The sequence below is a fragment of the Coregonus lavaretus genome (assembly GCF_964263955.1).
Source record: "Coregonus lavaretus genome assembly, chromosome: 9".
Classification (NCBI taxonomy): Eukaryota; Metazoa; Chordata; class Actinopteri; order Salmoniformes; family Salmonidae; genus Coregonus; species Coregonus lavaretus.
Window position 1 is genome coordinate 20,478,766 of NC_139996.1, and position 123,455 is coordinate 20,602,220.

General features: G+C 43.2%; 2 protein-coding genes and 1 pseudogene across 3 annotated transcripts; 1 reads left to right on the forward strand and 2 right to left on the reverse strand.

Moving 5' to 3' along the window:
• Positions 1–271: 271 nt before the first annotated feature.
• LOC311134962 (F-box only protein 31-like) lies at positions 272–27,505 on the reverse strand. The gene is made up of 9 exons (XM_084168746.1): positions 27,041–27,505; positions 25,502–25,573; positions 16,079–16,155; positions 15,698–15,865; positions 14,829–14,903; positions 14,383–14,492; positions 3,620–3,773; positions 3,058–3,422; positions 272–2,731 (listed from the first exon to the last, which is right to left on the reverse strand). Exons 1-9 carry the CDS (start codon positions 27,468–27,470, stop codon positions 2,509–2,511), a joined length of 1,674 nt encoding a protein of 557 aa, XP_084024872.1. The 5' UTR covers positions 27,471–27,505; the 3' UTR covers positions 272–2,508.
• A 4,530-nt stretch (positions 27,506–32,035) lies between these two features.
• fanci (FA complementation group I) lies at positions 32,036–56,596 on the forward strand. Its single transcript, XM_084169212.1, has 38 exons — positions 32,036–32,159; positions 32,403–32,530; positions 32,849–32,921; positions 33,052–33,182; positions 33,370–33,523; positions 33,648–33,705; positions 35,705–35,746; positions 35,873–35,996; positions 36,104–36,189; positions 36,336–36,468; positions 36,726–36,803; positions 37,082–37,218; positions 37,447–37,630; positions 38,009–38,096; positions 38,269–38,399; positions 38,480–38,550; positions 38,796–38,910; positions 39,120–39,242; positions 41,213–41,281; positions 41,369–41,470; positions 41,647–41,841; positions 46,134–46,255; positions 46,592–46,747; positions 46,879–47,058; positions 47,796–47,962; positions 48,470–48,555; positions 50,432–50,548; positions 50,657–50,708; positions 51,436–51,563; positions 51,844–51,909; positions 53,338–53,434; positions 53,621–53,805; positions 54,215–54,271; positions 54,384–54,443; positions 54,697–54,777; positions 54,891–54,986; positions 55,210–55,311; positions 55,645–56,596. Exons 2-38 carry the CDS (start codon positions 32,435–32,437, stop codon positions 55,705–55,707), a joined length of 4,005 nt encoding a protein of 1,334 aa, XP_084025338.1. The 5' UTR covers positions 32,036–32,159; positions 32,403–32,434; the 3' UTR covers positions 55,708–56,596.
• Positions 56,093–75,063, reverse strand: LOC311135288 (DNA polymerase subunit gamma-1-like; annotated as a pseudogene). Its single transcript has 14 exons — positions 74,999–75,063; positions 73,903–74,073; positions 73,475–73,662; positions 72,648–72,765; positions 72,386–72,460; positions 71,864–71,980; positions 71,503–71,663; positions 71,121–71,292; positions 70,880–71,014; positions 70,280–70,570; positions 60,315–60,540; positions 59,951–60,158; positions 57,986–58,146; positions 56,093–56,157 (listed from the first exon to the last, which is right to left on the reverse strand). The product of its transcript is annotated as a DNA polymerase subunit gamma-1-like (transcript).
• Positions 75,064–123,455: the final 48,392 nt, after the last annotated feature.

Here is a 123,455-nt window from a genome sequence, read left to right on the forward strand (position 1 = left end):
ATACTTTTGAGCTAATATTCTATAAGAGGAACAGGGTAAGAGTTAAGGTCAGGGTTTAGGGTAGGGATGTCCCAAGGATCCCGGATTTAGAACACTTTAGAAAGGCACTGGCTGAGGTCCGATTCCCCTTCCTCCTATTACTACTGGAAAGACAATGCTTTTAGATCCAAGAGGCAGAGTGAGCAAATGTGTGCGCTTATTTTAGATGGTGAATTTCAGCATCAATGTGTGTAAAAGGATAGGAAAAACAGACAGGAGAAATGTGTTATTTCTTTCTTTTTTTATTGAGAAGAGAAAGAGCGCGTAGGCTGCAAAGCTCCCTGAAGTCAGATGTGAGCAGTTCAACAGGTCAAACAGTTTCCAGCGCAGTCGTGCCACTGGAATTGGCAATTTACAAAGCGCAAGACTCAATTTACAAAGGTGATTCATTTAAACAGCGGAGTACAGAAGCGTTACTTAGAAACAGATGAGTGATGTGCTAACAAAACACAAATCAACAAGCAATTATGCAAAAATGTCTACAGTTGTCCCAAAAATAAAAACATCAAATATAATTATTAAATAGTTTCCTTTCATTAATATATATTACTTATTTACTCTCTATCGAGTTAGTTTTTTGCTAATGTTAGTAAAGCTGCAGTCTAATACAAAAGTACTGCTGAATTAATTACTGAATTAAGCCTCCCATGAGTTAGTGACCGTGTCTCAATACCGCCAATTAGCTTCCTTTCCTTATGTCCTGTCCTCCATGATCACTGACATGTCAGGTGACAGGACAAGACTGGTGAAAGCCATATGGTGGAAAACCCTCCCGGTCCTTTCAGCCATTTGTAGTCATGAAGGAAAGGAGTCAAGGAAAGGGACCCATAGAGGAGTTGAGACAACCATCCACTGTACTGCCCAGAAAAGGTCACTTGCAATAGGAGACCCCCTGGGCGCTGTAAATAATGTACAGTATGAGAGTACCTTCAATTACATTTTGTGTTGTGCAATGTTTTGCAAATGGCCATTATTATAGAGGATGTTGCAATATCTTTATAACACCCTGTTAAAAGCGTCCAAAGGGCAATGCTATCAGTCCAACTAGGAATGGCTGATGCAGCTACAGTACAGCGTAAGCTTGTACAAAATACGCCAATTTTCTAATCTCCATTCATTCAACATTTCCATTTTACTACATACTACCCATCAGAAGTATTTTGCAAATAAAAAGTAATAATTTCTGATATGCACATGCCCTATTGTGTAATATTAACATATTGTTATATTTTCCTTGACCGAGTGACGTAAAGAGTGAAATTGCCTGAGATGCAGTCTTTTCCAATTCCATAATGCCATCTGTGCACCAAACTATAAGCAATGTACACTAATATACAGCAAACCAAAAGCGTTTAATCGGATTGTGAATAAGAGCATTAGAGACAGGTGGCATTAAACTAATTAAATGCTGCATGCATCCAAACATGAGGCATTAAAATAGCCAAACATGAGGCATAGTTACTATAATAGCTTTAGTAGAACGAATAGGAAATCCTATTCACTTCCCTTAGCACTAGGCAATGCAGACATGGTATATAGTTAGAACTCATGGGCTGCATTTACACAGGCAGCCCAATTCAGATTTTTTTTCAATAATTGGTCTTTTGACCAATCACATCAGATGATTTCACATCAGCACTTTTTCAAAGCTGATCTGATTGGTCCAATGACCAATGAGTGAAAAAAAATAAAAGAGTCTGTGGGATGAAACATCATCAAATCCTCTTCTTTGGTTAAAAAAATAAATAAGAAGCTTTTGAGGAAGCCTTTGGCTGGATTTACACAGGTAGCCCAATTCTGATATTTTTTCCACTAATTGGTCTTTTGACCAATCATATCAGCTGTGAAAAAGATCTGATGTGAAAAGATCTGATGTGATTGGTCAAAAGACTAATTAGTGGAAAAAATATCAGAATAGGGCTGCCTGTGTAAACGCGGCCTTAGTGTCATATCATATGACCAGTGGACAAGCTGCAGCAGCAGAAATACTGAGGTCGTGTGGAGGTAAGCAGAGGGGAAACATTGGACAGGGAGGGAGGATTACATAATAAGCGATATGGTACCATCTCCACATTTCCCTCCGGTTGGCTTGGTGGAGTTTTAGGTGCCTAGGGGGGGCTAAAGGTTGTTTCTGTCCAGGGCCAGAAATGTGTGGGACGGTGTCGAGGTGATTGGGTTTGTGAAGAGTGTGCATACAGTAGAGATTCTACAGGGATAGGTGAGGGTAAATATCACGCTTTTCTGTGTGTGTTTTCGGGGTCTATAATGGGAAAATATACATACATACGAGTGATAAATAGGGCCAAGAGTTTTTCCTAACCACATGTCCTGATCAGGAAAAAAAACTATGGGCATTACTTGTAGTTTACAAACTAGGGGCCCAGAGGTATTCCAGGTGCAGTCAACACTCGGGGTGTGTGTAGGGGGCCTAAGTAAACGTGTTTGTGTGAGACGTGTGGGTCTGCCCCATCAGGATGTCCAGGACTGCATGTTGCGCAGCATAGCCTCAAAGCGCTCCATGTTGGGGGCATAGGCGTGGGCCAGCTGGTCAGTCAGGCGGCTGTATAGGCTGAATGACTTGAGCTCCAGCCAGATGAAGCCGAAGCGGTCCTCGTCAAATAGGACAAACAGGCCCGGCGTGCGCTCCGGGCTCGTGAAGCCGTGGCCGGCAATCAGGCCTGTCCCGTAGAAGCTGAAATTGACGAAGAAACAAATCAATCAAGATATCCTGTTGCGTAGCCTACATGTTGCGATCCAATGTTTCAGTTGGCCGGAGTGTTGTGCTTGTAACACTTGAGTTGTGTGGGTCTGACTCCCACATGGGCCACATATACTGAATACATGCATTAACTAAGTCCATTTGGATGAAAGAGTCTGCTAAATGACCATTACAAGTGTGAGCATACATGTGTGAGTATCTCTTCTCACTCTACTATGCAGCTACATTTGCCAGGCATTCTTGGCTATATGAGGAAATATGAAATACAATTTGAACACGTGTGAGACGGATGGACTCACCATATCTTGCAGGTACGGGGGTACACCTCGTTGCGGGCCATGACCCCCAGAGGCAGGACGAAGGGCTGGGCCTCCGAGGGAGCGCTGCTGCTGCTACTGGGCCCAGGCTGGGGGCTCTCTGACTGTGCTTCCATTGCCAACTCCAGACCCTCTGCCCCACCACCAGCCACAGCCCCCTCTGCAGCAGCAGCCCCCTGGGGTGCCACGTCTGGGCTCTGCACCTCCTGCCGCACCTTCTCATGGACCCCCAGCACCAGGCGAGACAGCTCCTCCACGCTGCGCTGGTGCTCCAGGTCCGGAAGGCGCACAGGCCGATTCAGGTCCACATCGAGCGTTAGCTGGCCTGCTGGGACATTGGGGTCCCCCTGGGAGGGAGGACAAAGGGCAGGGGCATGTTCAGTAGGCACAAAATGGGAAAAAAGTTTTGAAATGAAAGAGGTACTACTCAAACATCGTTAATAAGGACATTTGTTCTCATTTTCCATTTCAAAAACTGTTGGAAACAGTAGGGGCCAGGCGGGGTGGGGGGCCAGCCACGGTGCGGTGGGGGCGGGGGACTCACGGTGAGCTTGGTGGCCCTGGCGTGGGGTCCATGGAAGCTGAGCATGATGATCTCCAGGCCGTGGCTGCCGTAGGTGCCTTTGAACAGGCCCGGCTGCAGCAGGTCAGAGGGCAGCCGTGGAGGGAGGTAGATTCGCCGGTATGTCAGGCAGTTACTGTCAGAACACAACATCACAGCATCATCAACATTCATGAAGCTAGATGGTAATTTAAAAAAAAAAAATTGCGACTTGCTTCAGCTCTTTGAAAAAGTATTTTTGTGGTAGTGGAAGAAGTTTAAAACATTTTACTTAAGTGAAGCGGTTAAATATGTTAAAATATCTGGTCTGATAGACTACTATATTAACCTTATTACTTTGGAGTGTGGGGCAGTTGGTTCACATATTTCATCACAAATAATACTACTAGAAAACCAAAGTATATGCAAACTGTAATAATTACACATAAGGAATTAGAAAAGTTTTAGGCTATTATTTGGGGAGAGAAATACAATGGTGCCTCTAGTGGAAGTTTAGAAGTTTGTTTTAGCTATATTAACTCGAGGTCTTCACGGATATACCTTAACTCGATTATCGACCCGATATATGAACAGGTAGGATCCAAAATTCTGCAGTTGACCCTCGGATCCCGGGTCGGATCACGCTCGGTGGCCACGGACCTCGGATTTGTCTGAAAATTATATTTGTAGAAAATATCCTGATGAAAATAGGCCTAAATATCCTCTTTAAATCACATTTGATACGCATGGCAGTTGGTTCAGTCAAAAGCAGTAAGTGCTCTCCTCCGCCTGTCTGCCTCTCTCTTGGTCTGGCTTGAGCTCTCGCTATAGCAAACTTGCAACATTGTTTCAACTTGGCCCTCACCGTTTCCCGCGCCAATGAGCTCGGAACAGACATACAGTGGGGAAAATAAGTATTTAGTCAGCCGCCAATTGTGCAAGTTCTCCCACTTAAAAAGATGAGAGAGGCCTGTAATTTTCATCATAGGTACACGTCAACTATGACAGACAAATTGAGAAATTTTTTTCCAGAAAATCACATTGTAGGATTTTTAATGAATTTATTTGCAAATTATGGTGGAAAATAAGTATTTGGTCACCTACAAACAAGCAAGATTTCTGGCTCTCACAGACCTGTAACTTCTTCTTTAAGAGGCTCCTCTGTCCTCCACTCGTTACCTGTATTAATGGCACCTGTTTGAACTTGTTATCAGTATAAAAGACACCTGTCCACAACCTCAAACAGTCAAACTCCAAACTCCACTATGGCCAAGACCAAAGAGCTGTCAAAGGACACCAGAAACAAAATTGTAGACCTGCACCAGGCTGGGAAGACTGAATCTGCAATAGGTAAGCAGCTTGGTTTGAAGAAATCAACTGTGGGAGGAATTATTAGGAAATGGAAGACATACAAGACCACTGATAATCTCCCTCGATCTGGGGCTCCACGCAAGATCTCACCCCGTGAGGTCAAAATTATCACAAGAACGGTGAGCAAAAATCCCAGAACCACACGGGGGGACCTAGTGAATGACCTGCAGAGAGCTGGGACCAAAGTAACAAAGCCTACCATCAGTAACACTACGCCGCCAGGGACTCAAATCCTGCAGTGCCAGACGTGTCCCCCTGCTTAAGCCAGTACATGTCCAGGCCCGTTTGAAGTTTGCTAGAGTGCATTTGGATGATCCAGAAGAGGATTGGGAGAATGTCATATGGTCAGATGAAACCAAAATATAACTTTTTGGTAAAAACTCAACTCGTCGTGTTTGGAGGACAAAGAATGCTGAGTTGCATCCAAAGAACACATTTTACATTTTAGTCATTTAGCAGACGCTCTTATCCAGAGCGACACAGTTAGTGAATACATTTTTTTTTTAAATACTGGCCCCCCGTGGGAATCGAACCCACAACCCTGGCGTTGCAAACGCCATGCTCTAGCAACTGAGCTACATCCCTGCCGCACATTCCCTCCCCTACCCTGGACGACGCTGGGCCAATTGTGCGCCGCCCATGAGTCTCCCGGTCGCAGCCTGCGACAGAGCCTGGATTCGAACCAGGATCTCTAGTGGCACAGTTAGCACTGCGATGCAGTGCCTTAGACCACTGCACCACTCAGGAGTACAGAACACCATACCTACTGTGAAGCATGGGGGTGGAAACATCATGCTTTAGGGCTGTTTTTCTGCAAAGGGACCAGGACGACTGATCCGTGTAAAGGAAAGAATGAATGGGGCCATGTATCATGAGATTTTGAGTGAAAACCTCCTTCCATCAGCAAGGGCATTGAAGATGAAACGTGGCTGGGTCTTTCAGCATGACAATGACCCCAAACACACCGCCCGGGCAACGAAGAAGTGGCTTCGTAAGAAGCATTTCAAGGTCCTGGAGTGGCCTAGCCAGTCTCCAGATCTCAACCCCATAGAAAATCTTTGGAGGGAGTTGAAAGTCTGTGTTGCCCAGCGACAGCCCCAAAACATCACTGCTCTAGAGGAGATCTGCATGGAGGAATGGGCCAAAATACCAGCAACAGTGTGTGAAAACCTTGTGAAGACTTACAGAAAACGTTTGACCTGTGTCATTGCCAACAAAGGGTATGTAACAAAGTATTGAGAAACTTTTATTATTGACCAAATACTTATTTTCCACCAATTGTCTGTCATAGTTGACGTGTACCTATGATGAAAATTACAGGCCTCTCTCATCTTTTAAAGTGGGAGAACTTGCACAATTGGTGGCTGACTAAATACTTTTTCCCCCCCACTGTAGCTGTAAGTGTTCAGGTAGCCTATTTTATGACATTTCCACTGGAGATTGCTGTAAGTAAGCATTTCACTGTAATGTCTGCACCTGTTGTATTCAGCGCATGTGGCCAATAAAATTTGATTTGATTTAGTTTGGATTTACATTTGGTTGAGTTGTCAACCAACGTGAAATCAACAAAAAAAGTCACCATGTCACGTGGATTCTACATCATCACTAGGCTTGGGCGGTATCCAGATTTTCATAGTTATACACTACATGTCCAAAATCATGGGCATTAATATGGAGTTGGTCCCCCCTTTGCTGCTATAACAGCCTCCACTCTTCTGTGAAGGCTTTCCACTAGATGTTGGAACATTGCTGCTGGGACTTGCTTCCATTCAGCCACAAGAGCATTAGTGAGGTCGGGCACTGATGTTGGGCGATTAGGCCTGGCTCGCAGTTCCAATTCATCCCAAAGGTGTTTGATGGGGTTGAGGTCAGGGCTCTGTGCAGGCCAGTCAAGTTCTTCCACACCGATCTTGACAAACCATTTCTGTATGGACCTTGCTTTGTGCACGGGGCATTGTCATGCTGAAACAGGAAAGGGCCTTCCCCAAATTGTTGCCACAAAGTTGGAAGCACAGAATCGTCTACAATGCCATTATGTATGCTGTAGCGTTAAGAGTTCCCTTTACTGGAACTAAGGGGCCTAGCCCGAACCATGAAAAACAGCCTCAGACCATGATTCCTCATCCACCAAACTTTACAGTTGGCACTATGCATTGGGGCAGGTAGCGTTCTCCTGGCATCCGCCAAACCCAGATTCGTCCGTCGGACCGTCATATGGTGAAGCGTGATTCATCGCTCCAGAGAACGCGTTTCCACTGCTCCAGAGGCCACTGGCAGCGAGCTTTACACCACCCCAGCCGACGCTTGGCATTGCGCATGGTGATCTTAGGCTTGTGTGCGGCTGCTCGGCCATGGAAACCCATTTCATGAAGCTCCCGACGAACAGTTCTTGTGCTGACGTTGCTTCCAGAGGCAGTTTGGAACTCGGTAGTGAGTGTAGCAACCGAAAACAGATGATTTTTACGCGCTACGCGCTTCAGCGGTCCCATTCTGTGAGCTTGTGTGGCCTACCACGTTGTGGCTGAGCTATTGTTGCTCCTAGTTGTTTCCACTTCACAATAACAGCACTTACAGTTGACCGGGGCAGCTCTAGCAGGGCAGAAATTTGACGAACTGACTTGTTGGAAAGGTGGCATCCTATGACGGTGCCACGTTGAAAGTCACTGAGCTCTTCAGTAAGGCCATTCTACTGCAAATGTTTGTCTATGGAGATTGCATGGCTGTGTGCTAGATTTTAGACACCAGTCAGCAATGGGTGTGGCTGAAATAGCCAAATCCACTAATTTGAAGGGGTGTCCACATACTTTTGTATATGTAGTTACTTTCCTTCTCTTATTCCAGGATTTACAGTAATACTGGCATGGCACACAAGGGGGTGCTAAAAACGAAAGAAAAGCCCATTGGGCCTCTATTAGAAGAATGCGAACAAAATTTGCACAAACTACATTTACATTTTAGTCATTTAGCAGACGCTCTTATCTAGAGCGACTTACAGTTGGTGAGTGCATACATTTTTCATACTGGCCCCCCGTGGGAATCAAACCCACAACCCTGCCGTTGCAAGCGCCATCCTCTACCAACTGAGCTACAGGAGGCCTAAACTAATAGGAAATCACATAGACGCTGCTAGCTAAATGCTAACGAATGAAAACGAACAAACTAATTGCAAAGACAGGCAAATCCAGCTCATTAAGTTATACAAGCATAGCTAGTAGCTACAGAATATCATATTCGGTGACTGTGAACATTTACAAGCGAAAGTGAACGAGAGAAAATGTGCAAATGAACAAAGTTGTGATGCATGCTTTTCTGAAGAAAGAGCGACGTGTACATGGAGCAGAGAGGAGAAGAACAGAGGAGAGAAAAAAACACTAGTAGGAAGCACAGGGAAAAAATGGCAGCTGTACAGACAACCCATCCACAGTTCTTTGACTTCTGGCAGAAAGACATAAGAGATCTGGTGGCAAACATTTAGTAGTGAATTGCATTCAAGTGTAACTTCATCACCTCATGTGTGCTGCTCAACAGACTCGCCGAACGCCGTCTCCCTTGTGCTATTTACAAACAAACACGTGACTGGCTCAACTGTTCTGGGGAACTACGGTAAGCTTCATAATATAAAATAATGTGACAGGTGTAATGAAGAATGCAATCTGCGTATTGCACAAGTTGACTGCAGGTATTAACTTAAAAAGGAGCTACAAATATTCAAATTAATTGAAACATTTCAAATAGTTTTGATGGTATTGACAGTATTGGCTTTTTCCAAATACCTCTGTATACGGCATACCGCCCATCACTTACAGTGCATTCGGAAAGTATTCAGACCCTTTGACTTTTTCCACTTTGTTACATTACAGCCTTATTCTGAAATGGATTAAATTGTTTTTTTCCCCCTCATCAATCTACGTACAATACCCCATAATGACAAAGCAAAAACAGGTTTAGACATTTTTGCTAATTTATTAAAAATAAAAAACTGAAATATCACATTTACATAAGTATTCAGACCCTTTCCTCAGTACTTTGTTGAAGCACCTTTGGCAGCGATTACAGCCTGGAGTCTTCTTGGGTATGACGCTACAAGCTTCGCACACCTGTATTTGGGGAGTTTCTCCCATTCGTCTCTGCAGATCCTCTCAAGCTCTGTCAGGTTGGATGGGGAGCGTCGCTGCACAGCTATTTCAGGTCTCTCCAGAGATGTTCGATCGGGTTCATGTCCGGGCTCTGGCTGGGCCACTCAAGGACATTCAGAGACTTGTCCCAAAGCCACTCCTGCATTGTCTTGGCTGTGTTCTTAGGGTGATTGTCCTGTTGGAAGGTGACCCTTCGTCCCAGTCTGAGGTCCTGAGCACTCTGGAGCAGGTTTTCATCAAGGATCTCTCTGTACTTTGCTCAGTTCATCTTTCCCTCGATCCTGATTAGTCTCCCAGTCCCTGCCGCTGAAAAACATCCCTACAGCATGAGGCTTCCACCACCATGCTTCACCGTAGGGATGGTGCCATGTTTCCTCCAGACGTGACGCTTGGCATTCAAGCCAAAGAGTTCAATCTTGGTTTCATCAGACCAGAGAATGTTGTTTCTCATGGTCTGGGAGTCTTTAGGTGCCTTTTGGCAAACTACAAGCGGGCTGTCATGTGCCTTTTACTGAGGAGTGGCTTCCGTCTGGCCACTCCACCATAAAGGCCTGATTGGTGGAGTGCTGCAGAGATGGTTGTCCTTCTGGAAGGTTCTCCCATCTCCACAGAGGAACTCTGGAGCTCTGTCAGAGTGACCATCGGGTTCTTGAACACCTCCCTGACGAAGGCCCTTCTCTCCCGATTGCTCAGTTTGGCCGGGCGGCCAGCTCTAGGAAGAGTGTTGGTGGCTCCAAACTTCTTCCATTTAAGAATGATGGAGGCCACTGTGTTCTTGGGGACCTTCAATGCTGCAGAAATGTTTTGCTACCCTTCCCTAGATCTGTGCCTCGACACAATCCTGTCTCGGAGCTCTACGGACAATTCCTTCGACCTCATGGCTTGGTCTTTGCTCTGACATGCACTGTCAACTGTGGGACCTTATATAGACAGGTGTGTGCCTTTCCAAATCATGTCCAATCAATTGAATTTACCACAGGTGGACTCCAATAAAGTTGTAGAAACATCTCAAGGATGATCAATGGAAACAGGATGCACCTGAGCTCAATTTCGAGTCTCATTGCAAAGGGTCTGAATATTTATGCAAATAAGTTATCTGTTTTTTATTTGTAATACATTTGCAAAAACGTATAAAAACCTGTTTTTCGCTTGGTCATTATGGGGCATTGTGTGTAGATTGATGAGGAAAATGTTTTATTTAATCAATTTTAGAATAAGGCTGTAATGTAACAAAATGTGGAAAAAGTCAATGGGTCTGAATACTTTTCGAATGCACTGTAGATTCTTGGGTTGCTTCAACCAGTTTTTGCCCAGTGGGGAGAGGGTTGGGGTGATTTTTCAAATACAGTGAGGAACTATTGTCATTCGCAATGGATGTAAAACACTCTGTTGACTGTGTGTGGTGATGAAAAGAATACTTTGAGAAGTTCCGCAGCTCATGAGTGGTGGTGAGTTAAGTCAATCAGAAATACTAGGCTATCAGACATCCCCAGATGGTAACCTTTATAGGCCTACATTTGCGCACAGGACAGGTACTTCTACGCGTGCTCAAGCAAAATATCCTTTATAAAAAAATTAAAAACATTAACAAACAAAGGGCAAACAATTCACACAATGAATGCACATGAATTAGTGGGAGACAGAGAGTGCATTCTGGAGAGAGATGCGCCTATAGTGAGTCTTCGCCACACACCCCTTCCCTTCTTCTTGTGTCAACATTTTAAATTAGGGATGTCATTTATGACAGGTCCAGAACAGAGGCTGGGAAACGCACAGTATTAAATAGAGCCATGACTACATGGAACTCTCTACCACCCCAGGTAACTCAAGCTAGCAATAAAACCAGATAAAAAAATCAGATAAAAGAACACCTTATGGCATGACAGGGACTGTGAAGAGAGACATTTTTATTTATATGTATTGTATTTTGCATTGTATTATGTGGTAGTGTTGTGTATATTAAGTATTTTATTTGTTGTGTTTTGTTTCCTGTTTGGACCCCAGGAAGATGGGATAATTGGGGATCTTAATAAAATACTAAGCTGTAGTGTAGGTAGCAGCTCATAGAGCAGGTGCCTATCTCCTGTTTCTGTAGCGTGAGGCAGCTTGATGTAAAAGTACACCTCATGGACAGGACGCTAGTCTATCGCAGGGCCTTACCCACAATCTATCTCCTAGTGTAGACAACAACTAAATTATTTTAGATAGGCCTACAACAGAAAATGCATGTGAAACATAAATGTTCACTGCCTGCCAGACAAGTCAAAACAATTCTGCTGGCTTGCACAGCAATAAAGCTTCATTTTTAATATTTCGGATCAATTTGGGTCCGATACAGACCCAACCCAATTTGGATCCGATTCTCCCTCATCTCTGACATATTTTGGGTTGGATCTGGTCCACCTCGGATCCGAATCAGATATTGATTTTCAAAGAAATAACCGGGTCCTGTCGGTGTCGGATGGGAATTTCACTGATCCAATTCGGTTCGGATCTCAATTTCAGGATCCGAGAAGACCTCTAATAGTAACCTCCCTTCAACCATACATTTATTTCTTCATCAAATGATAAAGCTGTTAACAGAAAGTTATGACTGGATGGATAAATCAATAAATAGGATATACAGTATTAATAAATGGATAGATAAAGTAAGGACACAGGATGAAATACCTATTGGATGAAGGGATGAATGCAAAGATAAGTTATGGAATATGGATGAATGGACATTTTCGGTCAAATGGGAGTTGTGAATGTGTTGTGTAAGTCAGTATGTCCTTCTTTACTCCACACAAAGAATGTTTGAAATCAAAAGAAAGTCGTCTACAATCCTACTTCCGTGGTAAATATAGAAATGTTAGAAAATTCCTTGGTTCTAGTGGGTGGCGAGCACAGAATTTCACATCAGCGCCGCCAGCTGGATGGGGGTTTACTACTGTGTAAGGCAGCCTACAGATGAGTACTAAAGATAAACGATAACTACACGTAGAAAAGCAGTGGTAGGTTAGTTTAGTGGGTTGGAGTGAGCTGTGTGGCATAATAGGTCTTATGTGCATTGTTATAATTTGAAGGTTCTGAAAAGTTCCATGGCAGTTAATTCAACAGTGGGAAGTTAGCTAAATTAGGTGATGCGGTTACTAAAACAGCTGTACCTCTTGATTGGTAGTAGATAATTCTGTTCTGATTCCATATTTAAATAGCAAAGAAGTAGAACAAGATGTCATACCCTTTAGGTCTTTGTGAGTATGCATAGCAATGGCTCTGTTTCGGCTGCTCAATGATGAGACATGAGCTAGCTTATTTCCGTCAATAAACTCCTACAAACAGCTGTCACTTTTTGTTAGTAGAAGACAATTCTGACCGATTCCAGATTTGAATAGCAGAGAAGTAGAGGAAGAGTTAATTCGCTAGAAGTTGTCTGACTTGTTGGGGGAGTTCTTTAGAAAAAGTTGGAAAAAATGTTTTAATGCAGTTCCTAAAACAGCTGTACTGTTAGATCTGTAGTGGATATTTTTGTTCAGCAAACAGATTTGAATAGCAGAGATGAAGACGAAGATGTCATAGCCTCCAACGTTTTGTCTAACCTGTTTGGAAAGTACCAGGGATACCAATATCCCTGTAAGCCTCCTTGGCCCATGTTGTGTAAAATTGTGGATTAATAATATTACATTGTATTGCACCCTCTAAACCTTTTCCACAGATCCCTTGTCCAAAATTAGTTTGATCTGTTTTTGCTATTTAACCACACAAACACACACACACACACACACACACACACACAACCGATCAAAGGTTTTAGAACACCTACTCATTCAAGGGTTTTTCTTTATTTTTACAATCTTCTACATTGTAGATTAATAGTGAAGACATCAAAACTATGAAATAACACATATGGAATCATGAAGTAACCAAAAAAGTGTTAAACAAATCAAAATATATTTTATATATATTAACAGGTGTGCCTTCTTAAAAGTTAATTTGTGGAATTTCTTTCCTTCTTAATGCATTTGAGCCAATCAGTTGTGGTGTGACAAGGTAGGGGGGTATACTGAAGATAGCCCTATTTGGTAAAAGACCAAGTCCATATTATGGCAAGAACAGCTCAAATAAGCAAAGAGAAACAACAGTCCATCATTACTTTAAGACATGAAGGTGAGTCATTATGGAACATTTCAAGAACTTTGAAAGTTTCTTCAAGTGCAGTCGCAAAAACCATCAAGCGCTATGATGAAACTGGCTCTCATGAGGACCGCCACAGGAATGGAAGACCCAGAGTTACCTCTGCTGCAGAGGATAAGTGTATTAGAGTTACCAGCCTCAGAAACTGCAGCCCAAATAAATGCTTCACAGAGTTCAAGTTACAGACACATCTCAACATCAACTGTTCAGAGGGGACTGTGCAAATCAGGCCTTCATGGTCAAATTGCTGCAAAGAAACCACTGCTAAAGGACACCAACAAGAAGAGACCTGCTTTAGCCAAGAAACACGAGCAATGGACATTAGACCGGTGTATTTCCCACCGTAAAGCATGGAGGAGGTGGTGTTATGGTGTGGGGGTGCTTTGCTGGTGACACTGTCTGTGATTTATTTAGAATTCAAGGCACACTTAACCAGCATGGCTACCACAGCATTCTGCAGCGATACGCCATCCCATCTGGTTTGTGCTTAGTGGGACTATCATTTGTTTTTCAACAGGACAATGACCCAACACACCTCCAGGCTGTGTAAGGACTATTTTACCAAGAACGAGAGTGATGGAGTGCTGCATCAGATGACCTGGCCTCTACAATCCCCCGACCTCAACCAAATTGAGATGGTTTGGGATGAGTCAGACCGCAGAGTGAAGGAAAAGCAGCCAACAAGTGCTCAGCATATGTGGGCACTCCTTCAAGACTGTTGGAAAAGGATTCCAGGTGAAGCTGGTTGAGAGAATGCCAAGAGTGTGAAAAGCTGTCATAAAGGCAAAGGGTGGCTATTTGAAGAATCTCAAATATATTTTGATTTGTTTAACACTTTTTTGGTTACTACATGATTCCATATGTGTTATTTCATAGTTTTGATGTCTTCACTATTATTGTACAATGTCAAAAATAGTAAAAATAAAGAAAAACCCTTGAATGAGTAGGTGTGTCCAAACTTTTGACTGGTACTGTGTATATATATATATATATATATATCTGGCCGAAGACCCCCTGCAGTACCTGCGCGGACACCTGACCCCACTTTGGGAACCCCTGGACTATGTCATGAGGAAAACCTACTCGTATTGGCTTGTGTAGATGAACTTCATGAGTATGAGCTCCTGCATGTGCTCATGGAAGATGTCCTCCAGTGTCCTCCCCCACTCCTCCTCCAGCCACGTCCGGAACTCCTGCCAACAGAACAGAACACGGTCATGCCCACTTACCGATTTGCCCCAATCCCCTATTGAAATCAAATGTCATTACAGTATCTATCCTGTTACAATGCATAGCAGTCACTCTTGCCTGCTTGACCATTATTTACCATGTGCTGAACAAATTAATTCAACATAAATCTTAGACAAATGTTACACTTTCAGTATGATAGGAGCTTTGAGGTTAAATGTGTTTGCAAAAAGTGCTAAACAGATATGTGATTGATGAATTAATTTGACAAATACACAGTTGCCTCAGCTATGTGAGAACAATATACAAACTGTTGCGAAATGACAAGAGACCGTTCTCACCTCCTGCCTCCCCCCTGGCATGCGGTGATGGTCTGTCTGGTTGCACTTGGTCGAGAACTCGTCCTTCTTCCCAGTCTGGAAATAAGAGAAGACATCCCAGCTTTTCTCACAAAGCCATGGAAGACAGGGGACTACTTCACCACACAGTGAGTGCACCGACTTACACATTACAAAAGGATAAGATCAGTAATGAGTATGACTATTTAAGCACAATAAGCCCATCATTATCTCCCTTATTATCGATTAATCAGTTTCCACCACGTCATCCCTTGTGTTGTCTGTCTCACCTAACAGTCCCTCTTATGGGCACTACAGAGTTAGAAAAGCTAGAGCAACAACAACTTGTGACAAAAGGCATGCAACATTTTAAAGTAGTCGACTGGGTGGGACTTGCTGGTTCAAAGAATGCCATCCAGGTCAGTAGGTCAGTCAAAATATACTCCTGAGCAAACATTAAAGGGGCTATCCCAGTTGCTACATACATTTTTTGACATAAATGAATGATGCAGTATATACACTAATTGATTAGAATAGAACTTATAAATGCCTCGCAAGCTTAGTTCAAATGTCGAACCCCATCAGAACCCAAAATATCAGCTTGTTTAACTCCAATGTTTGTAAACATAAACAAACACTGTATAGCCTCAAAATATGCTTAACACTATCATTTTGATATTGTGGATGGTCAGTCCTTGCATCAATAGCTCATTATGAATTTAAGAGTGGTTACATTTCTCCAGGCCCATCCCTCAGATTTTTGCCAACTGCAGATTGCTCCTCTAAAAAGAACTGCAGGTGGCAGTACAATAAATCACCAACGTTGGTTTTACGCCCATTCAAAACACAAAAGAAGGAGAAAATGGACTCACCTGGACGTCCCCCTTGTGAGGGCCCTTGTGTCCGTACATACACTCCACTGCTGCCTTGTTGCTCTCCCACATGTGGATGCGGAAGAGTGGCCGCCGCCTCATGGGATCCTCGACCCGAGGGTCGTGGGGGGGCAGGTACATCCAGCCAAGGATGAACAGCCCGTCAACCTGGAGAGGGATGGGTATGGTAGCGGAGTAATGGGATAATGTTTTAGTTTTTTTAAGTCATCACCACCTAACACAAATAATATGTTTTGATGGGAAAAGACACACTCATTTTTGTCCCTCTCTACAACCAGGTGTGCTGAACAATTTAAAGACAAATTTTTTTTAAAAATGTGATAAAGAGGGGACACAATAGTGTGTGTACTGATTACGTACCACCACGTTGAGCAGCCCTCCGTATGGGCCTATGTCAGGCTGCCAAAGACCCAGGATGTGTCTGTATGGGTGCAGCACTGCAACACAACAGGACAGTGCAACAAAGGGTTAAACACTAAAAGAGTGGTGAACAGTTCAATCGCAGGGCATCACAGCAATACATAACAGAATTTGGACTGACAACTCAACACACCATATCACCATGGACGAGATCTGGCCTCACCTCAAGGATAGCAGATATGGCAGAGGGGACACATTGTTATTGTACTCACATGAGAAGATGCGTTGAAGTTATATGAAGGGAATGGTCTCCATTGTTCCAAAAGAGTGCATGATGTAGACAAATTAAACAGGGAGCTGTCACCAAGCACTAACTATGTTGACTAGCATGCTAAATGCACACATCACACATACTGTAACTTTTTTCAGTACCATTTCTAGTAGTCAGATGTCTGAGTTAAGGTAAGGAGCAAAGTGCATTCACTTCAAAACCACATCACACAGTCAGCAAACACATGGTATTTGGTATTTGTCACAACCGGCTGCAACAACATAAAACAAGTGCACATTGGAGTCTGTCACACACTAGCACACGCGTGTCGAGACAGTCAGGTCAGCCATGTGCAGCAGGACACACAGCGCCTGTACACGTCCCTGTAGTCCATGTGCTCATAGTCTTGTAGGAGCTTCATAAAGCGGCCAGACTTCACCAAAAGGTTCACACCTGGACAGGTACACCACAACAGTGGGCAGACTAATCAATATGCTCTTGGAGATTAGTGAATATACAAACAAAATAAATACATACACACACTACCATTCAAAAGTTTGGGGTCACTTAGAAATGTCCTTGTTTTCCATGAAAACATACATGAAATTAGTTTGAATAGGAAATATAGCAAAATATAGTCATTGACAAGGTTAGAAATAATTATTTTTAATAGAAATAATAATTGTGTCCTTCAAACTTTGCTTTTGTCAAATAATTCTCCATTTGCAGCAATTACAGCCTTGCAGACCTTTGGCATTCTAGTTGTCAATTTGTTGAGGTAATCTGAAGAGATTTCACCCCATGCTTCCCGAAGCACCTCCCACAAGTTGGATTGGCTTGATGGGCACTTCTTACGTACGGTTGAGATCCGGTGACTGTGCTGAACACTCCATTATAGACAGAATACCAGCTGACTGCTTCTTCCCTAAATAGTTCTTGCATAGTTTGGAGCTGTGCTTTGGGTCATTGTCCTGTTGTAGGAGGAAATTGGCTCCAATCAAGCGCCGTCCACAGGGTATGGCATGGCATTGCAAAATGGAGTGATAGCATTCCTTCTTCAATATCCCTTTTAACCTGTACAAATCTCCCACTTTACCACCACCAAAGCACCCCCAGACCATCACATTGCCTCCACCATGCTTGACAGATGGCATAAATAATAATAATAATATGCCATTTAGCAGACGCTTTTATCCAAAGCGACTTACAGTCATGCGTGCATAATTTTTTTTTGTGTATGGGTGGTCCCGGGGTTCGAACCCACTACCTTGGCGTTACAAGCGCCGTGCTCTACCAGCTGAGCTACAGAGGACCACATCAAGCACTCCTCCAGCATCTTATCATTTGGTCTGCGGCTCACAAATGTTCTTCTTTGTGATCCGAACACCTCAAACTTCGATTCGTCTGTCCATAACACTTTTTTCCAATCTTCCTCACTCCAGTGTCTGTGTTTTTTTGCCCATCTTAATCTTTTCTTTTTATTGGCCAGTCTGAGATATGGCTATTACTTTGAAACTATGCCTAGAAGGTCAGCATCCCGGAGTCGCCTCTTCACTGTTGACGTTGAGACTGGTGTTTTGCGGGTACTATTTAATGAAGCTACCAGTTGAGGACCTGTGAGGCGTCTGTTTCTCAACTAGAAACTCTAATGTATTTGTCCTCTTGCTCAGTTGTGCACCGAGGCCTCCCACTCCTCTTTCTATTCTGGTTAGAGACAGTTTGCGCTGTTCTGTGAAGGGAGTAGTACACAGCGTTGTACGAGATCTTCAGTTTCTTGGCAATTTCTCACATGGAATAGCCTTCATTTCTCAGAACAAGAATAGACTGACGAGTTTCAGAAGAAAGTTCTTTGTTTCTGGCCATTTTGATTCTGTAATCAAACCCACAATTGCTGATGCTCCAGATACTCAACTAGTCTCAAGAAGGCCAGTTTTATTGCTTCTTTAAAATCAGCACAACAGTTTTCAGCTGTGCTAACATAATTGCAAAAGGGTTTTGTAATGATCAATTAGCCTTTTAAAATGATAAACTTGGATTAGCAAACCCAACGTGCCATTGGAACACAGGACTGATGGTTGCTGATAATGGGCCTCTGTACGCCTATGTAGATATTCCATTAAAAATCTGCAGTTTCCAGATACTATAGCCATTTACAGCATGAACAATGTCTACACTGTATTTCTGATCAATTTGATGTTATTTTAATGGACCAAAAAAATGCTTTTCTTTTGAAAACAAGGACATTTCTAAGTCACCCCAAACTTTTGAACGGTGCGTTCAGAATAGTATTCAGACCCCTTGACTTTTCCACATTTTGTTACGTTATAGCCTTATTCTAAAATTGATTAAATACGTTTTTCCACCCTCATTAATCTACACACAATACCCCATAATGACAAAGCAAAAACAAGTTTTTAGAAATGTTGGCAAATTTATTGAAAATAAAACTCTGAAATATCACATTTACATAAGTATTCAGAACCTTTACTCAGTACTTTGTTGAAGCACCTTTGGCAGCGATTACAGCCTCAAGTCTTCTTGGGTATGACGCTACAAGCTTGGCACACCTGTATTTGGGGAGTTTCTCCCATTCTTCTCTGCAGATCCTCTCAAGCGCTGTCAGGTTGGATGGGGTGCGTCGCTGCACAGCTATTTTCAGGTCTCTCCAGAGATGTTCGATCGGGTTCAAGTCCGGGCTCTGGCTGGGCCACTCAAGGACATTCAGAGACTTGTCCCGAAGCCACTCCTACATTGTCTTGGCTGTGTGCTTAGGGTTGTTGTCCTGTTAGAAGGTGAACCTTCGCCCCAGTCTGAGGTCCTGGACGCTCTGGAGCAGGTTTTCATCAAATATCTCTCTGTACATTGCTCTGTTCATCATTCCCTCGATCCTGACTAGTCTCCCTGTCCCTGCCGCTAAAAAACATCCCCACAGCATGATGCTGCCACCATCATGCTTCACCGTAGGGATGGTATTGGCCAGGTGATGAGCGTTGCCTGGTTTCCTCCAGACGTGACACTTGGCATTCAGGCCAAAGAGTTCAATCTTGGTTTCATCAGACCAGAGAACGTTGTTTCTCCTGGTCAGAGTCCTTTTAGGTGCCTTTTGGCAAACTCCAAGCGGGCTGTCATGTGCCTTTTACTGAGGAGTGGCTTACGTCTGGCCTGATTGGTGGAGCACTACAGAAATGGTTGTCCTTCTGGAAGGTTCTCCCAGTTCCACAGAGGAACTCTGGAGTTCTGTCAGAGTGACCATCGGGTTCTTGGTCACCTCCCTGACCAAGGCCCTTCTCCCGATTGCTCAGTTTGGCCGGGCGGCCAGCTCTAGGAAGAGTCTTGGTGGTTCCAAACTTCTTCCATTTAAGAATGATGGAGGCCACTGTGTTCTTGGGGACCTTCAATGCTGCAGAAATGTTTTGCAACCCTTCCCCAGATCTGTGCCTCGACACAATCATGTCTCTGAGCTCTAGGGGCAATTCTTTCTACCACATGGCTTGGTTTTTGCTCTGACATGCACTGTCAACTGTGGGACCTTATATAGACAGGTGTGTGCATTTCCAAATCATGTCCAATCAATTAAAATTTACTACAGGTGGACTCCAAACAAGTTGTAGAAACATCTCAAGGATGATCAATGGAAACAGGATGCACCTGCATTGAATCTCATAGCAAAGGGTCTGAATACTTATGTAAATAAGGTTTCCATATTTTTTAATTCCTATAAACCTATTTTTGCTTTGTCATTATGAGGTATTATGTATAGATTGATGAGGATTTTTATTTATTTAATCAATTTTCGAATAAGGCTAACATAAGAAAATGTGGAAAAAGTGAAGGGGTCTGAATACTTTCCGAATGCACTGCATGTATGTATGTATGTATGTATGTATGTATGTATGTATGTATGTATACAGTACCAGTCAAAAGTTTGGACACATTCAAGGGTTTTTCTTAATTTTTTACTATTTTCTACATTGTATAATAATAGTGAAGACATCAAAACTATGAAATAACACATATGGAATCAAGTAGTAACCAAAAAAAGTGTTAAACAAATCAAAATATATTTCATATTTAAGATTCTTCAAAGTAGCCACCCTTTGCCTTGATGACAGTTTTGCACACTCTTGGCATTCTCTCAACCAGCTTCATGAGGTAGTCACCTGGAATGCATTTCAATTAACAGGTGTGCCTTCCTTCTTAATGTGTTTGAGCCATTAAGTTGTGTTGTGACAAGGTAGGGTTGGTATACAGAAGATAGCCCTATTTGTAAAAGACCAAGTCCATATTATGCCAAGAACAGCTCAAATAAGCAAAGAGAAACGACAGCCCATCATTACTTTAAGACATGAAGGTCAGTCAATCTGGAATATTAAGAACTTTGAACGTTTCAGAGTTCTCTGCTGCAGAGGATAAGTTCATTAGTTACCAGCCTCAGAAGTTGCAGCCCAAATAAATGCTTCAGAGTTCAAGTAACAGACGCATCTCAACATCAACTGTTCAGAGGAGACTGCGGCTGTAGTGGAACAGGTTGAGAGCTTCAAGTTCATTGGTGTCCACATCACCAACAAACTATCATGGTCCAAACACACCAAGACAGTCGTGAAGAGTGCACGAAAAAGCCTATTCACCCTCAGGAGACTGAAAAGATTTGGCATGGGTCCTCAGATCCTCAAAAAGTTACACAGCTGCACCAGAGAGCATCCCGACTGGTTGCATCACCGCCTGGTATGGCAACTGCTCGGCCTCCGACCGCAAGGCACTACAGAGGGTAGTGCTTACGGCCCAGTAATTCACTGGGGGCAAGCTTCCTGCTATCCAGGACCTCTATACCAGGCGGTGTCAGAGGCAGGCCCTAAAAATTGTCAAAGACTCCAGCCACCCTAGTCATAGACTGTTCTCTCTGCTACCGCATGGCAAGCGGTACCGGAGCGCCAAGTCTAGGTCTAAAAGGCTTCTTAACGGCTTCTACCCCCAAGCCATAAGACTCCTGAACAGCTAATCATGGCTACCCGGACTATTTGCACTGCCCCCCCCCCCCCCCTGCTTTGCTTTATCTTGGCCAGGTCGCAGTTGTAAATGAGAACTTGTTCTCAACTGGCTTACCTGGTTAAATAAAGGTGAAATAAATAAAAAATAAAATAAATACAGTGAGGGAAAAAAGTATTTGATCCCCTGCTGATTTTGTACGTTTGCCCACTGAAAAATAAATGATCAGTCTATAATTTTAATGGTAGGTTTATTTGAACCGTGAGAGACAGAATAACAACAAAACAATCCAGAAAAACAAATGTCAAAAATGTAATAAATTGAATTTGCATTTTAATGAGGGAAATAAGTATTTGACCCCCTCTCAATCAGAAAGATTTCTGGCTCCCAGGTGTCTTTTATACAGGTAACGAGCTGAGATTAGGAACACACTCTTAAAGGGAGTGCTCCTAATCTCAGTTTGTTACCTGTATAAAAGACACCTGTCCACAGAAGCGATCAATTATTCAGATTCCAAACTCTCCACCATGGCCAAGACCAAAGAGCTCTCCAAGGATGTCAGGGACAAGATTGTAGACCTACACAAGGCTGAAATGGGCTACAAGACCATCGACAAGCAGCTTGGTGAGAAGGTGACAACAGTTGGTGCGATTATTCGCAAATGGAAGAAACACAAAAGAACTGTCAATCTCCCTCGGCCTGGGGCTCCATGCAAGATCTCACCTCGTGGAGTTGCAATGATCATGAGAATGGTGATGAATCAGCCCAGAACTACACGGGAGGATCTTGTCAATGATCTCAAGGCAGCTGGGACCATAGTCACCAAGAAAACTATTGGTAACACACTACGCCGTGAAGGACTGAAATCCTGCAGCGCCCGCAAGGTCCCCCTGCTCAAGAAAGCACATATACAGGCCCATCTGAAGTTTGCCAATGAACATCTGAATGATTCAGAGGAGAACTGGGTGAAAGTGTTGTGGTCAGATGAGACCAAAATCGAGTTATTTGGCATCAACTCAACGCGCCGTGTTTGGAGGAGGAGGAATGCTGCCTATGACCCCAAGAACACCATCCCCAACATCAAACATGGAGGTGGAAACATTATGCATTAGGGGTGTTTTTCTGCTAAGGGGACAGGACAACTTCACCGCATCAAAGGGACGATGGACAGGGCCATGTACCATCAACTCTTGGGTGAGAACCTCCTTCCCTCAGCCAGGGCATTGAAAATGGGTCGTGGATGGGTATTCCAGCATGACAATGACCCAAAACACATGGCCAAGGCAACAAAGGAGTGGCTCAAGAAGAAGCACATTAAGGTCCTGGAGTGGCCTAGCCAGTCTCCAGACCTTAATCCCATAGAAAATCTGTGGAGGGAGCTGAAGGTTCGAGTTGCCAAACGTCAGCCTCGAAACCTTAATGACTTGGAGAAGATCTGCAAAGAGGAGTGGGACAAAATCCCTCCTGAGATGTGTACCAACCTGGTGGCCAACTACAAGAAACGTCTGACCTCTGTGATTGCCAACAAGGGTTTTGCCACCAAGTACTAAGTCATGTTTTGCAGAGGGGTCAAATACTTATTTCCCTCATTAAAATGCAAATCAATTTATAACATTTTTGACATGCGTTTTTCTGGATTATTTTGTCGTTATTCTGTCTCTCACTGTTCAAATAAATCTACCATTAAAATGATAGACTGATCATGTCTTTGTCAGTGGGCAAACATACAAAATCAGCAGGGGATCAAATACTTTTTTCCCTCACTGTATAAGGAAATTAGTCAATTGAAATAAATTCATTAGGCCCTAATCGATGGATTTCACATGACTGGGCATGCGCACAGCCATGAGTGGACCTTTGAGGGCATAGGCCCACCCACTTAGGAGCCAGGCCCAGCCAATCAGAATGGGGTTTTCCCCACAAAAGGGGCTTTATTACAGACAGAAATACTCCTCAGTTTCATCAGCTGTCCGGGTGGCTGGTCTCAGACGATCCCGCAGGTGAAGAAGCCAGATGTCGAGGTCCTGGGCTGGCGTGGTTACATGTGATCTGCGGTTGTGAGGCTGGTTGGACATACTGCCAAATTCTCTAAAATTATGTTGGAGACAGCTTAGTGTGGAGAAATTAACATTCAATTCTCTGGCAACAGCTCTGGTGGACATTCCTGCAGGCAGCAGGGCAATTGCATACTCGTCAAAACACATATGTGGCATTGTGTTGTGTGACAAAACTGCACATTTTAGAGTGACCTTTTAATGTCCCCTGCATAAGGTGCACCTGTGTAATGATCATGCTGTTTAATCAGCTGCTTGATATGCCACACCTGTCAGGTGGATGGATTATCTTGGCAAAGGAGAAATGCTCAATAATAGGGATGTAAACACATTTGTGCACAAAACCTGAGAGAAATAAGCTTTTTGTGCATATGGTACATTTCTGGGATCTTTTATTTCAGCTCATGAAACATGGGACCAAAACTTTACATGTTGCTTTATATTTGTGTTCAGTATATATCCATACATCTGTCCATCCTTCTGTCTAGTGTCCCGTCTGTCCAGTGTCCCGTCTGTATCAGTCTTTCTGGTGTCTGTCCGTCTAATGTCTCTGTCTGTCTAGTGTCCGTCTGTATTTCCAGCGTTGAAACATTTTAGTGAACAATTGAAATACCTCTTACATTTACATTTACGTCATTTAGCAGACGCTCTTATCCAGAGCGACTTTACATGTGTGAGGTGGTTTCTAAATTGGTGGTAAAGAGAGAGAGAAGGGGAGAGGCAGAGCGGTAGACCATAGGGTCCCAGAGCACACACCATCGCTACCTCCACTGAGGGAGGAAGGGGCGGTGGGAGCACAGGAGAGCGAGGGAGATTAGACAGAGTGACACAAAAAGAGAGCTTGAAAGGACCTAGAGGTTCCAGAAATACCTAGCCTGTCTGAGTTGTAAAACAGTGTTTGTTGTCAACGACTAACCACACGAGACTACAACCTTACCCAACCTACCCCCAATCCTGTAAAAGCCCTGATAGTTTTCATGTCATGACGTAGATGCTAAGTTGGCACCATCTCCACCCCAAGGAGCAATTTCCTACATGCCATCTTGAGGTGACCCCTACAGCTACAGACAATTGAGTAAATTCCCAAAGTATCAAAAAGGAATGAATATCCCTCGAAGGGTGCTAACCACTGGAAAGTGTTTAACAGCAGCCCCTGTCCAGATGAGTTCAAGGCTAGTCAAGATGCTGGAATTTAGAGGAAGAAACAGTCATAAATGGTTTGCAGAAAGTGACAGTATGTGGTATTATTCCTGGACCTACAATGCACAAGTGATCCTAGCGTGACTTGGTTTAATTAGTCAATGTCAAAAATATGCCTATTGTAGTCTGTAACTATGGCCCAGAGTTTTTCCAGGTCAGGTCACATGGTGTGGTCAGGAAAAACTCAAGGTCCCAATAATATATTTTGATGTTTGTAGTTAGAGTGGCTGAATCCCAAATCACCCCCTTCCCCTCGCCCCTCCATTTGCGCATTCACACGCGCCTTCGCCATTTGCACAAGTGTCCCAAAGCTGAGGGAGTGAAAATGATTGAGGGTGTAGGGGCTAATTAGACCCTCAGTTAGCCACTTCAACTGAGCCAGCATGGCTGCAGGCTTCAGAGCGAAGCGCTATCCCGACACACACTGCGATATGTTTGGAGTTTGCGCAATTTCATACAAAATAATGGAGCGGTGTGCCTAATTATAAGCCACGTGAATTAGTTTTTCTGATTTCGCGACACATTTAACAGATGAAATACCAGTGGAGGCTGCTGAGGGGAGGAGGGCTTATAATAATGGCTGGAATGTTTGATACCATTCCATTCAGGCCATTATTATGAGTCGTCCTCCCCACAGCAGCCTCCACTGTTAAATGGCTCCAAAAGTAAATGTTTAACTGTCACTGAGGTCTAAATCTTGTAAAACAACAGGGGGGTTAGTTCATTTGAATTTCATACTCATTTTATTATTTAAAAGTGGACCATGAATCGCATCATTCAAGTCAGGAGTGTGTCCCAAAGTTGATGGGTTTATTGATCCCCTCCCCACTCTCTAGAAGTCACCCTCGAAGTTTCGTAAGCAACGAGTTGGTAGGGGCGAGGGGGTAGTTTGGAATTCACTGAGAGACTCACATTTGGCATAGAGCTCCCGACTGGACACACCCACCACCTCTATCTTGCGCAGGTCTTCCCTCATGCCAAACTCTGTGGGAGAGAGATAGAGACACACCATAGAGATAGAGGACTCATCTTTGTATCTGTGCCATTATATAAATGGACTACTCCATTTTGAAGTAGTCAATTTACTTCTTCAGAATTGGCTGATCCCTCCTGATGACCCACTTGAACATGACTCCAACAGGGTCACCATGAGGGATCAGCCAATGAAGTTGGAAGTCCCACCCAGTTGACCACATTAAAATGGTGGAAGCCCTCAACAGCGCTGCCCATGCCAGCACGGCCTTTTGGCCACTAGAGGCCTCTATCATTCTCTATGAGACAGACATGTGACACTGAAAGCCAAAGTAGGTTGACAGTAGCCTGGTCAAAGCTACTTATGCATACAGATCTAGTGACCAGGCAACTGTGCAATACATGATGGCATGACAATAAAAGTCAGGCGTTGGCTAAAGCTGGGGTTCCCAAACTTTTTCACTCTGGGCCCCCCTTCCAGCATTGTGGAACATCCCGCACCCCCCACATCAATTTCTATGGGCACAAGCACTGTTCATGAAAAACAAACTGTTCCGTTTTAAAACGAATTTTCTTGCAATTCTATAAATTTTGCCATGTCTAATGTGTATTCATGTGATATTTGAGGTTTTTAAAATTACAACAATATCTATGGGCTAAAAAACCTAAATAAAAAAACATTAGCTGACATGGGCTAGTTGATCTGGACATTTCTGACAAGTTATAAACAGCTCTCTAAGGTATGCAATGAAAAACATGGGAGGGGGAACCCCATGCCCCAATTGCCGACCCACAGTTTGGGAACCACTGGACTAAAGCGCATTCAGATCTAGCCCCCCAGGCTTGTATGAGATATGCACACCCCAAATGTCCAAAGCAATGCTGTAAGAAATGTAAATCCAATACATAGTATATACCAGGCAAATTCAAATCTAGACCTAGAAGCCAGTTCCACTGCTGATTCATTCTTCCCCTCTAATCAAGGACTGATTTGGACCTGGGACACCAGTTGGGCGCAATAATTATATGGTAGGTCTGAAAACCAGCAGTACTCCGGACCTCCAGGCTCCGATTTGAATAGTTGACAGGAGGTACAGCTACATTAATCAATGATATAATGATAGGGTTGCAGAAGACAAGGATGGTTGAGGCAGTGTCTTCTTTCATAATGGTGTGTTCAAAGCAAAGGTTGGAACAGTGCGTTGCATAACAGCAATCAACAAAGTTCCTTCTCGGTGCCCGTAGACTTGTCAATAAGAAAGCTTTCAGAAAAACCATACATTGAATCTCTCGGGACCAAAGCACAATGCATAAATAGAAACTGCAAAACAAAAAAGCAATTCCCAGGCCCTTCCTTGACCCAACCTATAGACTAACCTACGTCCCAAATCATATAGGCTACTGTCAATTCCCGTTTGATAAAACGCCACATTTCGCATAGGACATTTTAGAAGAATCATTGATCACTGCATTATTTACCCTCTGTGCATCGCCTTCTCCAGATGGTTTCCGTGTTGAGGATTTGCCTGAATGTCTTGCAGACGAGCGCCAGGTTTGGAAGCTCTGTGCCCAGCAGCGAGGAGAATATTTCCACCAAAAGCTCTGGGGGCAGATCCAAAAGGGACTGCGGGTTCGGTGGTCCGGTACTTGCACTGTGCCCATTCGAAAGTCTGTTGACATTTGCACGACCACATTCAGCAGTGGCTTCATGGGCCACACTCGGCCCTGCCGCTGCGGAGGGGTTTTCGGGGCCACCACCGCGGGTGACGGCTTGTGTCTTGCCCACAATCCGCACCCCTTCCTCCTCGTCCATGTCGGAGTCGCTTCCCTGGTCCTGCTGATTATGCCGCTGTCGCCGCCTGCACCTCCGCGACTGACCCACTCCGCAGAGCCTGGCACACACAGCCATCCGTAGTAGTCACCAAAGGGGTAACATTACATCACCACAACAACTGTGCTAGCTGCAGTCTCGAATATCTTCCCTGTCCTTGCGTGCCTGGGCGGAAACCTGTGACGCAGAGTCGACGTAGCTACGTAGGGACTTCTCAATTGAATTGTCAACCAGGTTTCAACCAGATAAACGTGGATATACTGTAAATATCTATGCATTTATACGTGTTGTAAATGTATAATGGAATTTAGTAATGTCTGTATCTAAATAGAATTTACCTAGATGGGGGAAAAAATCGAGCCAGCCAGGAGCCAAACATAGAATCTTCTGATCAGTACTGAGACGCGTTATCAATTGGAGATCGCTCATTAGTCGAGTTTGTGCCACCAGGAATTAACAAGTGTAGCGAATTTGGGGGGCATTTGCTACCAAGAATGAACCTGTATCGAATCCCGACACGGCTTGAATTGTTGTTTTGTATGCTTTATTTTCCTTTAGTGTGAAAATCTGAGAGTAGAATAGCATCCGGCTTCTTCCGAGAATCCTCGTTCCTCTTACCCCGTAAATCTGTCATCATCATCCATAACTTTTTATTATGAAAACCCGTCTCTTTTTGTCAAACTGCTCACCCTCTTCAGGATTCTAATTTATAGAAGGGTAGCCTAAATGTGTTAAGCCTAAACACCACAGGAGTTAACTCTTGTTTGTCTCAAATAAGAGAAATGGCTTAAACTATATATGTAATATCAAGTTCAAATCGAAAACGTAATGTTAGCTAAATTGTTTTGATTGTAAATTAAGGAAGTCATTGAAGATAGAATTGGAGGAAAACGTGAGATTGACAAATGTACTCTAATTGTTTCAAATCAGTGCACATAGCACAGAAGCAGGAAAATTAAATAGTTTATACAATAGAGCATTCAAAGACTGACATTAATTGCTCAAAATGTAATTAGAGAATTCTGCTGAGGGCTTTTGTGCTCAGTGTGAATTAAGAGGAAGGGAAGAGTACTGTTGAGTAATACATCAATTAAAAATGATGCTGTATATACAGTTAAATAAACCCCACAGAGAGACAAACAATTGAACACAAATAATTACAATGATATATAATTAACTGAAAATGGAGAGCGACTGATTGCTGGCTCCATCAGAATGCCCAGCCTGTAAGGAGCAGAGCACGGGGCTGACTGAGGGACAGCCGAGCATAGGTGTGGAGGTCAAAGACAGAGGCCCAGCCGGGCACAGGTGTGGAGATCATGAACAGAGGCCCAGCCGGGCACAGGTGTCGAGAGCATGGACAGAGGCCCAGCCGGGCACAGGTGTCGAGGGCATGGACAGAGGCCCAGCTGGTGGTGGAGTAGCCCGTACAGGAGCAGAGGACTGATGCGGGTAGAGGTGTGGGCTGGATGGTGGGATGGGACCTCCATGTAGTCCTCGAGTCATCTGATTGGCAGATTGCGTCACTCTTCATCAATGCCACCAAATACTCAGCATACCACAGAGCATTTTCAACCACCCACTTGGAGGTCTGCTTCCTGTAAAGGCTGAACTGCATCTCGTGTTGACCCAACAAGTGTGCCTTGTTGCTGGGTTGCCACCTCGGAGCAGTACATTCCTCCTGGCTCAATTTATCCGGAGATATAGCCCTGGTGTACTCTCTTTTAGAAGTATGTCTCCTGAAATGGCAAGCATTCTTACTGTCAAAAATCTAATAAAATGTAATCAAATCGTATTCGTCATATACACAGGATACAGTGGGGTGTAAGCAGTGCAATGAAATGCTTACTTGCAAGCTACCTCTCAACATAGCCCTTATGTCATACCCCTCCCAAAACAAATGCTAACCTCCCCTGTTATAGTAATAGTGAGAGGTTAGCATGTCTTGGGGGTAAGATATTTGTGCGTCTGTAACGTTCTCACTCATCATTATTCACAATTCATCAGGACTATCCATAATCCACATTAATGTAGAAGTATTTAGAAACATATTCAATTCTTATTTACAATAAGTGTCTCCAAAATGACATTATTTACCAGTCATTTCTATTGGGCACAAAATAATCTGAAACACAACCAAAACAAACAGCAAATACACCAAACAAGTTTGTAGAGTCACAAACTTGATGTAATCATTGTGTGCTAGGAATATGGGACCAAATACTAAACTTGACTACTTTAATAGACATAAATGAATTTGGTCCCCTAAAATGGTGGGACTATGTACAAAAAGTTATGTAATTTCTAAACAGTTCACCCGATATGGATGAAAATACTTTCAAATTAAAGCTGACAGTCTGCACGTTGTATCATTTCAAATCCAAAGTGCTGGAGTACAGAGACAAAACAACAAAACTTTTCACTATCCCAATACTTTTGGAGCTCACTGTGTATTTAGTTTGTATTCCAACTCTTTGCTTCTCCTGAGATAGCCGTTGATCATGACTCTCAGTTCCATTACATCACACAGAAGAGTCATTTGGACGAAGGCGTCTTCTTTACGGGGGAGTTTTGTTAAGAGCCCCGAAACTCGGTCTGAACATGAACACGCATCGCCTACGGTACGGTTTTGAAAGCATAAGGACCTTATCTTTCATATCAGCGATAAATAATTTTCAAAAAACAAAAGGTTAAAATTATACTCACCTTTATAGGGTTAGTGTTACCACACAGCCATATCTCCATGTTACTGCGCTTCATTACAGAAAACAGACGGAAGACTGTCGACTACCTGTGCTAAAAAGCTATCTGCGTCTCCTAACACCTGTGTGTGAACGGAAGACGGACGCCACAAACATGTTGTCACTAAAAAATACGGTTAGCTGCAACTGTGTACAGTAAGTGTGTATTTAGCATTTGAAATTATTTTGATGTGATATGAAAGTAGAGGGATTTATGTTCCTAGAACCGTACCGGAATTGGGAATCAATCCACGTTTTGGCTGCCAGAGCCAATTATACACTTTAAAAATAACATTTAAGGTCCTTGGACTAAGGAGTAACATTAGGCTCCCTTAGTCCATTATTGGGCTACCTCTCAACAGTGAAATATCTAAATATCAACAATAGAAGTAACAACAGACACACAACAAGGCAAGTGGTAAACAAATATTAAAAGGTTTAAGAGTAGGAGTAAAACTAGCACTAACGATATGTACTATGAAATGTGCTATGTCAACAAGTAGATAAATTGAGCAGTACAAATAAATAGTACAAAATTATAGCAGCAATTATGGGAGTGAGTGACCGTACGTACGCGTGTGCAAGGGCCGCAGCTTTTGTGGAGCGATAAGTAACGATGCTTTGTGGGTGACAAGTTGTCGATGTGTTCAGAGGGTCCCTGACTAAAGCCCAGGTTGGGGCAAGTACAGGGATTGAAGCAATACTGTTACAGAGAGTCAGTGGAAATAGTCTCTTAAGGTGCAGGTGAACAGCGGGTTCTGCAGGTGGACAGCTAGGCTTTTCAACCGTCTCATGGCCTGGTGGTGGATGCTCCGTTACAGTCTGCCAGACTGAAGCGGAGAGACAGTATATCAGTTGGTACAGCATGGCGCTTGCAACGCCAGGGTTGTGGGTTCGATTCCCACGGGGGACAGTATGAAAAAAGAAAAAAAAAAGAACATATGCACTCACTAACTGTAAGTCGCTCTGGATAAGAGCGTAGACAAATGACTAAAATGTAAAACAGGCCGTGGCTGAAGTCCTTGGTGATCTTCCGGGGGACAGTGCAGCTGCCTTTACAGGCGGTGATGCAGCCAGACAGGAAGCTCTCAATGGTGCATCGGTAGAAGCTGATGTCTTTCAGGACAAGGCTCCCATCTGACAACATTTTGAAGATGGGCCATTCCATGTCTGCTATTGAAATAAGGGAGGGGGAGGGGGTGACAAACTATTTAGACAACCTGTCAAAACACACAGCTAGCTACTGTTACTTTAAGTACTGTAGCTAGCTAAATTGTTAGCCAACTGTACTAACGTGATGTAGCCTAATGCACTGATTTTACCTGCTAGCAAGCAAGACATTTCACAGATTAAGTGAATTTCTTCATATCTCGTCCGTCTGCTAACGTTAACGTTACCTTGACACGGTCAAATAAATTATCCAGCTAACACCTGCTAAACAACGTGGGAATATGCATATTTCAATAGTTAATATAGCTAGCTAATCGTTGGACATTCGGGTTGCTAAATTTAGCTCGTTTAGTTAGCTAGTAGCTAAATCGTTTGGTTTTCATAAAAAAATATATTGTAAAGAAATAGACATTTGTAGGCAGCACATGGTGGGCGTTCCATACACACACAGAGCCAATCACTGGCATGCAAACATTGACAACAGGAAAAGGTTTGCTGGCGGGAATTTCGGTCGTCACTAGTTACCACAGCCACAAAGTCATTATTATGGTTAAACCCCGCCTATTTCTAAAAAGGATCTTCTTAAAATCTAGCTTCTTAAAATCTAACTTTAACCCTAACCACACTGATAACCTTATGCCTAACATTAAATTAAAACCGAAAAGGCAATTTTTGTTTTCATACATTTTTATGATATAGCCAGTTTTGACTTTGTGGCTGTGGTAGCTAGCTAGTGACAACCGGGAATTTCATTTTGCTGGTGACTCCGAAACGTTAGTAGCAGATGGCTTGCTAGCTACCGTGAACTTGTCCCAAAAAAGTTTAACTCGATATCATACAATTAGGACCCGCAAAGGTATGTTCGACCAAAGTGGTTGTATTGTAGTTTCATCTGAAAGTTCTTTCAATAACTTTTGTCACACGACTGGACGCGATAGCTAGCTAGCCGCCCTAAGAGGTAACGTTAGTTAGCTTCATGCCAATGATTGTTATGAAGTGCAGTAAGTGGCAGTGGTGTACCTAGCTAGCTTAGTCAACATTGTTATAATTTAACACCCTATTGAACGTTGTGTCATACACTTTCTGATTTGATTTGCAGTGTATGTCTTCTTTGACCTGTAGACGTCCAACATGAGAGCTGACATGATGGAGAAGATAGTTTCGTTGTCTGGTGGAGAGAGCATCCCTGAGCTGCAGCAGTACCTCTCATCCCTGACTGATGACCAGGTTACCAGTCAACACAATTCTTCCCAACACCCGACAACACACTATTTCATAATCATGATAATTATGATAATGTATCTTGTAATACACATTATTAATTTGACTATATCTCAATAATGTATTAATTTAGACATTGTTTTACTACTTTGTACCTAACTAGATATCACCTAGTCCCCAGATCTGTTTGTGCCATCTTGCCAACTGTCATTGTCATGCCATGTCAATCCCATAAGAAGTTTCCATAAGAGAGCAGAAACAGTGGCAACCAGGCTAAACTAGTTAACCCACTCTTGAATAATTTCTGGGGTGTTTTCTCTCCAGCTGACCACCGTGGTCACAAACAGTGCGTTGAAGGGGAAGGACATTGGAGCCATGGTCAAATCCATATTCAAAGGTAACCATGTGTGATATAAAAAACTATTTTGACACCATGACCCATGCCGTTGTCATTGTCCCATGTTATTTCCTTTGGATGCCTCGGCAATGTTGGAGTATGGTGTCTCAAAGTGTGTGTGTTCTCTCAGGCTCTCCGCCCAGTTCCCCAGAGGGTGCGAGTCGCAGGCTGCTCCTGTACCAGCACTGCATCCCACTGTGTGAGTCTGGAGATCTCCAAACAGAAGTGGCATCAGACGTCATTGGACTGCTGATGCTAGAGGTACAGTGATATTTCTTACAAAGGTTGTTTTGCGCGGGCCATTAATTAGGCTATGCAGATGTATTTATTCACAAACCGGTGATTGGTTGTTTCTGCCATTTCTTTCATGTTTAAACTTAAGTAGTTTGATATTGATTATTAGACTCATCTGTTCCAATAACGCTGTCCCTGTATGTTCTCATCCTAGGCCCACAACCTGCCTGGCCCCTCCCTGGCACAGCTGGCGTCTCTCTTCGTTGATGCCATTAAGTCAGGCAAGATGGGCAGTGGCAAATCCCTGGAACTCTTCCCCACAGTCCTCACGGCCCTGGCTGCCACTGAGGCTCTGTCCTATGGGAAAGGTACAAAACCAAACTCAAAACCACAAATGCAGAAACCTGACCCTACAGAATTGTCTAAATCGTCTTCTGTACCCTAATTTCAATACCATAAATTGTTTTATTTTCTACACTGATATATCTACAGGTGAGCTCAGTGGTGAAGAGTACAAGAAGCAGCTCATCAACAGCCTCTGCTCCAGCAGGTAATAGGGGGGCAATTCCACGGTAACGGAATTGCGCTGAGACTCAGATTTTTCACTTACTATGTGTGCCAAACAAAAACCATTGATTTCAAAGTTGAACAAACTATACAACTCTATGCACAAGGACTATTTTGAACAATTTGACAGAAACGTTTACAAAAACACATTTACTGGAAGAACTGTGCAGATGCCAAGTTTGGTATCAGAATTTCGGTAAAATCTCACTCTGTTTTTTATGTGTCCACATTTTCCAAAAACAGTTAAATATCTGCTCTGAATTAAGATTCAACAATGTCTGCAGAGCGAATGGGGTGTCAGCTTTGACATGACACAATTGACTTAGAAAAAATCTATTTTGGTTATTGAACTACAGTAAGTGAAATGGATTTACACCTGGTAACGGAATTGCGGTAACGAAATTTCATCATGGGTCCCTAATCTGTACTACACAGAAATGCAAAATTATGGATATGAATGTCATTCTCTTCATGGTGATGTATCCTAAATAGGTACAGAAATGTATAAATATGCAATATCCTCCTTTGCATATTTGGATATTATTATACACACTGGCTATTATTTTAATGAGCTTTGCCCCCAAACAAGACGAAATTTGGTTGGTCCAGACCAAATCTGAACCAATCATAGATGTCTATGTTTCACAAGTTTGGACATCAAAGTTCAGTTGAGTACAGTACATTATATATAGTGTACTCAACTATAGTGTGCTCTACTGTGTACTATACTGAACTCTACTGTACTGAACTATAGTCTACTTTTCTTTACTGTACTCTACTGTGCTGTTCAAACTTGTGAACCCAACTGTGGTTTGTCGCTACTATGATTTCCCATTGTAGCCAATTCAATTGCAGAAAAATTACCGATTTGGTAACGGAATTTCGCATTTTAATCACTTAATAATTAATAAACAAAATTGATATCAGTAAAAACACTAATTGATAGGTTTACCTTCTCTCATGAGGAAGAGAAATTAGAAAATATCTTTGATAAGTGGGTTTTTGTTACCGGAATTAAGGCACAAGGCAATGTTTCTTAAACTTACAGAAGGCAGAAACATTTATCCAAAGTTAAATATGTGTTGATATTAGTTGGCAGTGGTCTTTACTTCAACATTATTGTGTTTTGATGTATTTTTAATACTTGTTAAGACTTAATTTTTTTCTGGTAGATGTTTTTCTAAGACCCATTTTCCATCTGTTTGAGCAGAAATCAAAGCCTTTGCTTATTCCAAATTTCTAGGATGGAAAATGGTTGAAAAATGTGTATGTGCAGTATATCCCAAACTCTGTCCTCGGGACACCAAGGGGTACACATTTTGGTTTTTGCCCTAACACTACACAGCTGGTTCAAATGATCAAAGCTTTATGTATTTAGATTCTCACGATTCTATAAATATTGCGTTTCAATACTGCAATTTTATTTTGATTAATTGTTCCAAACATATTGCTCACCATATGTCTGCTGCAGAAGGACAAGAGGGAGCTTTGAGAACACGAGTTTTGATCAGTCATTGAAATAAGTGCTGGAAACAAATTATCTCACTATTTAAAAAGATGGAGAGCAAGCTATGCAGGTACAGCTGACTAGCGCAAAAATAATATTGCGATTTATCGTCAAATTATATCCCGATATGTACCTCGATTTTTTTAAAACAATGTTCCTGTCACTAGCAGGTAAGGTCCTGGGTTACAATGGAAATGACATTTAGTCAGCTCCCTCATGAGATTGAGTGACACTCTTCTTCTAAGGGTTATCATACACACTGTTAATTCAGATCCTGACACCAGTCTTATAATGGCTTGTGATTAAGGTGCTGTTATAATAGTCTCATATCAGAGCACTGTTAAGAGGGATATATTTCATGTAAGGATATTTGATGTAAACAGTTGGATGTACTTCAGGGAGACATGTTTGCTCACTGATATGGCACACAGAGCTTGTGGTCAATGCTAGACAAGTATTTGTTCTGTGTTTACAGATGGGACCCACAGTGTGTGATCCACTTGACCACTATGTTCAGGTAAACCTGAAAGACTTGAGCTTCACTTGGTTTCAATATTCAATTCAAAATGTTTGTTAGTCGATGAGTGCATTGGCACACAGTTAATGAGTGCATCTACACCCCGCCTTAAACAATCCTCTCCAGGGATGTGCCCTTGGCCCCAGAGGAGCTGCAGTTCCTTGTCGAGAAGGTCCTGAGGATGTTCCTCAAACTAGACCTGCAGGAGATCCCACCTTTGGTCTACCAGCTCCTGCTGCTGGCTGCTAAGGTGTGTGTGTGTCTGTTTGTATGCACAATATGTATATGTACAATGTCCTATATGTTTCCACATAGCTTGCTGAATTAACAACCTCTTGTGTTTATGTTGTCTACCAGGGCTGTAAGAAACAGGTCCTGGAAGGAATCATCAGCTACTTTAAAGAGCAGGATCTTCGCCAGAAAGAGGAACAGAAAGATGGAGAGTGAGTGAGCATTATGACACACCAATAAACCACAATGTCTAATTCAATGACAAGCTATGTGTGAACTGCCTTGATGAGAAGACTACGATCTCTCACTCTCTCACTCACTCTCACTCACTCACTCACTCACTTACTCACTCACACAGGAGTATGGACGTGGAGGTTCAGTCCATTCCTCAGGACCAGCTGAGGCATGTGGAGGGCACAGCCATCCTGCACATCGTTTTTGCCATGCGGCTCGACCATGAACTGGGGAGGGAGTTCCTGAAAAGCCTTAAGGTCCCAGATACACTCTCACCCACCCCTTAAATAGAATGACAGTAATGATAAAGAAGGGGTGTTTTTGAACTATGGCATCATTGGTGTGCTGTTCATACTGCTTTTGGAGTGAGGCTTTAAATTGTGTATAAATTGAAAATTGTTATTATCCAGATATTCAAGCATTCAGTCACCTGTATGTATGATGAATAATGTTCAGTATGGTGCTCAGACAGTATTGACTGTGTGTGTGTGTGTTTGGTCTCTGTCCTCTGCAGGGGTCCCAGGGGGAGCTCTGTCCGTTCAGCATCGCTCTGCTGCTCTCGGTGGCCAGGATCCAACGCTACGAGGAGCAGGTAGGAACCCAGACAACCTCCAATCACAAAAATAAAGAAAATGATCTTTCTCAATTTGTCTTTCCTATGTTCCTCGCGTCCTCTCTTTGCCTGCTTCTCAAAATGCATTGGAGTAGAAGATTAGAGGGGAAGGAGCTTGGAACTACTTCTCCAATGAAGAGACTGTACGCAAGGAATCATGGAAAAACCATTAGGGAAAGAGCCTCTCTCACCCTCCCTTCTCTCCAAACCCTCCCTGTCCTACCCTCTCCCTTCCCCCTCCCTCCCTGGTGGTGTAGTTGTTTGATTTCTTGAAGGGAGCGATCACTAAGTGCTTCAAGGATGAGCAGCTGCAGCAGGGCTCCAAGTTCCTGCAGGACCTGCTGCCTCAGCGCTGCAGCCTTGCTCAGATGATCCTGGACACTGTCAAGAACAGGTCAGGACTCATATTCAAAAAGCCGTTTGGAGTAGGAGTGCTGATCTAGCGTCAGGTCCTCCCTGTCTATATAATCTTATTCATTATGATTTAAAAGAGAAAAGTGATACTAGATCAGCACTCTTACTCCAGCATCACCTCAGGGGGATTACGTGTGTTTGTCTACAGACACGTTCAGATACTAGTGTGGTAACTAAGGGCACTATCTCCGACCTCTGACCCATGCAGTGTGTTTGGCTGGGACCATGTGACCCAGGGGCTGGTCCAACTGGGCTTCATCCTCATGGACGCCTTTGGCCCCAAGGCGGGGCCGTTCGGGAAGACTACAACTGAGGGGGCCAACGCCACAGCCAAGACCCCCACACAGCAGGCCTGTCGGCTGGGGGGACAGGTCCTGTTGGAGGGCTTCAAGGTACGGTGGCTATGGCCTCATCCTCTGGATCATTTAATGTAGACTGATGATGATTAATGAATAGATTATATAAGGTACAGGATCTGAAGTGACAGCCACATGCTAGTGTCATTATACTGATTATGATCAATTTGTTAGTTCTCAGTTGAAGCACTATGTCTGATTTTGGATGATTCTGATCCCCAGTTGCCTTTCAAAGAGCTGATTTTATTATGACTGACCTGGTTAAACCAGACTGAATATTACGCTTAGTGAAACAATGGTGAGCGCAGAATTCAGTCTGGTTTAACCAGGCTATAATATTACAGTGCTGTAACAGGCAATGATATCTCCTGTTCATCTGATATTTCAACCACTTTCTTTGGTTTATTTGAACAGACGCATGAGCCAATCAGGGGTGAGATTCTGGAGCAAGTCCTGAACCGATTGGTCACAAAAACAGCCTCCCCTGTCACTCATTTCATAGGTAAATATACTTATCTTGTTCTCCTTGCGCTCTGATGGGCTAGGTGTATTTCTTTTGTTGCTATTTTGCATACACATGTCCAATCCTCTCAGATTTCCACGCGTCCAGACGGTTGGGGCTAGGGACTGTTTCTGGATGTTGTCTGATTTCTCTCTCTCATCTACATCATCAGATCTCCTCTCTGACATTGTGGTCTCGGCTCCCATGATCCTCCTGGAATCATCGTCCAAGGTGACAGAGACGTTTGACCACCTGTCCTACCTGCCACTGGCCACCGTGCAGGGGCTACTCAAGGCTGTCCAGGTAACACACACACACACACACACACACACACACCAGTGTAGGGGCTGCTTGTGTGATCTCTCTCTCTGTGGTGTCCCTAGCCCCTGCTGAAGGTCAGTATGTCCATGAAGGATGCTCTGATTCTCGTTCTGAGGAAGGCCATGTTCTCCAGGTAAGTTCTCCCTCCCTCTGGCCTAACCAGACATAGCTCTGATCAGAGATGGGGTCGTATGTATCAAGCGTCTCAGAGTAGGAGTACTAATCTAAGATCAGGTCACCCCTGTCAATGTTGTCTTATTCATTGTGATGTAAAAAAACAAACTGATCCTAAATCAGCAATCCTACTCTGAGACACTTGATTCATATGGCCCCTGGGCTCATATTCAATTAATCTTTCCTTCCATGTGACCCCTGCAGCCAGTTGGATGGGAGGAAGTCTGCGGTGACGGGCTTCCTGCTGCTGCTGAAGAACTTCCGGGTCCTGGGTAGCATGGCCTCCAGCCAAGCCAGCCAGGCCATCTCCTCCAGCCAGGTGGAGTGTGTGTGTGTGTGTGTGTGTGTGTGTGTGTGTGTGTGTGTGTCTCGGTCTGTCTGATATCAGTGTCTTTATATCACTACCACCACTCACAGTGACTGAGTGCACACTGAGTGTACCCCTGCACTTTCATTTATGTATTCAAGCCGTTATGAGGGAATTTCTATGGGTCCATTCATCTGTGACGTGTCCTGTCCTGTGCCCAGGTCCAGGTGGATGTCCACTCCCGCTACAACTCTGCTGCCAACGAGGCCTTCTGCCTGGAGATCCTCAGCAGCCTGCGCCGATGTCTGGGCCAGCAGGCCGACGTACGACTCATGCTCTACGAGGTCGGAACCCCCACACCACAATGTCTAACCTGGTCCCAGATCTGTTTGTACCAATGACCATCACAAGACAGTGACCATAGGTGTTAACAAAATGGCACAAAAAGATTTGGGACCAGGCTACACAAAGTCAGCTTTGGCTGATAAGTGTTATAAGACTGAATGTACAGTACATACACTATATATACAAAGTATGTGGACACCCCTTCAAATTAGTGGATTCGGCTATTTCAGCCGCACCCGTTGCTGACAGGTGTATAAAATCGACAGCCATGCAATCTCCATAGACAAACATTGGTAGTAGAATGGCCTTACTGAAGAGCTCAGTGACTTTCAATGTGGCACCATCATAGGATGCCACCTTTCCAACTAGTCAGTTCGTCAAATCGTCTGTCCTCGGTTGCAACATTCACTACCGAGTTCCAAACTACCTCTGGAAGAAACTTCAGCAACTGTTCGTCGGGAGCTTCATTAAATGGGTTTCCATGGCCGAGCAGCCGCGCACAAGCCTAAGATCACCATGCGCAATGCCAAGCATCGGCTGGAGTGGTGTAAAGCTCGCCGCCATTGGACTCTGGAGCAGTGGAAATGCGTTCTCTGGGTCTGAACCCTGCCCTGTGCAACTGGGTCCTGGACTTCCTGATGGGCCGCCCCCAGGTGGTGAAGGTAGGAAACAACATCTCCACTTCACTGATCCTCAACACTGGGGCCCCACAAGGGTGCGTGCTCAGCCCCCTCCTGTACTCCCTGTTCACCCATGACTGCGTGGCCAAGCAATTGAGAGCATCCTGTCGAGCTGTATCACCGCCTGGTACGACAACTGCACCGCCCGCAACCGCAGGGCTCTCCAGAGGGTGGTGCGGTCTGCCGAACGCATTACCAGGGGCAAACTACCCGCCCCCCAGGACACCTACAGCACCCGTCACAGGAAGGCCAAAAAGATCATCAAGGACATCAACCACCTGAGCCACTGCCTGTTCACCCCGCTATCATCATGAAGGCGAGGTCAGTACAGGTGTATCAAAGCTGGGACCGAGAGAATGAAAAACAGCTTCTATCTCAAGGCCATCAGGCTTTTAAATTGCCATCACTAGCACACTAGAGGCTGCTGCTGCCTATTGAAATCACTGGCCACTTTAAGAAATGGAACACTAGTGACTTTAATAATGTTTACATATCTTGCATTACTCATCTCATATGTATATACTGTATTCTATAATATTCTACTGTATCTTAGTCCATGCCGCTCTGTCATTGCTTGTCCATATATGTATATATTCTTAAATTCCATTCCTTACTTAGATTTGTGAGTATTGGGTATATGTTGTGAAATTGTTAGATATTACTTGTTAGATATTACTGCACTGTCGGAGCTAGAAGCACAAGCATTTCGCTACACCCGCAATAACATCTGCTAAACACGTCTATGTGACAAATAAATAACATTTGATTTGATGAATCACGCTTCACCATCTGACAGTCTAACAGACGAATATGGATTTGGCGGATGCCAGGAGAACGCTACCTGCCCGAATGTCATTTTAGAGAATTTGGCAGTACATCCAACCAGCCTCACAACTGCAGACCATGTGTAACTAAGCCATCCCAGGGCCTCCACATCTGTCTTTTTCACTTGTGGGATCATCTGAGCAGGGGGAGGGGGAGGGTGCTGATGAGTATTTCTGTCTGTAATAAAGCACTTTTGTGGGAAAAAACATTCTGATTGGCTGGGCCTGGCTCCCCAGTGGGTGGATCTGGCTCCCAAGTGGGTGGGCCTATGCCCTCCCAGGCCCACCCATGGCTGCACCCCTGCCCATTCATGTCAAATCTATAGATTAGGTCCTAATTTATTTATTTAAATTGACTGATTTCCTTCTTTGAACTGTAACTCAGTAAAATCTTTGAAGTTGTTGCATTTGAAAGTTTCCAGTATATCTTCTAACACAAGGTTGTCATGTGTGCCTTATTTGTAGGGTTTCCATGATGTCCTCCGCCGCAACTCTCAACTAGCAAGCTCCATCATGCAGACCTTGCACTCACAGGTGTGTGTGTGTGTGAGCGAGCGAGCTCTTCTGGTGTAATTACATGCTGTGTATTGCATTGTGATTTGACATGTGTGTTCTGTCTAGCTGAGGCGGTACTATGAGCCAGAGCAGGACCTTCTGCCCCCAGTGAAGCTGGAGTTATGCATTGGTGCTCAAGGAGACCAAGTCTTCCTCCAGGAGCCTCTGGTATTCACTTTTACTTATTATGTCACGTGTGTGTGCGTGCGTGCAGAAGTGGCCCAACTAGTGGGCTGCACAGTCCACTCTACTGCATACTGCTACTCTCTCCCTTGTCTGGCATGCTTGTGTGTGGTGTACGTCCACAAGAACATCAAGACATGGATGCTTCCTATTCCTCTCAGGCCCACCTGTTGAGTTGCACAGTCCACTGCCTGCTCTGGTACCAGGACATGCGCCAGTCAGCCCGGCCCAACGCAGGCGGGAGCGAAGATGATGATGATGATGAAGAGGAGGTTGGATTTCAGGCCGAGCTGCAGAGCATCCTGGAGAGCATCACATGCCGGATGATCAAGTGTGAATTGGAGGACTTTGAGCTGGTGCGTATCAGAGTAGTGACTTTCATAGAACAGTGTGTGTAGTATTATTCCAGGAACACATTACAGGGGTCATATAGACTGGTTGGTTGCAACAAAACCGATGCGTGGGCAACATGTTGACAACATGTAAACTATATTTTGTCTCCAAATGTTTATTGAAAACATACATTTGCACGATGAGTACTTGTTGTCTCAAATACATCATTACAGATGTTGGTTAACTAGCTAGCGAATTTTGCCATATTAGCATTAAAAATGACATGAGTCAAACACCTCAAAACAAGACATGGAATCAGTAACAAGATACAACGAGCTGAAACGAGCCACCTACGATTTCCCATGGTAGCTTCTTGTCATTGTTGCTAGCTATCTGACCGTTCAGAATCATAACACCACAAGGCCTTTTGCCTCATCGATGCACGCGGTGATCTGAACTTGTTTGAACTTTGTGAAGATCACAACAGAGTGGTGTGCGTTGTTGCAATTATTGGCATAACTTGATGCAGTCCCTAGGTACGAGACAAAGCCGCAGAACCTCAAATGTATTATTGCGTTTATAAAAGGGTTTAAATTGAAAGCAAGAATTATGACCCCAATTATTATTATTTTTAAGCCCTTTTCATACCAGAACGTGTAGTTTCACCCCTCCACCAGGAAAGCTAATTCTTGATGCAGTAATCATTGCTAGGCAACACAATAAATTAAATCACTAGCCAGCTGCCAGCGGATTGATATCATAAATTGATTAGGTCATTTATCAATTACACGTGGCTGGAACAAACCTTTGGACTAACAGATTACGTGGACGGATCTGTAGGGTACAATAGGGTCATATTGATACAAGGTTTGATACAAGGTAAAAAACAACAACAAATAGTTACTGTTGGGAGATGTCACTGTAAGGGCCTTGTCCCGTAGATGGAGGAGATGATCTTTAAATATTATCTAATAAATTATCTTATATACAGTGCATTTGGAAAGTATTCAGACCCCTTGACTTTTTCCACATTTTGTTACGTTACAGCCTTATTCTAAAATTGATTAAATTGTTTTTTCCCCCTCATCAATCTACACACACTATCCCATAATGACAAAGCAAAAACAGGTTTAGACATTTTAGCAAATGTATTAAACATAAACTGAAATATCACATTTACATAATTATTCAGACCCTTTACTCAGTACTTTGTTGAAGCACCTTTGGCAGAGATTACAGCCTCGAGTCTTCTTGGGTATGACGCTACAACAGGGTTCTTCAATTCCGGTCCTGGAGGGCCGAAACACCTCTGTTTTTCATCCTCTCCTTCTAATCAGGGGCTAATTCAGACCTGGGACACCAGGTGAGTGTTTCGGCCCTCCAGGACCGGAATTGAAGAACCCTGCGCTACAAGCTTGGCACACCTGTATTTGGGGAGTTTCTCCAATTCTTCTCTGCAGATCCTCTCAAGCTCTGTCAGGTTGGATGGGGTGCGTCGCTGCACAGCGATTTTCAGGTCTCTCCAGAGATGTTAGATCGGGTTCAAGTCCAGGCTCTGGCTGGGCCACTCAAGGACATTCAGAGACTTGTCCCGAAGCCACTCCTGCATTGTCTTGGATGTGTGCTTAGGGTCGTTGTCCTGTTGGAAGGTGAACCTTCGCCCCAGTCTGAGGTCCTGAGCGCTCTGGAGCAGGTTTTCATCAAGGAACTCTCTGTACTTTGCTCTGTTCATCTTTCCCTCGATCCTGACTAGTCTCCCAGTCCCTGCCGCTGAAAAACATCCCCACAGCATGATGCTGCCACCACCATGCTTGACAGTAGGGATGGTGCCAGGTTTCTTCCAGACGTGATGCTTGGCATTCAGGCCAAAGAGTTCAATCTTGGTTTCATCAGACCAGAGAAACGTGTTTCTCATGGTCTGAGAGTCCTTTAGGTGCCTTTTGGCAAACTCCAAGCGGGCTGTCATGTGCCTTTTACTGAGGAGTGGCTTCCGTCTGGCCACTCTACCATAAAGGCCTGATTGGTGGAGTGCTGCAGAGATGGTTGTCCTTCTGGAAGGTTCTCCCATCTCCACAGAGGAACTCTGAAGCTCTGTCAGAGTGACCATTGGGTTCTTGGTCATCTCTCTGACCAAGGCCCTTCTCCCCCGATTGTTCAGTTTGGCTGGGCGGCCAGCTCTAGGAAGAGTCTTGGTGGTTCCAAACTTCATCCATTTAAGAGTGATGGAGGCCACCGTGTTCTTGGGGACCTTCAATGCTGCAGAAATGTTTTGGTACCCTTCCCCAGATCTGTGCCTCGACACAATCCTGTCTCTGAGCTCTACGGACAGTTCCTTCGACCTCATGGCTTTTGCACTGTCAACTGTGGGACCTTCTATAGACAGGTATGTGCCTTTCCAAATCATCTCCAATTGAATTTACCACAGGTGGACACCAATCAAGTTGTGGAAACATCTCAAGGATGATCAATGGAAACAGGATGCACCTGAGCTCAATTTCGAGTCTCATAGCAAAGGGTCTGAATACTTACGTAAATAAGGTATTTCTGTTTTTTATTTGTAATACATTTGCAAAAATGTCTAAACCTGTTTTTGCTTTGTCATTATGTGGTATTCTTTGTAGATTGAGGGGGAAAAAATAATTTAATCAATTTTAGAATAAGGCTGTAACGTAACAAAAATGTGGAAAAAGTAAAGGGGTCTGAATACTTTCCGAATGCACTGTATAGTTATAAACTGCATGCAATCTGATGATTGGTCAACTTGTGTTCCAACTGGTCAACTTGTGACTATCATTTACGGTAACACCACGTCTACCTCTTTACTTTCACACATAAAAGGTATCAGACGGCCTTCATAATTGCACTAGGAGCGGTGCAAATATACATTTGCAGAGAAACTATTCACAAAAATATTGAGAAAAATACAGTTACTGACAAAATAAAGGAAACACCAACATGAGTGTTAATAGGGCGTTGGGGCACCACGAGCCGCCAGGGATCTACACTGACCTATTTTACAAGGAGCATGTGTGCGCCTAAGTTGAAAAATGTAGACGCACACAAAGAACTTTAGGAGCACAATGAAAAACAGCTAAAATTCTGCATTTGTCTTGGCTCCTACATTTAAATTCCAGGTCACACAGCAAAATATTTAGGCGCATATGCTAGTAGAGCCCTGTAGAGCCCTGAGATCCGCATATTATATTACAGCAGGTCGCATACAGAAATGCATTTTCAGCAAACAGGTCTTCCTCAGGCAGCAAGTCCTGTTTGGTCCACATGTGTCGCAGTATGTAATCTGTATCATACAAGCCATTTTGTCTTTTTTGGGAGTCTACCTGCCATTCAGGGGCCTTTTTTCAACCTTCTCTCTCAAATAAACATTTATCATATGTAGTTATGGTTCATTTATCATAAGGAGTACTGTAGTCATATTTAAGGTTGGGGTTAGTGGTAGTGTAATCTGTAGAAAAGGTCAACTCTAAGAAAATCTTACAAGGGGAGAGGAGGGGAATGCTTCTACTTTGAGTGGTAGGATGAACAGCAGTAGAGTATTTTATTAGGGGTGCTGACAGCGACGCTGCAAGCAAGCAAACCTATTATTTCTGATGGAATTCTTTCTCTCGCACTTTCGCACTTGTCTCAATGCCCGATTGGTTAAAAAAAAGTATACTTTGGCAATATCAGAAGTATATCAGCACCACTACTCTCAGACACCAAAAACGGCACCAATTGGCCCATAGGTGGCGCTGTAATAAGCATTCAAAGTGGAAGGCTCAGCCCCTTGGCCCCATTTGACGTACAACCATGAAACTTGGTATATCATTTTCTTATCATAAGGAACACATTTTCCTCAAGGACCCGTAAGGTCCGCCATTTTAGATTTTTCGCCATATTGGATTTTTCATCAAATCGTTAAAAGTCTTATGAAACGTACATCCAATGGACTGTTAATTGTCTTTATCTAGTACGTTCGAGAAAAGCTAAGCAATTCGTCAAAATATGAGAGAAAATTGCATCTTTGTAAAAAACAAAATGGTGTCCTCAATTAAACCCTAATAACTTAACTTCTTTTCGCTCTATCAACTTGAAACTTGAATTGTACATATACACGAGGGATGATGTATAATGGTTCCTTTCAGCCTGCTCATAAGACAGCACCCCTTTCATTGCTGCTTGCAGCTCTATTTATTTGTATTGTTATTTAACCTTTATCCATACAGGTAAGTCAGTTAAGAAAAAAATAGCATTTACAATGACGGCCTTTTCAGTGACTGAATTGATGTCATCTCTGTGCGACCCCCCCCCCCGCCAGGATAAGTCAGCTGAGTTCTCCCTGGCGTCCAGTGTGGGGGTGAAGAACAGCATCTACGCCGTGCTGGTGATGGGAGTGTACGAGGTGCTCATCGAATACAACTTCACCAAGGCCAACTACAGGTAACCTGAAGAAGACTGGCTCACTGGATCTGTGGGAGAAGCTACTGTATTAGTGTTTTTAATAATTAACTTGTGTGTTCAAATGCTTAAATCAATGTTTAGATATTAGGAAAGTATTTTCAGGATGCTCTGTCCCTGGTACTGCGTGAAGTAAAGGAGTGGGAAACATGCTGAATATGATTTTTATTTTATTTCAATGTGTCAAGCGACAAAGCTCTCAACTCTTGACTAAACTTATGTTTTACCAAGAGGATGTGTAGAACTGGGATGGATAATATGCTACATTGTGAGACAGTGAGTGAATTTGTCCTTAATATGACACTGTGTGTGTTGCAGTAAGAGTATTTTCGAGGAGCTCCTGGAGCTGTTTAGTCGCTACAACAAGCTGTCTGAGATCCTGAAGGAGAAGTCTGGAAAGGGCAAGAGCAGCAAGAGCCCTCGCAGCCTGCTGTCTATGGGCTTTGTGTCCACACTGCTCACTGCACTCTTCAGGTGTGTGTATGGGGGAATGTATTTCCTGTCAAGGCTGCATACACAAGTGCCACATTTTAGTTCAAAGTCATACAGTACCTGTGTGTTTTGTGGCCTGTCTTGCACCTGAAAGCATGTGTGTGTTCTTCCAGAGACAGCGCTCAGAGCAGAGAGGAGGCTCTGTCGGTGCTGCGCTCCAGTGGGGACTTCCTGCGTTACACTGTGAGCGTGGCTCTGCAAAAGATCACACAGTTGGAGGAAACTGGACACACGGACGGCCCCGACGGACAAAACACAGACAAGACCTTCCATCACCTCTGTGACATCACCAGGTTAGATTCTCTGTGACATCACCAGGTTAGATTCTCTCTGTGACATCACCAGGTCAGATTCTATCTGAGAGATCAGCAGGTTATATTCTCTGTTACACCACCTAGTAAGATTCTCTATGTCATTGCTTGGTTAGATTCTCTATGACATTGCTTGGTTAGATTCTCTATGACATCACCTAGTTAGATTCTCTGTGACATCACCAGGTTAGATTCTCTCTGTGACATCACCAGGTCAGATTCTATTTGAGAGATCAGCAGGTCATATTCTCTGTGATACCACCTAGTAAGATTCTCTATGACATCACCTGGTTAGATTCTCTGTGACATCACCAGGTTAGATTCTCTCTGTGACATCACCAGGTCAGATTCTATTTGAGAGATCAGCAGGTTATATTCTCTGTGACACCACCTAGTAAGATTATCTATGTCATCGCTTAGTTAGATGCTCTATGACATCACCTGGTTAGATTCTCTATGATATCACCTGGTCAGAATATCTCTTGCATCACCTGGTCAGATTCTCTCTGTGACATCACCAGGTCAGATTCTATTTGAGAGATCAGCAGGTCATATTCTCTGTGACACCACCTAGTAAGATTCTCTATGTCATCGCTTGGTTAGATTCTCTATGACATCACCTGGTTAGATTCTCTATGACATCACCTGGTCAGAATATCTCTTGCATCACCTGGTCAGATTCTCTGTGACCTCAACTGGTTTATCCCCCCGCCCCCCAGTGTCTTGATGTGGCGGTACACCAACATCCCGTGTGCAGTGGAGGATGCTGGGAAGAAGGAGAAGCGTTGCAGTGTGTCCCTGCTGTGTCTGGAGGGCCTGCTGAGGATCTTCAGCACCGGGCTGCAGCGCTACCCAGCCAGGGTGGCCCAGCTCCTTTCTGCCGTTGGTGGGACAAACACACACACACACTGCTCTCATTCTCAATGCGTCACACCAGAGGTCTTCTGTAAAGCTAAAATCCTGAAATTAGATACTTTAAAGTGATATCAATGCAAAACCACAGTGGATATCCCATTTGAGATACAGAATCTATTTTATAAGGGAGAGCTGGCCAAGAAGATGGCTCCAGTTTAAAAACACATGATCATACATTCAGAACAGGTTCAATGAAACAACTTAGAGACCACAAAACTAAAATCCCCAAACAGCTCTCATTCACAATGTATTCACAACAGGGAGTTTCCTTAAGGGCCAAGGCCACACTTTGAACTACCACACAGAACTGTTCATTCATACTCGTCAGTTGTATGAATGAAATAAGTTATTGTGAATGGCTTCCTCGCCAAAGTCGGTTCCTGTAGATATGATTTTGGCTCCAAAGGCCATCGTGAGTAACAGATGTCCTGTCCGTAACAGTTTGGAAACGCATACAATGTGGTGGTTTTCCTTTCAGATGTCTCTGTGGAGGAAGGGAGTGATCACGGGCCAGGGAATGCCAACGTCACAGAGAAGACTGCTTTCTACATTCGCCAGTTCCAGGTGTGACTGAAGTGTTAAAGTATACAGGATGTGACCTTGGGTAGATTCTAGATTATTCTGTTCTAATAAATTAGGAATGAAGTCAGAATACTATCGCCGTAGCCTGAGAGCCAGACTGTTCCCCCGCAGTGTTAATTTTGTCAACAACAGTGACAAAAGTATTTGTCAAACACCTATTTTTCAGTGGCAATTGACAAGACTATAAATGACTAAATAGACACAGAAAAAACTATAACAAAACATTTCAGTTTACTAAGACGAGACTAAATTATTTCAGACAACATTCTGACAACTAAGTGGACTGGACAAGAGTTTTTGCATAGATTGGGAGCTTTTCAGTGATGAGCACAATTAATATTAGCAGCATAGATGCTCAGCGCAGTTCTGTTCAGCAGTGGGAAGGACGCGCCACACCCGGCACACACAGCCTACATCAGTTGGTGAGCTGCAGGGAGCAAGCAATGAGTGTGGGCAAACAGGCTCCGCTCCAGCTCTGATTATACACGTCGTGCAGGCGACTCTTGCTTCCCGGTAGCTAACCAGTCACCACCAGCCTTCTAGTTAGCTACCCTTTGCCTGGTTAAGAAACACAAGCTGCTTTACGAAATTAAAAACAATAGCAGCATTGAGTTAAATAGTAAAACAACAGTCTAGCTATGTTTTTCTCTCCCTTGAGTTTAGAAAAGTAGGCTGTCTTTGAATTTGTAGTCTCACTCAACCCTCCCACTTTTCCCACAGCATTTCATAGCCAGGTTCTGTAGCCAAGTCTCCCTCTTTCCCCAGGAAACGTCTTGAGACATTACCGCTCAAAATAAATTACCCATAATACCGGCACAACATTTATTTATTTATATTGTGCATTGGTGAGCTGCATTTTATATTAATAAAGCATATCGCAGACCATTCTAAAACTATGCTATTTGCGGACCGGACCGTTAACCATTTGTTTAGGCTACACCTTGTTCAGTCATGTTACTTCATTAGCTAGCTATATTGCATCCTGCGTTTAGCAAACATGCCTCTGACATGTTGAAAAAGGAATAACGTTGGCTCTATTCATGGAATTTCTGTCTGCAAAGTTCGAGAACGTGGCACAGAAAAAAAGGAAAGGGGATAGCAAACATTTTATTGACTAAATTCATCTTGCCACTACACTATATCTGACCGGGTAAATAACTTTATTTTGAGTTAATGTGGACCCAGTGACTCAGACTTGAGCACTTGGACTAGGACCCGAGCACTGGGTCTCGGACTTCAGCCATAGGGACTCGTGACTCGGACTTGGACTCTGACTCGAGCACAGGGGACTTGGGACTCGTTTCGAACTCGAGGTTTAGTGACTCGACTGCATGACTGGGCGAAACAGTCATTAGCTCCTGTTCTACTTCTGGACATGAATGTGTCTGCAGCGTCTGTGGAACATTGATAACAATGGCAATGACACGACCGACTGACGGAGGTGCAACCCATACTACTTTGCCAATACTTTGTGGCACCATCTGGTGGTGATTTTGCTTCTCGCTCTCTGCGCTTGTGTGTGTTTGTTTTGAATGTAATGTGCAATATCTATGTAGGCTGAATTAGTCATTTACATGGCCAGATAATTATTATATATCCCTATATATGTTGTCATATTTCTGCTGTTGGGAAGAGAATAGAATGTAATGCATAAAAATATGCTGGTAGGACAAGGGTATGTTTGTGCACATGGAAGTCAGTGATTTTAATGAGGCAATACAAATGTGATGTGACTAAAATGAAAGGGCATTTACAAAAATGTGACTAAAACTTAATTATATTTTAGTAAAATGATTAAGACTAGACTAAATCTAAAAAAGAGTGTCAAAATTAACACTGTTCCCCTGTCCATCCACAGAGGGCACTGTTCACCCAGCTGAGTAGAGGGGAGGAGGACTTCAACAGCAAGGAGGCTCAACTCCTGGTCAACATCCTGAGTGTGCTCTCACGCCAGCTAGAACCCTCCTCCCAGCAGGTAGGCACCCTCCCAAGTGCACTTCATAGAGCCAGTGAGGACTGATGAGTGGGCTAGGCCTCTTGCTCACTTTCTCTCTCTCTTGCTCTCTCTCTTGCTCTCTCCCAGTTTGTTCAAATGATCACCTGGACTGTGAAAATCTGCAAGGAGACCAGCTTTGGTGAGTAAATGGCAACAGTCAAGGTAAAGTGTTGCAGTTTTGGACCCTAGGCCCAGGGCTGCGTGATAAGGGCAAAGAATCTAATTGCCGGTTGTTGTTTTTTTTACCAACTAGTGTGATTTTACTTGCGATTTAGATCAAAACCCTTTGGTGAACTGTTGGAACCATATAAATAAAATGTGTATTCCGATTCTATGGTTGGTGTTGTTTGGCATGACAACTAATGAAAAGGCCAGTTACAGTAGAAGTTGTAGGAAACAAAGTGTTGGTCAGAGTTTCCCAGGGGACCCTTATTAAATTTGAATGTTACACTCATGGTGTTAAAAAAAATAATCGCAGCCTCTAGCGATATGGATATTGCACATGTCAATATTGCAATTTCGATTAAAATGGTTTTAAAACCCTGCAGATTTGGACTGAACTGACACAATATAGCCATTTGAATTCTGTCACAACATACGCCTGAGCTTTTGTTCCCAAGAATCAGTTTGGCATTAATGCTGCTAAGAGTTCTTTATTTAATAGAAAGGGAAGTGGTTATGTGTCTCATTTTTCCTCCCTCTCTTTCTTTTCCTCACTCACTCCCTCCCTCTTTATTTATCTTCCTCCCTCCCTCAATCTTTCGCTCGCTCGCTCCCCCCCTCCCTCCCTCCTTCCCGCTTTCTTTCTTTCCTTCCCTCCCTCCCTCCTTCCCTCCCTTTCTCCTTCCCTCCCTCCCTCCCTCCAGAGGACGTAACATTCAGTAAAGGCCTGCTCTCCCTGCTCTTCAGTCTGCACGTGCTCTACAAGAGTCCTGTCAGTCTGCTGTGGGAGCTTTGTCAAGACATACACAGTCAGCTGGGAGACATCGACCAGGTACCGACTGCTACAGACTGCTACAGGCAATCTCACTGACAACAGCCTTCAGACGGTCATAGTATTTGACCCAAAACAATAGCTCATTATGATCAGAGAGAAAATGTCAGTGCTGTTTTAACTTTAACTGTTTGTGAGCTACTATAGCCTTACTGCAGGGTTTGGGTCAATTTAAATTCCGTTAATTCAGGAAGTAAACTGAAATTCAATTTCTTGCTGAATTGACCACAATCCTGCCTTACTGTAGCCGTACTGTTGTGGTTTTATTATCCAATAACAGGATGTGGAAGTGGAGAAGCAGTCTCACTTTTCCATCGTCAACATGAAGACCGCTGCACCGACAACAGTGAGTGGCGCTTACCTACCTGCCTTTTAAACTGCAAAGTGTTATTGTGTCTCACCCTTCCTACCTAATCGACCCCCAGCTCCTTACCCCTAGGCACGACCCCCAGCTCCTTACCCCTAGGCACGACCCCCAGCTCCTTACCCCTAGGCACGACCCCCAGCTCCTTACCCCTAGGCACGTGTAGATCTACAATTAAATTATTGGTGTTAACTTTACAGTATTATGTCCATTTAGCTTTTGGAATGCTAGGCAGGATTTTAGACACAGTTTTTATACCTATCCCATACTTCAAGATCTACAAGACGTACCTTAGCACGTTTCTCACACTGGCTTTAGCCACGGAGGGAGCAGGCCCCTCGGAGGGTCTGCATTGCGTGACAAATTCCCATGATTTGTGAATCTGTTCGGACCAATCACCTAGCACGACAGCTAAAATGGATTTGAAAAAGCAAGATTTCAGTTAATAGAGAGAAGTATTTAACAAAATAACTACATTATGGCATTCACTAATCACAAAACTATATACAGTGCATTCAGAAAGTATTCAGACCCCTTGACTTTTTCCACATTTTGTTACATTACAGCCTTATTCTAAAATTGATACAATTGTTTTTTCCCCTCATCAATCTACCCCATAATGACAAAGCAAAAACAGGTTTTTAGAAATGTGTGCAAATTTATTAAAAATTCAAAACTGAAATATTACATTTACATAAGTATTCAGACCCTTTACTCAGTACTTTGTTGAAGCACCTTTGGGTTCTTGGTCACCTCCCTGACCAAGACCCTTCTCCCCATATTGCTTAATTTGTCTGGCGGTTGTTCCAAACTTCTTCCGTTTAAGAATGATGGAGGCCACTGTGTTCTTGGGGACCTTCAATGCTGCAGACATGTTTTGGTACCCATCCCCAGATCTGTGCCTCGACACAATCCTGTCTCAGAGTTCTACGGACAATTCCTTCGACCTCATGGCTTGGTTTTTGCTCTGACATGCACTGTCAACTGTGGGACCTTATATAGACAGGTGTGTGCTTTTCCAAATCATGTCCAATCAATTGAATTTACCAAAGGTGGACTCTAATCAAGTTGTGGAAACATCTCAATGATGATCAATGGAAACAGGATGCACCTGAGCTCAAGCATCGCAAAGGGTCTGAATACTTATGTAAATAAGGTATTTCTGTTTTTTATTTTTAATACATTTGCTAAAATATCTGTAAACCTGTTTTTGCTTTGTCATTATGGGGTATTGTCTGTAGATTGATGAAGAACATTTTATTTGAGCCATTTTAGAATAAGGCTGTAACGTGGAAAAAGTGAAGGGGTCTGAATACTTTCCGAATGCACTGTATAGTATACATTTCGGTACATTTGTGGACAAAATTCTTACTTACTTAACCTTTTAATGTCCTATTTCTCTTATTTCAGCTCTTGGTGCTGTCTCAGGTGGGGAAAGTATTGGATGAGGTGGACTGGCTGATCACCAAGAAGAAAGGCCAGTTGGTCCCTGACAAGCTCAGCTCTGGTATGGTACACACACAGCATGACTAGTCCTCAACTGGGAAGGATGAGTTGCAGGGGAGAGGATATCTCTATATGTGTAACCTGTATGTGAATGTGTTAATTGCCCCAGTCTGTCTTTCTGTCCGTCCCTGTCCTCTGTGCGCACACGCATGCACCATCTTTGTCCTTCATCTTCGTGTGTGTCCAGGTGATGCCACCCAGGCTGCGGGTCAGCAGGACCCAGTGGAGAAGGCGCTGACGCTGCAGCTGGGGACCCTCCTGACGGCCCTGAACGAGCTGATCCAGACTGCCCTGCCCTCTGGGGTCTGCACCAACACACTGCTGGGAGAGCTGAGCCGCACATACACCATCCTCACCACCCTGGTCAAATATGTAAGTCTGACTTATCTATACCCACATACACCATCCTCACCACCCTGGTCAAATATGTAAGTCTGACTTATCTATACCCACATACACCATCCTCACCACCCTGGTCAAATATGTAAGTCTGACTTATCTATACCCACATACACCATCCTCACCACCCTGGTCAAATATGTAAGTCTGACTTATCTATACCCACATACACCATCCTCACCACCCTGGTCAAATATGTAAGTCTGACTTATCTATACCCACATACACCATCCTCACCACCCTGGTCAAATATGTAAGTCTGACTTATCTATACCCACATACACCATCCTCACCACCCTGGTCAAATACGTAAGTCTGACTTTACTATACCTACCTACTATATCCCCTCTAAAATGAATGACCCAATACTTATTCTTTGCAGTATATCCAACTGTGCTCAGGCCAGCAGAGCCTGCTCCCAGCACGCCTGGAGAAGCTGGTGAGTCTGCAGCATTGCTCTCAATGTACACTACTGGATTACCTGTCCTATGAGCCCCAGGTGTGTGCACCCCCCCCTTCCACTAAAATCCCTAATACCCCTGTATTTCCAGGTCAAGCTGTCCGGCTCTCACTTGACTCCACAGTGCTACTCCTTCATCACCTACGTGCAGGTATAGCCTCATGTTGACGAAATCTAGCCTCTCCACTGGCCATTGTCTGCCAGCAGGTGGCATCGTTTGTTTCTATGCCCTCGACATTTGACAGTATGGGCAAGATTTACTAAGTGTCTGCACCTGTTTTTTCAGCAAGGGATAGACTTTCACCTGGTGCAAATGCTAATAAAACCTTTCTTGTTGACACTGTCCTCTAGCTTAGAGGCTCTTTCATGTTGTTGTGACCTTTGACATTTGTGTTTTCCTACAGAGTGGTGAGCTGGCCGGTGGAGGAGGTGCAGATGATAAGAAGAAGAAGAAAAAGGAGGGGGAGACCACTGCTACAGCATCGGTAAGGAGTTTCTGTTACACACCTTTTATTTACACTTGCAAAGAAATCACTTCAACTGAACTTTTGAGCCTTGGTCTAACTAAAACCATGTGTACTGTTCTCCCATTCTCAAGGCCAAACTCCTACGTGAGACCAAGGCCATTCCCAACCTGATCTACAGTATAGAGCAGTATGAGAAATACCTAATCACCCTCTCCAAGAAATCAAAGGTATGTATGGGAGTGCTTTGGGATGGGAGATTGTCTCAAATTGAATTGATGAGTGTAGCTACTTGTAACCAGACAAATCAAGATCTGGAATTGAAGACACAATAGCAGATATAGAGCTGTATCGGCACTTCTCAGTAACAGACCAGCTCCAAAACTAACCAAGGCACTGCATTATTGTAACTACAATGAGATAAACGGGTGTCTGGGTGTTATTGTTGTGTAGGTTAACCTGATGCAGTACATGAAACTGAGCACGTCCAGAGATTTCCGCATCAACGCAGCCACTCTGGAGGCAGCGCTGCAGGAGCACGACAACAGTCAGCAGGTGAGCATCAAACATACCACTGACACATATTGTACAGATGACGGCGATCTAAAACTTTGATTTCGTCTCTTATTCACTCAGCTCCATCATGACCTATCACACCAAATTCACTAATGCTTTATTAGTCCTGTCCATACTCCCGCATTCCATTGACTCTGAGGTCAATAACACACATTCATAAGTTATAACTCCATGGATCGTTTTTGTGTCTTTCCCAGACCCAATGGTCTGAGCTGCAGTCATTCATTTCTTCAGTGTCTGACACCACATATCCAAGTGTGTTTTGAGGAGGATACACGTGTAAGTGCTGGTTTGTCTCTCCTCTCCCTTTAGACCACAGCCTCCCAGGAGCCAGAGCAGAGCCAGGAGCCCAAGAAGAAGAGGAAGAAGCAGTAATGGAAAACAATAATACCCTGGCCCTTCTAAACCTCTCAGTACACTCCTCTCTTAACCAGTCTGGAGTTGCCCACATTCATCCGGATGCGTTCTGATGATCCACTGAGATGGGTTGTGCTCATTAGGTCACGGCGTAGCAAAATGTTTTGCAACAGACAAACGAAATGAGCATTTCTTATTGGACAAGTTCAGATAGCCCCGCTTCGGACCGTTTTCTTCTATTTTGTGCCTTATTATCATGAACCTGCATAGAACTAGTAGTTCCTATTGACGTCATTGGTTCGATGACTCAGTGCCTGGGTTGGGGCAGTCTGGAGGACCTGTGTATCCCATGAAGCCTCTGGCTGCACTAGCTACATCATAGAGGACTGGTCGGTTCACCCTGTTATTTCCCTTTTCCCAGAGAGCCTTTGGTGATGTCGATGGTTTGGTATATGTCCAGGGCCTCACCTGTGGACAGTCAACATGTTGTTATTCTAGGTACATACTGTACAGAGAAAGATAATAAACAATGTTTTGCATTATGATTATTTGTTTAAAGCTTTTACTAAGCAGATAGAGCATGCAAGAGCATTTCTGCTGTATTTATTAATTTACAGTAAAAATGTCACTATGTAAACATGTTTGTTACTTTACAATGTTAAGAATTATACATTTTAAATGTTGTAATTGTGTGAATTTCTTTTATATATTTTTTCCGCATTTGTGTGTTCATTTCCAGTCAACACTACTTCCATCTGGTGTCAGTTGTTCTAGTGTTTTCAACAGCCAAAGCTGCTGGTTTGTAAAAGCAACAAACTACTTTATATACTGAACTAAAATATAAACACAACATGTAAAGTGTTGGTCCCATGTTTCATGAGCTGAAATAAAAGATCCCAGAAATGTTCCATACGCTCAAAAAGCTTACTTCTCAAAACTGTTGTGCACAAATTTGTTTACATCCCTGTTAGTGAGCATTTCTCCTTTGTCAAGATAATCCATCCACATGACAGGTGTGGCATATCAAGAAGCTTATTAAACAGCATGATCATTACAAAGGTGCACCTTGTGCTGGGGACAATAAAAGACCACTCTAAAATGTGCAGTTTTGTCACAATGCCACAGATGTCAAGTTTTGAGGGAGCGTGCAATTCAAATCAAATTTTATTTGTCACATACACGTGTTTTGCAGATGTTATTGCGGGTGTAGCAAAATGCTTGTGCTTCTAGCTCCGACAGTGCAGTAATATCTAACAATTTCACTACATATACCCAATACACACAAATCTAAGTAAGGAATGGAATTTAAGAATATATACACTACCGTTCAAAGGTTTGGGGTCACTTAGAAATGTCCTTGTTTTCGAAAGAAAAGCAATTTTTTTGTCCATTAAAATAACATCAAATTGATCAGAAATACAGTGTAGACATTGTTAATGTTGTAAATGGCTATTGTAGCTGGAAACGGCAGATTTTTTAAATGGAATATCTACATGGGCGTACAGAGGCTCATTATCAGCAACCATCAGTCCTGTGTTCCAATGGCACGTTGTGTTTGCTAATCCAGGTTTATCATTTTAAAAGGTGAATTGATCATTAGAAAACCCTTTTGCAATTATGTTAGCACAGCTGAAAACTGTTGTGCTGATTAAAGAAGCAATAAAACTGGCCTTCTTGAGACTAGTTGAGTATCTGGAGCATCAGCAATTGTGGGTTCGATTACAGGCTCAAAATGGCCAGAAACAAAGAACTTTCTTCTGAAACTCGTCAGTCTTTTCTTGTTCTGAGAAATGAAGGCTATTCCATGCGAGAAATTGCCAAGAAACTGAAGATCTCGTACAACACTGTGTACTACTCCCTTCACAGAACAGCTGATCACGTGTAACCACGCCAATCGAGGACCTCAACATCCGGCTACTTCACCTGTGGGATCGTCTGAGACCATCCACCCGGGCAGGCTGATGAAATTGAGGAGTAATTCTGTCTAATGAAGCCCTTTTGTGAGGGAAAACTCATTCTGATTGGCTGGGCCTGGCTCCCCAGTGGGTGGGCCTATGCCCACCCATGGCTGTGCCCCTGCCCAGTCATGTGAAATCCATAGATTAGGGCCTAATTAATTTATTTAAATTGACTGATATCCTTATTTGAACTGTAACTCAGTAAAATCGTTGAAATTGTTGCATGTTGTATTTATATTTTTGTTAAGTATAGATCTGATTGCCATCACATGCACACTACAAAATTGCAATGCGAAGAGTTTAAAGAATTAAGTACAATGATGATATACAGGACTCACCCTGTGGCAGGCCATATCTGCGCTCCAGCCCTGTGGGGTTGGAGGGAGTCACACAGTCCATGGTCACCTCCTTCCTCAGACACTGGTCAATGTCCACAGCACTGAAGAAAGCTACTGACTGGGGCAGGTCCTGCATGCCCAGCGCATGGGCAAACATACACCTTTAAAGCACAATGGTAAAAGATGGAGGAACACATACAGTGAGGGAAAAAAGTATTTGATCCCCTGCTGATTTTGTATGTTTGCCCACTGACAAAGAAATGATCAGTCTATAATTTTTATAGTAGGTTTATTTGAACAGTGAGAGACAGAATAACAACAACAAAAAATTATCTCAAAAATGTTATAAATTGATTTGCAGTTTAATGAGGGAAATAAGTATTTGACCCCCTCTCAATCAGAAAGATTTCTGGCTCCCAGGTGTCTTATACAGGAAACGAGCTGAGATTAGGAGCACACTCTTAAAGGGAGTGCTCCTAATCTCAGCTTGTTACCTGTATAAAAGACACCTGTCCACAGAAGCAATCAATCAATCAGATTCCAAACTCTCCACCATGGCCAAGACCAAAGAGCTCTCCAAGGATGTCAAGGACAAGATTGTAGACCTACACAAGGCTGGAATGGGCTACAAGACCATCGCCAAGCAGCTTGGTGAGAAGGTGACAACAGTTGGTGCGATTATTCGCAAATGGAAGAAACACAAAAGAACTGTCAATCTCCCTCGGCCTGGGGCTCCATGCAAGATCTCACCTCGTGGAGTTGCAATGATCATGAGAACGGTGAGGAATCAGCCCAGAACTACACGGGAGGATCTTGTCAATGATCTCAAGGCAGCTGGGACCATAGTCACCAAGAAAACAATTGGTAACACACTACGCCGTGAAGGACTGAAATCCTGCAGCGCCCGCAAGGTCCCCCTGCTCAAGAAAGCACATATACATGCCCATCTGAAGTTTGCCAATGAACATCTGAATGATTCAGAGGAGAACTGGGCCTATGACTGCCTATGAGCCCAAGAACACCATCCCCACCGTCAAACATGGAGGTGGAAACATTATGCTTTGGGGGTGTTTTTCTGCTAAGGGGACAGGACAACTTCACCGCATCAAAGGGACGATGGACAGGGCCATGTACTGTCAAATCTTGGGTGAGAACCTCCTTCCCTCAGCCAGGGCATTGAAAATGGGTCGTGGATAGGTATTCCAGGATGACAATGACCCAAAACACACGGCCAAGGCAACAAAGGAGTGGCTCAAGAAGAAGCACATTAAGGTCCTGGAGTGGCCAAGCCCGTCTCCAGACCTTAATCCCATAGAAAATCTGTGGAGGGAGCTGAAGGTTCGAGTTGCCAAACGTCAGCCTCGAAACCTTAATGACTTGGAGAAGATCTGCAAAGAGGAGTGGGACAAAATCCCTCCTGAGATGTGTGCAAACCTGGTGGCCAACTACAAGAAACGTCTGACCTCTGTGATTGCCAACAAGGGTTTTGCCACCAAGTACTAAGTCATGTTTTGCAGAGGGGTCAAATACTCATTTCCCTCATTAAAATGCAAATCAATTTATAACATTTTTTACATGCGTTTTTCTGGATTTTGTTGTTGTTATTCTGTCTCTCACTGTTCAAATAAACCTACCATTAAAATTATAGACTGATAATTTCTTTGTCAGTGGGCAAACGTACAAAATCAGCAGGGGATCAAATACTTTTTTCCCTCACTGTAAGCTACTTATTGAACAGACGTTTGAAACATTATGTAAAACGAGTGTAATTCACGGGCTATGAATGACAATGACAATACTTTCAATTTTAACTTACAATTAGCTGCATCCCAACCGTTTAAATGACCACGTGGTCATTTATGTATTATTTAGCCTGAAAAGACCATTGAGGTTAGATCTTTTGCTAGGGTGACCTGGCCAGAGGTCAGCAGGAGACAGTGAATGAGCCAGGGCAGTACTACTGACTGTGTGAGCAGGTTGGTGATCTGCAGAGCCAGTGCTGCCCAGTAGCGGTCTTCACTGCAGACCAGTAGCGCACATCGTCGTTGATACTAATACAGAAGCGTCCGTCGATGTCATGCTCCTCCATCAGCCAGCGCATGGCCACCAGCATCAGATGGAGATAGTCCACTGCCGAGCTCTGCACCACCCAGTTCACCCTGCTGGTGATGAACTGACACACACACACTCACACACACACACGTTAATCTCTTTATCTTTATCTGTGTTTGAGTGTGAGACAGTCTGTTCTTATGAGTGAGTGTGTTATGTGTGTGTGTTATAATTGTGTATGTGTTTTTATGATTGTGTGTGCGTGAGTTCTCCGGACCTCATCCTTGATGGTCTGAGGCTCCACTGCTCTGCTGATCCTGCAGCCTGGGACGGAGGGTGGCCGGCTGGTCTGTGGGCGATGCTCTCCAGCTTGTAGAACGTACCTCCGGCCCACAAACGCTGGCCTGCCACCTCCCACTTCCTCCTCCAAGAACTGCACGGCCAATAATGAGAGGGTGAGGTAGAAAGTAAGTGTTTGTCCCTAGCCAGATCTACAGGGGTATCTAGGGGGAAGGGCTAGCGGGTCGATTTGGAATTCAGGGTCAGTGTTTGTGAAGGACTTCAGTTCATACAAAGCTGACATTACTGCCCAGTTCAAAAATACACTACATCACCAAAAGTATGTGGACAGCCCTTAAAAATGTGGCTATTTCAGCCACACCCGTTGCTGACAGGTGTATAAAATCGAGCACACCGCCATGCAATCTCCATAGACAAACATTGGCAGTAGAATGGCCTTACTGAAGAGCTCAGTGACTTTCAACGTGGCACTGTCATAGGATGCCACCTTTCCAACAAGTCAGTTCTTCAAAATTCTGCCCTGCTAGAACTGCCCCGGTCAACCATAAGTGCTGTTATTGTGAAGTGGAAACGTCTAGGAGCAACAACGGCTCAACCGCGAAGTTGTAGGACACACAAACTCACAGAACGGGACCGCCGAGTGCTGAAGTGCGTAAAAATCGTCTGTCCTCGGTTGCAACACTCACTACCGAGTTCCAAACTGCCTCTGGAAGCAACGTCAGCGCAAGAACTGACCTCAACCCTATCAAACACTTTTGGGATTAATTGGAACACTTGACTACGAGCCAGGCCTAAACGCCCAACATCAGTGCCCGACCTCACTAATGCTCTTGTGGCTGAATGGCAGCAAGTCCCCTCAGCAATGTTCCAACATCTAGTGGAAAGCCTTCCCAGAAGAGTGGAGGCTGTTATAGCAGCAAAGGGGGGACCAACTACATATTAATGCCCATGATTCTGGAATGAGAGGTTCGACGAGCAGGTGTCCACATAATTTTGGTAATCTAGTGTATGAAATTAAATCAATTTTTTTTGTCACTTGCGCAGAATACAACAGGTATAGACCTTACCGTGAAATGCTTACTTACAAGCCCTTAACCAACAATGCAGTTTTAAGAAAAAAAGATTGGTCCTTCGAGCCGGATCTCAAATATACGTTTTTGTCGTTCCGGGGGACACCGAAAACCGTGCACGGGCGGATAATATATACGTAAATAGACTAAGTCCTGGCCTCTGAGACAGGGGGGTTCTTTACAGGCCGGTGGTAAACTGATTAAACGACAGAAACGTTGACGAGATCTAACCAAAATTAATATCCCAGCTGCAAGAATAAGGTCAGTAATTTTTTATCATGGATCTTTTGGGTTGAAATTGATATATTGACACTGCAGTAAGGAAAAAATTAATAGTTTAAATCTGCTGTAGTGAGGGTAGTAATCCGTCGATAATCCAAAAAGATCGACATCCCGGTAGCCCGTTTTTAGACGTTTATCTAGAGAAAACCATGTGCCAGTATTTTGGATAAATATAAAAAGGGTTGAATAATTTAAATGGTTAATTACAAAAGCTGATCATAACATTTGCTCAAAAGTCGCACCTAATAATTATTCCAAAGGAAAATAATTATTGAGTGAATTATTACTAGTCTATAGGATTCTGGGAGGATTCTATGACCTGAGGGGGAAGGGTCTAGGTAGTTAGCGTTGGTCCGATTGGAACTAGATTAACTTGTGGCAATAAATAATCATTAGAAATACGAATGGGTTGGTTGATAGAGATATATTAAAAAATGATGAAATTGATTATTAAAGAGTGTAAGTGAAGTGAAGGTTGAGGTCTCAGTGCCTCCCCAAGAGCAGAGGGCAGAAAGGTTATATCTAGTCAGAAAACTTAGAGACTAAATAAGAAAATAACGGAGGGAGCGGAGTATTTGATGGCCACATTGGGAGAGATAACCGAGAAGAGAGAGGGAGGCTACCAAGCGACGAGACAGAATAGTAAAGGTGACTAGAGGAAGTGATTTAGGTTGATTAAGAATTGGTTAAAAACACCACGAAGGGATTATTTGATGTGAGTACCTATACGTTTCTAACGTTATATATGTATTAACTTGGAATAGTTTTTTGTGTTACCGAATGAGGTGAGAGTTAAAGAACTACTGAGAATAGAGAAGTAGTATGGTCATACTATCGTAATAAATAAACTGAACCAAACATGACGTTACTACAGCAATTTAGGATGGTTGATGTTGTTACGTTAGTTTTTGAACCCTACGATAGAGGTAAAGGCAGAACGCAGTTTGAGAATGTATTTTATTTTGGCTACTAGGAAAAAATAATTGGAAGAGGTTCCACGTTTTTGTCTACGGATGTTAGCCATTGGGGTTGGCTGGAACGTGAGAAAGCTGTAAGGGACATAATGGGTTAAGTTACGTGTACAAGGATCAGTGGTTGCTGTAGAGAAGGATGTCAAAAGGCTGGTGAATGTTGTCGGTGTGAAATGGCTAGCTAGTTAGCGGTGAGAGCTAGTGGGGTTTCATTTGGTGACGTAACTTGCTCTGTGAGCTGGAAGTAGTTGCTTTGTAAGGATCGCGGATTTTGTGGAGCAACGGGTAATGGTGTTTCGATGGTAAATGTTGTCGATATGTGTAGAGGGTCCCTGGTTCGAGTCCAGGAAGGGACATAAAGCAAATATTTTGCATTGATGCTATTGACCTAGATTACTAGATGAATTGATAACATTACATGAAAGGAATTGTCTTACCAGCACATAGCGAATAGAATAACATAGTAATTAAAGTTGCATATCGGTGAATAGGTGTTTTGTTAGTTGGGACTATAACTTCACAATAATGTATATTCTGTTGATGTACCATTATATGGAAAGTTAGCGATAGAGAATAATAGATTTTGTAGAGGGTTTACAAAGTGAGTAAGTTAATTATTAATTATTAATAATTGATGAGACATGTTGAATTGATGTTGAATTTGATTGTTTAATAAGGCTGGTATTAAAATTATTATTTCTATTTAGGTGAATGAAAATATGTTATTAGGTAGTAGTGCTTTGTGGAGACAATTTACTAATGAGACGATTTCGTAAGAGGGTGAAAGGAAGTAGTGATAGTTGGGCTATATTGACATATGTAGGAAGAATTGGGATGATATGAAGAACATATCTAGATAGTTGAATATAATGTTCTTTGATAATTGATAATTATTATTATTACATTATATTAGTTTGTTTAAACAACAGTGAGGATGCAGACAGTTCATTAATTCTAAAAACGATAATCTGTTTATGGTACGTTGAACAATGGGATATAGTTGTTACTATTAGGATGATGGATTAAATAAACATTGTAAGTATTAAGTTATTAAACAATAGGTTTATATTTTAAAACATCAATGCAACAGGTTGTGATGATTAAATTAATAGAAAGGGGTTAGAGGTTTATATTAGGAGGTGTAGTGAACTTAATGAAACGTGGTATTATATAGTATCTTCCAGGATTGATGGAAGTCTCCTATAGCATTATGTTAAGGGGAGAGTAGGAGACAACGTATCAAACAATTTTTAAATAGATGCCTGGGATAAAATATCATGGCTTCCTTACATGGAGTAAATGAATATAGTGGCGAATGAATAAAATATGACATTTAGAGGGGTGACAGGAGCAATATCAGGGGAAACAGATATTTCCTATGTTGATTGATCTAGTAACGATACTAGGATAATTTGATATGGGATCAAAATGAGCAGATTTAGGGGTTGAATAATCATTGTGAGAAGTACAGAGGATGAAGTCTGAAGGGTAATCAATTTAAAATAATAATTGTAAACTCAGAGAAATTTGAGTGGATTTTATATAATCTTTTTATGGAGTAGTTATGAGGAATTAGATTGATACAAACAATTATTGATGAGATAGGACTGTGGATATCTGTATCAAGTTTTGTGTGTACTTACTATCTTTGGATTACTGATTGTAATTGAATGTTAACAAAATGTATCATTTCTCTTCCAGGAGAAAGGGAATTTGGTTATCTCATTGGGATGTTGCCCAGGGCTAGGGGGAGCAGTTTAGTGGAGTTAGGCAGTATTAGGTCGTAAAAGGGAGCTACCACATTAAGTAAGGCCTGGCCATTTTTGTTTGTTGTTTTCAATTGGGGTTTTCAAATAAAACACAACACACCTAGTATGAGGTTTATAAAGGATTGTTATTTTGATTTTATGGGGTTTTCAACAGGTCAAAAGTGATAAGTCTTAAAGGAACACACACAGTGAATTTTATGAGGTTTTTCTTTTTTGACTGAGTTTTGGGTATACATGATTTCTTATGAGAAGAAATGTCATGAGGACTTAATGTACACTTGGGATAAGTAACATTTATGAAATGTTTTGAATGATGGTAATGTTTAGTATACTATGGGATGGAACATTTCGTTGAATGATTTCAATGACCTCTGAACTCTGTTTTGACTTTCTGGTGTGAATTGATCATCCACACTGGTAATTCTAAAGGCATGAGGAGGAGTACTTTAAGATAGTTTATTTTACCAAGTTGAGGGTAATTTATAATACTCTGAAAAGTGTGAAGAAGTTTAAAATTTGGTAATAATATTTATGATTCGAACCATAAAATAACAAAAGAGAGAGAGCGCTTTCCCTGAATGAGGGATACCTGTTGCTAGTCAATTGTACTAATCTTGGATACTTTACGGGATAGAAGTAAGTTGAGGTATTATCAAATGTTGTCATTTTTATTTCATTTTTATTATGGTTTAATAAACAATGTTGGTATTTTGTTTTTGAAAGGATTAATCACGTTGTGACTCATGTGTTCAGAAAAGGGGGTAGTAATGATGGTAAGAGGATTTATTGGCACATTTGCATATTGTAGCAAGAATATGAGCAGTAGTAATTAATGTGTTATGGGTTAGATTAAATGTTTTAGGTGAAAATGTATTTGTGGTATAATGTAGAATGTAGTGGAGTGTAGGTCGTTTTAAATATTATGCTGATGGGATAGCACCAACTTTATGTAGGTTCTAGATTTGTTAAACAACAAGTTGGTATTTGAAACTAAATTAATGCAAATGGACTGCAGTAATCAGAAAAAGGCACAATCTAATGTGAAACAGCTATTACCTAGGTAATGGATTCAGTAATGAGACCAGGGTGATAATAATAATAATAATAGAAATCTAGATAGAATAATTTAAGATAAGGACTAGCTGTCCAGATATAAACAAAAAAAGGATGAGTTAAGGAATAAATGCCAAGACGAATTGCTCTCTCTTACTTAAATCCATGGCTGTCCTACGTTATCAGTGAATGAAAGCAGAAGGGGGCCTTTTGCTTCACTCCTCAAACAAAGAGGAAAGAGTGGCCAGGGTTGAGCAGAGTTCAGGCTAAAACCTTTGTCTCTCCTTTGCTATCTTGATTGATTACAGCATGGGGGGGGGGGGGGGGGGGGTCTTCAGGTCAAGCCCGGGAGAGCCGGGGTAGAACAGAGTTTAAACTAAACATGAGTGTTTTTACAAGATAAGGGATTGATTGTTTGTATTACTATTGATTCTGAACTGAATGAAAGTCAAATTTAGCCACCATAATAGACAAAGGAAGTGGGAGGAGCAATAAAGAAGCAAGGGACAGTCTCAAAGGTCAAGGGATGGCATAAGGATAATTTACCAATATTACCTAAGTGATTGTTTAGGTAGGTGGTAATATTGACACATGGGCAGAGCCATGTGTCAACAGGGGGGATGATGGTAGGATTAAAGATAAGACGGAGGAGAGAACTAAATACTTAAATAAATATTTGGATACGGTCTAGAAAGAAAATGCTAATGTGAACGGTATGATTAGAGAGGGGTTAATGAAAACACACAGGAGAGCAGGAAGAAATGGGATACAATGTCTACCGATAGTATTAATGACGATCAGGAGAACTCCAGATAAAGAAGGGTTATTGCAAGTTGAGAAAGTATTTGATAGACCATACAGAATGGCCGAGGTAGGAGGACCAGAGCAGGCAGAGATAGAAACTGAGAGCACCCTAGCAGAAGGTTGTTTATTAACCACACCCGTATGTCAGAGGTTTTGTGCCCCACAGGTGAACTAAAGGAGAGGGTAACCCACTCTATCCAACCAGGTGACTGGTGTGGATCCAGTCCCTAAAGATGAAAGACTGGAAGCAGGCCTGTTGGGAAGGGCCCTATCAGGTTATATTGGTCACCGCCTTTGCCATTAGAATAGCAGAAAGAACAACCTGGGTCCACGTTACCCACTGCAAAAAGGTACATACACATACAAGCACCACTGCACACACGCAGAGTTAGAGAGAAGAACTGGACCAATAGGGTCTGGGGATCACCTCTGTTAACGAAGATCTCCTACCCCGACCTATCATCACTGTAGTGTGTTCTCAGGGTGTGAGTATGGGGTGGTACCAAGCAGAAAGACTGAGGGCAGGAGAGGGTTGGCGGTTTTTGGGAATATGGGTAACCTGAGCTGCATCATAGTCTCGGCAATGGTCCTGATATGTCAAGATCCACCACCACACCGCACCAATTACGCTATGACCTTACCATTGTTAAAAAGTAAAAGAGAAGAGAAGCGACCCCACATACTGACCATAAAGGACGAGTGGCCTACAAAATGGGAGTCAGAGAAGGGCAGACTGTAGGATTCAAATTAAGGTTAGGGACGTAGCCAACATGTGGGGTACATGTCAACAAGCAATTTGGGATTATAAAATTCCATAATATTCGTGTTCAAGCCCCACGGCGGATTGTTCCTAGACTCAAGTGTTTAAACACACTTGGGGATGGGGATATGAGAACGGGCGGGACTGGACATCCAGATGGGGGGTAAAGAGAAACAAAGACATCACCAATTATCAATTGGAGATAGTAGTAATGTGACTCAGGTTCGGAAGCACAGGAGAGAATTCGGAACCTTACAGCCCCTGTAACCGATGTGTGGTAGGCGTGTGCCAGTAAAGGCAGTATAAGGCAGAGAATGCCAAAAGGGTGGCTAGATACGTGCGCCCCAGTTCTTCTGGTTCAGCTAGTTAGAATTAGTCACCAGGAACCAAGGAAAGGGTTAAACAAATGTAGGAGGAGTTTTAACAAGAAGGAGAATAGCCCTATTTAGATGAAAGCGATTGGTATACCAAGGGGGGTACAGGATGAATACAAAGCTATGAAACAAGTAGGGGAAGGGTTTAGTACAACGTTCTTCTGGTGGGTGAAAATAAACAAAAATATGGATTGGATTAATTATATCTATTACGACCAACAACGATCTATTGGCCAGACTAGGGATGCAGTAAAGGGGATCTCTGAACAATTATCCGCCACCTCACTCATGACTTGGGAAAATAGGTTGGCTCTAGATATGTTGCAGGCAGAAAGGGGCGGTGTCTATAGAATGGTGGGCCATTGTTGCACATTTATCCCTAACAACACCGCACCGGATGGTACGGTCACCAGAGCTCTTGCAGGATTGACTGCTCTAAGTGAAGAATGGGCTGAGAACTCAGGAGTTAATACATCTTTGATAGGGTGGTTTGATGAAATGTTTGGCAAATGGAAAACCATAGCAGCCACCATCTTGGGGGCAGCCATCACTTGTATTGGTATTCTTGTATTATGTGGTTGTTGTCTTATTCCCTGTGTCCGAGGGTTGGTGAGTAAGGCGTTGGAGCATGCAGTGTCTCAACAGATGGTGAGATATGGACGGACTCCGGACTCTGACCAGTGGAATGTGAAATACGATCCTCCAGGCTTGGTGGAGAACGAGGACTTTGACCCTGAAAGACCGCAATTGGATGAAACATTTATTGGTTCTGACATATGAAGGTCATAGGAAAAATCTAAAAAAGAAGACCTATGGGTGGAAGTAGATAATATAACTATTCTTTGAGGTTAATCATGCTTGTAAATACATTTATCCTGAGTGTGAACATTTTAGTCAAAGGGTGGATTGATAGATTAATTTACATATTTTTTTAAAATAATGACTAAAGGATTTCACCCCAAATACGGTATAAATGTGTGAACTGTGTTAGAGTTATAATGTAGTGTAAACCCACTAACCGAGGCGAGGGGGTTAGAAACTGCTGAGACAGACATTCCAGGAGAAAGGAGACTTAGAAACTGTCCTATTTAAACATTCTATACTGTGGAAATGTACAGGCCGCCTAAAGGTGGGCGGAGCAAAGTTCCTTTGTGTGAAGGCATATAAAAAGGCTGTGTATGTTTTCAGCGGGAGAGCTCTCATGATTAAATAATACAGATCATTCTTGCTGGTTGTGGACCTTGTTTAATTCATGATTAAAACCAGTGCATTACAACCTCTGGGAATTATTCAAGCTTGAGTTTAATTAGAGATAGACATTCTCGTGACAATCAGAAAACCAGTCAGTGTCTGGTGTGACCACCATTTGCCTCATGCAGCGCAACATCTCCTTCACATAGAGTTGATCAGGCTGTTGATTGTGGGCTGTGGAATGTTCTCCCACTCCTCTTCAATGGCTGTGCGAAGTTGCTGGATATTGGCGGGAACTGGAACACGCTGTCGTACGCGTCGACCCAGAGCATCCCAAACATGCTCAATGAGTTATGTCTGGTGAGTATGCAGGCCATGGAAGAACTGGGACATTTTCAGCTTCCAGGAATTGTGTACAGATCCTTGCCACGTAGGGCTTTGCATTATCATGCTGAAACATGAGGTGATGGCGGCGGATGAATGGCACGACAATGCGAGAAATGAACATTAAATGATCTGGCAACAGCTCTGGTGGACATTCCTGCAGTCATCATGCCAATCGCACGCTCCCTCAACTTGAGACATCTGTAGCATTGTGTTGTGTGACAAAACTGCACATTTCAGTAGCCTTTTATTGTCCCCAGCACAAGGTGCACCTGTGTAATGATCATGCTGTTTAATCAGCTTCTTGATATGCCACACCCGTCAGGTGGATGGATTATCTTGGCAAAGGAGAAATGCTCACTAACAGGGATGTAAAGTAATTTGTGCACTAAATTGAGTGGAATAAGCTTTTTGTGTGTATGGATAATTTCAGGGATCTTTTATTTCAGCTCATGAAACATGGGACAAACACTTTACATGTTGCGTTTATATTTTTGTTCAGTGTGGATGTATTTAAAGTGCTTAGATCCAAGCTTACACCTCCAAAAGAGCAGGCAGCGATTACTTTATGTATACAGTGGGGGAAAAAAGTATTTAGTCAGCCACCAATTGTGCAAGTTCTCCCACTTAAAAAGATGAGAGAGGCCTGTAATTTTCATCATAGGTACACGTCAACTATGACAGACAAATTGAGGAAAAAAATCCAGAAAATCACATTGTAGGATTTTTAATGAATTTATTTGCAAATTATGGTGGAAAATAAGTATTTGGTCACCTACAAACAAGCAAGATTTCTGGCTCTCACAGACCTGTAACTTCTTCTTTAAGAGGCTCCTCTGTCCTCCACTCGTTACCTGTATTAATGGCACCTGTTTGAACTTGTTATCAGTATAAAAGACACCTGTCCACAACCTCAAACAGTCACACTCCAAACTCCACTATGGCCAAGACCAAAAAGCTGTCAAAGGACACCAGAAACAAAATTGTAGACCTGCACCAGGCTGGGAAGATTGAATCTGCAATAGGTAAGCAGCTTGGTTTGAAGAAATCAACTGTGGGAGCAATTATTAGGAAATGGAAGACATACAAGACCACTGATAATCTCCCTCGATCTGGGGCTCCACGCAAGATCTCACCCCGTGGGGTCAAAATGATCACAAGAACGGTGAGCAAAAATCCCAGAACCACACGGGGGGACCCTCCTTACAATCTGAAGCGCTTTGATCACTAGGTCTGCATCTGAAATGGCACATTCTATTTCCTAGCGTGCCATTTCGGACACACATAGAGGGTCATCACTACCTAAATCCGATCCACCACTATCCTTCCTGTACCTGCCTAGGCCCTTGGTGAGGGAATACATCTGCCGGGCCTTGCTGGCGACCTCCGGCTGGCTGAGGCGGTGGTTGAATTGTAGGCGCTCGGCAAAGGGCTGCCCGGCACCGTAGATGCGCCGTAGTTGAAGATCTCGGCATGCTCGCAGCTGATGCCCACCGTGTCGGCTGTGCGGCTGTGCAGGTAAGTGCCCTGGCTCTTCTTGCCCTGCAGGGTCATCCAGCCTGAACGCTGTGCAGCCTGGACATACAGTAACAGATGCATGATGAACAGGCTACATTTATTACTGTCAATAGATTTCTCAAGTATCCAGATATGGGGCACCTTTTGTAACATGCTGTATGCAAAAATGCAAACAGACACTCTTAAATATTCTGACTGGGAATGTTTTGTATTTTGTAACATGAGTTCCCCATTAGATTGCGGACTTTCTTGGGCACTTGCATAAACGTTGTTTGGAAGTTGTCAGAAACTCACATTTCTGATCATTCTCATAGCAAAATGAATGCAGCATCAATCTGAGTATCAGTGCCAGGGGTGAGGTCTCACCGTGCATGCCAGCGAAGTGGGCCTCTCGCAGCATGGCAGCGATCCACAGCTCCTGGGAGTCCACGTCCACCCCACCAGGTGGTACCCAGGGGGCACCTGTACCATGGCCTTCAGATCACTGCCCACTCGATCCCGCTGCACAGACCGCACGCAACCTCTATATCAGTGGTTCCATTAAAAATGTATTGCCCAGTCCTCTTACGCCCCTTCCCCCCATATTTCTCTCTCTCTTTTCTCTTACCCGAGCGTTGCTGGCAGTCAGCCACGTTGGCTCCACAGCCCTGTGGGTGACGGTTCCCGCAGTGACGACCTGGGGCAAGATGGCGCCGTCCTGCACCTCCTCATCATACTCTTCATGCCTGCTGACAGTGGGAGGGAGCTCCCCTTTCCTCAGCCACACCACCTTCTGGGAGCTGCCAGGACACATCAGACATGATAACAACTGTACTTTAACCCCATAGGATCAGTCATTTCATATTTGTAATTGTGTCTGGCCATGATGATTAGCAATGTAAATGCAGTATGTCTTCAACCATTTTTTTCTCCATAAATCCATTTAATTCCTATTTATGAAGTCATTCTTACATGTAACAGTCCACATACAGTGGAGTCTAGGTACCTACTTGATGCGTTTCTGGGCGTTCCTCCAGAAGGAGATCATCTTATTGATCTCCAAAGCACGGGTGACGTTGGTGCCCCCCCACCCCGCCCTCAGGGTGCTGTCTTCCATCTTGGATAGGAAGTCCTTGGAGAAGGGGCTGCCCACAGTGTTGTTGCTTCCATCCTGTAGCCAAAACAGTCTTAAGCATTTATGAGTGTGTTCAGGTGCAAAGATACAGCACAGATTATAGGATCATTATAGTACATTAAACACAATTAGGGATTTTAGTTAATTTTAGTTAGGAATCACCCCTATGAGAGGATTGGCATTTTGATTCTGCGCAACACAAATTAGGTCAGCATCGCATATATCAGTTGATGTAACTTGTGTGGGAGTTTGAAAGACCAGCAGCCCAGAAAGTTGAAATCATTGTAAGGGCTGTTTCCATGGTGATGGGGGCATTGACTCTCACCTGGTAGAGAATGAATATCTTGCATTTCCTGGTTACAAAACATAGAACATGTCACCAAATGCATTAAAATCCTAAAGATCATTGAGGTAATAGGTGTGGTGTAGGGGCGGACTATAGAGAGAGAGCAGTGTTTCCCAACCCTCGTCCTCGAGTACCCCCAACAGTACACATTTTCATTGTAGCCCTGGACAAACACACCTTATTCAACTCATTGAGGGCTTGATGATTAGTTGACAAGTTGAATCAGGTGTGCTTGTCCATGGTTACAATAAAAATGTGTAATATATTAAATAATAATATAGTGTACTGTTGGTGGTACTCGAGGACCAGGGTTGGAAACACTGAGCTAGAGGGTGCATTTGCCACAAGAATCGATCAATGTCAAAGAGAGGCGGTGTGCCCTCGTCCCATCTCTATGGAGAGGACAGTTCACCTTTCTCTTGGTCATCATCACCCTGCCGCCATTCTCCTCCTCTGACACACTGTCCAGACGACTCAACTCCTCCACCTACAGGTCAGCACAGGAAAGACACCCACCTGTTGAACTATTTGACAAGAGAGCATATTTGCTATTTGCACAGAATTCCTTGTTGATATGGACAGTTAATTTTGTGTGTGTACTCTATTAAACGGTCATCCAGGAGGTGTCATGAAGACAGACCAATCCTGTGTGTGTGGGTGCGACAGGGTTTTACCGTCTGCCACAGCAAGCTGTCGGTCAGCATGAGGTCATCAGAGAGGCCGTTGTCTAGACACCTAGGCTGCTCTTTACCTTTCTGCTCACAGTACTCTCTGTACACACTCTCGATGGCCCTGCGAGTCACAGCAACATAAAGAGGTAACTATACACACACTTCCTCTGGTGGATGCACGTATAGTACACCCAGTGATGTACTGCTAAAAAGTGGTCCCGTGTGGGCATGATTGAAATCAAAACCCAACTCTCATGTAAATTGTGACATCCTCAGTTACACAGATCTCATAAAACTCAGTTTTGGAATAAACGGACTTTATGACCAAAATTATTCACGTTGTAGTCAATTATGACACTAGAATAAATGTTTGATTCATATCGATGCCGCACAGGCCGTTTTCCACCAGAGAAGTAGTTTTTTTCGGTTCAGTCGCTCTTTAATACTTTGGTTTGGGCATATATTTTCAAGGATAATTTTTTCACCTTTTTTTCAATTCCTGACAACTACTTTGAGAGGATGGGCAATCTACTCTGCGATTGCTATATACATTTTTTGACTTTTAAATTAATTATATATAGACATTTATTTTTTGAAGAATAAAACTTATGAAATGTCTAACCCCATTGGAATGCAAAATATAAGCTTGTTTAAAGCAATTGTTTGTAAACTATGTAATTGTAAACAAACACTGTATAGCTTCACAAAATAGATACAACTATAATTTTAATATCATGGCTGGTCATCGCTAAGCTCTTTTCCTAAAAAAGTGGCAGGGTGTCTGCTTTGTTGTTTTTAAGGTAAGCAAATCAATAAGGTTTGGAAACAACCAATCATCCTTATTGGACATGACAGGTTGGACTTCATTGACCTGGAAGTTGTTCCTGACATCGGCCATGCTGCCCTTCACAAAGATCTCTCTGGCCTCCTGCTGCAGCGGCTCCCCTCCCACATACAGAGCATGCACATCAGACCGGTTGTTGATGCTGCTGATATTCACCCAGTCCCATGAGCCAATCTACACATACAAACACGACAACAACATTCAAAACCATATATTAACCAATTCGTTTATTTTGTAACTTTGGATTCCTGAAGGAAATAACCCAAGCCAATCAAGGGAAGGAGAGCTGAGGAACGAGCTTGTTGACTGACAGATAGGCAACAGCAACATTTCTACAAGTACGGAACCATTGCAAACCAATAGTTTTCTGTGTACTTCTATTAATCGTGAGGCTAGAAGACAGAGAGCACTGATCATGGTCCCTTTCTCCCGCCCAGGCCGGCTCACTTTCTTTGACCTCTTGGAGGCCCCGCCTCTTGCCGTGCTTGTTGGCCATCCACAGCTTGAGCTGGAACCCAGTCAGACCAGAGATGGCAATGTGGAGACTCATTGTGTCCAGGAAACGAGCCTTAGAACCCTGTGGGCCTGAGAACACATACAGAGGCTGTCTCTCAATCCAAAGGCAGCTAGCTACCTGCTGCCTACCTGCCTCCACTGGAAGCATCCCAGAGGATTAGGTAACAGCATAGAGATTGATAGAAGCCTCTAGTGGCCAAAAGGCAGTATTATCATGGGCAGTGCCATTGAGGGCTTTCACCATTTTAATGTAGTCAACTGGGTGGGACTTCCAACTTCATTGGCTGATCCCTCCTGGTGAGCCTGTTGGGAGTCATGTGCAACCGGGGGATCAGCCAATCGTGAAGAAGAAAATGTACTACTTCAATATGGAGATTGCCTCAATGGCGCTGCCCATACTGTCACAGACGCAATAATGGCACAGATACAAAGATGAGTCCTCTATCTATCTCTATGGGAAACAGCCAGACTAAAGACAGAAAGCACGAGCCACTCCGAAGACCCCAATGCCTGATTCACACTATTGGGCCCAACTGAGCCAAGCCAAGACTATCTATTCTGGGCTAGCCTGGGTGGGGAAAATAAAATATCAGAGCCAGTATTGAGTACGGTTCCATTCGGCCCTATAGTGTGAATCCAGCATAAATGACTGTTAATTACTCTAAATAGTGATGAAGTATGCTAAGATCGGTCAAAGCTGATGTTGTGGACCACGATCACTTTCTCCCTCCACTGGCCCCTCGGGGGGCCAGGATGCAGAGAGAGCCAGGATGGAAAGAGAGCCAGGATGCAACTTTGTGACTATAACGAAACCATCCAATCAAAGCCTTAAAATAATCAATAAACATTAAATGTAATATTAAGATCATCAACATGAAAACATGATGATTGCTAAGTAGGCCTACTTTACAAAACTGCTGATAACTACACGCGGCATTGCAGAGAATGGTCAGAATGCTGTGTTGACAACAGAATAAAAATAGAGATTCCTTACCAATATGCCTAAGATTCCTAGCTACCGCTTTGCAATCCTCAGCTCGCATCAATGTGACACATATAAACAATGTGTTTCCGGATTTCCAGGCATGGAGGGTGAAACATTGCAGCAGACCAGCTATCTAGCAATATCCAGTGGCAGGGATGACCTCCCGTGCGGAAGTGTGTAAGATAAAGTGAATGTTTTGCAAAGTATCTGGCCAGAAGTTGACGAAAATATATTAATCACATAAAATCGATCGCTGCCTAAAACTAATAATAATATATAATATTATAGCATGTTTTCATAAACATTTAATCGGCCTCGTGGCCTAATGGATAAGGCGTCTGACTTCGAATCAGAAGATTGCAGGTTCGAGTCCTGCCGGGGTCGAATTTTTGGACATTCTTGTTCAGAATGACGGATAATGGGATAACGGTGTAAACATGCACGCCTTGCTTGGTCAATCAATGTGATGATCACCGATATAATCATACATCAGGATATATAGTATGGGAATTAACGATATGTTCGTCTCTCTTAGTTATTCCTGAATAGAAAAATCAATCTCTCCTTCTTGATAATATTCTGTGCAGTTCATGCTCTTTGCAAAGTAACTTGCTGGGCTATTCAATTGATTTGGCCTTTTTTCCCCCTTATAACCAAAGTACGATTAAAAAAACAAAATTATTATATGGAAAATCATCGCTAGGGGTCAGTCTGTCCATTCAAACTGAGAATGTACCTCCCATTGCCCTCTGCATGAAGGAAGGCACACAACAATAACAAAATCTCAGAACGAATAACGAATAACACAACTGGGCTTTCTTTGCTCAAATTAGATAGGCCTACATTCATTTGTAGCCTACATACATGATACATACATGATACAAAGTCATGATGATGGTGATAGGCCCAATAGAATATATGGCTCAAAATATTGTACATTCTTTAGCCTAATGCTTTTTTAAAATTATTATTATTATTATATGGCGATTTTTCATGTCATAAATTTGTATATGACTATTTAGACTACATGTGGGCACGTTGTAAATTATACATTTTTTCATAATTTCTGTAAAATGTAGGGCTACATAAAAAAAATATAATGTATACAAATATTGCCACTGTGGTGCAAAGGGAGTGGAATGGATGGACGCCAGTAGGTCACGGTCTTGGCCCCTGCCCTGCCCCATGTGCTTTGTTATAGATGGGTTAGCTGACAATGTCACCAATGATGAGCATGCATCAATGGGGCAGAAGTACATGTTTTGTTGTGATTCTGGATGGCCAGATAGCTAGCAACAATGACAAGAAACTGCCTGCCATGTGTTAAATCATAAGTGGCTCATTTCAGATCGTTTGAACTTGTTCTTGATACCATGTCTTGTTTTGAGGTGTTTTGACTAATGTCACGTCTATGCTAAAATGGCTAAAATGTGCTAGCTAACCAACAACTGTAACAATGTATTTGAGAGAAATGTGCGCATTGTGCAACTTTATTTATGTTTTCAATAACATTGGAGACAAAATATTGTTTAAATGTTGTCAACAATCTGAGAAGGGGGTAGCTGCATCCCAATATGGGACCGGAGTATGGGTGAGTGGGTGTGTCGAAAGGAAAGGAGTGGGTGTGTGGAAAGGAGTGGGTGTGTCGAAAGGAAAGTAGTGGGTGTGTGGAAAGGAGTGGGTGTGTCAAAAGCGCTCTGCTATACGTTATACGGTTTTGATTGAGCTGTGTTTTTTGGGGGTCACTGAACTAGGAAGTTGTAGCAATTTTTGTACACAAGTAATGGCCATTTGATTTGGACTTCAGTTAGAAGAACAGTTTGAGCTTACCAAGTTTGAAGTGGAGGGAGTACAGAGCTTAGCATGTCTCTAAAGTAGATTTTGGCTTGGAAAAGTGAAATATATTCAGAAGGAGGCGGTAATTGGTTAAGGGAGGAGAATTGGAGAGAAAAAGAGAGGAGGTTGAAAAGACTGAGGGAGGCAGAGGATGGGTTTGAATCTGTTGAAGCTAGCAAAACAAGGGAGAGGGTATATCGAGAAAGATTGGTGTCAAATTCAAACAGAGTGAGCCGGATGCCAGTTCGAGTTCTGTAGGTGAAATGGAAGGGGTAGAAGGTGTTGTGAGGAGCTCGGAGCCCGGACCTTGAATTGATGGACATGGTTACGATAAAGATAGGTTTGGTCCAGTGGGAGTGAGATTTTTGAAGAGGGTGGAACCAGGCCTTTTGGCTGATCCATGGGTGGCTTCAGGTTGGGTGGAAAATATGGTGGGTGCTGTTGAGTCAGTGAAGGTAACCCGAAGTGGACTTGTTTGTTTGTGTTTCTTCAGATCAGAGGGGGTAGGTGCTCCGTACGACGCAACTTGGGGAAAGACCTGTATCTTGCTTTGCGCTTAGGTACAGGGCACCATTGAAGGGAGGGATTTCTGGGGTAGTGTTAAGTGTGGAGGTAGAACAATTGAAGTAGAAAATTCCTGGTGTTTGTGACACCCGCCGTTTGGTACGACGCAGACCCGGCGGAGAGCGTGGTGAAACAGAGGTGATGCAGTCTGTTCTTTTGAGCTTTGATTTAGAGTCTTTACCTTACAAAGTAATGTTAGGATATGAACTCAGCAAAAAAAGTAACGTCCTCTCACTGTCAACTGTGTTTATTTTCAGCAAACTTAACATGTGTAAATATTTGTATGAACATAACAAGATTCAACAACTGAGACATAAACTGAACAAGTTCCACAGACATGTGACTAACAGAAATTGAATAATGTGTCCCTGAACAAAGGGGGGGTCAAAATCAAAAGTAACAGTCAGTATCTGGTGTGGCCACCAGCTGTATTAAGTACTGCAGTGCATCTCCTCCTCATGGACTGCACCAGATTTGCCAGTTCTTGCTGTGAGATGTTACCCCACTCTTCCACCAAGGTACCTGCAAGTTCCCGGACATTTCTGGGGGGAATGGCCCTAGCCCTCACCCTCCGATCCAACAGGTCCCAGACGTGCTCAATGGAATTGAGATCTGGGCTCTTCGCTGGCCATGGCAGAACACTGACATTCCTGTCTTTCAAGAAATCACACACAGAACGAGCAGTATGGCTGGTGGTATTGTCATGCTGGAGGGTCATGTCAGGATGAGCCTGCAGGAAGGGTACCACATGAGGGAGGAGGATGTCTTCCCTGTAACGCACAGCGTTGAGATTGCCTGCAATGACAACAAGCTCAGTCCAATGATGCTGTGACACACCGCCCCAGACCATGATGGACCCTCCACCTCCAAATCGATCCCGCTCCAGAGTACAGGCCTTGGTGTAACGCTCATTCCTTCGACAATAAATGCAAATCTGACCATCACCCCTGGTGAGACAAAACCGCGACTCGTCAGTGAAGAGCACTTTTTGCCAGTCCTGTCTGGTCTAGCGACGGTGGGTTTGTGCCCATAGGCAACATTTTTGCCGGTGATGTCTGGTGAGGACCTGCCTTACAACAGGCCCTCAGTCCAGCCTCTCTCAGCCTATTGCGGACAGTCTGAGCACTGATGGAGGGATTGTGCGTTCCTGGTGTAACTCAGGCAGTTGTTGTTGCCATCCTGTACCTGTCCCGCAGGTGTGATGTTCGGATGTACCGATCCTGTGCAGGTGTTGTTACACGTGGTCTGCCACTGCGAGGACGATCAGCTGTCCGTCCTGTCTCCCTGTAGCGCTGTCTTAGGCGTCTCACAGTACGGACATTGCAATTTATTGCCCTGAACACATTTGCAGTCCTCATGCCTCCTTGCAGCATGCCTAAGGCACGTTCACGCAGATGAGCAGGGACCCTGGGCATCTTTCTTTTGGTGTTTTTCAGAGTCAGTAGAAAGGCCTCTTTAATTGCCTACCGTCTGTAAGCTGTTAGTGTCTTAATGACCGTTCCACAGGTGCATGTTCATTAATTGTTTATGGTTCATTGAACAAGCATGGGAAACATTGTTTAAACCCTTTACAATGAAGATCTGTGAAGTTATTTGGATTTTTGAAAGACAGGGTCCTGAAAAAGGGACGTTTCTTTTTTTGCTGAGTTTATGAGTTATGCTGTTAGAGCTTTTGTGCCGAATCAACTGCAGTGTTATAGGTGTCACGTTTATGGGCAAGTCGCAGCAGTGTGTAGGAGGGAGATTCCAATATATGGGAAGTGTGCAGGAGGACATGGGACAGAGGAATGTGTAGTTTCGGTGGAAAAAGTTGTGTATGTCAACTGTAGGGGATTGTTGCTGGGGATTGGAGGTGTCTGGTGTGAGAGAAGCAGGTTGAGGTGGCCACGGTCAAAGTAGTGCAGAAGGTGTTGTATGCTGAGGCAGTGAAGAAAGTAGAGAAGGGTGGATGATGGGTGAGGGATTCTGAGAGGATCTTGTGAATAGTAGATCTGTGCCAGAACAGAGGGATAGGCCAATTAGTGATATATGTTTCAGTAAGATTGGCTTCTTAGCGTTCATAGAAAAGTTTTTTTTTTTTTTTTCTCATTGACTTCTCAAACCCCAAACCCCGGCCTGGTCTGTTTGATCTGTTTTGTAAGCCTTCCCGAAAGTCTCGCAATGTTGCGCCTACAGGTTTAGAAATTGTGGAAATAGCGCTGACTTTTGCCCCTAGAGGCCGGTTTTTAAGGCATTTCCCGACCTCGTCAGGACATGGATAGAGGTCCAATTTTGACGTCAATCTTGAACTACCTGGCTGGTTGGCTATACAGTTAACCATGCAAGGTGGTAAACTGTAGGCTACATGCTCACTATTTTTTTGTGTGAGATAGACAGTCATGTCCCTTTTGACAGGAAATTAATATCCAAGCTCGAACAGTTATTTGGAGACAGCTATTCTCAAAACATCACTCATATAGGCTGTTTCAACGCGCATTAGTCATCTATTTCATTGGGAAGTTTATAGGGGCATATATTAAACTTGCACCACAATAAGTGTTGTTTGTGGTCACAAATAAAATAAACACCAGAACATTGGACCAACTAGTGAGAGAAAAGTCATAATCTCATTCATGGCAGATATTAGTCAAATGGGGAAAAAAAGTCTGAGTTCAATTTTCACCAATTTAAATAATATAAGGCTTCGAACATCAGGGAAACAAATATAAACTCCCATGTAGGAATTGAGTCATCATTCAGCCATAAAGCAGTTATAATTTAATGTTACTGAATTAGGCTACTATGACATGAATCAATCACCTACGTGTACGTTGCCATATTGTAATCAATATTGCTGGATGAAAAGTCGCCTTTTACGCACCAGTTAGGCCTACGCATAAATTATTATAGCTATCAATTGAAACGTACAAATACCTCTTTAGTTTTGTGTCTGCGTGATGGCTTTCCCTATAAGGCTACGTGATGGCCTACATTTATCGAGTAAACATGAGTCACAACGTTTGTCGTATGAAGCCATAACTGGGAATCACCAAATATATAGTACTGTATATTGCTCTGTGTAGGTTGCATTGCCTTATAATAAGCATACAATAACAATTCAAAAACTGGCACATTTGGATTCCCAAGGTGTAGCAATTGGCACTGACTTGATAATGGAGTAACTCAATAAGTGTTAATAAGACATTTAAAGAATCCCTACCCCGTGGCTCCCATGCACCTTACTAACACATGCGCACATAAAAACCTTTGGTTTCATCTGGTTCTGTGATTGGACATAAAACAACCTGCTACTGGTATGACGTCACTGCGGGCGTAAATTGTCACCAGAGGAAGCGCACAGCAGGCGAGTAGAGCTCGGAGGACTAGCGAAGGAGACGGACTAACCCGGAGAAGACCGTGCGTATTAATCCAATGATTGGATCGACAGATGAGGAGTGAGAGCGCGAATTAACCAGACATATGCACGTGGATTGAAGATAGAACTGAAGACTGAAGAAAGGGGATTCCAACAATATATTTCTTCATCTTGGACCTAAAACACAAGTAAGCCATATCAGCATCACCACGAACTGACATGGTATATTATCCCATGGATTGATTGCACCTTTCAAGGAATCTGTTCTCTCGTCATGTCCATGGTCTGGCTGCTACCTTGGATGTGTCTGGTTTGCTGGTGGTCGCCTTTTACTTACAATTATTGGTTTTTAGTTGTGCCATGTTTAGAAATAGGCGTGCGCTTCTGGCATCTGGGACATTGAGTAGATTGGGGTATATGTTATTTCTTTACATCAAATAGAAAATAAGCCTACATTCTTGTCCAAAGTGTTATAACAATGTAGACCTACTGTGTTATGTTGTGTTATTTTCAGTAATAGATTACAATACAGGGATTTTCTAGGCTATAGCCTTGCTTTTGATGAGAATAGCCCTTGGTTCAGAACATAGGTCATTGGCACGAAGTCTCATTCAAAGTGACCAGGCCCAGAAGCACACAAAGGCAACTCTGCAATCATATTACAGTCTATTAAATAGGCCTTCTTTCATGTCTTGTATGTTTGTAAACGGGTCGGTGGTTTTTAGATCGGAACGTGGTTGAACCGAAGCATGGCAAAGGGCCGAGACCTATACGATCTGTTCTCCATTTTAATTGCACGTCCAAGTCATCCTCTAAATATGTTAAACTTCTAAACAGTGACGTATAGTCTATGAGCAAATCAGTCTTCAAAACTAGTATGCACAACTAATAGGCCTAGTGTTGTTGTTCTTAAAATAATATACACAACAAATAAGTATTGCAATTAAGAAGACTTCCAGGATAAAAGTAAGCCCTGCTTTTAATTGTCTATATGCCTATGTAATTTGATGACAGACAAGGACCTGTTAAATTTGGTTGGAGTTCTGTAACCTGTTTATTAATGGATAGAAGGAAAATAACTGTCCAAATGCAAACACAATCAGTACGCCCTATGCAGCCTAAATCCTTACAGAACTAATTAGTAATTTCGTAAATAAATTTTTTATTTTGCCTAGTTTTAGGGGAAGTTCAATAGTGTTGTCCAATTATATTAGCCTAATGAAATGTAACAAAGCACCTGTTGGTTAGGCCAGTGTCATGCCAATTAATCAACACTTTTCACATCACATTTACTGAATTACCTACTAAGATTACAATTGTCATTTTCAAGATATATCACAATAATATATTATTTGTCAAAGATTGTCAAAGACTCCAGCCATCCTAGTCATAGACTGTTCTCTCTGCTATCTCAGGGCACCGGAGCGCCAAGTCTAGGTCCAAGAGGTTTCTAAACAGTTTCTACTCCCAAGCCATAAGACTCCTGAACATTTAATCAAATGGCTACCCAGACTATTTGAATTGCCCCCCCCCCCCCCCCCCCCCACCCCTCTTTTACTCTGCTGCTACTCTCTGTTTATTATCTATGCATAGTCACTTTAATAACTGCTCTTTAATTATTTGTTACTTTTATTTCGTATTATTTTATATTGTATTTTTTAAAATATTTTTTCTTAAAACTGCATTGTTGGTTAAGGGCTTGTAAGTAAGCATTTCACTGTTTTATTCGGCGCATGTGACAAATACAATTTGATTTGATTTATTTTACTAGACTATGATTTGATACTAGACTACAGGAAGATATACATTATTTTTCTCTCTCCGAGATAAATGAAAAGACAAGGAAACATCTCCAACATCTCCAAAATGTTGTGGAGATATCTCCTAAATTAAGACACTTTATTAAATTAATTCTGGTGACAGATAACTATAGGCCCAACATAAACCAGGTCGCATGCGCACATTATACAAACACTTGTCTTTATCATAGAACAAATTATGAACCTCTCTGTTCATACTGTTTTTTAAAGTTTGTTTTGGTAAGCTACAAATACATATTTGTTTTATTCAATCAAAGGCAATGTAATTTTTAACTCGAATTGATTGTAGCCCTAGACGTTTTATAGACTACTTGTTGATTAAACTTAATATTGATTATGTTAGAACGTTTATAATTATTTTGAATCTATTATAGATATTAGACAAGTAAATATAATCGAATGATATGCCTATTAATACATTTACATTTTAGTCATTTAGCAGACGCTCTTATCCAGAGCGACTTACAGTTAGTGAGTGCATACATGTTTTTAGTTTTTTTCATACTGGTCCCCCGTAGGAAACGAACCCGGCGTTGCAAACGCCATGCTCTACCAACTGAGCTACACGGGACTATAATGTATATCAGTATAGGCATTTTTGTTGTCATAGCCTGAAAGAAGTGGTGCTATATTGTAATAACAGGCCTAACTGTATAAACACACTTATAGTCCATGTTATTCCAGGTCTTATTGGTCTTTTAAAAATGACTTTGTTGCTTTGCTGTCAGTGTCCCGTCTTCACGCACACATGGACATCTGTGAATATAATAAATTGACATCTCTAGAATAGAATAGAATACAATTCTTCCCCTCTTATTTTCGGTCATAATTTTAAAGGAACTGTATAGCCTAATGGTCATAAACATATTTAAATCATATCTATCATTCCTTCCTCTCTTAAGGTGTCTGATGAAGCACGTCATCACTACTCTCTCACCAATCCGTCATGAGTTCTGAGGCAGCAAGACAAAGTGGTCTACGAAAATGTGAACCGGAGGTCGTTTTCTGTCTTTGGTTATCTAGCTGTATGAGTGTTAAATACCTGTCATAAAGCTAGATAACCGAAAGTAGAAATTACTTCCACATTCTTGTTCAGGTGGAAAATAAGGCCTAGGGTATACAGGTGGAAAATAAGGCCTAGGGTGTACCTACAACTAAATTAGGCCTAGGCCTTTTAACAAGTTCTACCTCAAAGGTAAGCAACACGTCATGTTGTTAATTGTAAGAAAAATGAACATCTTTGTTGTCACACTACTTGCAATGAAACTGGTACAAAATTATAGTGTTTTTAATATTTTGCAAAACGCTTACATATCCAATTAAATCAACAATTTAAGATTGCAGACCTTTTCATTTCAGACAAAAAAATATGAACAGATGTAAGCCTAGCCTACTTTTCTCCTAACTCACTGACATCGTAAAACATTTCTTAATTTTGATATGGCCTCCTCGACAGGCTTGAGGACGTGTTCGTTTTTTGTTCGTTTTTCTTGGCATATTTGTGCGCTGCTCCTATGACCATGTTTGTGGGCTAATAAGGACTACAGGCCTCTTTTTACATTCCTAATACATAAATAGTTAAACATCGTTGCATTTTTTATTATGGCTTGGGCTGCCATAAAAGCTATTTAAAAAGGAACATGACTCGAATAATTTGGTGGGACATATGTATATGCTTATACTAGGGCCCAATGTTGACTAATGTTTTTTTGGTTGGTGGCATTAGTCGGGGTTGTATGAATCTGTTTCGAGTGGTTGGATTAGTTTGGTTTCTTGGAGCGATTATCCACCGAGCCTGGCCACGTGGAAGTTTGCCCGTCCAATCTAGAACATGGTGCTGAATGCTAAACAGCTGGCGGCCACTCGGAGAGAACGGCGCGCGCTCTCTGGCCGCGTTTCAAGTTAAACCACCACCCTGCCAACACTTTGTCATGACCACCACTGTGTACACAAATAGGCATTCTAACTGAAATTAATCTCTTTTACAATTTGGCAAAATATTACAGTAGGCCTATTCCTTATTCAAGCCATTAGGAAACGAAAAATTAAAGGATGTTTGAAAGAATGGTCAAAGCACTGTGTTTCAGGCAGTGTAGGTTATTTGAATAAACAGTCCACTAGCAATGCAACTGAAGTTGAATTGTGTAGGCCTACTCTAAGAATACACCAATGGTTAAGAAAAACACTTGCAGACTGCAGTTAAAATTGAAGTGCATCTGAGAGCTTCGGAGTAATTCTACCAATACATTGTCCTCTCAATAACAAGGGCAGGGGCATCCAGGATACAGGGCTTGAACTTCTCAATTTGGTACTTCACCTACGCTGTATGCTTTGGGCAGAGAATTAAGCAACTGAGATTGTAAAGCCTAGAGAGCTCTAAAGTGAGATGAGTTTTCATTCATCCCCTTAACTACCTGCTGCAGCCGAGCTCACTGTCAGCCCATGCCTGGCTAATTGCTTTGATTCAAATAGGGAGATTGGATTTATGTGAAAAGTCCAAGGTCTTTTCCCTTGCAGGCCTGGACCAAAGCTTTCACTCAGTGTGGTCTTCACAGTATTCGGGGCATTCTATATGCCAACACAAAATCTTGCAATAATATAGATTTCCTTTGATTGCAGTAATTGTGGTGTTGTTAGCCTGGTTGGATGATGTAAAAATTGTGATTTGGAGAGAGGCTTCTGGGAGAGGCGTGTGTGGTGTGTGCGTGTGCTTACCATACAAGCTTTAAATCCCCATTCCAGAGACAGCTGACAGAAAATTAACCTCTGTGTTAGTAGAATGTGTATAGATGTATGGTATGAAATAATGACTACATCACTGTAGAATTGGTTTCTGTGTGTTACTATTATAGTGAAAAATACAGGAATTTTGTGTTCACATTTGTCTCTTATAAATAAACTGCAGAGGTAGTTGCCATGGTTTCAGATCTGCAATAATAACCTCATAAAGTAGTGTCTGTTTTTAGTGTTAATTCTCATGTCCTCTCTCCTCCACCTGCCTTCCTCACAGGCGACTCATTCACAACATGGTGTGATCAAGGAGCACAAAAAGGGAACAGAATCAACACAAAAAGAGAATGAGAAGGAGAATTGCCACACAACACCCCACCCCCTTTACCCACCGGCCTCTAATGCCATCTGAACTGCCAAATGGGAGACAAGAGATGCCGTGCCTGTGCCAAGAGGGGGACAAAGCCAGATCTCCGGAGGATGGGCACGCTGAGAGTGGAGAGAGGGGAGCCATCTTGGGAGACATTGCCGCGGCACTTAAGGTGGCTGGGCTGGCATACGAAGTGAGTTGCATTATGGTCCTGTGTTTGGTACCAGCGGTGGGGGGTGGGGATGGGGGTGAAAAATAGTTAGGGGGTGATGAAGGGAGTGGGGTGTTCCCTATTTCCTCACACATCATACATGGCCGCCCACACTCCTTCCCTCGCCTATCTGATACTACTAATTAGAAGAGAAGGGGTTGGGGCGAGGAGGAGGAGGCAGGGGGCTGGGAGGCAAACAAAATGAATGAGCTGGCACCGATTGGAGGATTGCAGGAAATACATTTTCTCTTGTCATGGCAGCTTTTTACTCTTTATTCCCCTCCTGACCCCAACATCTTTTCCTAGTTTACAGTAGAGGAACACATGCTGAAGGCCTATTCCTCCCGCTCAGTAGTTTGCAACGAGGGATTTTAAATGGTGTTTCATTAATAATCTACTACAGATACCTGCGAAATATAACTTTCTACGAGATTAATTCTCAATCTTCTCTGGTTTTTTCTCATGACGTTTTCGTTCAGATGAAGACTAATATACAGTACAGTTTTTGTATCTTACTACATCAAACACACATGTACCTACTGTGTAATTGAATTATAAATGATATAGAATAATTATTCAGATATTGTGTGAGAACACACATCAAGCATGATTAACATTTACATTTTTTGTAATTTAGCAGACACTCTTATCCAGAGCGATTCACAGGATCAAGTTTGATTTTAAAACAAGAAATGAAATTGCATTGTGTGTTGCCATTCCACAATGATTATTTTATTAATATTAATCTATAGCAATCTTTTTTAGAATCAAGTTTTTGTGTGTGCATGGGTGCTTGTCTGCATCTATGTGAGCATAGTTTACTCACAAATTACTCCCACATTTCTGTATATACTCTACTCCCAAATATTGGTGATGAGACATGTAATGGAGCCATTATCATCACAAATATTATAAAAATAGCATTGCATATATTGCACAACTGCCTTTTTTTGATTCATGGTTGCAATGGTTGTGTGTGTTCGCCATCCTAATCAAATTACTTCCAATGCATCCACGACTGTCTCAGCATCAATGCGTAATTAAGCTCTAGGAATGAAGAGCAAAGGCAGATATTGTCAGACATGCAAAACACACACATGCGCACTCACACAGAAATCAGACTTGAGTCTGGTATAAATAACGCCCTGTGCCCCTGGCGGTTTCTGCCACAACCTGAAACGGGGAGAGAGAGAGAGTCTGCTTTAAGGGCCAATGTGTGCAGCTGCAGCCCGAATTTGCGTGTTAATGAACAGAGCCCTGCGTTTTCACATTATCATTCAGCCACACTTTCTCTCCCCCTCAATGGCTGTTCACCCACCCCTTCCCCCTCTTAACCCCCACTCAAAAAAGCCCATGCTTTCCCACCATTGTAAGGGCTGGTGGTGCGGCGGGCCCTGGGTCTGGAGGGCCTGGGGCCGGGGGGCAGGGTGGGAAAGGCCCTCCAGACTAGACTATGAACAGATGCCACAGACATTAGACTGTCACAGCCGATCAGGAGGGTCTTGTGAGTGACTGAGTTTAATGAGTGTGTGGTGTGTGTTTAATATGTGCGTTTGATATGTTGGTTGGGTGGGTGAGGGAGGGATGGTGGGTGGGGGGTAGGTTCACACACTAGAGTGCCACCTGACTGGGTTCATTAGTCTATTCAGTCTGCTCTGCGTGTCTGAGAGGGGTGTAGATGCTGTGGACTGGGACATTCTTTGACAAACGTATAGGAGATTTTACTGCCATTATATGTACACTAACAATATACACAGCACCAAGCTGGCATATGATAGAAATATAAGTTGCAATACAGGTGAAATGTTACTCATCACTCTTATTTTGTTTGTATGAGAAACATACTGTATTTTGCGTTCTGGATTGTGTTGTTGTTGCTTTAAGTGGTAAAATAGATTCAAGTCTGAGTTTGTTGGAGACAAAAAAGCCAGGCAGTGTTTCAGCATTATCAGTGGGTCTGACATGTTTCCTCTCTGCCAAGTTCTCCTCTACCTCATTTTTCTCTGTTTATCTATGGGGTGCATGGTACGGGTTCCACAAAGGAACCAGGTAAAGATAAAGAAAATACACTGAGACACTGGATATATCAGAGGGAATCTAATGCTATAGTAGTCCATTTGGTTGAAGTAGATGGAAAGTGATGTATTGATTGACTGAGCATTGTCAGCAAACCTGTGTGTTTAAACAGCGGACTAATCATCCATCTTCCTCATCATGCAGGTTTAATGAATGTGTCGTTTATATTTACAAGGCTGGTTTCCCAGACCCAGATTAAGACTGGTCCTGGACTAAAATACACTTTAAATAGAGAATCTCCATTGTGCATGTTTTTTAGTTCAGTAACAGACTTAATCAGAACCAGGCCATAATGTATTGGCCTTTTTATTCAGATGAATGATACTCACAGCTCTATATATACTGTAACTGCATTAGGGCGATCTGTTTTATGTATATACAGCATAAGCGGAGCTATGATAAAGGAGACAGAAAGAGAGAGACAATTTGCTCAGATTATACTCAATCTCTTTTTCTATTAAAGTGGTACTACCGTGTTATAGCAAACAAAGATAGAAAGAAAACCTGTCTGACAGACAATCTGCTTTTTGAAAGAGTAAAACAGCTATAGAATGCCACTTCTGATGACAGTTGCTCATCGAAAAGGGGAAAAGACAGATGGGTGGGAAGGAGTGGAAAAGGACAGGGAGAGCGATGCAGAGAGAGTGGGTGAGGAGGACAGAAACAAGTGACAGTGTGTAGAGGGTGAGCCGCCATGTTTCTTCCCTCTGTCTCCCCGCGTAGAGCACAAGCTACTGGAAGTAGAGGAACAGTGAGGCGCAGGCTCTTCCAAAGGACCTCTATGTGTTGAATTGCATGTCAGTAATGGAGCATTAGGGGGATACACTGAGGGTGTGTGTGTGTGTGTGTGTGTGTATGTGTGTGTGTGTGTGTGTGTGTGTGTGTATGTGTGTGTGTGTGTGTGTGTGTGTGTGTGTGTGTGTGTGTGTGTGTGTGTGTGTGTGTGTGTGTATGTGTGTGTGTGTGTGTGTGTGTGTGTGTGTGTGTGTGTGTGTGTGTGTGTGTGTGTGTGTGTGTGTGTGTGTGTGTATGTGTGTGTGTGTGTGTGTGTGTGTGTGTGTGTGTGTGTATGTGCAGCTCTATGTGACAGATGCTACAGTCGTCGGCAGGGGCACAGTGGCCAAAGAGAGTCAGCGACTGAGGCAGATTTGTCAGGCAATCTAAATGTATTCATGATCACTCTACTAGCATTTAGGTAGACAGGTTTTTCTTTCAAATACTGGAAGCGTGCATGCATTCAAAAGGTATTTAGACCCCCCACCCAGCCCCAGTACTGTCCATGCATATCTGTTCAGTGTTCACAGACAAACACTGTTCCCCTGTGTGTTTTCTTTAATGATACACTAAGTCATCATTAGAACACAGTTAGTTCATATGAAATACATTCTGTCCAACAGTTCCAGATCATATGAATTTGGTATGGAAGTAAAACATCAATTGTTATCTAAACAGAAAATCAACTATAACACAAAATACCATAATTATACAAAACAAGTCAAATGTCACATAGCTTGATGGTTGACCAATGAACTGAAGTGATGTCATTATAACGTGCCAGTATTGAGATGCTTAAGAAGGAAGACAAATCTGTTCTTAAATAACGACCCAGGTTTCAATCAAGACTGTGGCCATGTCCATTCAGTGATTGGTCATGGAGGTCGGTGGCACTAAGACATGGTGTCAGGAGGATTTGGGATCTTAATGTTCCCAAGATTCCCCCTCCCGTGTATGCATACCTCAACCATAGATTTTACCTTAATCTCTGAACAAACGTAATTATCCATATAGGGAATATATGGGCTTTGGTGACCACCACAGAAGACTGTGTGTGGCCTTACAAATAAACCAAGAAATTAGAAAATATATTTTAGCCTAGCATTAATTGAATCATATAACTGTTGTTTGAGTTTATTGGACCGGTTGGATATTTTTTCAAAATGGATTTTATTATTTGAAAAAAGTATTTTCTAATGTTTGGAGGTATTTCAGTGAGTGAGAGTCATACCATAAAGTGATCATGTGTGTTCCCACAGTTCCCATTCTCTATAACTGGGTGAAGTAGCCCACAAACAGTTAATGAAATAAGTACAGCTCCACAGTTACCTCTCTGGACTCCTCTCTCACTGTGTGGATAGTATAAACGTTCACGCTGATATATATTAACCCTGGCTCACGGGATGTCCCTGTGTGTGTGTGTATATGTGTGTATGTGTGTGCGTCTGTGTGTGTGCGCATCTGTGTGTGTGTGTGGGTCCAATGTGGGTCAGGCTGGCCTCATCAGGGCTCCTTAATGCAACTCTTGCCAAGACTAATCTAGCGCAAAGCCTTGTCCTTAAGTATCTTATAGAGGAAGACACAGGAGAAGTTTCTACATTCAGGGCTTTTCAGAATATGTCTGCTGCTCCCGTAGTCCTGGAGCAGGGGTCTTCTGTGCTCCAATTAAAGTAGAGGAGAATTAGGTGACCGAGCTTACAGTACTCATATACTGTATAATCACACTAGGAGAAGATTCAGTTTGGAGGAGGAGGGAGGATGGGGTGACCTGTTTTTTTGTCTTGTGTATCTCTTAATCTGATTGAAGGTGTATAGCTACTGTATAATACTATCTACAGTTCTGTAATTATTGTGTTTGTCCCTCTCCGAAAAACTGCAGGTTTGCAAACTGAGAGAAGCGGGGAACACTTAGAAAGAGGAGTGTCAGTTTTCCAGTGTCAAGTACAGCACTGTATAGATTTCTAGCGCTCAGTTCTTACTGATACTGCATACTCCTTCTCCATTTTGATCATTCTACTACTGATTCTATATTATTTGACCCGATTTTGATCATTATTTGACAGGGCGAATATCAACGTCTGATCAAAAATGATATAATGTGCAGGCTTTTTTGTTTCTCAATTTTTTTGTGTTATGGGTCAAGTTCATCAAGTTCAAGTTCATGGCTGTCAAGATGCCTGGTCTCTGGCCAGTGGGAGAGGTGGTGGGGAGGGGTTGTTTTCCCTTTGACCCCTGTGGAGGTTGCTATGGGAGGGAAGCCCGCTGGCTCAGCAGTGCAACAGTGAAAAGGCAGAGCTGTCAGAGCTGACTAAAACACATCAGCCCCCACCACACACACATACACACACACACACACACACACACACACACACACACACACACACACACACGGCACAGGCCCAGAGCTTGGGGATGTCAGCTCTGAGGGAGGGGGAGTGCTTTATGTTCATCAGACACCTCCTTACCACAACTCCGACCACAACTCCAGTCTGTCCCTCCACCCCCACTACAACTCCAGTATATCCCTCCACCTCCACTCCCCACTACAACTCCAGTATATCCCTCCACCTCCACTCCCCACTACAACTCCAGTCTATCCCTCCACCTCCACCCCCCACTATTGCACCCCAACTTCAGAGACACAATCTAGCCCACCATAGGCACACAGTTCACCCCCAAGTACTATATTCAAACTTTTCCCTCTGCCACTCACTGCATGCTTTGCCTATGTATATTTGAAGTAGTATGCTTCTGTTGTATTGTCTTATATTGTTGTGTTGAATTGAGGAGTCATTTGGGTGGCATAAACCTCTAGTGTTACAGAACCACATTATGGCTGTGGTAAGGCCAGGACAGATAAGAGTTTTACTTTTCAGTATAAAATAACTGGTATGTCAGTCTGTATGTGTCAGTGTTTGGTTTGTAAATCTGAGTGTGTGAGTGTGGTCCCCTTCGAGGTTGTACCCATTCAGGGGAGGGGTCTTGCGAATGAAAGGGTCTCTATTTGCATACGCTGCATGCCGTCTGAGAAGAGGGAGCAGTCGAAAAATATATCAGAGGTGGACAAAGAGAGAGAGGACAAACCCGGCATTGTGGGGCTGGTGAGAGCAAGGGACTGTTTGAATGGGTGAGTGGGTGAAAATTGACAGAGAAAGAGTTTGGGCCGGCTCCCTGAAGTGATTAAAGCCTAGAGACTTCCATTCATACAGAGTTAAAATGGAGGAGAGGAAAAACATACAGCGCAGTGCATGCAGGGCCTATTTGCAGAAAGGGGAAAAATACTGTTTGCATTTCAGGTTTGAATAAATGTCTGAAAGTGTCTAAAATGAACAAAAAATAAAGATGAATTATGTTTAGGTAGCCTAAATAACGATAGTGGACTGTGGAGGTGGCTATCATGTTGACCAAGGATCTGGCATTGTTATGGATTGTGTAAGTGTTTCGGGTAGGGAGTGAAATGCATTTATAGTTCAACTTTATAGGGTGTCTTTCTGCTTGATTGAGCATCTGAGCTTCCTATAAGCTTGCATACATGCGTGTGTGCATGCGTGTGGCCGTGTGGTTGTCTATTAATTGCAGGTTTTGTAGCTCTATTCCTCATTCTAATTACATTTACATTTTAGTCATTTAGCAGACGCTCTTATCCAGAGCGACTTACAGTTAGTGAATACATTTTTTTTGGTGAATTTTTTTATATATATTTTTGATTTTTTTTTATACTGGCCCCCCGTGGGAATCGAACCCACAACCCTGGCGTTGCAAACACCATGCTCTATCAACTGAGCTACATCCCTGCCGGCCATTCCCTCCCCTACCCTGGACGACGCTGGGCCAATTGTGCGCCGCCCATGAGTCTCCCGGTCGCGGCCGGCTGCGACAGAGCCTGGATTCGAACCAGGATCTCTAGTGGCACAGTTAGCACTGCGATGCAGTGCCTTAGACCACTGCGCCACTAATGATTCTTAACCATTATTTCTGTCCTATATTCTCAGGTCTGGATGTGGAGTGGTCAGGAGGGAGATTCTGCATACCCTATTGGTGTTCCTGGTACAGTATGGACCAAACCACTAAACAACCATCAGACTGTTGGAAACCGTCTCTGTCACTGTCATAGACAGTTTATACATCTGGCATGAGGACCTACAGTACACTGCCCACCGAACCAGAGGACCACAACAAGCAAGAGGGAAGAGATACTTTGGCCCCCCTAAAAAAAAATCAACTCCTTCCATAGAAGAATGTGGGCAGGACAATGTCTGAAAATACTTATCTCAGCACCCAGAACCAAAGCACAAGAGACTAGAAAATACTGAAGAAATCTGATATTTTCTTAATTGAATACATTCACACTTTGACTTTCACTCTTGATTGATTTTGTTGTTCTTTTACTGATTCAACTAAATTATCATGAAAAACATTATGAACCCACTTATGCTCTCAAATCACAAGTGACAGTTATATACTCAGCTGTATTTGATGTAAAAGTACTGTAAATGTATGGATTTATTGTTTGATGGTGTGTATGTATGAGTGTGTGTGTGTGTGTTTGTGTGTGTGCGTGTGCATGCAAGTATGTGGATGACATTGCTGTTTACAAACCCTGAAGAAAGTGATTTCACATTATTTTCAATAACATTATGCAATTTGCATTGTACAATGATAATTTGTGTCTTGCTTCATGCTTATCAATCTTTTAAGTGATGGCAAATGTAGGGAACCAAAATAACACATTGGGTGGGGAGTAGGACTAAGGACACCTGCCTCAAACTGGAATGAGAAAAGTAGCACAGGAGTATGTTGATTAAAACAATTGTAATCTACCATGCTGCAAAAAAACTGCTCTTTGAAGCTGGCCAGTAGTGTCAGCTAAGCAAGCAACCTATAATTTATCCCTCTTGTATAAGTACATTGGACAGCGCCATACAAACAATTCTATTGAAATACAGTGGTTGGGCTACAGCTCTTTTCTTTTGCATTTAGGCTTATAACAAACTCATTTATGCAGTTGAGAGTAAAAAACAATGGTGGACAAGACGGACGGTGCGTTCTGGAAGTGGTTTATATCAATCAGGTTGTCTGGGATTTTGACAGATTCACACGCAAATGTGTGAGAAAGTGTCTCCGCGTGACCCCACCACCAGCTGTCATTAGGCTTTGGTTAGCTACTGAATGGCAACGACGTGAGGACCTGAGGTTAGGACGTGCACGGAATCCCGCCCCCGTTTCCCGTTGTGTGGGAAACATTAGGCCTACCAGGCACACGCCTCATTGAAAAAAACACCCATTACAATTCCCCTAATATTAAAATAGGCATTTGCAGGGTGGCAAAGTAGTTTATATTGTGTTAAAACGCATGCCTAGACAACATACGAAAAAGAGCCAGAAAATACGAATTCAGTATTTTCTTAGTGAATTCCTTTGCCTCAGACACATGATTAAATGTCAATTAGTAGGCTAAATCTAATCGAATTAAAAATTCTCATATTTAACGCAATAATTTCTGAAGTAGGTTCAATCTGAAGTTAGAATCATGTTTTGATGGAGTTGTTTACCCTGAAAAGAGGCTGCTCCTAATTCTTGATTTGACAAACTTGATTAGTGACACCAATTTTTTACACCTAATCTGGTTTAGGATTATACATTGTAAGTCTGATTCAATGGACCCTTGACTCCAATTTCTCACCCTTGACCTCAATCAGTGTCCATACTGATGTCCAAATTCAACAACACATGGACAGGAGTAAGGTCAAGAGGGGATAATTTCAGAGTCTTTGTGTTGTTATAATCAAAACATGTTTGATGGTGACAGACAAAATGTAGTAAATTAATGCTTATCATTGGTATTGTTGATAACACTTACAAAGATGTCTAGGATATTGCTTAATTGATGTTGAAAAACTGTGCAAATATTGCTGTTTTGGTGGAGTGAAATGATTGAAATACATTGAAATGTAATAAAATTACAGAACAGTTATAAACTGTTATAAACTATTATTATTATTATTATTTTAAATTATTTTTACTAACAAATCTTTTCTTAAATTGATAAATCATGGTATTTTCTTGCAACTCCCAAAGACAGAATTTACACAACTGTGCAAGTAATCTTACAAATTGTGCATTTACTGTGATATTTCACATGCATTTCACATATATAAAAATATTTCCTGAAATATAAGGCAGCAAGCTCTCTTCATCATGAATATGATGGTCTATATTGTAGTTTATGATCACAAGAGGATGTAATTTGTCACATTTGACTGGACAACAAAGGAAAACACTGAAGTATTTATATATGTATATTATAATAATTTAATTGAATATTTATTTATTGTAAGGTACGCCTACTCTCCACCTCCTTTGTTAGTACTGAGTCAGTTAAATTAGCATCTTGAGGTGGTGAAAGCATACTTTTTGATGAGTCAAAGTGGGTCCGAGGCACATGGACCTGTTGGTATAATGGCCTTGTGGTGGCTAGAGGTTGGGGTCAGGAGGTCAAGATCTGGACAGTCCCCCAGAGGACAATAAACAGGGCCAGCGAGATACCAAGGTCAGGGCTCACAGCCAGAGGTCAAGGGCCAGTAATTAAGTGGCTATTTCCTGCCATTCCCCAGTGACCGCTTGGCTGAGATAGACAGGCAGAGGCTTGGGGAGGTCCTTGATGACCAGGCTTTAACAAACACTACATGGTGATGAACTAACTAAACTAACTAGTGATTACAGCCTATTCACCACAATCAGGAGACTACTGGAGGGAGCAATAATGGGATGTTTTATAGGGTGTGTTTACTGGGATATTTACCACACAGTATTTCAGGCATATTTCAAGCATAATATGTAGTAATCTGTATAATACTGTAGTAACTACAATTGTGTTTATTTCTGAAGCTAATTGATGATTGCACAATGTTAAAATCATGTTGTCTTGTGAAAAGGAAATAGTTTTAAATTTTGTATATGGCAAGTACTAAATGAATGAAGGAAACACAACCGGAAGAGTTAGCCAGTATTGCAGTTGTAGACTAGTTTGAGGAGTCAAAGAGAGCGAGGGAAACTCGCTAAAACGCCGCTAAACCTTTTCCAGTTCAGCAGTCAGTGGGGGCTGGGAGTAAGTTTCACAGTGAGAGAATAGGAATAGGAATTTTTCTGTTTCTATCCAGTGAGTATATCAGCCGTTAGCATGAGAATAGGCATGGGGCCTGTGAACTTCTCTGACCCATTGACCTCTCTCCCGGGATGAAAATAGTATCACTCGAGAGCTGCCCGCTTTCTCCGTCAGACCTGAGCCATGACTAAACTCCTAATCAAGCTGATTTAATGTATCCCCCTACAGGGGTTAGAACAGCACCGGAGAAGATGGCTGCCGTTTTACAGCCCTCTAACCAATTGTACTATTATGTGTGTTTTTCCGCGTTATTTGTAATTTATTTTGTACATAATGTTTCTGCCATCGTCTCTTATAACCAAAAAGAGCTTCTGGATATCAGGACAGCGATTACTCACCTCGTATTGGACAAAGATTTTTTCTTCAACGAGGCGGCCGCGAAGGATATCCTACAGACACCCGACAAGGCCCAAATCCCCGTCATTCGCATGAGGAAGAGACGGAGATATCGTGGACGTAGGTCGGGTGCCTTGTAAGGATCCGACGGCGAGCGAGTAAACTGCCTCTTCCATCAATCCTATTAGCCAATCTTCAATCATTGGAGAACAAATTGGATGACCTAAGATTACGGTTATCCTACCAACGGGACATTAAAAACTGTAATATCTTATGTTTCACCGAGTCGTGGCTGAACGACGACATGGATTTCATACAGCTAGCGGGCTATACGCTACATCGGCAGGATAGAACGGCTGACTCCGGTAAGACAATGGGTGGCGGTCTGTGTATATTTGTAAACAACAGCTGGTGCACAAAATCAAATACTAAGGAAGTCTCAAGGTTTTGCTCGCCTGAGGTAGAGTATCTTATGATAAGCTGTAGACCACACTATTTACCAAGAGAGTTTTCATCTATATTTTTCATAGCTGTCTATTTACCACCACCAACCAATGCTGGCATTAAGATTGCACTGAATGAGCTGTATAAGGCCATGAATCAACAGGAAAACGCTCATCCAGATGCAGCGCTCCTAGTGGCCGGGGACTTTGATGCAGGGAAACTTAAATCCATTCTACCTAATTTCTACCAGCATGTGCAACCAGAGGAAAAAAAACTCTAGACCACCTTTACTCCACACACAGAGACGCATACAAAGCTCTCCCTCGCCCTCCATTTGGCAAATCTGACCATAACTCTATCCTCCTGATTCCTGCTTATAAGCAAAAACTAAAGCAGGAAGCACCAGTGACTCGGTTAATAAAAAAGTGGTCAGATGACACAGATGCTAAGCTACAGGACTGTTTTGCTAGCACAGACTGGAACATGTTCCGGGATTCTTCAGATAGCATTGAGGAGTACACCACATCAGTCACTGGCTTCATCAATAAGTGCATCGATGATGTCGTCCCCGCAGTGACCGTACGTACATACCCCAACCAGAAGCCATAGATTACAGGAAACATCCGCACTGAGCTAAAGGGTAGAGCTGCCGCTTTCAAGGAGCGGGACTCTAACCCGGACGCTTATAAGAAATCCCGCTATGCCCTCCGACGAACCATCAAACAGGCAAAGAGTCAATACAGGACTAAGATTGAATCGTACTACACTGGCTCTGACACTCGTCGGATGTGGCAGGGCTTGAAAACTATTACAGACTACAAAGGGAAGCACAGCTGCGAGCTGCCCAGTGACACAAGACTTCCAGACGAGCTAAACCACTTCTATGCTCGCTTCGAGGCAAGCAACACTGAAGCATGCATGAGAGCACCAGCTGTTCCGGATGACTATGTGATCACGCTCTCCGTAGCCGATGTGAGTAAGACTTTTAAGCAGGTCAACATTCACAAGGCCGCAGGGCCAGACGGATTACCAGGACGTGTACTCCGAGCATGTGCTGACCAACTGGCAAGTGTCTTCACTGACATTTTCAACATATCCCTGACTGAGTCTGTAATACCAACATGTTTCAAGCAGACCACCATAGTCCCCGTGCCCAAGGACTCTAAGATAACCTGCCTAAATGACTACCGACCCGTAGCACTGACGTCTGTAGCCATGAAGTGCTTTGAAAGGCTGGTCATGGCTCACATCAACAGCATTATCCCAGAAACCCTAGACCCACTCCAATTTGCATACCGCCCCAACAGATCCACAGATGATGCAATCTCTATTGCACTCCACACTGCCCTTTCCCACCTGGACAAGAGGAACACCTACGTGAGAATGCTATTCATTGACTACAGCTCAGCATTCAACACCATAGTGCCCTCAAATCTCATCACTAAGCTAAGGATCCTGGGACTAAACACCTCCCTCTGCAACTGGATCCTGGACTTCCTGACAGGCCGCCCCCAAGTGGTAAGGGTAGGTAACAACACATCTGCCACGCTGATCCTCAACACGGGGGCCCCTCAGGGGTGCGTGCTCAGTCCCCTCCTGTACTCCCTGTTCACCCATGACTGCATGGCCAGGCACGACTCCAACACCATCATTAAGTTTGCCGACGACACAACAGTGGTAGGCCTGATCACCGACAACGATGAGACAGCCTATAGGGAGGAGGTCAGAGACTTGGCCGTGTGGTGCCAGGACAACAACCTCTCCCTCAACGTGACCAAGACAAAGGAGATGATTGTGGACTACAGGAAAAAAAAGAGGACTGAGCACGCCCCCATTCTCATCGACGGGGCTGTAGTGGAACAGGTTGAGAGCTTCAAGTTCCTTGGTGTCCACATCACCAACGAACTATCATGGTCCAAACACACCAAGACAGTCGTGAAGAGGGCACGACAAAGCCTATTCCCCCTCAGGAGACTGAAAAGATTTGGCATGGGTCCTCAGATCCTCAAAAGATTCTACAGCTGCACCATCGAGAGCATCCTGACTGGTTGCATCACCGCCTGGTATGGCAACTGCTTGGCCTCCGACCGCAAGGCACTACAGAGGGTAGTGCGTACGGCCCAGTACATCACTGGCGCCAAGCTTCCTGCCATCCAGGACCTCTATACCAGGCGGTGTCAGAGGAAAGCCCTCAAAATTGTCAAAGACTCCAGCCACCCTAGTCATAGACTGTTCTCTCTGCTACCGCACGGCAAGCGGTACCGGAGTGCCAAGTCTAGGTCCAAAAGACTTCTCAACAGCTTCTACCCCCAAGCCATAAGACTCCTGAACAGCTAATCATGGCTACCCGGACTATTTGCACTGCCCCCCCATCCCATCCTTTTACGCTGCTGCTACTCTGTTAATTATTTATGCATAGTCACTTTAACTCTGCCCACATGTACATATTACTTCAACTACCTCAACTAGCCGGTGCCCCCGCACATTGACTCTGCACCGGTACCCCCCTGTATATATAGCCTCCCTACTGTTATTTTATTTTACTTCTGCTCTTTTTTTCTCAACACTTTTTTTGTTGTTGTTTTATTTTTACTTTTTTGTTAAAAATAAATGCACTGTTGGTTAAGGGCTGTAAGTAAGCATTTCACTGTAATGTCTGCACCTGTTGTATTCGGCGCATGTGGCCAATACAATTTGATTTGATTTGATTTGATTTGATTTGATTAGAAAATAGTATCACTCGAGAGCTGCCCGCTTTCTCCGTCAGACCTGAGCCATGACTAAACTCCTAATCAAGCTGATTTAATGTATCCTACAACCACCTTCTAGATATCCCCACCCCCCACTTCTTCAGACTGGGGGTACAGCAGTTTGTTTAAGGCATACACCACCCCCAATCCCAAACTATAGGGTACCCCACTCTCATCCAGTTTATGGGCGTCTGGACTTGGAAGTTGGAGTAGTCTGAGGAGCTGGTATGAGACAACAGGGGCCCCGTTCTCTTCCTAAAGAAGCTGGGCCTCCACATAATCACTAAGCTGTTTGTAGCTAATCCGAATTAGAATGGTAAAAGTATCAGACTGGTGTCACTCTGATCATAATCACACATCTCACATTCAATACCAAAGTGTCACTGAACTGGAACAGCTAATTCAAAGGTGTGATTTAGAATAAGGATAACATGCAACGGGAATAAAACGTGATGCAGAAAGCTGGTCAGAGAGGATATTATTTGTATCAAAGAGATAGTGACAGAGCTTCAGTGAAATGTTCAATCTTCTCAGCAATGGAGTCTCAGATGCAGCCATTGAGAGCTGGCTTGAAAGAGTGACACCTTCAGGTATGGAGAATAAACATTTCAGGCTGCAAAATCCACAGTCTCTCATAAATGTCAGGAATATAGCTAAAAAAAGCCCTTCATAACAGAGAATGTGCATATTGGCCTATTTAATTACACCGTTTGAGAAAATAGACTTAATGTAAGCTTCCTTGACAACTTATGCCTTGTACCTTTAATTCAGGACATCTCATTGTTTGCAATTGGTTTGAATGAAATATTGACACAAAACATTAGGCTACTTAACCAGCAAAACCTTGTTTGAAGCCAAGGCCTATCGGGAGAAAGGGGAGATTAATTAGCAATACCACTACGTATGCCAGTTAGGGTAATTTAGGGTATGGATTCGAAGTGCTGAAAGTAAGCCACATAGGCTACTTCCAATGAATCTGTAAATAGTTCGCAATTCAGAACCAGACACAAAAAGTGAAAGGCCTATTTCATCTCTATTTATGCAGATCTGATTTGGTTCCAGTTTGTGTCTTTATATACACTACTGTTCAAAAGTTTGGAGTCACTTAGACATTTCCTTGTTTTCCATGAAAACATACATGAAATGAGTTTGATTAGGAAATATAGCAAAATGCATAGGAAATGTAGTCATTGACAAGGTTAGAAATAATGATTTTTAATATAAATAATAATTGTGTCCTTCAAACTTTGTTTTCGTCAAATAATCCTCCATTTGCAGCAATTACAGCCTTGCAAACCTTTGGCATTCTAGTTGTCAATTTGTTGAGGTAATCTGAAGAGATTTCACCCCATGCTTCCCGAAGCACCTCCCACAAGTTGGATTGGCGTGATGGGCACTTCTTACGTACCATACGGTCAAGCTGCTCCCACAACAGCTCAATAGGGTTGAGATCCGGTGACTGTGCTGGCCACTCCATTATAGACAGAATACCAGCTGACTGCTTCTTCCCTAAATAGTTATTGCATAGTTTGGAGCTGTGCTTTGGGTGATTGTCCTGCTGTAGGAGTAAATTGGCTTCAATCAAGCGCCGTCCACAGGGAATGGCATGGTGTTGCAAAATGGAGTGATAGCCTTCCTTCTTCAAGATCCCTTTTACCCTGTACAAATCTCCCACTTTACCACCACCAAAGCACCCCCAGACCATCACATTGCCTCCACCATGCTTGACAGATGGTATCAAGCACTCCTCCAGCATCTTGTCATTCAGATCACAAATGTTCTTCTTTGTGATCTGAACACCTCAAACTTCGATTCATCTGTCCATAACACTTTTTTCCAATCTTCCTCTGTCCAGTGTCTGTGTTCTTTTGCCCATCTTTTATTTTTATTGGCCAGTCTGAGATATGGCTTTTTCTTTGCAACTCTGCCTAGAAGGTCAGCATCCCAGAGTCGCCTCTTCACTGTTGACGTTGAGACTGGTGTTTTGTGGGTACTATTTAATGAATCTGCCAGTTGAGGATCTGTGAGGCGTCTGTTTCTCAAACTAGACACTCTAATGTATTTGTCCTCTTGCTCAGTTGTGCACCGGGGCCTCCCACTCCTCTTTCTATTCTGGTTAGAGCCAGTTTGCGCTGTTCTGTGAAGGGAGTAGTACACAGCGTTGTACGAGACTGACGAGTTTCAGAAGAAAGTTATTTGTTTCTGGCCATTTTGATCCTGTAATCGAACCCCACAATTGCTGATGCTCCAGATACTCAACTAGTCTCAAGAAGGCCAGTTTTTTTGCTTCTATAATCAGCACAACAGTTTTCAGCTGTACTAACATAATTGCAAAATGGGTTTCTAATGATCAATTAGCCTTTTAAAATGATAAACTTGGATTAGCAAACACAACGTGCCATTGGAACACAGGACTGATGGTTGCTGATAATGGGCCTCTGTACGCCTATGTAGATATTCCATACCCCAAACTTTTGAATGGTAGTGTATATTCAATAATAACCGTTTTATTTAGGTCGTATGCGTTTTTCATCAATTTTATTATGATAAAATCATTGAATAACTTGCATTAAATGATAGGTGCAAGCAAAGTTAGGTCACATAATCAATTAGTAAGACCGTCAGACATCACTCTCTCAATGCATTAGATTGCGTAAATGCTCCTATGTCCGTGGCACTTGCAATATGACACAACCTAAATCTCCCTCTCGGAATAATTACAGCGCTGTTAGTAATACAGTTAAACTGGAACAGTTAACAGCTGGGTAATGTATCCCTATTGGAGGCGAGCGATGTCTGGCTCTCTTCCCAGAGCATAAGCAGTGCTCAAAACAAGGTGTGAATATAATGTATTCAACATAGTTATACACCATTGTCTTAATAAATCATATTATTTCATACCTTACCTTAGACCTGTAAAATTGATATATAAAATGTAGGCCTATAATATTACATCCTCAGATTTCTTACAAAATTACAGTATATTGTTCCAATTGATTTTGGTGCAGTTACACTTGCTACAACACAATGGCAAACCAAATAAAAGTGTGTTCCCGTTTCATCTCTTGATTGAATCCTCACATGGTAGGGCTAATTGTTATTAAACTTGGAATATGTCAACGAAACGTCTTGAAAAGCCTTTCTGCAAGTGAAAGTGAGTGTTCTGCTGCTCTCTTATTCAATTGAGAAACAAAACATTTTAGTTGAGAGTGGGCTACAAATATTTCACAGTCAAATAATTGACGTGTGTTAGTGCAATTATTTCTCAGACTGTTTTGCTCTGGCTATTGTTCAGGCCTTACCTTCTGAGGAAGGCAACATAATGTGTGAAATGTAAATGCTATAAAACGAAAATGATTTTTGGTGTGATTTCTATTTTTTATATAGTAAATTAGTATTTATAATAGTCTATAAGTACATATATTTTTTAATCTTCGTATTTATACTAGTTTGCAAAGCAATTTCTTATGGCGCAAAACTGCCTTAAATATGCCCAAAAGTTGAAAAAGAAAAATACACAAAAAATCTCTAACGTTTATCAACCCCTGGATTATTGGGAAATCAAAAGGATTTTATTTTTTCTAATTTAATCGTGTGATTTTATAAATCCCATGGTCTTGAATTGACAGAAATAATAAGGAAGAGAAGTGGTTGCTGATCCACCTTTTCCTGTCACTCCCTGACACCCACGTCTATAAGTTATGCATGACATAAACTGAGTATACAAAACATTAAGAACACCTGCTCTTTCCATGACGTAGACTGACCAGGTGAATCCAGGTGAAAGCTATGATCCCTTATTGATGTCACTTGTTAAATCCACTTCAATCAGTATAGATGAAGGGGAGACAGGTTAAATAAGAGACATGGATTGTGTGTGTGTGCCATTCAGAGGGTGAATGGGAAAAACGAAAAATGTAAGTGCCTTTGAACGGGGTATGGTAGTAGAACTGCAACACTGTTGGATTTTTCACACTCAACAGTTTCCTGTGTGTATCAAGAATGGTCCACCACCCAAAAGACATCCAGCCAACTTGACACAACTGTGGGACGCATTGGAGTCAACATGGGCCAGCATCCATGTGGAACGCTTTCGACACCATGTAGAATTGAGACTGTTCTGACGGCAAAAGGGGGAGGGGGGATGGGGGGGGGGCTCAATATTAGGAAGGTGTTCCAAATGTTTGGTATACTCAGTGTATATTACATTTCATTATATTTATCTTTAGCTATATGTAATGCATCTGAAATATTCAGTAATGTTCTGGATTCAGATTTTATACTTATACATGGCAGAATTACTCTCCTTTCTAATGCATTTTTCAACAGAGGAAAAGGCGGGCAACATCAGGCCAAAGTGTGATCTGACTGAGAACTGCATGCTGTTGTAAGATCCTCAGCGAGACTTCTCTCACAACAGCGTCTAGTGGTATCTGCAAGACCAGCATCACATCAGCAGGGTCAGAGAGCCATGGAACACAACATAAATGTAGCCTGAATACAAACACTTGATAAAACACAACATGCTATATACCAACATCATAAATTATACAACACAACATCGTACATGTACATCAAAACACTTGATACAACACAACATAATATACACTGAGTGAACAAAACATTAGGAACACCTTCCTAATATTGAGTTGCACCCACTTTTGGCCTCAGATCAGCCTCAATTCATGCTGACCCATGTTGACTCCAAAGGTTCCCACAGTTGTGTCAAGTTGGCTGGATGTTCTTTGGGTGGTGGACCATTCTTCATACACACAGGAAACTGTTGAGCGTGAAAAACCCAGCAGCGCTGCAGTTCTTGACACACTCAAACCGGTGCGCCTGGCACCTTCTACCATACGCTGTTCAAAGGAACTTAAATCCTTTGTCATTCACCCTCTGAATGGCACACATACACAATCCATGTCTCAATTGTCTCAAGGCTTAAAAATCCTTCTTTAACTTGTCTTCTCCCCTTCATCTACACTGATTGAAGTGGATTTAACAGGTGACATCAATAAGGGATCATAGCTTTCACCTGGATTCACCTGGTCAGAGTATGTCATGGAAAGAGTGTATACCAACATCATAAATGAGACAGCACAATATCATACACCTCAATAAATGATACAACAACACAGCATCATCATATATGTTCTTATAATGATGCTACAGGCTTTGACATCATATACTGTATCTGAATGTAAAAAAAAGTGTCAGCATACAGAAGTGTGAAAATACTACTTGTTTGAAATGGTGTGTGAGTTTAGATGGACTCTCACGTTTAGTCCAATGGTTTAGACCTGAATGTGACACACCTCCACTGCAGCAATAGGGAGTGTTTAGAGCGTGTATGTGTATGTGTGTGTGTGTGTGTGTGTGTGTGTGTGTGTGTGTTTCATGCGTGTGGGTGAACGTGTGATTGTCTGTGCGGGAGAGATGGTGACTAACTTAATTTTACAAGCACATTGATTGTCCCCCATGCCTCTCTCATAATGGTGCAACGTTTTGGTCTCTCTCATTCAGGGTATACGATCTAGGGGCAGAATACTAATGTTGATGTCCAATGGTGAAGGAGAGGAATGCAGAATACACACAGCCGCTATCCTTCTTACAGCAAGAGACAAACAAATAGCCCATTATTGCTTGTAGGCTGTGTACTAAGAAGGTTGAATGAGAAAGGTGCAATTTCATCCCCCACTCTAGTAAACAATTCAACCAGTTTGAGTAACTCATTAGGGGTGTACTCAGAAAGGTGAAACATTCAAAACATTGCATATAGAAATGTGCTAACGGGATCCCTCCTATTCAACATGGCAGACAATCAGGTTTGTTCTACACAGTACATTTCTATCTGAACGTTCTGTAGCGCTGCACCCCTGAAAAGAGCCCAGGATTCATTAGAGCTATTCATTTATTAGCCAGTGAATAAGAGGTAAATTCATGTTGTCTGTGTTTGCTCCTGGCTTGAAATGTGTTTGGATCGTTGGCGTATCTCCTAATGTTATATAAGGCTCTTAATGGCAGGATTTATCTTATTTTTTTATTCTTCCAGAGACAAAGAACAAGAAAGAGAGGGAAAAAGAGATAGAGAGAAAGAAAGAGAGAGATAGATGGAGAGGAGGAGAGAGAAAGAAAGGATGCTGACAGTCAGGGAGAGGGGGAGCCAGCTGAGCTATATGATACATGGACTGACCAGGTGATCAGTGCAGAGAGGATGAAGCCCATCCCCTCTGTTAAAGATCAGTCACAACAAAGAGGCAGAGATGAGAGTGAAGTGGGGATTGGTTGAAACCAGTGGGAGTCACCACAGTCAAAGGTAAAAGGTAGAGTGTATTTGAGCTGTGAGCTATGGATACAGAAGCAAAACAATCTTACTAAGAACAGTGGCTGAAACTGTGTATGTTTAATAGCAAATCCAATAATGAAATTGAATAGCAAATTGTCTATCATATTATACAGGTCTGAGAACCCATTAAAGGGCGACTACACTTTATCAAATCAAATCAAATCAAATGTTATTTGTCACATGCACCGAATACAACAGGTGTTGACCTTACAGTGAAATGTTTGCTTACAAGCCCTTAACCAACAATGCAGTTTTAAGAAAAATAAGTGTTAAGTAACAATAGATAAGTAGAAAATAAAAGCAGTAAAATAACAGTAAAAAGAACAGTAGCGAGGCTATATACAGGGGGTACCGGTACAGAGTCAATATACAGGCTATATACAGCTATATACAGGGGGTACCGGTACAGAGTCAATATACAGACTATATACAGCTATATACAGGGGGTACCGGTACAGAGTCAATATACAGGCTATATACAGCTATATACAGGGGGTACCGGTACAGAGTCAATATACAGGCTATATACAGCTATATACAGGGGGTACCGGTACAGAGTCAATATACAGGCTATATACAGCTATATACAGGGGGTACCGGTACAGAGTCAATATACAGGCTATATACAGCTATATACAGGGGGTACCGGTACAGAGTCAATATACAGGCTATATACAGCTATATACAGGGGGTACCGGTACAGAGTCAATATACAGGCTATATACAGCTATATACAGGGGGTACCGGTACAGAGTCAATATACAGACTATATACAGCTATATACAGGGGGTACCGGTACAGAGTCAATATACAGGCTATATACAGCTATATACAGGGGGTACCGGTACAGAGTCAATATACAGACTATATACAGCTATATACAGGGGGTACCGGTACAGAGTCAATATACAGGCTATATACAGCTATATACAGGGGGTACCGGTACAGAGTCAATGTGCGGTTAGTAATTTAGGTAATATATAAATGTAGGTATAGTTAAAGTGACTATGCATAGATAATAAACAGAGAGTAGCAGCAGCGTAAAAGAGGGGGTGGGGGTGGGGGTGGGGGGACAATGCAAATAGTCCGGGTAGCCATTTGATTAGCTGTTCAGGAGTCTTATGGCTTGGGGGTGGAAGCTGTTAAGAAGCCTTTTGGACCTAGACTTGGCGCTCTGGTACCGCTTGCTGTGCAGTAGCAGAGAGAACAGTCTATGACTAGGGTGGCTGGAGTCTTTGAAAATGTTTAGGGCCTTCTTCTGACACCGCCTGGCACAGATGTCCTGGATGGCAGGAAGCTTGGTCCCAGTGATGTACTGGGCCGTACGCACTACCCTCTGTAGTGCCTTGCGGTCGGAGGCCGAGCAGTTGCCATACCAGGCAGTGATACAACCAGTCAGGATGCTCTCGATGGTGCAGCTGTAGAACGTTTTGAGGATCTGAGGACCCATGCCAAATCTTTTCAGTCTCCTGAGGGGGAATAGGCTTTGTCGTGCCCTCTTCACAACTGTCTTGGTGTGTTTGGACCATGATAGTTTGTTGGTGATGTGGACACGAAGGAACTTGAAGCTCTCAACCTGTTCCACTACAGCCCCGTTGATGAGAATGGGGGCGTGCTCGGTAGTAGTCCACAATCATCTCCTTTGTCTTGATCACGTTGAGGGAGAGCCCTATAGGCTGTCTTACCGTTGTCGGTGTTCAGGCCTACCACTGTTGTGTCGTTGGCAAACTTAATGATGGTGTTGGAGTCGTGTCTGGCCATGCAGTCATGGGTGAACAGGGAGTACAGGAGGGGACTGAGCACGCACCCCTGAGGGGCCCCCGTGTTGAGGATCAGCGTGGCAGATGTGTTGCTACCTACCCTTACCACCTGGGGGCGGCCCGTCAGGAAGTCCAGGATCCAGTTGCAGAGGGAGGTGTTTAGTCCCTGGGTCCTTAAATTAGTGATGAGCTTTGAGGGCACTATGGTGTTGAATGCTGAGCTGTAGTCAATGAATAGCATTCTCACGTAGGTGTTCCTTTTGTCCAGGTGGGAAAGGGCAGTTTGGAGTGCAATAGAGATTTCATCATCTGTGGATCTGTTGGGGCGGTATGCAAATTGGAGTAGGTTTAGGGTTTCTGGGATAATGGTGTTGATGTGAGCCATGACCAGCCTTTCAAAGCACTTCATGGCTACAGACGTGAGTGCTACGGGTCTGCAACTGCACATGGGGACAAAGATCATACTTTTTGGAGAAATGTTCTCTGGTCTGATGAAACAAAAATAGAACTGTTGGCCATAATGACCATCATTATGTTTGAAGGAAAAAGGGGTTGCTTGCAAGCCGAAGAACACCATCCCAACAGTGAAGCACGGAGGTGGCAGCATCATGTTGTGGGGGTGCTTTGCTGCAGGAGGGACTGGTGCACTTCACAAAATAGATGGCATCATGAGGAAGGAAAATTATGTGGATATATTGAAGCAACATCTCAAGACATCAGTCAGGAAGTTAAAGCTTGGTCGCAAATGGGTCTTCCAAATGGACAATGACCCCAAGCATACTTCCAAAGTTGTGGCAAAATGGCTTAAGGACAACAAAGTCAAGGTATTGGACTGGCCATCACAAAGCCCTGACCTCAATCCTATAGAAAATTTGTGGGCAGAACTGAAAAAGCATGGGCGAGCAAGGAGGCCTACAAACCTGACTCAGTTACACCAGCTCTGTCAGGAGGAATGGGCCAAAATTCAACCAACTTATTGTGGGAAGCTTGTGGAAGGCTACCCAAAACGTTTGACCCAAGTTAAACAATTTAAAGGCAATGCTACCAAATACTAATTGAGTGTATGTAAACTTCTGACCCACTGGGAATGTGATGAAAGAAATAAAAACTGAAATAATTCATTCTCTCTACTATTATTCTGACATTTCACATTCTTAAAATAAAGTGGTGATCCTAACTGACCTAAGACAGGGAATTTTTACTAGGATTAAATATCAGGAATTGTGAAAAACTGAGTTTACAGTTTTTGCCCATTGCTTACACACTAAAACCGTATGCTTAGACCAAAGCCTCAATACCTAAACTTCTTGTAGCATACCTTAAACACAGTGTAACCATAGCTTAAACACAATGTCAACTTTGCACTTTGTTTGCAATTCTGTAACACACTTATTGCGAAACACTACATACGTTTTCTTACATTAGACACTTTGTTCAAAAACGAAATCACCTGTTATCATTGGGAAAACACTCTGTTCAAAATGCAAAACTCATCTGGCAATTGTATGCACTTACATACACACCTGAAAACACTTGCACAGAAAACAGAACACCAATCAGTCTGAGCCTTAGCACTACAAATAGGCCTCAGGTAAGCCATCTTTTGAACTTTGCAAGCATGGAGGCAATGAGAGTCAGAGTAAGAGGAGGACAAAGAGAGAGAGGAGTCGGATGTGGAAGAGGACGTGGAAGAGGACGAGGACCAGTGCGGAGACGTATATCAGATGACATCAGGGCTACTCTGGTGGACCATGTGATAAATCATGGCCTGTCCATGAGGGAGGCTGGGCAAAGAGTCCACCCTAACCTCAGTTGCTACACAGTAGCATCGATAATAAGGACATTCCGACTGGAGAACAGGTATATCTTCAAGTTTCTACTCCAGACTGTACCTACAGTATGTGTCACATGATTCTGTATCATATTACAGTATTACTGTACTAACTATACTATACAAAAATGGGTAGTGCTGTGAAGTACTGTATATGTAAAGGAATACCATTGTGATGTTGCAGTACTGTGTACAGTTTGAAAGTACAGTATGTGAAAAATAACCTAACCAATGACATCTTGTGGTGGCATTTTCTACAGAATGGTTGGACGACCTCCCCAAGGTGGAAGGGAACGGCTCTTCACTCAACAAGAGCTTGCCATCATTGAAATGGTGCGAGAAAATAATGCAATCCGACTTCGTGAGTTGCAACAACGCATAATTGCAAATGGAAATGAATTCAACAATATCAACAGGGACAGCATTTCTACACTAAGTCGCATCCTACAGAAACATAACTTCAGAATGAAGCAGCTGTACAGGGTGCCATTTGAGAGGAACAGTGTCAGGGTCAAGGATCTGCGCCATGATTATGTGCAGGTATGTGTCACGTTACTTTACATACTATATATTGTGATGTGGGAATGAGGGTTTATGCTGCCACCTGCCCTGCCTGTAGCTTGTAGTTTTTGTCTATACTCACCCAACCCAGCCCCTACTTGTGTGAAAATATAGACATTGTAGTTACTGTATGTGTTTTCAGTAACACTATTCAATATTTTCTGTTACAGACAGTTCTGGAGTTTGATGCCGCCGAACTGCCGCATGAGTTCATCTACGTGGATGAGGCAGGCTTCAATTATGCCAAAACCAGGCGTCGGGGCCGTAACGTAGTTGGACAAAGGGCTGTTGTAAATGTCCCTGGGCAGCGTGGGGGAAATAGCACCTTGTGTGCTGCAATTAGTGTCAAGGAGTCCTGCATCATCATGCCACTCTAGGTCCCTAAAATACAGGACAGATCATTGCATTTCTAGATGCACTACATGCAGTTGTGCAGGACAGACCACAGCAGCCCAGGTTTGTTGTCATCTGGGATAATGTTAGTTTCCACCGGGCTGCTCTGGTCCGAGATTGGTTCAACAACCATAATCATTTCACAGTTTTATACCTGCACCCTTACAGCCCCTTTCTAAATGCAATCGAGGAATTCTTTTCAGCGTGGCGGTGGAAAGTATATGATCGGCAACCACATGCCCGCATGACTCTTCCGCAAGCAATGGAAGATGCATGTGGAGATATTGAGGTGGGATCAATCCAAGGGTGGATTCGGCACACAAGGCGATATTTTCCCCGATGCCTAGCCCACGAGGACATCGCCTGTGATGTTGACGAGGTCTTGTGGCCAGATCCGAACAGAAGGCGTGATCCATAAGCCCCCCCCGCCCCCCACCACACACACGCACACACACACACACGCACACACACACACAAAACAAGTATATGTTTTTTCCCCCAATAGCAATTTATCCAGTAATTGTTTTGTTTTTTTTACTTTTGTTTTGTTGCTAAATTTGATGTTAAGAATTTCTGTAAGAATGTTTGTTTTTTTGTAAAAACTTTTTTGTAAATACTGTTTGATTACTGCAGAAATTATACTTTTGAGTTTTACAGAAGACAATGACAATAAAATGACAATAAAAATAGAAACACAAAGACTGCAGTGTTTTATATAAAGCCCATCAGTGTGTTGCTGGTGATATGAAAGAGTAATTCAAATGTTGCTTGTGTGTATGGTTTTGTTGCAAGAATTTCATTTTTAGAAAGGAGTGTTAAGTTTTGATTGCAGTGTTTCATTTTGGCATATATGTGAGTTGTTAATCTCCAAGTACTATGTCTGATTGGCTTGTGTGTTGAGTTGTGACATAATGAGCCAAATTCTGCAAAAAGTGTGTAAGCAATAGGCAAAAACTGTAACTGTATTTGGCTAAGGTGTATGTAAACTTCCGACTTCAACTGTACAATTTTTTCCTATCCTCTCGCAAGTCTCAGTTTTCGACGAGACTGACTTTATGACCAGAATTATCCTATTTACACTTTTTTAGTCAATTTTGACTCAATGCTTTTTAGGGGCAGTCGCTCTTTATCAACAACATTGACAATTTAGCAATTATAAAGCAATATGTCCTATCATATGCTTAAACATAAGCTAATGCTTAAAAAAAAAAAAGCCATTGGCCATATGATATGGATTGTTCAAGCGCTTTATTGTTGCAAAAATGTTAGGTCTATGGGTCCATGTCTATAGGAATGCACTAGCCACATTCCAACAGGCTGACTCTCAATCTGATTACCATTATTTCCCATGCACATCAGTGCAGGCATGGGCCATCAACCATGTCTGATGTGTGGTTGCCAGGCTAACCTTTGACTCCAGTCTGTCTGGAGGGCCACTGTGACAGGGGGGTCAAGGTCAATGGGAAAGGGGAATGGGGGCGTATTGAGAATATTTGGGGGTGCTAGTGGTCCCTGTCTGGGAGAGAAGGGCCCAGACTGTTCCAGACGTGTGGTTGAGAGAGGGGAGATTGTGTATTACACACCCCTTTAGCTCCTCACCCAACCCCATCCCACCCCTCTGTCGGTTCCCCTTACCCCCTGGGCCTGAATGAACAGGGGGACTGCTGAGGGACTGTCTGGGGACTGGCAGAGTGCTGGTTCCCAGACAGGAATGTGTAAAGAGGGTACAGAGACAAACACAAAGAGGTACTAACGTACACAAACACACATATATTAACTCTATAAACACATTATATATTTATATGCACATAAACACATGAAATCAGAATACACACTGTATATCTGCACTGTCTATTAAGATATTGGAATGTATGTTGACACCACATTGATTCACTTTGCTGAGTGAAGGCCTTTGCACACCATGTGGTAAGACATTCACAAGTAACACAACATATATCATAAATCATTTACAGACTGTTTACAATCTCTTGTAAACCACACAACCTCCATACAATACAAAACAGGAGTATTGCAACAGAACCTATACAGACTAAGAACAGAGTACATTAGTTTCCATCTAAAGTCCCATTCCGTGTCAGGTTGGTATAGAGGGAGGCAGCATTTTACACAGCAGTCTGAGGGCCCTGGGAACCTAGTCTTGACTAGGGGGGACAAAGAGCTGTGATGGATGTTCTGGTGCGGCCCAGACAGTCAGCAGATATGTAGTGGACTCAGTGGGAGTTTAGGTGGCCCCTTATTGACTGAGGAGATGGACCATACTGCCCCCTTCAGGCCACAGTGAACAGGGCTGGTTATGGACCAGGATATATGCTAGAAGTTGAAACTTGAGAGACCTCATCCTATTGATTTACAAACAGAACTCTCAGGGTTTCACCAATGCTATTCTATTGGTAGCGCACGCACGTGCACACACACACACACACACACACACACAAAATCACACACACACACACACACACACACACACACACACACACACACACACACACACACACACACACACACACACTCACACACACACACACACACACACACTTACACACACACTCACACACACTCACACACACACACACACACACACACTTACACACACACACACACACACACACACACACACACACACACACACACACACACACACACACACACACACACACACACACACACACACACACACACACACACAGGCCCCAGGAAGGACAGACCTCCCGGGTGATCAGCACTGGAGCATGTAGCCACCTGTCAATCACCAGATCCTGCCGGTCTTAAGAGAGACGTTTCGTCTGGCCACAACAGCCGCCCGTCCCTCCCCATACATTATGCCTCCTCTGGCAACCATCGTCAGGCGACCGCGGGCCATTGTCCCTTCACAACAGGGGGCTCGCCATTGAACCCTGGGGTCCTTAGCAACCAGAATAAAAGGTGCCAAAAAGGCCTATTTTCTGTGGCTGAAAGAGCTTGTTCTTGTGCGCTGCGTCTGGGATTCATATGCAGGGGCCTGAATGGACAAACCTCCTCCTTTTAAACGCTGGTGTAACGGAGCGTATGAAGGGGCTGACCGCCAGCGGATAAAATTGATAGGATCATGGCTAATCTGCTGTTCCTCTCCACTGTGGTCCGATAGGGACACTTAACCAGCCTCTGTGGCCAGTTAGCGGCCTGGGCAGGGCAGTGGTGAGGTCAGTGGGTTGTGACAGAGCAGAAAAGGGTGGGGGGGTGGAAGGATTACATTTCCTATGCTCTACTGTTGGATGGGTGTGGCATGGATAGAAGCCTTATGTATCCATCACATAGCACATATCTGTTTGGTCAGAGAGTAGGCTGAAGCCTATTTTGAGAAAACTATAGAGAGGCTGGGGAAAATGCGAAGAGAGGAGAGTTTATGAACACTTTTATGGACTGGATGGTTTCACTGGATGTTTTTACAAGTCTCTTTATGAGAGACTGAACATAAGGCCCTTAGTACCTCCATACACTATGAGGGTCTGAGACATACAACTCTTTGGCGATCATAAAGTGAACTTTAGGAGTTGTCATTTGAATACACCAATATATACAGTTGAAGTCGGAAGTTTACATACACCTTAGCCAAATACATTTAAACTCAGTTTTTCACAATTCCTGACATTTAATCCTAGTAAAAATGTAAGATCACCACTTTATTTTAAGAATGTGAAATGTCAGAATAATAGTAGAGAGAATGATTTATTTCAGATTTTATTTCTTTCATCACATTCCCAGTGGGTCAGAAGTTTACATACACTATATTAGTATTTGGTAGCATTGCCTTTAAATTGTTTAACTTCGGTCAAACGTTTCGGGTAGCCTTCCACAAGCTTCCACAATAAGTTGGGTGAATTTTGGCCCATTCCTCCTGACAGAGCTGGTGTAACTGAGCCAGGTTTGTAGGACTCCTTGCTTGCACATGCTTTTTGAGTTCTACCCACAAATGTTCTATAGGATTGAGGTCAGGTCTTTGTGATGGCCACTCCAATACCTTGACTTTGTTGTCCTTAAGCCATTTTGCCACAACTTTGGAAGTATGCTTGGGGTCATTGTCCATTTGGAAGACCCATTTGCGACCAAGCTTTAACTTCCTGACTGATGTCTTGAGATGTTGCTTCAATATATCCACATAATTTTCCTTCCTCATGATGCCATCTATTTTGTGAAGTGCACCAGTCCCTCCTGCAGCAAAGCACCACCACAGCATGATGCTGCCACCCCCGTGCTTCACGGTTGGGATGGTGTTCTTCGGCTTGCAAGCAACCACCTTTTGCTCCAAACATAACGATGGTCATTATGGCCAAACAGTTCTATTTTTGTTTCATCAGACCAGAGGACATTTCTCCAAAAAGTATGATCTTTGCCCCATGTGCAGGTCTGGCTTTTTTATGGCGGTTTTGGAGCAGTGGCTTCTTTCTTGCTGAGCGGCCTTTCAGGTTATGTTGATATAGGACTTGTTTTACTGTGGATATAGATACTTTTGTACCTGTTTCCTCCAGCATCTTCACAAGGTCCTTTACTGTTGTTCTGGGATTGATTTGGACTTTTCGCACCAAAGTATGTTCATCTCTAGGAGACAGAACGTGTCTCCTTCCTGAGCGGTATGACGGCTGCGTGGTCCCATGGTGTTTATACCTGCGTACTATTGTTTGTACCGATGAACGTGGTACCTTCAGGCGTTTGAAAATTGCTCCCAAGGATGAACCAGACTTGTGGAGGTCTACAATGTTTTTTCTGAGGTCTTGGTGGATTTCTTTTGATTTTCCCATGATGTCAAGTAAAGAGGCACTGAGTTTGAAGGTAGGCCTTGAAATACATCCACAGGTACACCTCCAATTGACTCAAATGATGTCAATTAGCCTATCAGAAGCTTCTAAAGCCATGACATAATTTTCTGGAATTTCCAAGCTGTTTACCTGGAATTGTGATACAGTGAATTATAAGTGAAATAATCTGTCTGTAAACAATTGTTGGAAAAATTACTTGTGTTATGCACAAAGTAGATGTCCTAACCGACTTGCCAAAACTATAGTTTGTTAACATGAAATTTTTGGAGTGGTTGAAAAACTAGTTTTAATGACTCTAACCTAAGTGTATGTAAACTTCCGACTTCAACGGTACAATCGGATCAAGAGTCTGATGGATAAAGATGGAATTATAACTGTCATATTGTTTGTTTATCATCTGATCGAGAGATTGTCACCAACTGTGGCAGGAGGTGTTCACTGTCTAGATCTAGCTCCCTAATAAAAATAAAAATGAATACCTTTTTATCCCCAATAAAAAATTATCACTCATTGAATGGTGATTCATGCTCATAAAGTTTAATGGGCTTAGTTCTAAGGTCTACTCTATGTATTTTAAGGCTACTCACAGTTATTATCTTTCCAGGTACAGCAGACTACAAACAGACTATAACTTTGTACCAACATTTTAATAGAAGAGATGCAGATCTTTATCATTTATAAGCGTCTCTCAATGAGCGTCACCCAACTTAGCTATTTTGTGATTTTTATGTAGTTTATTTTAACTTTAGTTTCACGAAATGTATCCGCCATAATTTTTTACAACAGACAATAACTTTTCCCCTCCATTCTACTGGCCAATTGGTAATAAGATCGTTGAAACCTGTTTGCGGATTTGCTACCAACGGGACTCTCGAAACTGCAATATTCTCTGCTCTTCTGAAACATGGCTCTCGGGCAAGATACCGCCCATGGTTATCCAACTCGATGGATTCTCCATCCACCGGGCAGACAGGACAGTGGAGTCAGGGAAATCAAAAGGGGGAGGGGTTTGCCTCTTCATCAACTAAAACTGGTGTGCTGACTCGAGTGCGGTGGAAGTGTCCACCCATTGTTCACCCGTCTTAGAATACCTGATGGTCAAATGTCGACTCTTCTATCTCTCGAGGGAGTTTTCAGCTGTTATTGTGACTGTTGTATGCATTCCACTAGGGGCGATAAAGTCCTAGACCACTGTTATTCTACCCACAAGCAAGCACACAAGGCCCTCCCACGTCCGCCATTCGGCAAATCAGATCATGACTCCGTACTCCTGCTTCCTGTTAATGAGCAGAAGCTCAAACAGGAAGTACCTGTGACTCGCTCCGTTGAGAAATGGTCACCAGAATCAGAGATTATGCTACAGGACTGCTTTGCTAGCACTGATTGGAATGTGTTTCGAGACTCCGCCGATAACATTGACGAGCTAACCACCTCCATCACTGGCTTCATTAGGAAATGCATCGGTGACGTTGTTCTCACAGTGAAGGTTCATGCTTCCCCAATAAAAAGCCCTGGATTAACACTGAGGTTGGCGCTAAACTAAAGGACAGGGCTATCGCACACAGGGCTATCACAGACAACCCTGAGGCTACGGCTGAGGACAGGAATAAGTAAACAGAGTCCCACTATGACCTCCGCAGAGTCATCAAACATGCAAAAGAACAATATAGAAATAAGGTGGAATCATATTACACATGCTCCAACGCCCGCCGCATGTGGTAGGGGCTACAGTCCATTACGGATTACAAAGGAAGACCCAGACATGATCTGCCTAACGATGCCTCTCGACCAGACGAACTCAATGCATTTTATGCACGCTTCGGCAATAGCAACATCATGCCGGGTGTGAGGGACTGGGTGATCTCGCTCTCCGAAGCCAACGTGAGTAAGGTCTTTAATTAGCTGGAAGGTATATTCACAGTAATTTACATCACTGGGGCCGAGCTCCCTGCCATCTAGGACCTTTATATCAGGTGGTGTATTTGTATTTGTATTTATTATGGATCCCCTTGGCAGCAGCTACTCTTCCTGGGGTCCAGCAAAATTAAGGCAGTTATATACAATTATAAACATTAGATTACATTTCACAACAGATTTTCCAACACATATCTACAACACAAGGAAGGCCCAGGAAAGGAAGTGCCGGGAAAATGGTTAAAGACTTCAGCCACCCAAGCCATAGACTGTTCTCTCTGCTTCCGCACAGCAAGCGGTACCTGAGTTGACCCTTGTATTTCACTCTGCGCACCTGTCAATCAACAGTCTTGATCAGTCATCAGCTCTGAAGAAGAGAAGCCTCACTCTTTTTCTCTCTGTCTCTTCCTGCTCCCTCCTTCATGCCCCATGCCTCTACAAGCTGTTCTTACCTTCTCTCTCCCTTTCTGTCTTTCGAATACTTTCTGTCTGTCTCGCTCTTGCTCTCTCTCTCTCTCTCTCTCTCTCTCTCTCTACTCCTCTTCATTTTCCCCACCACCTCACCTCCTTCAGTCTTATCCATCACTTACACTACCGTTCAAAAGTTTGGGGTCACTTATACATTTCTTGTATTCGAAAGAAAAGCAAATTTTTTGTCCATTCAAATAACATCAAATTGATCAGAAATACAATGTAGACATTGTTAATGTTGTAAATGGCTATTGTAGCTGGAAACAGCTGATTTTGAATGGAATATCTACTCCTCTTTCTATTCTGGTTAGAGCCAGTTTGCGCTGTTCTGTGAAGAGAGTAGTACACAGCGTTGTACGAGATCTTCAGTTTCTTGGCATTTTCTCGCATGGAATAGCCTTCATTTCTCAAAACAAGAATAGACTGATGAGTTTCAGAAGAAAGTTATTTGTTTCTGGCCATTTTGAGTCTGTAATCAAACCCACAATTGCTGATGGTCCAGATACTCAACTAGTCTCAATGTCACGCCCTGGCTCTGGGGACTCTTGTATGTTGAGCCAGGGTGTGAGTTTTCATTGTTTTGTGTTCTAGTTTGGTATTTCTATGTTGGCCAGGGTGGTTCCCAATCAGAGACAGCTGTAGCTCGTTGTCTCTGATTGGGAGCCATACTTAGGTAGCCGTTGGGCATTGTTTTGGTGTGGTATCTTGTTCCGTTTGGTTTGTGTAACCGTAGGACTTCACGTTTCGTATCGTTTGTTGTTTTGTTCGTTGTGTTGTACATTCAATAAATATTATGTACGCATATCACGCTGCGCCTTGGCCCGCTTCTTCTCAAGACGATCGTGACAGAAGATACCACCTCGACTGGGTCAAGCAGCGTGAGGAGGAGAGAGGCTGGACTTGGGAGCAGAGGAGCGAGAGTCTGGCGAGAGCCATGGAGGCCTGACCCACGGGGAGGAGAGACGCCCAGAACATTTTTAGGGGGGGCTCACGCCGTGGACGACGGGGCAGCAGGAGGCCGGGATAGAGTGGTTCAGCGGGTTGGCAAAGGAGGCCGCCAGGTTACGGGAGTCACTGGTCACCAGGGGGAAGGAGAATGTAGAGGCACGGCAAGAGGTACTGGGGTGTGTTGCCAGTCCGGTCCGGCCCGTTCCTGATCCCCGCGTAGGGCCAGTGGTGTGTGTCCCCAGTACGGTCATGCTTGTTCCTGTCCCTCGCACCGAGCCTGTGGTGCGCGTCGCCAGCCCGGTCCGGTATGTTCCTGCCCCTCGCACCAAGCCTGTGGTGCGCGTCACCAGCCCGGTCCGGCCTGTTCCTGCCCCTCGCACCAAGCCAGTGGTGCGCGTCGCCAGCCCGGTCCGGCCCGTTCCTGCTTCCCGCACCAAGCCAGTGGTGCGCGTCGTCAGCCCGTTTTGGTCCGTTCCTGCTCCCCGCACCAAGTCAGTGGTGCGCTTCGTCAGCCCGGTTCGGCCCATCCCTGCTCCCCGCACCAAGCCTGTGGTGCGCGTCGTCAGCCCGGTTCGGCCCGTCCCTGCTCCCCGCACCAAGCCAATGGTGCGCGTCGTCAGCCCGGTCCGGCCTGTTCCTGCTCCCCGCACCAAGCCAGTGGTGCGCTTCGTCAGCCCGGTTCGGCCCGTCCCTGCTCCCCGCACCAAGCCAATGGTGCGCGTCGTCAGCCCGGTCCGGCCCGTCCCTGCTCCCCGCACCAAGCCTGTGGTGCGCGTCGTCAGTCCGGCACAGCCCGTGCCTGTTCCACCGGTGCCTGGTCCGACACTGGTCAGCTGCTCCACTCCGGAGCTAGAGCAATCCGCTCCACCAGTGTTCAGTCCAGCTCCGGCCAGCAGGGCCAGACCGGACCAGGGGCGCTTTGGGGGGTTAGAGAGGGAGTGGGGGTCATGCCCGGAGCCGGATCTGCCGCCGAGGCAGAGTGCCCACCCGGCCCCTCCCTTGTTGTGTTTGGTTGGCGCGGTCGGAGTCCGCGCCTTTGGGGGGGGGGTACTGTCACGCCCTGGCTCTGGGGACTCTTGTATGTTGAGCCAGGGTGTGAGTTTTCATTGTTTTGTGTTCTAGTTTGGTATTTCTATGTTGGCCAGGGTGGTTCCCAATCAGAGACGGCTGTAGCTCGTTGTCTCTGATTGGGAGCCATACTTAGGTAGCCGTTGGGCATTGTTTTGGTGTGGTATCTTGTTCCGTTTGGTTTGTGTAACCGTAGGACTTCACGTTTCGTATCGTTTGTTGTTTTGTTCGTTGTGTTGTACATTCAATAAATATTATGTACGCATATCACGCTGCGCCTTGGCCCGCTTCTTCTCAAGACGATCGTGACACTCAAGAAGGCCAGTTGTATTGCTTCTTTAATCAGCACAACAGTTTTCAGCTGTGCTAACATAATTGCAAAAGGGTTTTCTAAGCCATTTACAACATTAACAATGTCTACACTGTATTTCTGATCAATTCAATGTTATTTTAATGGACAAAAAAATTGATTTTCTTTCGAAATCATGGACATTTCTAAGTGACCCCAAACTTTTGAACGGTAGTGTAGGTCAGTGTCTCTGTCCAAATGGTAGTATAGTTGGGTCTCCTTCCCCTTCCCCTTGCTCTTCTCTACTCCTCAACTCTGTTTTCCCTTCCCTCCTCAACTCTGTTTTCCCTTCCCTCCTCAACTCTGTGCCCCCAGAGTCATGTCCCCCTCAGCACCAACTTGCCTGACCCCTGGGGAAAGGAGTATGACCATAAAAAGGGCCTCTGATTTAGTTTTAACAAGGTCCTGTATCCGCCCTTTAAGTGGCTGATGATTAAACATGAGCTGAGTTTGGGATGGCAGGAGGGGCCGTGGTTGGGAGAGGTGGGGGTAAGGGAGAATGTTGTGTGTGTGTGTGTCTGTGTACGCATGTATGAGTGAATGTGTGTGTGTCTGTCTGTGTGTGCACACACGTGTGTGTGTATACACACAGGCACAGGCAGATGCAAGTGTGTGTGTGTGTGTGTGTGTGTGTGTGTGTGTGTGTGTGTGTGTGTGTGTGTGTGTGTGTGGAGGGGGAAGAGTGCTGTCAGTGTCTGAAGGGGGGAGAGGCTCACCCTTTTTTCACAGCAGGAATGCATCTCATTTAATTTAAGCACTTGTGGTACCATTACCTCTTTTACTCCAACGCGTTATTGATGACAAAAGAAAACAGCTCCAAGCCTGCCTTTGTGAGGGAGAGGAGATGGATCCCTCGCTGCTACTGATGTGTGGGAATCATCTGCACTCACAACATGAGTTACACTCTCAGGGGGGCAATAGAACATCACTGCAGAGGGAACTGTAAATGCATAATGGCAGATCATATTGATGCATAGAAATAAAAGAAATAAATAGTGGATGCTGCTGTTTATTGTAACAAGGTAAAACAACACGCACAACAGAGATCTTCTGTTAGACTATATTTTTTTTATTCAGGGCAACATTTCCGTTGTGAAAAAATACAGTGAACCTCATTATAATCTGGCAGCGTGATTCAGAGGCTCTGATGCAAGACCCAAAAGCAAGAAAGGCCGTAATCGTCTCACCTACTGTTTCTCTACTCAGTGGGACAAATTGTTTCTACAGTTATCCATACTGAGCTAACTGGGATTTAGATGAACATCTGAATCCTGAAACCTCTGGTAAACCATTCATGTGGCTCTACCTGTAGAGGCCTGAGTGTGACCTTGTACTTGATCAAACCTTTTAACCTTTTACCTTGGGGCATGTTTAGGCTGATGCTGTGGGCTGGGTTCTGATGTCTCAGCCTCCAGTATTTATGCTGCAGTAGTTTATGTGTCGGGGGGCTGGGGTTAGTTGGTTATACCTGGAGTACTTCTCCTGTCTTATCCAGTGTCCTGTGTGAATTTAAGTATGCTCTCTCTAATTCTCTCGTTCTCTCTTTCTCTCTGAGAACCTGAGCCCTAGGACCATACGTCAGGACTACCGGGCATGATGACACCTTGCTGTCCCCAGTCCGCCTGGCCTTGCTGCTATTCCAGTTTCAACTGTTCTGCCTGCGGTTACGAAACCCCTACCTGTCCCAGACCTGCTGTTTTCAACTCTTAATGATCGGCTATGAAAAGCCAACTGAGAGACCTGAGCCCTAGGACCATACGTCGGGACTACCGGCCGTGGTGACTCCTTGCTGTCCCCCAGTCCGCCTGGCCTTGCTGCTATTCCAGTTTCAACTGTTCTGCCTGCGGTTATGGAACCCCTACCTGTCCCAGACCTGCTGTTTTCAACTCTTAATGATCGGCTATGAAAAGCCAACTGAGATTTATTCCTGATTATTATTTGACCATGCTTGTCACTTATGAACATTTTTGAACATCTTGGCATGGTTCTGTTATAATCTTCACCCGGCACAGCCAGAAGAGGACTGGCCACCCCTCATAGCCTGGTTCCTCTCTAGGTTTCTTCCTAGGTTTTCGCCTTTCTAGGGAGTTTTTCCTAGCCACCGTGCTTCTACACCTGCATTACTAGCTGTTTGGGGTTTTAGGCTGGGTTTCTGTACAGCACTTCGAGATATTAGCTGATGTAAGAAGGGCTATATAAAATAAAATTGATTGATTGATTGATGTGTTCCTGCCCCGGTGGTCATTTTAGTCTCCCAGGAGAGCATATGGACATGACCTCTCCCTCCAATGCATGTGTGGCTGACTCTGGTGTCCCAGGAGAGCATGGAGGAATGACATCATGACCCCTGACCCCTGACCCCTGTGTAATCTCTTTGGAGAATCTGGGTCAGAGTAATGGTGCGTTACCAAACATTTGTTGTGCGAGGAGAAGCCTGGAGATTGACTCTACACTCTTAAAAATAAAGGTGCAAGTTAGAACCAAATAAGGTTCTTGAGAGCGATGCCATAGTTTCAAGTTTCAAGTTTCAAAGTTTATTTGCCACGTGCACAGGATACAACAGGTGTAAAACAGTACAGTGCAATTCTTACCTTGTGAGCTCTTTCCCAACAATGCAGTGATAGTAATAATAATAGAGATAATAATAGAAAATAGAAAATAAACAAATAATAATACAAAAAACACACAAGAAGTACCATATAGGTTGAAAAAACATGAGAATGCGAGTATATACAGGTCAGTGCCAGTAACTTATTCAATGTCCATTTAACAGTCTTATGGCCAGGGGATAGAAGCTGTTTAGGAGTCTGTTGGTCTGAGCCTTGATGCACCGCTATCGCCTGCCGGACGGGAGCATGGAGAACAGTCCGTGTCTCGGGCTCTGACCAAGAAGGAGAGTGATGGAGTGCTGCATCAGATGACCTGGCCTCCACAATCCCCCGACCTCAACCCAATTGAGATGGTTTGGGATGAGTTTGACCGCGGAGTGAAGGAAAAGCAGCCAACAAGTGCTCAGCATATGTGGGAACTCCTTCAAGAGTGTTGGAAAAGCATTCCTCATGAAGCTGGTTGAGAGAATGCCAAGAGTGTGCAAAGCTGTCATCAAGGCAAAGGGTGGCTACTTTGAAGAATCTCAAATATATTATATTGTAAATATAAATATTGTTTAACATTTTTTTGGTTACTACATGATTCCATATGTACTATTTCATAGTTTTGATGTCTTCACTATTATTCTACAATGTAGAAAATAGTAAAAATAAAGAAAAACCCTCGAACGAGTAGGTGTGTCCAACATTTTGACTGGTACTATATATATATATATACATACACATTAAAATACAAAAACACAGTCATCTGAAAACATCACAAGTCACCTAGAAAAGCACTTACATTCCTCCACAAATAAGTCCCCAATCAATACTTTAAATTGCCCGAATGGCACCAGAACATCAACATCAACATATCTTGAATTTTGTTCCAGCAATATGGTGCATTCAAACTAAAATCAGATTTACCTACCTCGGTGGAGACGCTAGGAACCTCGAGTTAACCAATCCGGTGAACGGGTTAGGCAACT

What these genes read in the sequence shown, in the direction of transcription:
- fanci (XM_084169212.1), top strand. Translation starts at nt 32,435, where the DNA reads ATGAGAGCTGACATGATGGAGAAGATAGTTTCGTTGTCTGGTGGAGAG. An exon ending in GAGGAACAGAAAGATGGAGA is followed by an intron (nt 36,190 to 36,335) that starts GTGAGTGAGCAT and finishes TCACTCACACAG; the next exon opens with GAGTATGGACGTGGAGGTTC. An exon ending in AGACCACTGCTACAGCATCG is followed by an intron (nt 54,778 to 54,890) that starts GTAAGGAGTTTC and finishes CCCATTCTCAAG; the next exon opens with GCCAAACTCCTACGTGAGAC.
- LOC311134962 (XM_084168746.1), bottom strand. Translation starts at nt 27,470, where the DNA reads ATGGCTGTGTGTGCCAGGCTCTGCGGAGTGGGTCAGTCGCGGAGGTGC. An exon ending in TGCCAGGGGGGAGGCAGGAG is followed by an intron (nt 14,493 to 14,828) that starts GTGAGAACGGTC and finishes TTCTGTTGGCAG; the next exon opens with GAGTTCCGGACGTGGCTGGA. An exon ending in ATCTACACAAGCCAATACGA is followed by an intron (nt 3,774 to 14,382) that starts GTAGGTTTTCCT and finishes GTGTTCTGACAG; the next exon opens with TAACTGCCTGACATACCGGC.